General features: G+C 43.7%; 3 protein-coding genes across 10 annotated transcripts; 2 read left to right on the forward strand and 1 right to left on the reverse strand.

Annotated features, from left to right (window-relative positions):
- Positions 1-3,742: 3,742 nt before the first annotated feature.
- On the reverse strand, positions 3,743-85,165 carry SHROOM1 (shroom family member 1). 6 transcript variants are annotated; one of them, XM_075900335.2, is made up of 9 exons: positions 75,496-75,710; positions 57,877-57,934; positions 28,113-30,914; positions 23,445-23,515; positions 18,049-18,726; positions 14,197-14,676; positions 13,547-13,688; positions 11,286-11,558; positions 3,743-8,227 (listed from the first exon to the last, which is right to left on the reverse strand). In XM_075900335.2, exons 3-9 carry the CDS (start codon positions 30,813-30,815, stop codon positions 7,973-7,975), a joined length of 4,602 nt encoding a protein of 1,533 aa, XP_075756450.2. In that variant the 5' UTR covers positions 30,816-30,914; positions 57,877-57,934; positions 75,496-75,710; the 3' UTR covers positions 3,743-7,972. The 6 variants fall into 6 exon arrangements, with proteins under 6 accessions (XP_075756450.2, XP_075756451.2, XP_075756448.2 ...); XM_075900336.2 differs by lacking the exons at positions 57,877-57,934; positions 75,496-75,710 and adding an exon at positions 85,046-85,165; XM_075900333.2 differs by lacking the exon at positions 57,877-57,934.
- A 3,228-nt stretch (positions 85,166-88,393) lies between these two features.
- Positions 88,394-92,478, forward strand: GDF9 (growth differentiation factor 9). Of its 2 annotated transcripts, none has more exons than XM_006128565.5 (2): positions 88,394-88,826; positions 91,173-92,478. In XM_006128565.5, exons 1-2 carry the CDS (start codon positions 88,394-88,396, stop codon positions 92,120-92,122), a joined length of 1,383 nt encoding a protein of 460 aa, XP_006128627.4. In that variant the 3' UTR covers positions 92,123-92,478. The 2 variants fall into 2 exon arrangements, with proteins under 2 accessions (XP_006128627.4, XP_089625635.1); XM_089769509.1 differs by having other exon boundaries at positions 88,557-88,826; positions 91,176-92,478.
- A 10,325-nt stretch (positions 92,479-102,803) lies between these two features.
- Positions 102,804-105,984, forward strand: UQCRQ (ubiquinol-cytochrome c reductase complex III subunit VII). 2 transcript variants are annotated; one of them, XM_075900330.2, is made up of 3 exons: positions 102,804-102,940; positions 104,029-104,196; positions 105,755-105,984. In XM_075900330.2, exons 2-3 carry the CDS (start codon positions 104,043-104,045, stop codon positions 105,847-105,849), a joined length of 249 nt encoding a protein of 82 aa, XP_075756445.1. In that variant the 5' UTR covers positions 102,804-102,940; positions 104,029-104,042; the 3' UTR covers positions 105,850-105,984. The 2 variants fall into 2 exon arrangements, with proteins under 2 accessions (XP_075756445.1, XP_075756446.1); XM_075900331.2 differs by lacking the exon at positions 102,804-102,940 and adding an exon at positions 103,027-103,182.
- Positions 105,985-112,345: the final 6,361 nt, after the last annotated feature.

Raw genomic sequence — 112,345 nt, forward strand, 5'->3', positions numbered from 1 at the left:
ATCCTCCGCATTCAGCAAGTCATGTGACAAGGCACGAATGGAAAAATAACGAGAACACGTCTTTTTAATTATTCATCTCACCTCAGGGCCTGGAAGATTTTGTTCTAGAAGAGCCGAGAGGAATAGATTTTGTTGCTAAAATAAATTCTACAAAATAAAGCATACCTGTGACGGGGTGAAGCAACCCCGTCACCCACAAGCACCCGGGGCCGCGAGCGCCGGCGGAGAGCCGGCGGGGTTAGCCCCAGCTACGTCGCCGTGCGCAAGAGGTGGGGCAATGATGCGTCATTGGGACGCGCCCGGGGGACCCAGTGAGGTCACCGACGCGACGGGGGCCAGCAGGGCAGGGCACCCGGAAGGGGAGCGAGACGCGCTGGCCGGCGCGGGGCGGATAAGAGCGCCCGAGCAGGGAGAAGGGGAGGAGGGCAACCGGGGAGCGGAGGAGGTGATCCGGGGCGAAAGGAAGGAGGAGGGCCAGGCAGGAGGCCCCAGAGGGGAAGGGCTAGCTGCCCGACCCACACTGGAGACTATGGGCGGAAGGTAAGCGCCCAACAGCGGGGTGGTAGCAGCCCAGGGAGTGGTCGTGGTGCCCGCGAGCAAGTGCGTTTAGGGGTAAGACCCCGCTTGCTACCATTGGGAGCGGTGCTCCCGGTGTTAGGGCCCTGGGCCGGGGCCCAGACCCCCACCCCAGCCTTGACAGGGCAATAGCCGTGTGGCTGCCTTCGGGTAGCGTTACAGATAACGTACCTTGTGACAATACCCATTCCATTATTGTGAACAAAGGCAGGTAGGATCACTTTGCTTGCAGGGCTATCCCATGTACAGGCAGTCCCCGGGTTACGTACAAGATAGGGACTGTAGGTTTGTTCTTAAGTTGAATCTGTATGTAAGTTGGAACTGGCGTCCAGATTCAGACACTGCTGAAACTGACCGCCAGTTCTGACTTACATACAGAATCAACTTAAGAACCCCAGGCGTCCCCAAGTCAGCTGCTGCTGAAACTGATCAGCAGCTGATTCCAGGAAGCCCGGGGCAGAGCAACTCTGCCTGGGGCTTCCTGTAGTCAGCGCTGGTCAGTTTCAGCAGAAGCTGACTTGGGGACGCCTGGGGCAGAGCAGCTGGGGTGCTGCCGGGTTGGTCCAGCAGACCACAGGCACCCAGACTGAAGCGGCAGCAGCGGCGGTTCCCCGCGCCTCTGAGGCTTTGCTCTGGCAAAGCCTCAGAAGCGCGGGAACCCGCCCGGTGCCCCTGGTCTGCTGGAGACGGTCTCCAGCAGACCAGGGGCACCGGAGCAGCTTACGAACGGGGCTTTCTCGCCCTGACCTCCGGGGCAAGAAAGCCCCGTTCGTAAGTGCGGATCCGACATAAGTCGGATCCGCGTAAGGCGGGGACTGCCTGTACTGTGTGCTTAGGATGCCCTTTCTGAAGTGGTAACATAGACAAATGGCACCATGCGGCAGCGTGTCCCAGCAGAGAAGTCGACAAAGCTGGAGCACTTCAGGAAACGGGGATGGGTGAGAGGGTCTTTGGGGCAGGCAGCCTGTCGGGAACCACCGCGGGCCATGGGGCAAGGTGGGGGGAGGGAGGCAGCTCTGTGCTCCAGAAGTGAAGAAACTTGGGTGTAAGGGGCGGGGCCGAGGGCAGTCAGCTCTCAGCACTGCTCAGACTGTGGTACACAGACCAGCCCCCCTGCCCTCAGAGCTTCGCTGACTGACACTCCAGCGGCAATTCAAAGGGGCCAGGGGCTCCAGGTCTCTTTGAATCTCCAGGCCCATGGGCAAGTGAGCCTGGGGACAGAATGTAATGGAGGCCCAGAATTCAGGCCTCCCAGGAGTGGGAACTTGGGCAGAAGGGGTACCTTGTTCTCATGTGTTAGCATCTCCATTGGCAGATATGAGTGTCAGCCAGTCCACTTGTGGTTGAGTGAAGTATTTAATGGTGGAAAGGACTATGTAAAAGTGGAGAGGGAACAATACAAAATTTGTTAGGGGAAAAAAACAATAATTAACAGTGAGCTTTATTTGCAACAAAGTTCTACATACACTGGCTGTGCACATCTAAAAGTTCCATGGGCATTAACCATGAACGTTTTCTATGCTGCATCAGAACCAAGGGGCCTTACTTTCTGATGCAGGGGACCAAAAAATGTCTCTCTTTCTCAAAATAATGTCTTTTGGTGACTTCTGCACCTGTGGAAACATAGACTCATAGACTTTAAGGTCAGAAGGGACCATTATGATCATCTAGCCTGACCCCCTGCACAGTGCAGGCCACAGAATCTCACCCACCCCTCCTAGAATAATCCTCTCACCTATATCTCAGATATTGAAGCCTTCAAATGCTTTGAAGACCCCGAGATGCAGAGAATCCTCCAGCTGTGATCTGTGCCCCATGCTACAGAGGAAGGCGAAAAACCTCCAGGGCCTTCCAAGACCTGCCTTCCTCTCTTGTCCAGACCTGGAAGAAGGTCCAACTGGACTAGTGAATTTCTCAATACTCAGGGCCGGCTTTAGGAAGTGCGGGACCCAATTCGAACCACTTTGGTGGGCCCCCCCAGGATTTTTTGTTAAAAAAAAAAAAAAACCACACCCACAAAATTTAGTTGAACATTTAAAAAAAAATGCCATCCTTTATTATGCAAAATTTTACACAAAATTAAATCAGCTGCCTTAAGTGCAGGTCAAATATTTTCAATTGCAAACTATCCAATCTTTTCAATAAAGTTTAAAGTTTGATTTTTAAAAAGTTACCAGAGAGCGTTGCAGTTTTCTGTTACATTGATTTACTTTTTAAATAGCAAAAACTGATTCTTTGTTACGAAAGTCAGTTCTGTGGTCAAATTCCAGTCCTTAGTGATTTCAGCACCAATGATTTCACTAGGTAATATGGTACCTCACCACCATTGTCTCCTTTGCACTGCCCTTCAACACACTGCCTGCATGTTGCGTCCAAGGTCAGTCTAGACAAGATTTTATCAATGATTTTTGCTCAAGCAATCACTGAGACAAGACAAGGACTCTTAATTGATTCTAGTCAGCTCTGCCTTTGGATATAAAGCGTCAGATATAATTGAGGACTCCCAAATAGACTCTACACCCCCAGAAATAAAACCTGTTTCCATCTTCTGTGACTTTCACTTAGATGTGACTCACTATCCTCTGCTTTGTGTTCAAGTTATGGTAGACCCTAAGCCAGGTCATATTAAGTTCAGGTCTTTTAATCATACAATATAGATAACAACATTTCATTCTCCCAGCTCCAAGTCTTAAGTGAATTTCAACCCAAAAGAGCCAAAATTGATCACCTTGACACAGCAAGTGTGTCTACTGATCTCTGTGGCAAAGTAGGTATGCCTATATAAATAAGGTCTGCTTGTGAAGCCTTTTCCTACAGTTGATTAACAGATGGCAGTAGATAGCTCATTCAGACCACTGGCTGATAATAGTTAGTCACCCTGACCAGTCATTAACCATAGTCATGGACTCACCCTACTCTCCATTGTCTCTATGATTTCGGTGGGTTCCGGCGATCTCCGCCGTTTGGTGAGCCCTGAGTATTGCCAACCCAAAAATCACAAGGAACACTTACACAAAGTTATGAGAATGGTCTACAAATCATAAGATATTTTAAAAATAAAACATGTTGGATTTTTATTGGCCTTTTGTTTGAGTATTTAGGGTTCATGTTTTAAAGCTTTCCTCCTTAGCTGTAAGGCCCAGAAGTAGAGAGAACTTTTTTTAAATGAAAGCTGAGATTCCTACATAATGAACTGACTCCAGGCCTTTAGAAAAACACCAAATGTTTTGAGACTCATGGTAAAACAATGGAGGAATTCTTGTGAGCCCATGCTTTGCCCACAGTATAAATTTAAAAAAAACCCAATATCTTCTCCACTAATCATCCTAATGAGATACTGCAAATGGTGAACTGAATTTTACAGCTTCTGATATGAACAGATATCAACCTAGTTTTTCATATTTGAGATGGGTTACCGGGAATCATACATGACAATGTGAAATCTTTCCACTCTCAAGTCAGCATATTCACAAAGCACCTATAATTTTGATCCATTTTATATTATTTCTCTCCCGGGGCAACTGACCCCTCCAGCCCCCTCACTACGCCACTGTCCCCCCTCCTGCAGATCTATCATCTTATGCATGTGAAAGATCTGTGAGAGTCGTCCCATGAATCTGCAGTTAATGTCTGTGGCGCCTGCTTCTGGGTGGTGTCTCAATGTTGCCACATTCACCTCCAAAGAGGGGGCTTCCCAAAGCAGGCCCTTGCTGCTGACCCCCAAGGCATCCACAGGTCCAGTCTCCTTTCAATGGGCCCACTTCCCAGGGCTCATTGATCTTGGATCTGGCCTCCATCCCCTCTCTAACCCCCATCAGAATTACTGTGCTCTCCTGGCTTAGGAAATGAATAATCAGGAGGATGGAAATTAACCCACCCAGTCTCACATTCCCTAGGCAGGGAATGAGCCTACATTAGGCCCCAGCTGGAGTATCATGTCCCGTTCTGGGCGCCACATTTCAGGAAATGTGGAGAAACTGGAGAAAGTCCAGAGAAGATCAACACAAATGATGAAAGTTCTAGAGAACATGAGATATGAGGCAAGGCTGAAGAACTTGGCCTTGTTTACTTTGGGAAAGAGAAGACTGAAAAGGGACATGAGAGCAGCTTTCAAGTATCTAAAAGAGTATCATAAGGAGGAGGAAGAAAAATTGTTCTGCTTGGCCTCTGAGGTTAAGATGAGAAGCAATGGGCTTAAATTGCAGCAAGGGAGGTTTAGGTTGGACATTAGGAAAAACTTCCTGCCCGTCAGGGTGGTTAAACACTGGAATAAATTGCCTAGTGAGATTGCAGAATCTCCATCACTGGAGATATTTAAGACCAGGTTAGACAGACACCTGTCAGGGATGAGCTAGGGCAACTCAACTTTGGAAGCCCCAAGGGCCACACTGATACTTACAGAACATGCTGAGGGCCTCAACTTAAGTGTGGTTGCATATGCAAGCAAATATATACAAATAGTTTCTCTCACACTGACAGGCATGAATACAAAGATTAAGGCAAGACTACACAACATACAGGCCCCATTTAAGTCAGTTCTGCTGATATTAATAAAATGCAATATTTACCTGATTTCTACCCATGTGACAGCACTTTTCATGAGCAATGACAGTCCAAGAATTTAACTACTAAAACACATATCAAGAGAAGATCATTACACTGACTACTTTTTTTGTTTTGGCTCCCACTCGCTGGCCACATGTTGATCCCCACATAAACCCAAACTGCACCATGGGTCGCAAACAAACTGGCTGGGGGCCAGTTAATAACCAAGTTATTAATAAATATTTCATAAAACTACCTTTTCTCTCTGCTGCCAGGTCTCCTCTCCTTGCTCCGTCATCTCCCTTGGTGCCTGCTGCCCCCCAACTCCTCACCCTCCTCTGCTGTCCTGACTCCTGCCCTTCTCACTGCCCTCAGCCCTCCTGCAACCTGCCCCCCTCCATCAGCCGTTCTCTCCCGCTTGTGCCCACTCCTTGTGCCCACTCCTCCTTGTGCCCACTCTGATCAAGTACCCCTCCTCATCCCCTCTCCTAACACCTCCCTCTACACACCTGCCCTGCCTCTCTCCTCTGGTGCTGGTCCCTCCCCTGCAGGTGTCTGCCCTTCTGTTTCACCCCAAAATCCCCTGGAACCTGCACCGTCCCGTAGACCTGCACCCTCCTCGTGCCTCCCCCTTCCCTTACTGCCCCTGCCCCAGCCCCTTTTGCCCTCTTTTTCCTGATGCCCACCCCCTCACCACCCTCTGCCCCATTCCCCTCCTGCCCCTCTGGGCCCTCACACATGCCTTGCTCCATCCCCACCTTCCTCATGCCCATCCCTTCTTTCAAGCCTTCTCCCAGCACCTCTCCCTCTAGGCCCCAATGCCCTTCCCCTCTCCTCTCCTCTCCCAGCATCATCCTGTCCCCCTCCCACTGACACGTCCCCTCCTGCCCTTTCCCTCATTGTCTGCACTTACTCCTCCCCCCGGCATTTGTCTCTCCTGCACCCATCTCTTGGTGCCTTCCCCTCCCCCTGCCCAAGGCCCTTCTCCTTCCACCTCTTCCCCTCCGCTCCTCTGCCTCCGCCCAAGCCCCTTCCCCCCACCTCTGCCCCCGCTCAAGCGCAAGCCCCTCCACCGCCCCTTCCCTTCTCCCCACCCCGCTGCCGCACAACAAGCCCGTTCCCTACCTTCTGACGACTGCCTTCCACTTCCATGACGCGGAGGCCGAACCCGGAGCCAGCCTCAGCGAGGCGCCGCAACGTGCGTCCCAGGACTTTTAAAATCCCGGGCCGTGACGTCATGTCACGCCCGGGCGTCCTGCCCACATGCAACGCCGTGCTGAGCCATGCACAGTCAGTAGGGCCCAGGGCCCGCTCCAGGCAGAGCCGGGGGAGAGACCCAGCTCCATTGGTGGAGCAGGCCAGGGTCCCGGCTCTGTAACTCGCTGGCCGGCACTTCCGGGTTCAGGGGCGCAGGGCCTCCTTAGGCGCGGGGCCCGATTTGACCAAATTGGTCAAATCGGCCTAAGGCCAGCCCTTCCTACAGCTGATACATGTATCCCTCTATTTAGTGTTAAAAGAGCATTAAATGAAACAATTTCAATACAGGAATACTTGAAAGACCTTCAATTCACATTGTTTCAGAACAAGGGTGTGTGGGGGAGGGAATAATCCACAAAACACAAGTGAGAAGGAGAAAGACACTCCCCACACTCCTCTTTCACACCATAGCTGGGGGGGAGGGGCAGGCTAGTAGATTTTGTGTGCTCCAGCCCCACGGGAGGATGGCTGAGGGCAGGGGGGAACTGGAGCTCCAGCGTGGGCTCCCCAAACCTGTGGGGGAGCCCTGAGCCTCAGGGGCTGAATCCAGGAAAACTATAGGTTCCTCATCCCTGTTTTAAAAGAACATTAAGGCATTTCACCCATCTTCTAAAGTCTTTTTTTTTTTTAAACTCATGATTTACACAAACTCTTTGAAATTCAACCACTTTTCTGTATCACAGCACAGGGTCCATAATTGGTCCTGTGTGACTGGCACCAAGTTAAGAAAACAAATCAACCAACCAACCAACCATGTAGCAACCATTTTGAAAAACAGTCACTTAAGGAGAACTGCAGAGTCTTCTGGCAAATAGAGAGCGCAGGTGCAATTTTTGGATTTATCATCTTTGAAATCATCCCCTTATGTCAACTGAACCATTAATTATTTCTTGAGGCCTGCAGGAATGCAGGCCCACTGCTCTTCCTGTAACCTTCATGAAATGTCTGTTGAACATCCCACCCAGATTCAGATGAAATAGCCTTTGCATTCTACAGCTGTAAAGTCACAAAAGGCTGGGGGATTATTGCCAATGAAAAGAGCTCAGTGCTATTCCCATGACAATATGTTCCATTATTAAAAGTCACTTCTAGGTATTAACTGGGGATTGCTATCATTACATTGTCAGAGGAGTTTCACTAAGTGGCCCATGGCATTGTGCTCTGGAGTTGTTTATCCTCTGTTTAATTGACAATTCAAACACCCACACCATTTCTTATTTTGAATACTCAACCCACCCACAAAGAGGAAATATTTTTATGATTATTTTATTGAGATGATGTCAGTCTGGAAACAGACGGGCAGATGACAGGGAGAAGGGAAAAAATGTCAAATTAATAAGGGTGACACGTCTCAGTCATTTTCAAGATGCAATCTGCTACATGTAAGATTTTGTCATTTTGCTTATTCAAAGAAGAAAAATTCTTCCAATATGTCCCTAGACCATCTTAAGTGTTATTCAACACTGTGGCACTAAAAGGAATTCATCAAATGGACCATGTTCATGTTTTAGCAGCAATGCAGTGAATATGTATGGAGCTCCTAAACAATGCACAAATCCTCCATTCCTGAAAGTGGGGGGCCTATTGCTGTGGATCAGAGAAGGATGCTCTTCTCTAGGCTCTCCAGCTGCTCCTCGAGAAATTTAATCTGCTCCTCAAGGTCTTTCTGTTCAATCAATAAAGAAGTCTTCATTTGAACAAAGTGTTTGTAGTCCTGAAGTTGCTTTTCAGTCAGGTATTTGGAAAGGATTCCAGAAACCACTCTTTCCCTGCGATCCAGATTTTCTTTCAGATCTTTTGCATCTTCCCGCTGTCTAGATAGGAGGTTATGCCGTTCGTTTAATGATTGCTAGGAAGGAGAAAGAAAAAGCAGCATACACCATGAAAGCCAGGAATTCCTGACAGACAGTATGTCTTCTTTTGGAAGCCCAAGTGTATTAAACTTAATTATTTCCCCCTGTGGCTTGGCTTGTAGGTCTACACTACACAGCTTTTAGCAACACAGTTGCATTGACACAGCCATGTTGTTAAAAGTCAGGCAGCGTAAACACTGTTTGTCCATTGGAACTTTTGCCAACCAAAAAAAAAAAAAAAAGTCCACCCTCTAGAGTGGTAGTCCTGTGGCACCTTAGACACTAATAAAAATATAATTAGTATCATGAGCTTTCATAGGCAAAACCCACTTTTTCAAATGAGCTTGAGTGAAGAAGTGGGTTTTGCCCACAAAAGGTCATGACACGATATATGTGCTTGCCTTTAGGGGTATGCCTACACTGTGGGATGAAGTCGATTAAGATATGTAACGTCAGCTACATTAATTGTGTAGCTGAAGTCGAAGTAGCTTAACTCAGCTTTTGGTGCTGTCTACACTGTAGGAAGTTGAAGGAAGAACATTCTTCCTTCAACTTCCCTTACTCCTCATGAAAGCAGGGTTACTGGCATCGACCGGAGTGCCCCGCTCACTTCGAATTAGCTGTCTTAACTAGACTGCTAATTCCAACCCTGGAAGATCGACAGCGGCAACTTTGATCTTCCTCTGTAGTGTAGACGTACCCTATGATGCCACAGACTAACACAGCTACCCCTCTGAGACTCCCTAGAGTGGTGTTTGCTTTGTCGGCAAGAGAGCTTTCTTATGGACAAAACACTTTACACCAGTAATTGCCACAGCAAACCCATGGCAAAGATTTAGTCTTTGTGGGTGGGAGAGGGGATTAAGCACCTGTAAGCAACTAAAGCTTTGTTTCTCAATTGCCAGAGTAGACAAAGCCCTAGACTGAATTATTGGCTTGCATGGTAAAGATGGCTGGTTAATCCCATTAAGGTTTCCTTCTTTCATGTTGTCCATGGAAAGCAAGTCACAGGTAGTAATAATAGTGCATTTAAAACCTTAATCATCTCAGTGCGTCCTGTCTACCCTGAATCAGCCTTACATAGGTTGTAAAACCTTAGGGCATAGACTGAACGTGTAGCCTGAACAGAGCCAAGCATAGTGTCAGTGCATAACAAATTATTTCTGATAATAAACTATATAATGTACCTGGAAAAGAGTAACCTGCTAAACAAGAGTCGCAACTAATTGAAAGTGGCTTTTAAGATACTATATTTAGATTTGCTTAAACCTGGCCTGCATTAGGGAATTTTAACATTTCCCACCATTGTTAACACTAGTTCAGCTGCATTGGTTAACTGGCAAAGTTAGGAACGTGAAGTTCTCAGTTTTCATAACTGTACCACTTAAAGCTGCTCAGAACAATTCTAAGCAGCTCCATGCTAAACATGGCTGTTTGAACCTGAGATGCGAAGGCTCCCAATGTTGCTAAAGCTTGTGCAGCTGAATGATTGCAGATTTTTGTTAAAATTCCTTCAAGCTTTCGAGCACTTTATCCAAAGTCCTGAGTAAAGTTCCCTAACTAATGTGAAGAGCTCTGATTGCAGCTGGTTTAGGGGAACTAACAGCTTAAATGTACTTTGACTGAAGGGAAGAGGCCAGCCAATACCACCTTGTTTTAAGCTGTGTTAGACAAAAGGGGGTTTAAGATCTCAGAAGGAACTGTGTGCTCAACTTTTCCTCAATTGGGAATCAGCAATGTGGATGGTACTGTGGAAAAAGGGCACATATTTTATTTAACAAAGACGACAGAAAAAAAGTATCATTCTTAGGACATAATGGCTTTGTCTACACTATTAAAAAAAGCTGCGTTCCTAACTTGAGATAGCTAACTTAAGTTACATTCCTATTGACGACAAGGCAATTCATGGTGTTTGCACGAGTTAGCAGGTTAAATTAAAGACTATGGTGAATTACCTCCAGTTAGTAGCACACTTTTCCCATCCTAGTGGAGACAAGGCCATCGTGTTAAATAGGATTCCCAATCCCAGGACATATCTACAAAGCAGTGTTATTTCAGAATAACTGACATTATTCCGAAATAACAGAGTCCGCGTCTACACAGTAAGCAGTTATTTCGACATAATGTCAAAATGATGTCGAGCTGCAGGACTTACTCCAACTGCTGTAACCCTCATTTCAGAAGAGTAAGGGAAATCGGAGGAAGAGTGCTCTAACTCAGGCTTCCTGCTGTGTAGATAGTGCCAAAAGCTAAACTAAGTTATTTCAACTTAAATCACACAATTGAGGTAGCTGAAGTTGTGTAGCTTATTTTGGCTTTACCCCTGTTGTGTAGACAAGCCCTCAGAAGAAATGATCCTCAGTGGAAAATATCTGAATGCAGGATTTTGTTCTTTACCTAGATCATCAGTCTAATATAATGATGGTTTCAAAAGCCACAACTTTAGCTCAGCATTTATAGAGTGCTTACTATAAAGCCATCCTGGGTCAGACCAACGGTCCATCTAGCCCAGTATCCTGTCTGCCGACAGTAGCCAATACCAGATGCCCCAGAGGGAGGGAACACAACAGGTAATCCTCACATGATCCCTGCCCTGTTACCCATTTCCAGAGAAACAGAGGCAAGGGACACCATTCCTACCCATCCTGGCTAATAGCCATTGATGAACCTAACCTCTATGAATCTGTCTAGCTCTTTTTTTGAACCCCGTTCAAGTCCTAGCCTTCACCACATTCTCTGGTAAGGAGTTCCAGAGGTTGACTATGCCCTGAGTGAAGAAAAACTTCCTTTTGTTTGTTTTAAACCTGCTGCCTGTTAATTTCATTTGGTGACCCCTAGTTCTTATATTGTGAGAATAAGCAAATAACTTTTCCTTATTCACTTTTTCCACACGAGTCATGATTTTATAGACCTCTATCATACCCCGCCTTAGTCTCCTTCCTCTTTTCTAAGATGAAAAGTCCTAGTCTTTTTAATCTCTCTTTTCCTCTCACCACATTGTATTCCCACTCAAAGAAATTAAGCAGCTAAATATCCAAGCCTCTTGTGACTCACCTTCTCCTCAGCATCTGTATTCTCGTTGATTTTCCTCATAGCATTTTGGACTCGTGCAAGGCGACTGGACAAGCAGAGCAGCAGGCTCACTACCTTCTCCAGATCACCTATGAACATCAGGTAGCGCTCATACTCATTGGGCTTGCAGACATCTTGTATCATTGCCTCTAGCTCTTTGCCATGCAGAACATACTCCTTGCTTTCAGACAGGACAAGCTCCCTTCTCTTCCAGAGGGACTGTAGCTTTGCTTGGATGCTAGAAATAAGTTCCTTCTGCAGGGGAAATTAAAAAAAAGTGGAAACTTTGGATTGTAGGAGTTATTAACAAACGGCTTACAGAGTCTGGCTTTTTCTACAGATTGTCTCCTCCAGATTATAAACTGTTTTTTTTTTTTAATACTTTCAAGCCTGTGTAAAAGACAGTTACAAATACATCCCAGTGGCTTTGTAAACTATATTATTATTTTTGAGCAATATTCTCTCCCCCAGAGTGAAAGTCTGGTAGTTTCTTCAGTACAGCCAAAGAGCTGGTAGATCTTGGAGCCTCTGACAGGTGATCCTGACTGGTTTGGCCATTTGTATATCAAGTGCTAGCACTTCAGCTGCTTCTCCCTTCCATTGCTGAGCATCTCTGGCCCTTTGCCTTGGAGCTATTCCCCCAGGAGCCTCCTGCTTGCTGTGCAGGGCAGGGAAGGGAGAGGAGAGGAGGGCACTAATGTCATGGTGCCCCCTTTTTCCACCCTGTATCCTCTCTCCACAAAGCAGAGAGGAGACACAACAGGACTAGGGTTAGAGCAAGTTTGCTGGCTGCTTTTGGGAGTGGTGCAGGGCCAGGACAGGGGTGAACCTGCTTGTCTTAGCCCCACTGCACCATCATCCAGAAGCCACCTGAGGGAAGCAGAGCCAAACTGGAGTCCACATCCTAAACCACTACCCAAATCATGAACCACCTCCTGTACCTCAAGCCCCTGCCCTAGCTCTGGGTCCCCATGCATCCAAACACCCTCCCAGGGCCTCCACCTAGAACCCCCTCCTGAAACTCAAATACCTGCCCCAAACTCAGCTCAGAGCACCTCATGCGCTAAATCCTTAACCCAAGACCAGAACCTACATCCCAACCCTCTGGTGAAAGTGAGTGAAAGTGGGGGAAGGAGGGAGGACAGAGTGGGCAGAGGTGTGGCCTCAGAGAGAAGTGGGGCAAGGAGCACAAAGGAGGTGGAGCAAGGATATTTGGGTTTGAAGTAGATCTTGGCTTGCACTTAAATTGAAAAAGTGATTTCGTGCTTAAAAAGGTTGGAGACCCCTGATTTAGATCGCGTGGTTACTCAATAAGACACAACACAGTGGGATGGCTCCATTACAAAAATTAAAAAGTCAATTCAACTCACTTCCTGTAATCAGTAGATCAGAACTGAATTCTATGGGGGGATTTGAAGGAAGCAATGGAGGTGGGTTGGTTAACAGATTTGGGGAGGGTGTTCCATGCAGAGTGGGCAGCATGAAAGAAGACTCAGGGATGAGAGTAGGAGAAGGATCACGCTACCTTTCACTGAAATGCAGCCAACTATGGCACAGAAGGAAGCAGTCGCTAAACAGTGCGTAGGGAAGAATATCACCACATTCACCGTAGGGAGAATTTTAAGTAGGCAGATTATAATTACCCAAGCTGGAATTTGGCCATGTTTCTACAACTAACAAGCTTAAGTCTTTTGAAGAGCAACATGGATTATTTTTAAAGGACAGTATTTCTGCTTTGGGAATTATAGTCTAAGATTATCTTTGTTCTCCACACATGTAAAAGCCAATAGGCCAACACTGTCAACCGAAACTGCTGACAGTTCATTGAATGAAAAGATCATCTTCCATTGAGACTGCCAGATGTCACCAATTGAGGGTTCAGATCCAGTGTCAAACACGGTACAATTGTGAATCAGCTAGTGCACAGAAGCTGGTTTTGCAAGGAAGTGTTCAGCCAATTCTGCCTGGAGTCTACTCCTGATCACTCCCACAGTGTATGTCTTTGCCAGATGAATAAAACAGCACAGAATTTAGACAACACAAGTTACAATCCATATGCCAAATTCATCATTACTTCAATGGAGTTATAATGAAGATGAATTTGGCCCTCTCGGTGCATTTTGAAGTAATGATATTGTGTTAAAGTATATCGATAAAAGTGCTTTTCCTAACCCAGTACATACCAATTTTATGATGTCTTAGATACAATAAAGAAATCCACATAGCCACGTTCATATACCTACCTTCTTGGAAGTGATGTCGTCCAGGTCATTTGAGCCATCTCTGTTCTTAATCAGGATTTGATTCATGTTTGAATTGGGATCTGCTGTCCTCTGACCTGCATTGCATTCAGTTTCAGAAGATGGTTCTGTTGGACTTTTCCTGCTACGAAAGCAGAAAATGTCGGTAACAAATATTTAGAGCTTCATTAATGAGAGATGTGTTTTCTGTTCACATATGTTTCTAGACTCTTCATAATCATTTCTACATCTTCCCTCTTCCTACCCACCCCCGCCCCAGCAGGGATGTGTCTAACTTTTGAAAATATCTGAAGCATAAGATTTTTGACAGGCAAGAATTATGATGTTGCCCTCAAATAACTCTTTGGGATCTCTCATGAAAACATTTCCAGTCTGGCACTTTCTATGTGATACACAAAAGAATAACATCCAGGCCACAGCAGAGCTCAGGCCAGTTAGCATTTTAGCTCTTACGTACAGCTATGACTCTTTCCTTAGACATTTCTTGGCGTGCCAACTGAAGGTGGGTCACAGATTTTGTTGCTGATTTAGAAAACAGAATCCCTAAACCTCCAGGTATTCTGAGCTGCAGTGAGTCCATGAGACAAATATACATTGAGACGGAAATGACTATGCAATCCCAAACTACTTACTCATTTTCCAAGACAGGCTGCACCTCTTCTCTCATCCTAGCTTCCTTATTCCTGTCTTCTCTGTCAGACATTGGAACGTTAACAGGAAAAAGGCCTTCCAGGAGGTCTATAGCAGTTTTTCTAGTAGGACGAGGGATGAGAACATCAGCCAGAGAATTGTCCTTGGCGATGATCTCCATAGCAAGTTCTTCATATCTCTGGTCTTCAAGGGATTTCAGGCTCCTTTTAGGAAAGTCTGTCTCCTTTTCTGGCAGGACACGATTCTGGCTGTCATATGCTTTTTCATTGATGGATGAACTACTGATTTTATTTCCTTGCTCAGACTGAGCTGATGATGGTAGGTGGCAATTTATTTTTTCCTGGGAAAGTGCAATATCATTTGCCTCTAATTGCTGCACTGGGTTTCCCTTTGAAAAATTGCCAGCCAGAGATTTTACTCTGCATTCTTTTTCCACCTGAGTCTCTTCATTGCTTCCTCTTCTGGGGAGCAGAAGAGGGATTATAGGAGTTACTTCCTTCACATCTGGACAGCATGAATTTACAACTGCACAGCTCTCTTTGGCTACGTCTAGACTACAGAGTTTTATCGGAAAAAGGTACACAAATTGCGCTCCACAATTTGCATACCTTTTTCCAACTGTTTTTTCAGAAGAGGATTTTCCAAAATTTGGCTCATCTACACTGGGCCAAATTTTGGAAAAATCTCCTCTTTTGGAAGAGCCCCTTTTCCTTGTGGAATGAGGAAGACAGGGCTTCCAAAAGAGCACGTCTGCTCTTCCGATAAAAATGTTGGAAGAGCAGATGCATTCTCTGGACCCGGCGGAGTTTAGACATAGCCTTTGTTCTCATTCCTACCACCAAGACTGGCTTGCTCTGTCTTGGGAACCTGGGCTATGTCTACATTGGCCCCTTCTCCAGAAGAGGCATGTTAATTTCCAACTTCAGAATAGGGAAATCCGCGGGGGATTTAAATATCCCCCGCGGGATTTAACTATCCCCCGCGGGATTTAAATAAACATGGCCGCCGCTTTTTTTCCGGCTTGGGGAAAAGCCGGAAAAAAGCGTCTAGACTGGCGCGATCCTCCGGAATAAAGCCCTTTTCCGGAGGATCTCTTATTCCTTCAAAGTAGGAATAAGAGATCCTCCGGAAAAGGGCTTTATTCCGGAGGATCGCGCCAGTCTAGACGCTTTTTTCCGGCTTTTCCCCAAGCCGGAAAAAAAGCGGCGGCCATGTTTATTTAAATCCCGCGGGGGATATTTAAATCCCCCGCGGATTTCCCTATTGTGAAGTTGGAAATTAACATGCCTCTTCCGGAGAAGGGGCCAATGTAGACGTAGCCCTGAAGTTTAAAGGGAAGAAGAAAGAGATTACATTCACTGTGGACAATCACTGCTCCATCAGAAGTACTGGCAGATAATCAGGACATACATATTTTCATAGCTGCTTCTTTCAATGTCTCAGAGCTTCTGGATCTGTGATAAGCACTCATTTTGCTTGAGGGCCGGGGGTAGGACCAATGCTAAATGTGCAACTTCACTGACCCTCCCATTTTTGAGGTCCTGACTTAGGCAGCAATCTGCCATTTCTAGCTCCATCCCTTAGAATTAAACCCACTTTTAAAATGTTCAAAAATCCTCGTGTACACTGACACCTTGAGATGACTGCATAATACCTAAGTATCATGGTGCTGCTTGCTATCCTACTGTCCCAGATGCAACAGGAAATAAACAAAGTAGGAGGAATGTGGTTTAACTAGCACATGGCTTTATTGAGTAACCATCTGCAATAACTTGTGCAGTACAGGTCATCTTTTCTTTGAACCATTTGCTGTCAGCCCCCACAGTTCCTTTAACCTTATCTCAGTGCTGCTCCTGGGATCTCACTAATGTCTCTACGAAACTGAAAGCTTTGTAAAACGTGATATTTAAATACCGTAATGGAGAGCTTCAGTGCAGCTAAATGTCTGCAGAGCTCTGTAGTGGTGTTGCTTTGCTCAGCTCCTACATACTGCAGGATCAGACTGGAAAGTGAGATCTGCTCCTGTACTTGAGGAATGACACTTAAAACAGTGCAGCCTCAAGAGACAAAACTGAATTTATCCAGAGATTTGATTCCCCGGAGTGCAGACGCATTCTCTGGGCACGGTGGAATTTAGACAAAATACTGTGCCCCCTGGGGATTAATACCCCCCTCCCCCCCACTCCCTCTGGTATTTTCTCTAACATATTTTTTGTGACCCAGATGCAGTACTGTGAATGAAAGTAACTTTACCAGGTGCCTTTTGTTTGTTTTCACAGAACAGTATCCTCTAAGGAAGCCCGACCATTATATCTGTTCTTCATAAAACACTCATTTTCTTCTAACTCTTTATTAAAAGAGAGGTATTAACAGCTGGCTGTTTAATATTCTTCTCTTTTTAAATTGGCTGACTACAGATATGGAAGCAGAAGGCAATAGGCAAAGGTAAAACTGCTCCATGTAGCTGAGCACAATGGTCCTTTAAGCCTGAGGAGGGTGAAAAAACCCTATTCCAGAAACAATGAAACAAAGGCCCAGGAAATGAGCAAAGCAGTTATGGGAAAATAGTAGTTGGATGGGAGGAAAAACTCAGGACAGTGAAGGGCCTGGGACCCAGCAGCCCTGTAGTGTAGGTGGGACAGGGTTCTTCTCTCTCTCCCAGCCAACTAAAAGGAGCTCTCTGAAAGTGGGCACTATATATGCTGTCTTCTCCTTCAGAACAGGGGAGATGCAGACAGGAGAAGGAAGCCAGAGCCAGAAAGCTGTGCTCCTTCTGGGACTGGCCAAGAGTGAGGGCCTCATGAAGGGCAGAGTAAGATATAATAGGAAAAAATATCTATGTGGTAGAAGGGTTGGAGTGGAGTATCTACGGTTAGGTTAGGGAGACTGGCTTTATTCTGAACTCTTTCTATTAAATACCAGACTCCAGAACGTGGATGAGGGGGAAGGCATTAGCCACAAAAAAGACTCTGTTGGAGCTGTAAGGGGACTGAAGAAGGAGACCAGAGGTAAGCCGCAGTAGTGCCTCTGCTGGCCACAAGGAGGTGATCAGAAGATAACTATCCTGGTACATTCAGCTATTGAGGTTTTGTGGGATGTTTCCTTCTTGGGAGGGTGGATAACACTTGTTTTAGAGATAAAAGTTAAACATTTATTTAATCCATTCAGTGAATAGTCTCAGGAGTCCAAAGCTCCTTTTGTGCTGGGTTTCCTCCTAAAGTTTTGGGCTTTGAAGCAGCACTTCAAACAGAAACTTTGATGGCAATGGCTACTGACCCTAGGGAATAAATAATTTTAGTCATATTGTATATGATGTATAGTGTAACTACAGCCATTTTAACATGCTTTTAAGTCCACATTTTGTAATAATTTATGTGCACAGCTGAACACACAAAATGTGTTTAGTTTATGTAGTCAATTTGCTTGTGCAATTGGTATGTTTGTTGTGTGTGTGCATGTTATTGCATGTCCAAGTGATCACAATATTTGTCCATGCAATTACCAAATTCATGGTTGCATTAATGCACAAATTAATAAGCACTGACACGGCCACATTATCTGGATCTATGGTCATTCAAATTTCTTAATGAGCTGATTATATACAGTTGCTTCTTCTCAGTGACTATTTTTTCCTTTTAGCTAAAAATCTATGATAACTGAACGGGTCTTATAAAGAGGGAGCACAGAGGAAAGCTGTAGAGATAGCAAAGGATGGGAGCAATAGCTCTGCCTTTCTGCTTGGAATGCTTTTGTACCTGTGACTATTTTGAAGATCACATGTTAAATTATACACACAAAGCAATAATTCAATAATTCAGGAATAGAAAGGTTACCTGTCTTTTTGTTCTGCTTTACTTTGCTTTTCCTCCAAGACAACTTGCAAAGACAATACAGTCAGGCGAGATTCTGGCATGTCTGTCCTTGAAACTAAAGTATCACTTTGTCCACAGACACAGAAAGGCTTTGACATTATTTCTGAGACATTGGTGGTGGGATCATTAATAAAAACATTGTCGTCTTCCACAGAAGACAGAGCCAGGGGAGACTGAAGAGGAGACTCTGAGTCTAATAGTGGAGATTGTAACGTGCCCAAGGAGGAAACACATCGTGGGGGTAGATTTTCTATACTTAAGGAAATGCCGTAAGGCTTTGTTGTACTAGGAAGCCTTTCAAGTATTTGGACTGTTGTATCTAATCCCTTGAGCCCCACAATATCTTCAGTATTTGTTTGTCTGGGCTGATCTCCCGATACAGACTTGGGGCTGTGCAGATCACTTTGATGGTTTGCAGCTGAACTGTTTCTATCAAGTTCAAATATAGGTACTGGCAAGATGTGCAGGCATTTCACATGATGAACCTGATCCATGCTTTGGCTCAACAATGAGAGTTTTTCTGAAATTCCAATTTCTTCCATAGACTTTCCCCTTCCTTTAGCTGTGCCGACTCTCTGCTTTTCATCTCTAATGCGGTCTTTTTCCTCTGCCAAGTCGACTTCATTCTTTGAGGGAAAGCTAAAGTTTCAAATCATATTTCACGTTAGAGAATTACTAACACCGCCATTTGGAGACAGTTTCTTTATTAGATGTAACTGTTTAAGGCATGTAAAATAGAAACCTGACAAGTCCTGAAGCTGGCACTTGTGCTCTAGGCCCACCAATAACACAGGGGCTATGTCTGCGCTGCAGAGCTTTTGCGCAAAAACAGCTGTTTTTGTGCAAAAACTCGTGGAGCATCCACACTACAAGCGCATTTTTTTGCATAAGTACAGTAGATCGTCAGAAGACAGGGCTTTTTGCACAAGAGTTATTCCTCTTTCTATGAGGAATAAGCCTTTTTGCGCAAGAGTGCTTGCGCAAAAAGGCGTGTGTGGACTGACAACAGGGGTTTCTGCGCAAGTAACCCCTATTGGAAAAACCACAGAAGCTTTCTTGTGCAAGAGCGTCCATGCCAGTGTAGATGCTCTCTTGTGCAAAAAGCACATGGCAGTGAGGACGTGCTCTTGCACAAGAACTTTTCGCGGAAGATCTCTTCTAAAAAATGTCTGGCACAAGAAGCCCACAGTGTAGACGTAGCCTCGGATATTAGAAAAATCATTTTCTCAATCCGGGTTTGAGATTGTGCCACAAAATGGTGACTGCCCAATGTTGTGTTGTGAAGTGTGAGTCATAGCACTGTATCTGTGTGAGGCTGTTGGATTATGATTCGGCATGACCATAAATTGAGACAGCAGCACAACTGGATGGCATAATTACTTCCTCCCTCTCTTCCACCATATAAGGCTTTGTTTAAATGGAGACAGAGCACACAGCAAGCTGGGGTGTACATTTATAGCAACGTGGACCCTGAAAGTTCCATCATGAGGATTTGGATGTACTCCATTTTGTGCGCAGAGGACTAGCGCACTGTGTTTTTACAGCCTGGCTTGCCATGCACTAAGTCTCTGTGGAGACAAACCCTAAGAAAAGCATCGACATGTCAGAGACTCCTTGGGCCTGACTGACAAAATGCCAGAGAGTGTGCTATTGCAACCCAAGTCTCTGCCAGCTCTTTAAATAGCTCCCTGCTGGCTTTTGCCGCAGCTCAGCCAGCTCTTGCCAGAGCTGCGCACCAGTGAGCTCCTACTTACTTCCACCTTTGCTGTGCTCTCATATTTTGGGGCAATTAATATATCCAGACATAGTAAATCTGCACCAGTTTGACTGACAGGTTTGGATTTGTTCAGCGGAACACAGCTATGCTGCACAGTGGCAGCACTTGGTGAGTTGGGAGGTAGAGGGAAAGATTATTGTACAGTAGGCAGCTATGGCTTCCTCTATAAATGCAGTACAATAAAACCTGAACACCTGCATTAACAGTCAGCAAAATCTGTCCCTACAGGATTTCCCTTCTCTTCCATATTCACTTCTCCTGTATTAAGAGGTCACCTAAGAAATGTTTCTGACCACACATGGACTCAGCACACTTCCAGTTGCATTTAAATAACCTGCATACACGAAGCTGCTCCACCTGAATCAGGAATCTCAGCCAGACGACTGAAGTCCTGCAGATGCCGGCTACCATGTATCAAGCAGCTCCACTGTTTACAATGGCCAAAACAATGAGAGTGCTAATGGTGGGTATTAACAAGCAGGTTTTGGTGTCATTTTTTTTGGCTGAAGCAAGACTCGATTGTTCCTCTCTGAATTCTTCTAGGCAAAGCAACAAGGGATTAAAATAGTAGGAGCTTTTCTATGTAAATATTTATTTAGATTGCATATAAGCGCCGTACTAGAGATTACATCATGGACACATTCTGAGAGCATCTCTATGTTCTTCTGTGGGTAGGACTGACCTAAGCTCTAGGTGCAGTTTTTGCCAGAGATCAGATGGTGGAGCTATGCACTCAGACCAGAAAAGAACTGACAGACAGCGGTTTGCAGTATGGAGTCTTTTACTGTACCTTTTTTGTCCCACAAAGAGGCAAAAAATGATTATGAAGGCCACCTAAAAGGAAAGAAAATGATTTGGGGGAACTAGGCTCTGAAGTAATAGCTCTTCAGGTTAAAGCCTTAGATGGCAGATGCACCTCTGTGGGGCAATAGACCTATTCTGCCAGACTAAAAGGCATCATGTGGCATTTGAGCACACACAGCATTTCTCAGCATAAGCCCACGAAAGCTCATCACCTAATAAACCATCTTGTTAGTCTTTAAAGTGCTACACAGTCCTGGTTTTGGTTTCAGCTACACCAGACTAACACGGCTACATTTCTAGCACATTTCTTTGCAGACTCCCAGGCAATGTTGCCTTTTCTGTGCTGCTACAGCACTCCCTGGTGACAAAAGCACAGACTTACTGCCTCTAACCAACATTTCTCAAAAAACACCCCTCCCCCTATTTCAGCCATTGCCGCATAGCAGCACAAAGGCTCAAGAGGGTAACTAAAAGAAGCAGAATAAAGACAGATGTTCTAACCTCTACTTTTCTGTGGTCAGCGGCATAATAAAGGGCTAAATCCTGTGGTCCTTACTTAGTTTTCACTCAGTTCTTACTCAGATAAAACTGCCCGGAACAAGAGGAGAACAGATTAAAAATTCAATGAGAACCTCGGGATTAGCCTAACAACAACAGCTTGGCATCGCTTACAGTGCTGTACAGATATAAACTAACTGCTCCCCACAGTGCCCTTGGGAAGCAGGGAGGAATTGTGATCCCTCCAAACATCCACTCAAAAACCTCAGACCGATGGGGAGCATGGAACAGATGGGAAGAGCACAGAGCTGGGGGAATCAACCTCCAGATTTCTCTGCCACTGACTCCTTTCGTGGTGTTGATTAAGTCTAATCACCTCTGTGCATTAGCTTCTCCACTTATAAAACAGAGGGAACACCATTCCTGTACCTCAGAGGTGTTGAGTGGAATAGCTAATATAAGGTAATCTGACTATAAGCAGTGCTCTTAAATTTCTGCAGTCCTTTGGTTTCTGAGGTAAGCATGATTTCCTCTGTGTAATCTTTTTAAAAGATTAAAATTTCTAAATGGTATTTGGTAGGTTTTGGACCTAATCCTAAAATGTGCTGAGGCTTCAAATAGGAGTTGCAGGTATTTCAGCATCTCTAAGGATCAGACTGTACATTTACAAGGTTCTGAGGTAGACTTTCCTTCCTCCCTCAAGACTCTGGCAATTATTAAGATTACAAGATTATTGGGAATATCCATCTTAATTGGCAGCACTTCCTTGCTGAAAATGCAACACTGCATTTTATTTGCATTGGAGGGATTCCTCCAGTGGACGTGTCAGCCCTCGTCGGATTTCATTTGGAAGTTTATGGATTCATGTATCAGACCATTTCACAGGTGCCTGCACTACCACTTAATGAAAAATCTCTCTACTCATGTCATGTCTGCACTAGGAATTAAGCCATGCTGGAAATAGCTGTATCTGAACATGACTAATGGGAGCAGGGATTTATCACCTGTCAAGAGAACTAGAAATGTACAAAAACCCTGGGATCTGACCCTTTTCCCTCCCAGATGTGCTTGGTGCTTTATCAGAGAAAGCTTTAAGCTGTGGATGTGAACTCTCCAAGCCTGCTTGGATTCACTCTGAAATGGCCATTGAATTGATAACTCTGGACTAAATTCTAAAAGAACTCTTTGCAACTACAAAGCTCGCCATCTCTATTTTGAATCTGATCTCAGAACTCTATTCATGACTGCTATGACACTGATCTTTTAACCAGTACTCTCTCTTTTAAAAAAATATTACTTTCGTTATTAAGAATTGGCTATAAGCATGTATTTGGGGTAAGATCTGAAATATTCATTGATCTGGGAAGTAGTGGGTTTGATTCTTTGGGAATGGCAGAACTTTTGTGTATGACATAAATCAGATCTGCAGTGAGCCTTACCTTACTTTGACTTGGGTGTCAAGGTGGAATGCCTCACCATCATTTGTCTAACAGAGTGACCATGTCTACAGTCAGGATTTTCTCCCACTGTTGCTTGAGCACCGGTGCAGCTCCATGGCTGTGAAGAGCAGGAGGAGCATCCAACCTTGCTCTGAGCCCCGGTGGCTGAGCTACACTAGCACTCTCCACAGTGTAAACTTTTAAAACAACAAATGGTCTGGTAGCTCTTTATAGACTAACAAAACATGTAGATGGTATCATGAGCTTTCATGGGCACCGCCCACTTCTTCAGATGGTGGTCAGCACTAATGGGGCTGCACTGGCTCTACTGCACTGGTGAGAGGTGTTCACAAAAAACTCATTGTAGACAAGGGCCACACGACCAGGTTTAAATTCTATCCTGAGAACAGAACTAGAATTTGGTAAAAAAAAAAGCCGTAAGAGAGACTATAGATTACACATGATTTTATAGTAGCCATTTTGGTATGTGTGTAGAGGGAAATGGCTCAAGCATGGTTTAATAACACTTTTCTGATCCTCTTGCGTACTTGTCAGGGAAACAGGTCTAGAACCCTGATAGCAACAACTGTGTTCCAACATTGTTGTTGCTAGCTAGCACGTTTACTTCCAACATTGGCAAGACCTATACTTCCAAAAATAACTAGGAAACAACAGATGTCAGTTAGGAATCAATCACACTGCGGGGCATCGAAATTAATATCACATGGAATTTACTGTATTGCAAAGAAACATAGGGAATGTAGTTGCCCACTAGAATTTGAACAAATTTCCTAAGCAAGGTTCATCTGGGCAGGGTGGAGTAGTTCTTGCAACCTTACCTGGGGGCGACAGGAAAATTTTCACAATCATGAACTGATGATGCCAGGAAACTTGTACATCTATGAAGGTCCTAAAAATGCAGAAGACTTAACTTGAGAAAAATTGTCTTATTGCTTTTCTATACTCAGCAGACCCCTCCCTCGCCTGTTTAAGTGCTTGTTTCCTTTCAGTCGTGTAATTTCCAACAGTGTCTCCCTGATTATCACCTGTTTCTTTTTTTTTTTTTAAGAAAAATATATGTCTGTTAGGAATCCTGCATTTACTGTACTCTCAAAATTGGGATTTTACCTGCACTTCTCCTGGAATGGAGAAGTACCAAGGAAAGTACATTTTACATGCCTAAATAGAGAAATTTTATGCAGTGGATCAACCCGGCCCCACAATCGATTGAAGTACAGAACTTCAATAATTTGTTTCATGGTTGTTGAATCACAGAATCTTTTGGATTGGAAGGGAATTGTAGTGAGCTGTCCCACTCATCACAGTGCATGACAGTGGTCATTACCGGCACTTGGATACTACAGTGAACAATATCCTGCAGACATATACGACATAATCAAAGTGATGCCATCATCCCTAAATTATCCAAAATACAGTAGAAGAGTTTTTCCTGGCCACGAGGCAGTCAGTAAGGCACATACTGAACTGATTTTAGGTTCTTCTCAAGTGTGCGTCAATCCCCTCTGCTTATAAGAGAATCTGTTTAACCCTCCAACCCAGAAATAACCCACCATTCACAACCTTCACACATATTGTTCTGAAATACTCTTCATCAAGCTAAGCTCGTCTAACATGTCATAATTTGAAAAATTCAAAGCTATGCAATGGGAACATGAGGTTGAAAAATCAAATAGATAGTCTGTCAACATGGCAGGTGAATATTAGCAACACATTCTACCTTGTCTACAGCTCTGAAAATAGGCATCTTTGGTGGGAGTTTCTTATCTCAGTGGCAGTTCCTTTTTCAGGCTCTCTCTTCTCTTTCCCCCCTTTGCTTCTGTTTATTTTCCTTATCTTCTTTTACAGCAATATTGACATATATTGGCCTCCAAATTCTGGCACTGAAAAGCGCATATTTCTGCCCTGATACTAGGTCAATGTTCACTGAGCATGTCAGAAATAAAGCAAATGGCCATTTTGACTTATTCCAGCAGGGCTTTTAAAGTGTTAGAATTTGCCAGAAGCTGCATCATCATATTATGTAAACTCAAGATTGCCATGTAAGGAGGAAGAACAAAAGGAACCATCCATAAAGACTCAGCATTGTAGTCTCTTATGGTGTGTGGTGAGCTGACTGTTGGTAGCCAAGCAAAGTTTTTCGATATATGTAAACTAGATTTACTCGGCATTGCTCAGATCCTTAACTCAATTAATTTTTGTTTTTTTGGAAAATAAAATGAAAATGTTAATGCTTCATTTAAATCATTGCGCTGGGGTGGGAGTGGGCATGAGAGGTTCAGTGTGTAGGCTGTCCTGGAGAGAGAGAGGACAACCCCAATCCTCTCTTACAGCAGCAGCTTGGGGTCAGGTGCGAACGCTTCTCCATGGCTGCTGCAGCTCCAGGGGTGCATGTCCCCTGGCTCATGCAAGTCCAGGTTCGTCTGTCCCCTGCACTCCCCAGCCAATGTGAGGAATGCAGCAAACTGCGCACTTTCCCCTCGCTCCCTGACGAAGCAGAACAGGCAGCAATGTCCCTGTAGGAATATGAAGGGGAAGCTTCAACCCATTCCACCCTCCCTAAGGATTGCTGGGGGGAACAGGGTGGGAGGCTTGGGGCTGGAGCAATTCCACATGATGGAGGCACACCCCCAGCCAGCCCTTTTCACCTGCCTCGTGATTCTGTCTCTTTTCTCTATGGCCTTATGAGAAGAAATCCCATTCCAGGCACATCCCATTTTTTCTGCCGCAACCAAACCCTTATCTTGCTTTAAGTTATAAGAAGCAGCAGCTGTATACCGAATGTGGTAGTCCTAGCTCTTACCATATAGCAGGGATTCTTGAACAGACAGACAGACAGACAGACTGGCTCAAATATGTAGTAGATATCTATATCACCTGCTCTTCTGAGGTATCAGGTAGGAAAATACAACAGTGGTTCTCAATTGTAGTACCAAGTAGACCTTCTTGCTGACCCCAGAATGAGTAATTCTGAGATCTATGTAGTGTGTGGGAATCATATTATGAGAAGAGATGGATCCATGAAAGGTTCTCTCCCTTCTACCAAATAGAGAGCCACTGATCTAGCAAACAGAAATCTCAGTCCTATAAAACAGATTGTTAAATAAACAGTGACAAACACATTCGTTCTGTGACTGTCTGAAGTGTCTGTGAATTGCTTCTACCTGAGAGAAGCAGAAAATCTAATTTCATCGGGTAACCATCAAAAAAAATATCGGTCTAGTCTATTCAGTTATTTTACAGTGGCCAAGTGTGAGATCTGAGCAAATTGGGGAAGATTCACAGCTAAAATGGACAACTATCAAAGCGTGGCAGTTTCTGCTGAGTTTTACTTTGAGAAGCTGGGTTCAATTAAAATAATCAAAAGTGAAACTCAGCTATGGGATGGAAAGCTTCCTAAGAGCCAACACAGACAAACATAAATAAGTACATACATACATACATCAAATATTTGAACTAATTCTGTCAACTGAAACCCACTGATTTCAATCTGTTTTTTCTTTTCAGGCAAAAATAAATGAATTCATTAAAAAAGGTGTTCCCTCCTGAGACTAATCCAGGAGCAAAGTTTTTCTTCTGGTTTTCTCATGAAGATTTGGGATGCAACATGTTTGCAAGCTACTACCCCTTTAGCATCCCACCCAAAAGCTTCTCCTAAAGATCAAATCAGATCTAAAACCTAGAAATCTATCCTGGTAGAGTTTTCAGATGAATTTCTTATCTGCCATATCTGTTTTGTCCCCGAAAGTGAATATAATATTTAGCGTATACATGCTTTTATCTAGGGCAATGCAGTTACATTTTCAGTCTTGAAGCTGAACAATTTGTTTTCCATTAAAAACAATTAAAATCTGCAGCTTGTCAGCAAAGCAGTGTGCATGCCAATAATTAACAGCCATTATGGTCATTAATCAAAACTCATTTTAAAACATTTTGGTAGGATTGCTTTTAGAGCTCATAACAATTAATTTTATATTCTCTATTTTAATCTAGTCCTCCAACCAAACTCCAAAGGAGGTATGCAAGTACGGTTTGCAAACAACTGTGATATTTCCTAGAATAACAAACACATCCTCCTCCTTTTGTTCTTCCAAGTTCCAAGAACAAGATCTCACTAAGGGTCAGATAGTTAATTCCTTACTTCCTTTCATGAGCAACAGAATTACAGGCAGTCCCCGGGTTACGTACAAGATAGGGACTGTAGCGTTTGTTCTTAAGTTGAATCTGTATGTAAGTCGGAACTGGCGTCCAGATTCAGCCGCTTCTGAAACTGACCGCCAGTTCTGACTTACATACAGATTCAACTTAAGAACCCCAAGCGTCCCCAAGTCAGCTGCTGCTGAATCTGATCAGCGGCTGATTCCAGGAAGCCTGGGGCAGAGCAACTCTGCCTCGGGCTTCCTGTAGTCAGCGCTGGTCAGTCTCAGCAGCGGCTGACTTGGGGACGCCTGGGGCAGAGCAGCTGGGGTGCTGCTGGGTTGCTCCAGTAGCGCCGCTCCTCGCACCTCGCGCTACTGGACCAACCCAGCAGCACCCCAGCTGCTCTGCCCCAGGCGTCCTGATTCAGCCACTGCTGAAACTGACCAGCAGCGGCTGAATCAGGACCTGAGGCAGAGAAGCTGGGGTGCTGCCGGGTTGGTCCAGTAGTGCCCAGAGCGGCGCTGCAGGAACAATTGGCAGCGCCCCAGCTGCTCTGCCCCAGGGTCCAAAACAAAAGCCTGGTCTGCTGGGGGGGGGGGGGACACTAGCTGCGCCCCCCCCCCCCCCCCCCCAGCAGACCAGGGACACGGGGAGCAGAGCCGCAGTGGCAGCGGGGTGCCGCCCCTCTGAGGCTTTGCTCTGGCAAAGTCTCAGAGGCGCGGGAACCCGCCCGGTGCCCCTGGTCTGCTGGAGACGGTCTCTAGCAGACCAGGGGCACCGGAGCAGCTTACGAACGGGGCTCTCCTCGCCCCGGAGCTCGCAGGTAGCGTAAGTCGGGGACTGCCTGTACTCACATGAGCAACTAATCACAGGACTCACCATCTAGCCTTAAATTGTGAATTACCCCATAATACAGGGATGGGCAAAAGAGCCTCTATGGGTCGGATCCGGCCCACCAAGCGGGTTGATCTGGCCTGAGGAGGCCCTGCTGCTCCCCCGTCCCCAGGCCAATTAGGGCCTGGCGGTGGGGGAAGTGCACAAAGTTTCCTCCACCCTACCAGGAGCATGCGGCACTTTGAAGCCCCACGTGCTCCTGGCACAGCAGTAGGAGACTTCACGCACTCCCCTGCCCCCAAACTCTGACTGGCCTAGGGGCAGGGGGAACATGCAGTCTTTTCCCATGCCAGGGACATGGGTGCTTAGTGAAAAAGGGGGGGCAAAGGGGCTCCCCCACCCCCAGACCAATCACAGTCTGCGGGTGGGAAAACCCGAAGCATTCTGGCCTCGCCCCTTCTGGTACAGCCCCGGCAAAAAATTATTGCCCACCCCTGCCATAATGACTTCCTTACCCATGCAGGAGCAGGTGGTGATTTTGATCGTTCTCGACCTTTGTTGGATGCAGAAGCCTCTGGCTGAAGGAGATTTTCATCCAACGCACATTTGCTGGTGCAGTTTCCATCAGTTTCCCTGACAGTAGATTTGGGTTCTGAACATACTATCTCAGGAGCAGAAGAACTAGCATTGTGTTTACTGGGCCAGATCCCTAGGGAAATTAAAGCAGGGGAGGACTCTGAAATTCTTTCTGGTGAGAGAAACTGGCAGTCCACCTCACTATTCGAGGTTTTTCTGCTGATATCTAGGTTGGAAGTATTGCCCTCAGGAAGTCTCTTAGCATTCAAAGGCTTCTTCTGCAGGGGCGGTTTGTGCAGGACACTAGCAGGCCTCTGTGCAATCTTTCGTTCCATGTATTCAATAAGTGCAGTATGCTGGATTTGCTTTAACTCGGTCTTGGAGAGATTTGAACTGGCAAGTGCATTTCCTCTGTTTTCTAGAATCTTTCTTCTGGCTACCACTGTATCTTGTTCATCAATTTCATCAGACCTGACCCCTGCGCTTTCTTCCCTCCACAGTACACCTGAATCTTGCTGATCATCCAGTTTATTGAGCTTCTCAGGTTCTGAATAGCACAGTTTCTTTTGCTCTTTCGTTATCCTTTTTCTTCCTCCTATTCGAGCACCTTGTGGCCTCTTTGTTTCTGCATCATCACTGGTATTTTCCAGAGACTTAGGAGGAGGAATCGACTTGATATCCTCATTTGCACTGGATAAGGACAAAGATCTGAGATGTTCAATTGAAGGTCGTTTGGAGGGTTTCTGCCTCAGCCTTACGGGCAAGCTCATCTGTAAATCCTTTCTTTTGAAAGATGTTTCTCTCAGGACCTTTCTTTGAGCAACTTTAAGTCTTTCCTTGTAATCGTTCTTGAAACTCTCATCCACTGATGAAGCAGAGCTCCCCAGAATTACATCATCAGAGTCATTAATGGTGTCATCCCCTGGGCCCCGGTGTTGGTGCTTGTTCTTTTGAAGCTTATTGATTTCCCTTTGTATCTCTATAGGTTGTGCAGAGATAGGGCAATAGCTCCTTGGAGAGGTCTTAGGCAAGGTCCCCAATTCCTCAAGTTGCTGAGTGTGATTTTTGTGACTCAGAATGTTTTTCCCACCAGAAAGGTAGTAAAGGAGGGGAGTTGTCTGCCTGTTTATCTTTTCACTGGCTGGAGCATCCTGAGTCTGCTTTTCAAGCTTCTTTTGAAATTCAAGTTGGTGTTTTCTCTGATGGAGGGGATTTAGGATGTCCTCTTGCTTTGGGTTCATGGTAAGGTCAGGATCACTATTGTTAGCCTGTGTTTCTCTCCTGAGTCCATTTAGAAATTGGGATGAGGAATTATCATTTGGTCTGTAATAAGATGTTTGGCCAGCACTGTCAGAAAATGGAGTATTTCTAAAATCCAATTCCCCATGGTGAGTGGGCTTTGATTCTACACCATTCAAACTCTGGGAGAGTGGTGATTTCTGCAAGTTGATGTGTTGATTGAGAAGTAGTTCCCAATAAATGTCTTTCCTGTTTTCTTCTTTGGAGCCAGAGCACTGACTCTTGTCCTCAGAGCTGTTCAGTTTCTCAGAGACATCTTCACTTGGAACAGGACTGTCCATGTATGTGAAGCCCCCACTGCTCTCCAATACATCCTGATCCAACCCTGAATACTCTTCAGTCCAGCCGGGACAGTGAATGCAGAGAAATTGTCCTTGTTGGCTGGATTCTGAGAGTCTGCTTTGTAAATTTGCTTCTCTAAAGGGTGGTTTGTGTACACCACAGGCATAAAGATACTGTTTGTTCTCTTGTGTATCATTAACAGCATTGAGGTTGGTATGCAGTGGATGAGAGGACTTAGAGTTCATCTCCTCAGGAATTTTATAAGCTTGGACTGAATTCTGAGTACAGAAAAGATTTGGAGTCTTAGCCAAAGAATCGGACTTCAAATATTCTTGAAAAATAATAGATGAGGGTCTGATGAAAACATGAGGTTTGGTCTTTTTTGTGATATCTTGGGATGGTTCCCTATCTTCACTTTTCTCGGTCATTAGCCCCTCGTTCTTTGACCTGGGTACCCATTTTATTGCTGAACTGGAGGGGGAAAGGATGTTGCTGAAGTCCTGAGAACAAGTCACTCTATAGTCAAAATGATTTCCAGAATTAGATTTCCCTCTTGTATTTTCAACGTTTCTGGTAGCTTGATAGCTATGAAGTCGTGCTGGTGGAGATGGTGGATGAGAGGGTACAGCCAGAAGTGATGGAGGCTGATATAAAGTCCCATGCATAGGAGTGCTTCTGTATTGTCCATTAAGCCCAATATTGTCAGAGTTATGATGACTACTCAGCTCCAGTGATTTGTGCTGGTGTGTGGGTTTAGCATCAGAGTTTACTGCGCTGGGATTATAAATACCTCTTACATATTCTGAGTCCATATATGGCAATTGCTCTAAGGGCAGATAATAGTTTTCATTACAATATGATGGGGAATGATATTCTGGAACGTTTGAGCCACCAGAGAAAGAGCTGTAAGCTGAGTCTAAGAGGTGGTCTATGCTGCTGAGGGATTTAAGCGGTGAGAGCCGGTTACCATAATCGGGTGAAGCCACCGGCTCCAAAAGTTCTGCAATTCTACTAGCTTGCTTGAGGTTCCATCTTTCTATCTCATTCTCAGAGGAAGCCATATCTGCTAACAGCCAGCTCCTCCAGGAAAAGAAGTCTCCCGGCTTGTGACTCACTATATTTCATTGTAGTTAGCACATTTCATGTGTAGGTAGATGATCCTGGAGAGAAAAACAAACATTTGAAACAAAGCCATCAAGAATGATTACAGCTTTTGAAAGAACCGCAACTAGGCATTTTAGCACCAGCAAGCATATTTGCATCCCCTACAGTTTCCCCCTTTCATTTCTCTGCCCCATTTTTCCACCCCAACAGATTTCTGCTTGAGCGGCTACCCTGCTCACCCCACCCTGGTTATGATCCTGACTTTAGATTTAGAGCAGTTGTCACCAGCCAGTAAATCTGGCTCTATTGGTACACCCTGGAGCCTCTGGCAGGTGATCCTGACTGGTTTGGCCAGGTGGCTATCAAGTACCAGCTGTTGAGTTGTCCCTCCGCCTCTCCCTCTGCCATGGTCCTGCTTCTTCTGTCCTCTGCCTTTGAGCTGACCTCAGGAGCTTCCTGTTCAGGGAGGGGGAGATATAGAAAAAGACCCTGATGTCAGGGTGCCCCCCTTTGCCCACCCCTGCACCCCATCTCCACAAAGAGGGGGGACGTGACAGGACTCAGGATGGAAGAAGCTTGTTGGCAGCTGCTCCTATATCTTAACATGCTCTGCATACTTACAAAAACACTCACAAAAACACACTGTCTTTCACACTCACCTCCCGACCCAACATATACTTGTGTTGTTACTTCTTTTACCTCTTTCAAAGTATGTTATTTTAAGTTTTAGACTGCTCTGTGCAGTTCATACCTGTGCTGGCCGGAGTAATGATCACCATGGTAACTTTTAAAAAATGTGGGTGTTTTGGAGTTTCTTTTTTACAGGTGGTGCACAGCTGCACGTTTCTTTGATACAAGTGAACATAACAAAATTCATTCCCTCTAATTTCTTCCATCCATGTGCAGAACACTGGCTGAGAGTCTCCTGGAATTGGGTTCAATTTCCTGCAGGGTTCTGCAGCAAAACTGGGAGATCAGCCACTAACAGTCTGGCAGTGCAGTGGGGCTAAGGCAGACTCCCCCTGCCCTGGCCCTGTGCTGCTCCTGGAAGCAGCTGGCACACACCTGCAACCTCTGGTGGAGGTGGGCAAAGGACTCCACACGGTGTCCTTGCCTGCAGGCACTGCCCCCATAGCTCCCATTGTCCAGGAATGGGGAACCATCCCCAATGGGAGATGCGGCGCTCAAACTCCTCCCTAGAGGCTGCACCCTGAACACATCCTCCCCACCCCAGGCTCAGCCTGGAGCCCCTCCCACATACTGAACCGCCTCAGCCCAAGACCAGAGCCTGAATCCCCCTGCACCCTAATCCCCTGCCCCAAACTGAGGATAATGGGAGGAAAGGGGGATGGAATAAGCAGGGCTGGGCCTCAGGAGAGGGGCAGGGCAAGAGGTGGGGCAAGGGTATTTTGGGTTTGAGGTAGATCCTGGTTTGCACTTAAATTTAAATAGTGATCTTATACTTAAAAAGACTGGAGACCCCTGCTTTAGAGACTAGATCCTGAACTGGTGTAAACCAGAGTAACCCCTGTGGGCCTAAAGTCAAAGGAGCTGTAGTGATTTACATCAGCTGAGACTCTAATTCTATACACACACATATTTTAATCAATGGGGTATGTGTGTAAAATTTTACTTTCAGCACATTTCAACCTAATCAGTTTCATATGGAGCCCAGATAACATCTGACCTCTAATAAGTGGAAAAATCCTGGGATTTCATTCTTTGTCTCATATCAGCAATATCTGGTACATGTTTCATGAAGTTCTTGGGCAGGGAAAGGCCTTAATTAGTCACTGTGAAAGTGAGAGTCCAGTGATTTAAATAGAGGAGTGGGCACCAAGAACTCTTAAATTCTAATTCTAGTTGCTTAACTTTTAAAAATAAATATCAATGTCTGTAAAGTCAGACTGAAACATGAACTGTATGTATTTAAACGGGTGACACAGAAAGAAAACATATGCTACTCTTGATTCTAAACATAACTTTTGTGCTCCAACGCCTCTTGAATTCCACTGCAGGGGAATGATGTTTTAAAAAATAAAATAATGGTTCCCAAAGAGACAAATATGAAATTTCAATCCATTTTTTATAACTTGATCCATGAATGGCTCGAGTGCATCCGGTAACACTGCGCTGGTGCAGCTAATGCCTGACAACTTTGTGATGTGTAGAAGGAAAAGGGGGTCAGTCCATGCAAGCAAGGCTGATGAAAGACTCCACTGGGCCCTGGAGGGAGCTGGTTCTGGGGCCCCTGGAAGGGGCGGAGCTGGGGCTAGACTCCCCCCAGCCAGCCATTGAGTGTCGCCAGGGCTCTAGCATGCGCCACTGGAGCCTATGGAGGTGATTTAAAGGGCCTGCGGTTACAGATGCTGCATCTGCTGAGGTAGCAGCGGTGGCAGTTGGGAGCCCCCGACCAGGGCCGGTCCCAACCAACTGGCAGCCCTGGGTGACCTCCCTGGGGGGAGGATTCAGGCCGAAATGTGGTCATGGCCCACCCCTAAGACCGGCTCTATCGGTGGCCCCTTGAAAATGGCAGCTGTGGGCGACCGCCTGGCTCGCCCGCCCCCAAGACCGACTCTGCCCCCGACCCTTTTAAATCACCAGGCCCTGGGGGCAGCTGCTTCCTTCCCCCACCTCCAGTCAGAGGCCCTGCACGCAACACTGAATACAGCAGTTGTTGTAAACAGCACAAGTCAACTAGCCAACTCTTTAGGGTGGAAAACGGGGAATATCTTATTCATTTGAAAACAGAAAATTTAGGGTGGCAGAATGTAATCACTTGAGCTGGAATTTTGGCACGACACTAGGATTATCACTCCAGCTATCACAAAAAGTACTCAGAGGTCTTTTGGATAAAGCAGAGATCCAGACCATTTTACAATTTCAGACTGCACCTGCAATTGGACAGTTCCCCAAACACTTGAGAAAAGAACCAGGCTCATTCTCAATGTATCAAAGTACAAGACATTCGAAATCCTTTTCTTTTTGTCCTGCTATGCTGGTTAGTCTAAGGCACTATTTTTTAGAAACTGGTTTTCAGATTAATCAAGGAGAACTGTTTTCTAGGCAGGAATAATGATTAATCATCTTTATCAGTATAACTGTCACTCTTCCTTCTAAGTAAATAAATCCAAGCCTGGCTAGCACATCAGCACCAATCAAAGGAATGTCTGATGTCTTTACCTAAGGATTTAATGTACATCTGGCTCGTGTGTTTCAAACTCTATTCTGCTGTGTTTATATTCAATTACATTAGCCACAGGGAAAGACATGGCTTTATAAACAAAAGGAAACTAACATAGATTTGAAGAGGTTCCTGTCCTATGCCAAGATGGAACCATTGATATTTAACAGTAGCAGAAACTGCTGGCACCAGTAATACTGAAAAGTAAGTCACCAAAGCAATCATCAGACCCTTTGAAAAATGAAGAGTCTAATATTTTTGCACAGATCATGTCCACTATTTCTGTTTCTCAGGGCTCGTCTTCATTAGAAGAGCGACTAGAAGGAGCCTAGTAATGCTGCGGGAATCCAACAAAAGGCTAGAGCTCAAGTTAGCGCCAGTCCTCAAGTGCTAAACCAATTGCTCTGTGGGTATGTCGGCCCTTGGCACTGGAGGGGAGCATACCAGGGAGGAGACAAGCCCACACTAGCTCTGATAGCGCTAGCACCCTAAAAGAGCGTAGCTGCAGTGGTGTAGGCTAGTCACCCCCACTACATACCCAGTACATAGGAGGTTTTTCCTGAAATCTAATCTAAGTCTGCTAAACTGCAGTTTGAACCCATTGCCTCTTGTCCTGTGCTCTGTGGCAAAAAAGAACAACTTTTCTCCATCTTTTTTATGGCAACTGTTCAGGTATCAGAAGGTCGCTATTATATCCTCCATTCGTCTCTTTTCCAATCTAAACATACCTTTGCTCATATGGCTGCATTCCATCCCTTTGTCCCTTGCCTCTACATCCTTTCCAGTTTCTCTACTTCCTTTTTATACATTGGTGACTAAACTGGACACAGTGCTCCCGCCGAGGCCTAACCAGCACCAAGCAGAGAGTGGCACTGTCACCTCCCGGGACCTGTATGCTATGCCTCTGTTAATGCTACTTAAATTGCATTTACTTTTGTTTTTGCAACATCACATTGCTAACACATGTTGAGGTTGTGATCCACCATAACTCCCAGATCCTTTCCAGCAGTCAGCTTTCCCCTGTTCTCTATGTGTGCATTTGGTTTTCTTCCCTAAGCATAGCACCTTACATTTGTCTTGGTGAGTTTCATTTTGTTGTCTATTGCACAGCTCTCCAGTTTATCAAGATCCCCCTTCTATTAAGCATGCTTGTAAGTGGCTTGTGGGTTTGTATTTCTATGTCCCTATCCAAAGTCAACTGAAGTGGGACTCTTTCCACTGGATTCAGGTGTCTAGTGAAAGGGGTCAAATTAAGGTCACTGTTAATAATATGTTATAGGCTTGCCTTTACTGCAAGGCTATTTCAAGGTATAACGAGTATTGTCCTAACCTGACTCCTGTCCACATATAAAAATCTTGAGCTCAAGTTAAATAGGACTTTAAACCTAAGCTAGATGGAACAGGGATTGTAGCTTGAGAGCTGCTAACTCTGGAGTTAGTAGCGCTGTGGGGAGACAAGCTACATCTTGTTAGCACCAACTGTTAATCCAATCACTTTGTGTAATTCCAGACCTTTTGCAGTGTGGCCAGACTCACTCTTGATTTAATGTTAGCTGGGATTAGTTTTCATATTTAGGGAGCTGCCTATCTGCTTGTAAAAGCTGTTTAAGAGAGACAGTTTTTTTAAATGTGCCTCTGTCTCATAGGTCAAGGGAGAAAATAAGCGAGGAGAAGGGAAGGCAAAGAAGAAAAGCAACTAAGCAGAGGAAAACAAGGTGACAGTGGGAGACAAGTAGAGAAGAGTGGGAGATAAAGAGTAAAAACAGGTTTAATGGAGTAGAACCCAGGAACAGAGAAAAGGTAAAGATACAAAGACCGAGAAAAGCACAGAGCAAGAAAGCAAGGATAGGACAGGGAGAGAAGCCAAGAATGAGATAAACAGGAAGAACAAGAATGATTAAAAGGAAAAGAAAGGAGTGGGATAAACAGGAAACAGCTGGAGCATAAAACAGAGTAAGTTGTCCCTACATAGGGTGCATATATACTGCACCCTTAGCTTGAAATAAGATACGCAATTTGTGCTGTGCTAATTATGTATCTTATTTCAATTCTTTTTCGAAATAGGCTATTTTGAAATTTGGCACGTCCACACAATGTCAAATTTTGAAATAAAACACTATTTTGAGACATCTGTTATCGCTCGTGCAACGAGGTTTACAAGAATGCCGAAATAGTGCGTTTGTTATATTTCACAATAGTGGACACGTTCAGAAGACATGGGGTGGCTATTTTGGGATACCTCTGGTATCCCAACATAGCACTGCAGTGTAGACGTACCTGTAGTTTCCACGTTGTCATTCAAAAGAAACACACACAACTGATAGCTTTTCTTGGTGCCTCTTACAACGCCAAACTGTACCACTAGTGACAATACTGTACTTCAGTGTCAAAACTAGTATGATTTTACATTTATAATAAATAAAACTAGAGGGAACTAGATTACTCTTCAGAGATTAACCCTATGATACCAGGGCTGTCTCCCCTAGGCCACTAGTTTGAATCCAGTACAGGTCAGTAATGAGTCAACTTTTGCATACTAGAGTCCCCCAAGAAAAAAATCACCGTCAAAATAGGTGTAATTAACAGTCTTGTTGCGAAGCTCAATAGAGTATTATGGACTGAGCAATGTGTCAGATCTGGTCAGGCTCCTCTGATGGTGTCATTAGATTGCTCTGAGGAGAATCCCCAATCTGATTTTCCCTGGTGTTCCAAACTTCCCTGGGTCTCAGCAGGTTGAAGCATTATTCTTGCCTTTGGCCTCTCTGGCCCATTATTGGTGCACCAACTCTGTTACATCTTTAAGGAGCCCACCAGCATTTGGCCTTCAGAAAGAACACTGATCGCTAGGATACCCCAGTAGCTTGAACACAACTTCTCACAGAATGAAGGTGTGTGTTTTCTGGCCTACACTTTGACGCTCTCAGGAGGCTCACTGTGGTTGTAGCATATAACACACACACATTTTGCCTAGCATCCTATAACTCAGTTGCTCTTTACTGAATCACACAAGAAATACTCAGGTACATACAAAAACTAAATCTTATGCATTACCCCTCTCTAGTTTCCCTTGAAAGAGCAAAGGCAGCATCTGCCTGTTATAAATATCCAGTCTCTCCTGTCAGGTGATTCGCTCAGCAGCAGCAATCACAGAATCCTCCGCCACCAGGTGACTTCATTGTTAGGTGACCTCAACTCTGCTAAACCCATTCTCCTGGTTGGCAGCCAGTCGTGATCTATTGCATTTCAGTGGCATGGCAGGCACATAAGTCAATGGCCCTCTTTTGTTAACCCTTTGACATTCACCTTTGGAATTTCAATCCACCCTGGAAGCAAAAGCACACCAGAGCAAGCAAAGTGCTGCACATTCAGAATTAAGTTTGCAGCTTGGCAAAAGTACAAACAGAGAGTTCATAATTTCACTCAGCATTTATAAGTTGTACAGACAGTTTCCCCAAATCATCACTGTGAGCCACGAAGACTGAACCGTTCTCTCGTGCAGTGGCAATCCCCATAGGATGTGGTAAAATGCACCGGCAGCGGCACCAGTGCCTTATCTATACTGAATCTTAACAGAGGACCCTGGCCAATTTAGCACTTTTCACCTACACTAATTTCACCTTAAACTAAGCAAGCTACCGAGCCCATAGCATTATGGGCTGGCTTTTCTCACAGTCTAGGAATACATGTTGATGATCTCTGAAGTAATTATACAACACAAACAAAAGCCAGTGTACTGTCGAAAGGCCTCCATGAAGTCTCATTGATAAGCAAGTACTAGTCCGCGCCTTATTTGAGGGGTGTAATAAATGTTGCTCATTGCTTCAGTTAAGCTTCCATGCTGCTAATCTTCTAGCTCAATACTATACTGCCTGTGAAATTTCTCTCAACTGATAGCAGAGGGACCACCCAAATGAAATGCTAGAGACTCAATCTGCCGTGACAACAGATTGTGCTGTTAGAAGTGAGATACACATCATAAAGACAGGCAAATACTTTCAGTACTGAGACGCTAAGAACTCCCTTACAAACACTTACATGCAATGGAAAAAGTAGCAGCAGTAGTTAAGAGTTCACTTACATTTATGTACATTATATTTATTCGAACTCTGCCAATTGTTTAAAAAGCAGCCCACACATGTAGGACCAGATATGGAGGGCCTGACATCTACACAACTCTCTATTATTATTTATGATGCACGGGGATCAACTATAATGAGCAACATCTCCACAGGCAGTTTACTTAAGCAGATAAAGCAAACCAACTAAAGATATTTGGAGTTCTTTAACTTGCCATAGCTAACCTACCTCCGCACAGAACCTCTCGGATATAGTCACAGAAGGCACTACAGCTTAGCAGAGTCAGAGAGGCTCTGGTGAAGTACTTCCTTTTTACAACTGCACTTAACCCCAATCATCACAGTGATTTTAGTTAGTTACTAAAATAAAAAGAAACCCGACTCTTTGAAACCTTCAGTGCTGTGATCCTTAATTCTGACACATTTTCCAAAGAGATTCAAATTGCATCCAACCCCAGTCCAAGTTGTAGATGATTTGTTTCAAAAAAGGAAGAACTCACCAGAATTTTAATCTACAATCTCCAATGATACACATTTCCAGCTGGCAGGGGGGAGAAAGATTTCACTGGTGATGCTGCTGTTTGAACAAAAAGCCTCACATTCCTGACTTGTTTCAAAGACAGTCCTGGTATCATTCATTTTGAGCCAAGGGAGGAGGTGGAGAGCAGCCAAGCAGGGGGCAGCTACAAGTTAATTTATAAAAGGAACTTGGACTTGCAAGGCACAGTAAACAAATTAACTGGCTTCTGGGAAAGCTAAAGTAGAGCAGGAACATAGAGTGGAAATTTTCACTTTTTTTTAGGGGATAAAATTGTTTTAGAGCAAAATAATGCAAATGAGAAACGGACTTAAAACTATTTTTAAGTCTGAAAGATCTACTTGACTCTTGGAAGAGCTCTCTCTCTCTCTCTCTCTTTTTTTTTAAAGAGACAAACCAAAGAGACACAGAAGTTAGAGTCTGGCCCTGAATAAAGTGACACCACCATGTGAAAACGCCAAGCATAATTGGTTTACTAATGGCAAAATTCCCATTGACTTCAGGGGGTAGGCCTGGGCCCATATTTAAGAAGGACAGGAAGATAAAACACTGGATATCTGGCAAAGGGCAGATTCATGCAGCTTTTGAAGCTGCAATAGAAAGAAAAATAGAAAAACACAGAAAGTTTGCTTTGGAAGCCATGGAAGGGATAGCACTGACAAAGTAAGGACATCAAATTACAATCTAATACATTTATCTTCACACCAATGTTAGATACACTGGTTGCATTTGTAAATTTAGCACACTAGGAACCTTTCACATGGTGCTGGCAAAGTGCATAAGCTAGGTATGATCTGTAAAATGCACAATTGTGCTCTGCTATCATACTCGAAGGGTTCATCTAAACTACATCCCTTTTTCGATAAAGGGATGTAAATTAGATGTATAGAAATTGTAAATGAAGCTGAGATTTGAATTTCCCGTGTTTCATTTACATGAATGGCTGCTGCAGCTTTTTTTCAAAAAGCTGCTTTTCAAAAAAAACCAACACCTGCGGTCAAGAAGGGGATCGTTTGACAGAAATGACCCGTTTTGAAAGATCCTGTAACCCTCAAAAATGAGGGTTACAGGATCTTTCAAAACGGGTCATTTCTGTCGAACGAGCCCCGTCTTGACCGTGGGGTTTTCTCAAAAAGCAGTTTTTTGAAAAAAAGCCGTGGCCACCGTTATGTAAATGAAGCATGAGAAATTCAAATCTCAGCTTCGTTTACAACTTCGATACGTCTAATTTACATTCCTTTATCAAAAAAGGGATGTAGTTTAGATGTACCCTAAGATACCTAGTTTGTGTCTGAAACTACATTAGCTGTTGGATTGTGGTGGCCTAGGAGAAAAAACTCTTAGGGCAGTGAAGAGGCCAAAGGGTAGGACACAATGCTGGAAGAGGACCCTGCCAACCACAAAATATAGGAAACATCTGTGAGATGGGTGCATGACTATATGAAAATAAGTGTCCTGCAGGTCAAGAGAGATAAACTAATCTTCTGGATCCAGGTGGGTAAGTCGGTATTAGGGAGGAATATGGCTCAGTAACCCTCAGCAAAGATAGCTCAGGTTCCTTCAGGAACTAAAGGTCTTTGTGGGGAAAGGATGATGATACCTTAATAATACTGGCAAGCCTGGAGAGTACTGAGGGGAGGGGGAGAGTGTATGGACGGACTGCCCAGGGTCTGAAGAACAGGGTACTGATGACATTTTAGCCCTGCTCATACAGGAGTCTTTGTGCTTCAGAGACACTGAGTCCAGTGCCAATGTTAATGCCGATCCAGATTGTTCACCAGACGGCTTCTCAGACCCTAGCATGACCTTTTTTAGTTGGAGCTGGGGACTTGGAACCAGAGGAAGTCAAAACTTCAACAGTACCCATGTCCAGACTCAAAGGTCTCAAAGGGGTGGCTTTCCCCTTGTCTTGAATTCTATTCTAGATTATAGGGTCTCTTCTTTTCTGGCAGGCTAACTGACTCTGAAGGCTCCCCACGCCATCACAGATTGCTTGCTTGCTTTCTTTTGCTTACCACAAAAGGAATGGTGACTGGATCTCTCTGAGAAGCCAACCCAAATGCTCAGAAAGGCGACTCGGGCCCCACGATTCTCAGAGAACACCTGATCTACAGTAGCTTTGCTCTCTGTCCACCCTACATTTCTGAGGCCTGCTTTTGAAACCTGAGGTAACCTTATGCTTGTATGTGTGTTGCTCAAAGGCAGATTGAATACCCGAGGGGAAAAAAGACCAATAGCAGGTCTAACAGGGCTTGAAGCTGGTGTCTTGGGCAGAACCTGTTAGAAGAGGCAGATTGAGGCTCAAGATAGAACAAAGACTGAGACTAGGCAAAAATGAAGAAAGGAACAGGGGTGAGCAGGAGCACAAAATAGAAAAAGGAAAGGAAAGGAAAGGAAAGGAAAGGAAAGGAAAGGAAAGGAAAGGAAAGGAAAGGAAAGGAAAGGAGCAACTAGAGCTGTGGCAGGTCCATCTTCCCTTATAGACACTTGTGCGGAAGCACAAGTATGCGTAGGACACAAGCATAGACTCGTGAATAGTTCTGACAAAAATCTCCAATCAGGAGTGCCTGAGCGTGCCACATCTTGAAGTGGAATACTCATAGGGTCAATAAATTGAATAATAACTGAGGAGTCTGGTTTATTCACAAAATTTTGGAAAATACCACGTAATTACACTAGACGATTTTACAAGTAAAACTACCTGGCTTAAACAAAACAGCCAGCACTGAATGGGACCATGCACTTCCTTGTTGTTTGTTTAAAAGCCCACCTTGTCATTTCACATCTTTTTGAAGTGGCAGGAAATTGATAAGAGGACCTAGAATGATGGCACAGTGTCTTCCTCCAAAATGTGAATGTTATGGTACAGGAGACACCCGTTAGTTTCTGGGCTTTTTTCCTAAATCCTGAAATCAGAAACTTGAACCATCTGAATATGTTGTAAACAAATGCGTGGAGCCCAAAACCTTCTGCATAGGGAAGAAGGATACCAAATGATGACAAAAAGGATGCTATTGTTCCTAAGATGCTGAGTGACTAAGGAGCCACATGAAATGCTGTCTCTGGACCCTAGACATGTCCCAGCAACCTTATAGTACACTGCTCTGAAACAATGAACACATTCCAGGCAAGCAGCCTGTATTGTCATCATAATGCTCTATCAAGGAAAAAACATGCATCAAATAAAGAAACACAAGAAAAACAACAGATGGAGTCAAGTGTATTTGTATCATTCAAAAAAAATCTAAGGAAGAAATAAAGTCACTAACTATTCTAGGCCCAAATTTGAAATGGAAGACAAAGGCCAACTGGACTTCCATATAGTTATTATTTACTGTGTGCATTACAAAAGTGCCCAGGAACCCCAACTGAGACTGTGGCCCTTTTGAGGAGGGGGAGACGTCACTACCCTGAGAGTTTACTGTCTGAATAAATGAGACAGAGCAGGAGAAACATAGCCTCATAGGGGAAGTGGCTTGCCCAAATGTCACCCAGCAGATCAGAGGCAGAGCTAGAGTAGAAGTCAGATCCCTTGAGTCTGCTCTACCCACTAGACCATGCCACTTTTGAATTGCTTATATGATGCCTACAACAATTAAGTCTTGATCCTTGATTAGAGTCTTAGAGGAACAGTAATCAAAATAACAGTAGGGCAGTGTAGGGAAGTTTATATAGCTATTGTCCAGTCTGCACCTCTTCTGTGGCCAGTAAATCAGATGGCTAGCATGGCAACAAAACCATATACCCTATCTGCATTCGAATTCTTGCTGCCACTACTAGTGACAACATAACACGAGATTTCCTGAAAATCTAAGTATATATATGTGCAAGTGATTCTTTTGTGAGTAAAGGCTGAAGGCCCTCACATCAGTCCTAAGGCATAGTACAATTAATAGCAGAGAACTCTACTGCTGTTAAAATATTAGCAGCCCAGTTAATAGGGCATCAAGATATCTCTATACAGAAGGAAAATGGTGACCCTAAGTTGTAACCAGTTAACAAGAACAAGTCTTTTTCCTCTCTTTAATTTGTTCTTGTTTGGGGTGACCTTGCTCAGATTATGTTGGTGGCTGTGAATTGATCAATTAACTTTCTTGGCATTTTAAACATTATTCCAGACTAGACCCAAGCCTGTCTGAGAAGCAGAAGTATTTTATTTTGATTGTGCGTCTAAATTCTCCTGGCAATCCAGGAAGAATAGATCCTTTTACACTAACAAAGCATGCAGTGATGCTGATTTAGTTACATTTTAATTCACAGGTACAATCTTTCCATCAGTGCAGCCCAAAGTTAAAGCAATCCTTAATAAATATGAAGCATGGTTTGTAGCCCTGGTGCATACTTCCCCCAGGCTGAATGATTCATGCCTGTGAATAGGTGACGCAATTGTGGGACATCTATGCCCACTGTGAGATAGTGATAGAAATGTAGCCGTGTTAGTCTGGTATAGCTAAAACAAAAAACAGGACTATGTAGCACTTTAAAGACTAACAAGATGATTTAATAGTTGATGAGCTTTCATGGGCCAGACCCACTTCCGCAGATCAAATAGTGGAAGAAAATTGTCACAACCATATATACCAAACGATACAATTAAAAAAAATGAACACATATGAAAAGGACAAATCAAATTTCAGAACAGAAGGGGGATGGAGGGAGGGAAGGGAGGGGAGGTGTGGGCGTGCTCTTGCGCAAGACATTTTTGTGCAAAAACTCTTGTGTAAAAGGCTTCTTGTGCAAGAAGCATGTAGTGTAGATGTAGCTTAGAGGTTTTTAAGTCTTGGCTTGACAAAGCCCTGGATGGGATGATTTAGTTTGAATCCAATCCCCTGCCCAAAGCAGGACCAACCCAATGACCTTCTGAGGTCTCTTCAAACCCTATGATTCTAATCACAGCTTATTTGCAGTGGGGAGAGGGACTTGGGGACCACAGAGATCAGAACTGGAGAGAGACCTCAGGGAGGAGGCAGAGCTGGGGCAAAAAGAAGGGGTGAAAGGGTAGGGCTTTGGGATGGGGGAATAAAGTGGGGGTAGGAAGAGGTGGATTGAGGGTGGGGCCTCGGGGTAGGGTGGGAGCGAAGCACCGAAGTTCTGTGTAAGCTGTGCTCTTATGCAGCTGCTCAGAAGTTCAAATGCCACCCAGAAGATTAGCACAGTGCTCACTGTGTTTCTGTTGGTGGTGCAATTTGCACGGGCCCCGGCACACATAAACATTTATTCTGCACAAGAATGTAAAAGAACAGAGAGAGTGGAACACCCCTCATGGAAAAGAAAAAGTAAGCATCTCTGGCTTGTACATTTTGTATTGTGTGCGCACAGGAAGTGACTTGTGTAAGGCCCTGCTTGAAAATAGTGTGTTCTCAGGTCCCAGTGAAGTCAAGGGATCTTCCAACAATCTAGCCCAATGGCAACAAAGCTTCCAAAATCTCATGTGGATGCTCAGATTTGGAATTCATTAGATAGAAGCAGGTTGCAAACCATGAATGTGATTTTAACAGACTCTGTACCCCCACTTGATGAATATCTTTTAACCACATTTTTCCCTTCTAGCAATTAAATACTTGCTATTTTCAACTTTACTCTAGTATTTCATCTTACTATATATTTTAGAAATGTGCATCTGTCTGTCCATCCATCTATGAGTCCGTTTGTTCAAGAACTCCTCCTAAATGGTCCGAACTAGGATCACCAAATTTGGTATGCAGCTTCCTCTTATCAGAACTTAAAGCAAGGTCAGGGTTTGGTTGTGGGTGGAATTTGATTGTTTCTCATAAAATGGAAATGGAGGGGTCTGGCTGGAGGGAGATATACTGCAAAATGACTGCAGGGGGAGCAAGGGGCCAGAGATGGGGACTGGGACAGCTGTAACCTGAGTTGGGCCAGCAGGGGGCAGGGTTGGAGAAAGGGACAGATATCAGCTGTGGCCAACCTGCGGCGGTTCTGCCCCCCACAGCGTGCAACTCGTGAAGCCTCCCTCCTCCGCCCCCCCCCCCCATGGCTTATAAAGCTGCCCCCGCACCCCTGAAAATGGCCCTCTCCTCCCAGCTCCTTAAGGCAGGGGAGACATCTCACACAGCCATTAAAGATGAAGCCTGATGTGGCCAAAAAGCTCTAAACACGTTTTCTTAAAGGGACAGTCTTTTTTTTTCCCTCAACAACTCTTCGTGCTGGATCCACTGATATCTTGGATCTTTGCCCAGAATGGGTTAGCCACCCCCCTCTCCTATATAGTTCAGAGAATTCATATGTGTGTCTGTTTGTATGTCTGTCCCCCAAAACAAAACTTTTTTTTTTTTTTAAAGAGTGGTCCTGTAACACCTTAGAGACTAACAAAAATATATATTGTATCATGAGCTTTCATGGGCAAAATCCACTTTTTCAGATTAGTGAAGAAGTGGGTTGTGCCCACAAAAGCTCATGATTATATACATGCATATGTTAGTCTAAGGTGCTACAGAACCACTCTTTTTTTTAAAGTTATAGACTAACATGGCTACCCGTCTAAAACTTATTTGAGTTAAGGACCCGAGGAATGCCAGGTAAATCTTCTAGTTAATTAATAAAATACACATTTCCACCTAGTATGTTTTACAAAGTAGGAAGTAGCAGCACTTGGAAAGGAGAGCGTTTGTCACAGTCAATGAGTAACCAATCCAATCCTCAGGCTGCAGCTATATTAAACAAACTCTAATCCCTGATATATTTGGCCTTCCCCATCTGTGCAATCTTATTGACTTTAAAACCCAGCTGTGCCAATCCCAATGTTAAAAAAAAAGAATCAAACTGCAGGTTACAGTCAGACCTACTGGAAAAAACCCATTGCAGACAATGAGCACAATTCTTCTAGGCTTCAGTGGCATTGCATCTAATTCACACTATTATGAGTGAGAAGAGAAGCAAGGCCAATAACCCAATGACTACACCAGGCTCATTGTAACTGAGCAATTAAAACATTTTTAAACCCACTCAGACATTTCATATTCACACCTGAATATTTTATTATATATTGTTCACATCTTTCAACACCAGACAAGAAAAAGTATCTTCTAAACAAGTGTTTACCACATGACTGGAATGGGTGGACCACCTTGACAATAAAGATTCTAACTCTGATTCCCTGCCATTTTTCATATCCAGGTTGAAATTATTGTGACAAACAAACACAGTCCAAGTCTCCGAAGAGAGAGGGAAGGGGATGCCTTACACATTATTCATATTACAACTCATCCTGGGGTATCAATCCCATAGCTCTATGCTCGCCTACTTTCCCTCACTGAGAAACAGAATAATAATTGTGAAGTAAGCACTGCAGTCTTGTTCCCAGAGCTTTGGATATGTGTAGCTGTGCAGAACGAGGTTTGAAAAAGAGAGAAAGGCTGGGCCTAAGGTAGAAAAGAGAATGGTTTGGTGAACTGTAAACAGCTACACTTACACTAAATATATATTGTGTAAAGCACTATTGTATTCAAGAATAATGACACACACCACCACTAATATGCTAAGCTAAAATGGAAAGGAAGTTTCTCACTATTATGAAAAGATGAGGGGATTCACCCTTGAAGCTAAGCCTACAGGAAGGAATTAAAAAAACCCAAAACAAACCTTTCAGCTCCTCCAAACAATCTAGTAATCAACATTACACTAGTGAAGAGTCCCTACTTATCCCCAACAAAATGCAGTGTCCCTGCTGTGACTAAATCCTGCAAACACTTAAGCCGGGACAAAACTATATTCACATGAGTATTTCTACAGAGGTCAGTTTGTTTGCAGGATCAGGACTTAAGACTGGAGTGTGACCCAATAACCAATAGTTTGAGAAAGGACTTTTGGAAGTAGATTCATCTATAAAATAACATGGAAATTGGTTTCTTGTTTATCAATATGATCAGAAAAATACGATCCTGATACAGACAATCTCGTCTACCTCTCTGAAGCTTTTGAATATGATCAGAAGTATCTGTTCATATTTTGGGAAATACAGGAAGATTTCAGACCTTACTTGATATGAATCTGGTGTAGGTTCTGATGTAACAGGTTTACACCAGCTAAGAATCTGACTCTTCATGTTACAATTAAGGAATGTACTGAAAGATAACACATTTATGAACCAGGCAAGCTGCTCAAGGTGGAACAGAGGGTCAGGGGAAGAGAAATCAACTGTTCCAAGCATGGTTAAGTGTAGGGTTGGTAGCTGCTGTATAACTGAAGTGCAAAAACATTTACATAGGCTGCAATAAAGCCAGCCTGAACATTATGGCCAAAAATCTACCTCGATTATTCTCCTCTAGTCATCTTCTTATAAACAAAGAACCTGTGCTTGATTCTTCCCCCAGATTGATGTCATTCTACAGTGAAGCCAGTGGAGCAACACAGGAGTCAAGGGAATATAAAGGAGAAGACAGCCAGGTGCACTGTATCCCAGAGAGAGGGACATCAGAGGGAATAAATAATTGTTTAAGACCAAGATTTATAGGTAAATCTGCAGTCACTGAACAAAAGAACATTGAAAATTTCAGATTATTTGATTGGTGGTTGGTGAATGTTTCCCCAGATGCTCATGCAGGTTTGCTGTGCAGCATGCAGGTACAATATTATTGGCTGAAGTCATGCTGTACCTTTCTCAGTTAGGCGCTCTCAGCCATTTCTTAAACTGCAAGCTCTCTGGGGCAGAGATGGTCTTTTTGTTCTGAGTTTATACAGTACCTCACACAATTTGTGATTGGCAGTTTCACGCTGCAAATAATATAAATATATGAACAAATAAAGGCTGTTGATGGATAAGATTGCCCGTTTAAAACCAGCTCCTAGAAATAAGAAAGAAAATTATCCTATTCATCTGCATAAAGTCACAATGTGCAACAGACCTCAGAAGAATGTGAGCGATAAGTGTGTGAAACACAAAGCAAACACAGTTACTAACCTGCCCACATTGTGTCATGTACATGATTGTGAATGACCCATTCCTTATCAAGGGACAAATACCCAGGACAAATATTAAACCAAATTCTTCAGATTCCTTTCAGTTGCACAGTCTGCAGCATTAGTCTGTGTGTCTTACAGACAGAGGTGCTGTTAAATACAGTCACAGTATAAAAATCATTTTTGCCACTGATACTGAATCTTATTGGATATATCAGCCAAGAGTCCAAGAACTGAATATTCTCAGGAGCCTTCACTATCACAGACTTTCTGTGCAAGTCATGTGTATGCCAATGGAAAAGCTACATGTGCTCAGCTTCTCTGAAAATCAGGACACAATCTTTTTGCCTGTAAGGCCACATGTCTACTTACCAGAAGATTGATGCTGTGGCAATCAGTCTTCTGGGGTTTGATTTAGTGGGTCTAGTAAAGACCCGCTAAATCGAATGCTGAGGGCACCCCATTGATGCCGGTACTCACTGCTGTCATGAGGAGTAAGGAAAGTCAACAGGAGCATTTCTCCCATCAACTTCCCACTGTGGAGATGGCGCCAAGCTCAGCTTAATGTATGTCAACTCCAGCTACATTATGTAGCTGGAGTTGCATACCTTAAGCCAATCTTTCCTCCACAGTGTAGACTTGGCCATAGTTTCCACTTCTGTAAAATGGAGTTAAAATATCTAAATGCTGATAAGTGCTATTGTTATAATCAAGGATCCTGACCTCAAGAACCTTCAGTTTCATTAGCAGCAAACTGATTTAAAAAAATCAGAAGTAACATAAGGAAACATAGCTGGTGATGTCACCTACTTGGAAAGGTACTTCTATTCCTTGTCACTTATCTGTATCTGACACTATGCAATACATCTGGTAGTTAGTGTGAGTTCCAAACCTATATTACAGTTCATTGCCTAATAGCTGCTCTCAAGGATGAAAAATATCAAAAGCTGACATTGCTGATTTGCTATAGCCTAGCAGAGGTGGAAATTCACCAATGTTCATAGAGACAACAGAACGTCAATGCACCTGTTATATCCCCAAAATAGGGTCTATGTGGGACTTGGAGTAGTGCACAACCTTGTCCGGGGCTTCTGTAAAGGGGTGAAATTAATTCCATGGTGTGCATGAACAAAGGTATTGTAACACTGCTGCTTTGAAAATGTCTTGAGCGGTTTGAAAAAGGATGAGACCAGTGACCAATGTCCGGATCGCTTCTACTTTTTAAACCAAATCCTGGCTCTCCTTACGCAAGCAAGATTCTTGCAGACTTCAGAGGAAGTGGTGTCTGATGCTGGGATGCCCTTTGAGCATCTTCTTATCTTGCATAACTTGATGACTACTTGCTGGATAAGCAAGTGCCTATCTAAAGGGTTTGGAGGCTAGAACAAGATACCAATTAGGACTGAAGAGCATGGGTTTGATCTTGGGCCAGGGATTTAACAAGGAGGATCAGTACTCACTGCTCACAACAATGCTCTGAGAGAAAAATGCTTGGAGTCTAATTGAGTTTGATCTTTTAATAAGAATAGTCACCCTCTGTACACTTCTCTGTCATCCCTGAATTCCAGGACGCTCCTTAGTTGGCTTCACAAATTTCTTGCAGCTTCAATTATCTCGAATTCAGTGCAGATGAGATATTTCTTTCAGTTCCTTACCTCCAAAAGCACTTCATCAGTTCATTTGACCCTGTAAATTATTACTGTCATGATTTTGTATATTACTTTTCCAAGCACTTAGAATAGACTCAATATGAAGATATTCAAGAGCCTTTTTAAAGAACAGACTCTTGAAATCTCAGATTGAAAATAATTAATGATCATATATATTTTTAGATTTAATCATGTTCAGTCTGAATTTTTTTCTCTAATAAAGAAAAGCAAGGGAAGGAATTTAGACAAAAATTCAAGCTAAAGAGAGAGAAGAAGAAGAAGAAAAAACAGATTTCCACCTTTAGATGACTTACTCCCACCAATTTTCCCTAACGCTTCCTGTTTCTGATATTCCTAAAGAATTTCTCCTTCTACCTTAAATACCATTCTTATAAAATGGCCACTAATAAGAGAACCATGAAACTTAGGCCTAAATCTCCACTTACTACCCTGGAATAAATCAACCATAACTCAAGTCAATGGTGTAAAACCAGTGTAAGTAAAAGAAGAATCAGATTTTCTGTTTCAAAAATATCCTTTGAAAAATTACGTGCATTTAAAAAAAATCACCTCTTTCCAGACCAGTCCCCCAAATTAAAGCCAACTGTGACCAGCAAGTAACCCTCTGCATCTGTTTAAGAAAACTGGTCTACAAAGATTCTTTTGTTGGCAACTTGCAACAGCCCATTTTGTTTTATTTAATTTACTGGATTGTGTAATGCTCAGATGGGGCTACAGAACTATTATGTTTGCGATGTGATGGGAGCAATAGGGACCTTTGCATCTCCCATTCTATTTTATGAAATTTTTGGATTCTGTTTTCAGTTACTGCCTGTCATTTCTACTAGGGCAGAAGTTAGACTCGTCTGTGAAAATACATTATGTTGGTTTTTTTGTTAACACGGCTTATTTACATGGCCATTCTAAAAGAGGTGAAATTGGGATAAATCCAACACATTCCAGGCCTGGATTTCACCTGACTAAGAGATTTTTCTAGATCACATCAAGATAATATTTCAAAATAACATGGAATTCAGCATCAGGACTCCATAACCTCCTACTGGAAAGAACCCAATGGTATCACATAAGTGACATTTTTGAAGGAACTGTACATCTGGCTCAGTCCTCAAGCAGGCTGCAATGGGTGAACACAGAACACAGGTGCATGCCCACAGAGTATAGGTCACACAGCTTCAGAGCCACAATCCAGTTGGTGATGTGCAGAAAAGAGGGACAGGATAATAAACAGGAAGTGGAGGCCCTGAATTAAAAGGTGAACTTAAGATCAAATGATCTCCACCCACATGTGTGCTTTGGTAATAGATGCCTTGCATAGATCTGCCAGGAGGTTTTGGGAGATAGACATCTGAGTGTAGCCACATACTCCCTGGACTCCCAAATGCAACCTTGCGCTGAGCAATTATGTCTGAGCATTTGAGCCAGTCTAATAACCCCTAAATCAGGGATACTCAACATGTGGCCGGTGGGCTGCATGCAGCCCTTCGCCCATTTGTTTGCAGCCTGCGGTGCGGTTTGGGTTTTTGCGGGGCTTCCCACACGGCCTGGAAGTGGGAGCCAAAACAAAACAGTCAATATAATGGTATTCTGTTGATACACGTTTTAGTAGTTAAATTCTTGGACTGCCATTGCTCATTAAAAGTGCTGTCATATGGGTGGAAATCAGGTAGATACTCACATTGCATTTTATTAATATCAGCAGAACTGATTTAAATGGGGCCTGCGTGTTGTGTTGTCTTGCCTTAATCTTTGTATTCATGCCCATCAGTATGAAAGAATCCATTTACATATATTTGCATATATATTTGCATGTATATGCAACCACACTGACGTAAAAGCGGTGAGGAGTCCTGTGGCACCTTATAGACTAACTGCAGTGTAGGAGCATAAGCTTTCGTGGGCAAAGACCCACTTCGTCAGATGCATGTCTTCTGACGAAGATGACATGCATCTGACGAAGTGGGTCTTTGCCCACGAAAGCTTATGCTCCTACACTGCAATTAGTCTATAAGGTGCCACAGGACTCCTCGCCGCTTTTGCAGATTCAGACTAACACGGCTACCCCTCTGATACTTCACACTTAAGTAGTGGCCCTCAGCATGTGCTGTGAGTATCACTGTGGCCTCCAGGGCTTCCACAGTCGAGTAGTCCTGTCCTAAATGGTCAGCATTCCCATGGAGTTCTAGTGCTACACTGGCATCGTTAGTTCCTAAATACAGGTCCCCATTTTATTGCATCAGCAACTGAGCTAATGAATACATGGACTGATTTCTGCTCACTGTCAATTGTCCTGGCTGGTTGGTTTTGCAAAGCCTCAACAAGTCTTGTTGCAAGTCTACACTCCCCACTGCTCACAAGCGTGACTGAGTATAACAGTAGCTAAAGGGAGAGGAAAGGAATCTTGCAAGCCCTGGTCTCTGAATAGTCTTACCTTAAAAGATCACTAAAATACTTTCTAAAAGACTCTTTGCTCTTTGATCCAGGAGTATAGTTCCCATATACATTAAGGAAACAAAGTTCAGTCTCCAAGCAGAGAGGAAGTGCACCACAAGCAATGGGTTTTGTACGGGGTTTCCAGCCAGCATACGTCTTACGGTAGGACAGTGGGATGCAAATGCGCTAGGCTTAAAAATATGGAGTCTAAGCAGCTGGTTAAATATTCCCTTCCATTGATTTGACTAAATATGCTCTACTCTTCAGCTCCAGGAAAGTTAACAATAAAGATTAGTCAGTACAGTCTATGGATTTAATACCACGTTCAGTGAGAAGCAGAGTATGATATATAAATGACAGCATGCAATCTGCTTGCACTGGATATATCAGTTTGAACAAATAATGGTCCCTACCATCATCCCTGGGCATATCTCCCAAACCAATCACAGTCAATATATAAGATATAATAAACAGGATCCTGGATTAGATCTGGACTGTTACTAGGGTTTAGGGTGAAGAAAGAAGCTCTCTCAGGTCTGTGGGAGAGAGCTGGCAAGCTGAGAACTGGGATGAAGTGACCTGGTTTTATAAAGAATTGTAATTTTCCAGCAGCTGTGTATATTTTCTTTAGTTGGAACAGAAAATTACTCTGACAGACTTAACGACTGGCTCTATCAGTCTAAGAGGCCTAACAAAGAGGAGGTTGCAGATTTCAGCTTCTCTGTATTATCAGTATCCTTTCCGCAGACAGAAACTGCCGTCAAAACATAAACATTCTTCTCTCCTCTGATTTCAGGACAGATTGATAGAAACACACTTACCAGGCTGGAGTATGCCTGGCTTCCAATTGCTTTAACAAGGGTCCTTTTAAATCAAACCCCTGCAGCCCTGCTCTCACCATAGATTCCTGCCACAATGTATGCTACTAAAACCATGGCATTAAGATTTGAGAGAGATACATTAAGGGAATGATCCTATACACACTAAAGCTAACAGGAGCCTTTTCATTACCGCAATGAGCTTTGAAATTGGACATTATGAGCTTCATTAATCTGGATTACAACACATGAGTAGTCACACTGCTCTAACTCCACTCCCAAAGGCATATCCTATCATACAATAGGCTTAATGTAAAACCTGAGGTAGAGTCTATCGTATTCAAAAGCCTTGGTGCCTTCTGGAATCTGGAGAGAATGTCCTCAAGACATTCTTTCCAGTTTATTTTAGATTCTGGATGGGGTAGTAAACACACATGACCTTAGATTCTATAATATCTGGTAGGGATGTTAGAATGTAGCCGAATAACTATTTAATCGATAAGCTGATGCTTATCAGTCAATGTTATTGATTACACTCAGCTGGCTTCTAGGGAGGCAGCTTCGCTGCACGTAGGCAGTGAAGTCACCTTCCCAGGAGCCAGGTGGGCAAGGGCTGGTGGCCCCGCTCCGGGAGAGGCTTCACTGCAGGCTCTGCAGTAAAATCTAAGCTAAACATCAGTGTGTTTGACTTATTCTTTCAAAGCCAAGGTATCAGCTAAGTTTTATACTGTAGAGTCTGCAATATACAAAGTGGTCAGCTAAGCTTTATACCCCTGACCTGCCCCAGCAGGTTCCAGCTGGGGCTGGGATAGAGCTGGGGGAGGGCCACCTTTGCTCCTCCCCTGGCCACGACTTGGAGGCTAGGCTAGGCTGGAGCCAAGATTAGGGCAGTTCTCTCCTCTCCTGGCTGTGTCAGGTTCCCGGCAAGGTTCCCTCTAATTTTCCATCCATGTGCAGAATACATTTTATGTGCACTGAGGCATGTGCGGATGTGAACCGCCAGTAGAAACACATGCTGCCAGCTGTGGGTGCTCTGCTAATTAGCTGGGCAGCTTGAGAATGTCTCCTGGGTGTTCACCCCAGTGCTCAGCTTACAGGAAACACTGGTCTGCTGGTGGGTTCCTTGAGCAACTGCATGGCACTAAATAGGCAGCTGCATGGCCATGCAGCTTACAGGGAACTTAGAGCTTCTCCTAAGGAGTGGGAGACCTAACTGCTGAGTTATGGGATATTTTGAATGATGGAGGGGCTCCCTCCATCTCTCCAGATGAAGCTGTTCCACTTGGATAAATAATTAAATAGTCATTGGAGCTGGGTGTCCCAGATAGCTGTCTTAACCAGCAAGCTATAGAGTCCCTCTCACATAGTCTCTGGACAAATCTTTCTTATCCACAGGGAAACACAGCATTACATCAGCCTATCCCGATGGTTAGAGCACGTCTCTGAGGCTAGGTCTACACTACAGTTTTTGTACAAAAACCACACCTCAAAGCATTTTTGTGCAAGTAAAATGAAAGAACAGAGTTTTTCCTTCAACGAGGAATAACTCTTTGCACAAGAGCTCTTGCACGGACATAACCTCACTGTTTTGACATAAGGAATAGAAATCACCCCTTTCCAGAGTCTCTCTTTCTTCAGTATATTTCATCCAGTTGTTAAACATCATTATAAATGTACTTGAACAAAGAAACTACTGTAATTATGTAGCGTCCTCTGAACAGTCAGAAGAGAAAGAAAACAAAACAACCAAATCCAAACATGCACACACACCACAAAAGAATGATACCTAAGTACAATATTTGTCAGACAAGTGCATTTTCCCACATCCCTCAATTCTGTAAACTTTATAATCCTTTATAGCTAATCTCTTGCTACACTCTGCTATCAGCGGTGTGCACAAGAGCAAATAAAACAAAGTGTTCCACTAGTTAAATCTACTATGAAAATATCAATTAGATATGACAATGCAGGTTTAACAGCAGGCGGTAAATAACTTTACAGCATTGGCTATAACTGAAAACCAGGATTAGACAGCCAGAACAGTAAAGTAAAAAATACATTTAAATAAACTTTTAAAATGTGGGGGTTGAGGGTCAGAAACGTTTGTGAGAGTAATGTAAGTTTGTTGCATCTTGGACAACATAATTTTGAAGCTTCATTGGAGACTTTCAATAATAATGGAGACTATGTGAGTTAGCTAACGCTCAGTCATTTGGTCTGGCCCCTGCTCCTACAACATGAGTTTTTCAGTAGATCAATGGAATTCTTATTCATCCACTCACGTGGGTTACAAATTAATCTCAGAGGCAACCCGAGACATTTCATTCCCGGCAATACATTACACCTCTGAAGCAGCTTCTATCAAGCATCTGAAAGCACTTTACAACCATTCATTTAGCCTTACAATGTGCTGTGAGGTCATGAGCTAGTATTATCCCTATTTTAGAGATGGGGAAACTGAGTCACAGAGAGAGGGCAATCCCTAAGATCACACAGCAAATCAGTAGCAGACATGAGAAGACAACTGAGGTGTCATTGCTGCGTAACTAACCTATGAAATGGAAAATATCGCCATCTGCCTGACATTTCAATATCAAGACTTTGCAAGATAAGAAGCTTTCAGTACTTCTTTTGAAACGTTTTACGTGTGTTTTCAAAATTCTTCTTCCCCAAACGTACCAACTTACTTCTGAGGAACTTGCATTCAGTTGCTCAAACACTGCAATGGGATTGCCAGACAGGCTCAGCTATAACCAAGGTTTCCTGGTGCTGGATTTTCTATGAGCTGAGTTCATCTTGTGCACCATTGTAGGAAATTGGGGGGGGGGAGGGGACAAGCAAACGGCACTTCCTGAAGCTGCCCTACCTAGCTCCGTTCTTATTGCTCCAGGCAGGGGCGGATGAGAGTGCCGCGGGGCCCAGGGCAATGCCGCCAGGCCCCGGGCAGCAAAATTTCGCAGGGCTCCCCCCTTTGATACAGCGCATGCGCTGTGGTGCCAAGGCGCATGCGCAGGGCCTCGGGAAGCGCAGGGCCCGGGGCAGCCGCCCCGCTCGCCCTGCCCTAAATCCGCCGCTGGCTCCAGGTAGCACCTAGGCAATAGCTGAGCCTTGGAATTCTGCAGCCATGTCTCCTCCAGCCCGCAGAACATCTCCAGAGGCAGTGGCTTCTGGATGGGGGGCAATTGCAAAACCAGCTCAGTGCCTACCAGAGAGGCTACTTATGCGGAGATGCTGAGGTGGTTCCCCAGAGTTCTTGCTGCCTGACTGCCAGGACACAGCCAACACAATTCATCAGTGTTCTAGCAGCCTCCAGGCCCCTTTGGTCTCCATCCAAAACAAAGCATTTTTAACACAGAGTGTAATCAGTGCTTGTGAGATCCCTTGGGCATGGCCACTGTGTTTAAACCTGGAGGCTGTTTTACAAAAAGTTTCAAAAAAAAGTATTCATATGATTCCAGCACCAGATTGTGTCTTCGCTATTTATCATGTACCTGGATTCCTTTTGCCGTGCAAATAAATGCATACTATCAGCTTCAGGCCTAGCCCGGCAGGCATGAGATGACCCCTAGTGATAAAAACCTGCAAGCAGCGCTCAGACTAGGCAACAGAAGAGATTACATGCCCCTAAAATCAGCCTTGTCCTTGAGACAAAACATGGCTTTGATTGTTTCCAAAGTGTTTCCTGCTTCTTGATCTGTTTTCCTGTGGGCAGCCCTAGCACAGCAAATGGATTCTGGAAGCAGACACACAAGAGGCAAACAGGGAGGAGGGTTATTCCTCAGCGAGGTATGTGGATAAGCTAAGTCTACAGAAAACAGTTTCCTTTTCCCTTTTTGTTTTTCTCCCTTTTGCGACTCTTCCCACTCTGTCCTTCTGTAGCTGTCTCTGTAATTACCCCATTACTCTGTCCTTCCTAGGATAGTAGCTCAGGGGCCCTCAAACCTCTTCACTTTAGGACCTCACAGAACCATCACAAAATAAGAAGGAATCTCTTAGGCCCTTCATCAGCTGACTCTTCACTCTGCCCAGAATCATAGCAAATAAGACATTGGACGACAGAGAATAACTGCAGCACCATGTTCTGTTCTTCAGTGTCTGCACAAAACATAGGGATATATATTCATAGTGAATGATGTGTTTTAAATAGACAGACAAGTTGGATCCATCCAAAAATACTCATGCACACACTACACTGGTGTCTGATTGACCTGCTTTTGGTGAGTAACTGTCTGGATTAACCCTCTGAGGCTTTGAACCTTTGGTTCCAGGGAATCTAGATTGTTCAAATTTTATAACCTCCAGTCTTCCACTTCAAAATACTGAGGTAACACACACTGGGGTTATATTCTAGCTGAAAGGTCTGAAAGAGTATGGATGAGAAATTCTAAAAACAGGACCCAACATATCTTTCAATGGGATTTAGACAGGTGTCAGGAAAGCGGCTTCCTATGTTGTCATGTGGCTTGGATGTCTCATACAAGCAGGACCGCACTATGTGGCTGAGAGAGATTTAATTCTATCCAGCTTCTGGAGCCACTTTCTTCTGTAATTTGTCTGCTCAAGAAGGGGAAATAGTTCTTTGATTGCTCGGTGTTGGTGCTGCACTGGAAAGGCAAGGAAAGCAAACAGAAACCACAGATATTTCCTTATCTTGCTAGTCAATTATTAATTAGAGTTTCATTTTCAGCCATGCATTTGACCAGCAATCATAACTTCTGCACTATTCATTGCTTTGCTATATGTTCAGAACAGAAAACTTCCATGAACCTGGGGATGCATCAGGAGACGTCAGAAAGGGCAGCTAGAAGGGACACTCAACAGGAGCCAATACACAGTGGTCCTATTTGTTTCCCATGTAAATATAATTTACTCCCATAATGTGGTGTGCGGATCCTTTGTCACGCTAGAGAGAGGAGGGCCCTGAAGATTGCTACCCTTGTCCCACACTATTCCTAGGAGGCTGCCCCAAGACAGCCAACAGCTTTGGGTTTCAGGAATTTGTTCTGAGGTAGAGTTAAAGGCACCTTAAATGCAACCAAAGGTGAAAATAAGCTAGTGCACCTTAGTGTGGCGCCCAGGTCAGAGACTGGCCAGCTTAGGGCTAGGCTTTGGATGCTGCTATCACTTTGGGTTGTGTGGCCACAGCATATACAGGCTCCACTGCCCCAGGGATCTGGCAGCCAAGCAGCACAGTGGCCATATTCCCCACCCTGAGCTCCCTGCCTCCTACTCCCAATCCTGAGCCCCCCCACCTTCATGCCTGATCCTTCTACCCCCATCCCTGAGCCCCCACACCTGCCAACCCCCTATAAGTTACTTTCACCCCTGAATGCAACTGAAAGTATTTCATCTCAGCTCCTTAAAAGAAGAGGGGGCTACTCACTGGGATGAGGGGTGGAGAGGAAAATCAAGGGATTGTATGTATGTCAGGAGAGCATGATCTGGGGAAACAAAAGAAAACAAACCATAGGGGATAAATTTTATAAATTTACTGTTTGTAAAACAGTATGGAAGCAATGCAGTTAGAAGCTTCATTAAATCAGAACCCCTGCAGTGAAAGCCTAAATTTTCCACAGCCAGTGTACATATTCGCTCAAAAAATATACAAAAGAAAAACAATTCCAGCCCAGTACTATATTACACAATATAAGCTCCTTCTCGAACAGCATGAAAGCATCACACTTTTAGGTAGGGGCCATTCATAAAATAACCCAAAATAGAAAGTCCAATAGCTCTATCACTCACTAACATTAATGGAAAACTGGAAAGGCTTTTTAAACACCCTTTAAATGTTCACCCCTTTTGTGCCTACATTTAATTTTTATAAGGGGCTCCCTGGAGCAATCCTGGTCTTGTTTATATTTGACTTCACCACATTTTCTGCACGGGTGATGATGAAGTCACCACAGTAAAGATGGAGAACAGTTTACAGTTTAGTGAACAGAAAAAGCAGGCAGAAAACATGGGTCATTTTGACATGTAAATCGTGCTGACCTCTAAAACTGCCTGTCTGCTGAGTGTAAGGGGCTGACTACAGCCCTGGACTTGTTAATTCCACCTGTGTTTGAGATTTTTCTGGAAGCAGCAATCCAGGCTCTTTTACAAAAATAAAATAAGTTGCCAACAACCATAAATCTGTCTTCACACAGCCACAATTTATTACCCGTTGTTTACAAGAGAGATGACTGACTTGTCAAAGCTTTGCAGAAACGGATCCAGATCCTCAAGCTTGTTTAACTGTCTAGCTCCCACTGAAATCAATGAGAGTTAAGTGCCTGCACATACCTTTGAGGGTCTGGGTCAAAGACCTTTTCTGCTCCTGGTCCTACACGACTAAAAAAGGAACAACACATCTAACAATTAAAGCTGGAAAACAAAAAGAGGGGGAGCTCATCACTTTATAGATGCCCGTACAGAGAGAGAGAGAGAGAGAGAGAGAGAGTATGTGTAAGGTGCGAATGCTCTCCCCCAAGTAAGTGCCCATGTGTGCGTGTGTGTATGAGAGAGAGGGTGTGTGTGTGTGTATATATAAGGTGCGAATGCTCTCCCCCAAGTGAGAGTGAGAGTGTGTGTGTGTGTGTGCATGTGTGAGAGAGAGAGAGAGAGAGAGAGGTATGAATGCTCCCCCACAAGGTCCCCCAAGTAAGTGTGTTCTGTCCAGCTGGGGAAAGGCAGGAGAGGCACACACTGCCCGGGTGCCCTCCCCCATGTTTCGGCCAGCCAAGGGAAGACTGGGGGTGATTCTGCCCCCCTTCAAAAGCAAGGCTTGGGCTGGAGCTAGGCCTTGCTCTGAGGAGAGGAAATTAACCCCTGCCTTCCCCCGGCCGACCAGAGAATGGGGGAGGGAGCTCGGGTAGTGCGCTGTTCCTGCCTTTCCCCAGCCACTGGTTTGTACAGAGCTCTCTCTATAGGACTGTGCTACTTAGGGAGAACGTAGGGTTACTGAGCATGCTCAGGAGCTCTGCAGAAGCCCCTGTCCTTCCTATGTAGACGTTTCTGCTGGCTACATTTTATAGGGTGTTAAAAAGGGAGAAAAAGAGCTAAACAGAGGAGGGGGGTGAAAATTAACTGGGCGGGAGGGGGGAAGCAGCTTCAGGCAGGGTTAGAATTGGTGCTGAAGGCAAAATCAGGGCTGGTGGGGGGAACAGCAGCTGGTAAGCGCCGTTGCTGGAGCGACACGCAGGGCAAAGTCTCAGCACAGGCAGGACAGAAGGTAACTGCTATCAGCAGCATGGTCCTACAGGCAGCAGTTCTATATATATATAAAAAAAAAACCTGTATGTAACTATTACCTGTAGGATTGTGCTGCTTTGGTAGCAATATCTTATAAGAGCATTTCCTTATGATCATACAAATCAGTAACTGCTACTGGTAGCCCAGTCCTACAGGGAGCAGCTCTGTACTAACCACTGGCAGGAGCACACCTACATGGGGGATCATAGGGGAGGGGGTGCGTTCGCACCCTTGTGGTCCACATTTACAAAAAAGAGCACCCCGCATAGAAATTCCTGGCTGTTATAGTGTCAAAAGCTTTCTTCTGGAGGCTTCTCAGGAGTATGCACTGGCGGAGTCTAATACACAATCAGGGAAGGATGGATAGTCTGGCACCATTTTGGATCTTCGAGAGCTAGGTTCAATTCTCTATCCTACTATGAGCTTCTAAGTGCCCTTCAGCATGTCACTTATGGCCGGGAATTGCAGTGCTTTTCTTCCTGCACCAGGGATCACAGAATACATAGAATAGTAGAACTGGAAGGGACTTTGAGAGATCATCAAGTCCTGTCCTCTGCCTTCACATCAGGACCAAGTACCATCTACACGCATCCCTGACAGATCTTTATCTAACCTACTCTTAAATATCTCCAGTGATGGAGATTCCACAACCTCCCTAGGCAATTTATTCCAGTGTTTAACCACCCTGACAGGTGGGAAGCTTTTCCCAATGTCCAACCTAAACCTCCCTTGCTGTAATTTAAGCCCATTGCTTCTTGTTCTATCATCAGAGGCCACGGAGAACAATTTTTCTCCCTCCTCATTGTAACCCTCTTTTAGGTATTTGAAAACTGCTATCATGTCCCTTCTCAGTCTTCTCTTTTCTAAACTAAACAAGCCCAATTCTTTCAGTCTTCCCTCAAAGCTCATGTTTTCTAGACCTTTAATCATTTTTGTTGCTCTTCTCTAGACCTTCTCCAATTTCTCCACCTCTTTCTTGGAATGTGGTGCCCAGAACTGGACACAATACTCCAGCTGAGGCCTAATCAGCACAGAGTAGAGCGGAAGGGTAACTTCTCGTGTCTTGATGAAGAACAACTGCTCTGAATGGAGCAAACAGGGAGCACTGGATGCAGATTCCAATTTGTTCAGTGCATGATCTAAGCTGGAAGGCTCTGAGAGTGGACGAAGTGCTGCCTCCATTAAAAGGAAATGGAGTCTGGCTGCTCTGCCTTTTTGGGGACAGAGCTTTAAACCCCTACCAATATGGCATCTGTCATGAACACATGATCCCCCCCAGGCACTTAAGACAGGAGAGGTGAGGATCTCTCATAGGCACAGACCCTGGTACTGGCACCCAGGTGGGACCTGGTGAAACAAACACCTTAAAATCTAAAACCTTACTTACTAAATATGACTTTTATAAGCTCTAGGCAAAAATGGGAACTAGATAGGAGAGGTAGGCGGAAAAGACTTGCAAACACACAGGCTCCAACAACCATCTCAGGGGGTAAGGAGGAACTCAGGGAGCTCAGGGGCAGCTTCACCCCTTATGCCTCTACATAGGAGCACCAGGGAGCCGAGAGTGCTCCTGCCACCCTGATAGATACTGCTTGGAGGGAAAAACAGCCAACAACTGGGCACAGGATGTGCACACGCCTATAGTGGAATAGAAATGGGCAATCACTCGGGCTAAGTCTACACTACAAAGAAAAGTCGGGAAAAGTATCTTTTTCCACTTTTCTTCCAAAAGAGGCTTTTCTGACATTTGGCCCATCTACACAGGGCCAAATGTCGGGGAAAAAAAGCCTCCTTCAGAATACCCCTTCTTCTTCATAGAATGAGGTTTACAGGGATTCAGAAAAGCAGATGCATTTTTTCAGTAATTTTTTTCAGAAAAGCAGTCGCGTTCTTTCGACGCAGCAGAGTGTTTCCGGGATACCTTCCGTATCCCAGAAAAGCTGTATAGTCTAGACATACCCTCAGAGAGGGTATGAGGCGTTATGAGTGTAAATCCCCTTGTAGAAGCTCTGGGAAGAACAATTGTGCAAACAGTGCTACAGCTGGCCCTCCTGATGCAGAACTGTGTAATCTGCATCTGTGTACCAGGGGGTGAATAAAGCCAACTGGAAGTCTTGCCACTAAAATATAAAGGCAGCATTTGCAAATTACAGAATGATTCTAATATATACACCAAAAAAGAAATGCCTGAAATTAAAAAAAAAAAAAAACCATTGTCTATTAAAAAAAAAAAAAAAAAGAAGAAGTTCTGAGGCACTTCTCTAATATTTTTCATCCAAAGATGGAAAGGTGTTTCAAGAGTGTTAATAAGCAAAACTATCATCTGTGTTAGCTCCAGTTGGTCTGAGTTATATAGTATCACTTCATTCAGTCCAGAAATACAGCCATCTCTGGCCTTATCTACGCCATCACAGGCTGTCGATCTATGCCACTTCACCAAAACGAGAAGAATAAGCGATGTCCACGGGACGGCATCAGCTGTTGACTTACTGCAGTGAAAATACTGTGATAAGCAGACCTACGTTATTCATGTAGTTGAAGTACCAGAGTTGACTGGAGACCACATAGTGGTCAATTTATGGCTTCTTACACCATAAATCAACACCTGCTGGATCAATTGCTGCCTGTAGTGAAGACATGTCCACTAAGACAGAATGCAATGGTGGTAGTAAAGGGCAGGAAATAGCGAAGAATCACTTCCTAAGATGCTGAATTAACCATTGCCCTGCCCTTACACACGTCACAGCTGTCTGTCTTGCAGGTTATCCTAAAAAGACAGTACTTCTAACTGTGCAGCACCTGCTAACACTGTGCAGAAGCATTGGTTTTAGCACAAATCCAGAGGGAAGAATACTCCCTTCTGAATCATTAGCATTGTTTCCTGCTTCAGCTTGTCACTCTTGGGAGATGAACCCACCTCTGTCAATCATGCTCAGAATTGTCAACCCCAAGGATTCAAAAATCATGGGTCAGGCCCTAACAACCAAGAGAAAATATAAGATTTTGTAAGAATAATATTTTAGGTTCTTTTCTCTGAGCCCTTAGGGTATGTCTACACTACAAAGTTAACTTTAATAGGCGCTACACATACAAACCGCTAGTTCGAACTTAATTTGAACTAGCGGAGCGCTTAATTCGAACTAGGTAAACCTCATTCTATGAGGGCTAACACCTAGTTCGAATTAACTAGTTTGAATTAAGGGCTGTGTAGCCACTTAATTCGAACTAGTGGGAGGCTAGCCCTCCCCAGCTTTCCCTGGTGGCCCCCAGGCTGGATGCGGTTCACCAGGGTCTATTACCGGAAGTGCACCTCTTTAGAATGTATTCTGCACTCCTACTGTGTTACTTTAATGACACTAATCTTCAGTGGTGGAATGAACATAGAATGATAGTGATGCAGAAGAGGAGAGCTTGCCCACTGGGATGCAGTACAGGTTGGACCTCTCCGGTCCGGCACCCCCGAGACCTGAATGGTCCCAAATGAGAGAATTTGCTGGACTGGGGTAGGTCCCTTGCTACCAGCCCCCTAGCCTGTCTCCCCTCCCTGATGCCAGCCCTAGCCACCCCCCTTGCCGGGCTGCTGCAGCCCCAGCAGCCCAGACTGCCGCGTCCTGGCTCTGCCATCAGAGCTGCTGCGGATGCTGCATCCCTGGTCCAAACCCCACAACCGAGGCTGCTGCACCCCCAGCCCTGCTACTGGGGATGTTGTGGCCTTGACTGTGCTACTGGGGCTTTGGCTCCGGTCCCAGCCCCAGTGCCACTGGGCTGCAAGCTGCCAGCCCTCGTGCCACTGAGGCTCCAAGCCAGGACTTCCTGGTCCACACACACAGGAAGCGGGAGTGCTGGTTTTTGGAGGTCCAACCTGTATAGTTCTTTATCCTTCAGCTTCATATAGAACAAACTGGGGCTGCTACCCAGCCTGGTGAAGAAGATTTAAATCAAGCATAAAGTGATTGAACACAACTATTCAATGAGCAGATAAAAGAGAATTAACAGGCACATTAACGGGAGAGATTGGATTCTCTTTTTCATTCATTTATTTTTACAATTAGTACTCTATTCAAGATTTTTTCATTCACCCATAACACTCAAAAACTTATACTGTGTAGCCTGCATTAATGTATGCTCAAGAAAGCAGAATAATTAAAAAAAACAGTAAAATGCTGAACAAAAATATCAAACACTACCTGTAAAATCCTTAAATCACCCATCAGAGATATTACCTTACAATGTTATTTTCATTGCTTGGCACCGCCAGGGCTACAGATGGTTGCTACGAGTCTTCACTTCAAAAACTAGGTCAGTGGACGCACAAACACAGAGTAAAAATTAAAAAAAAAAATCCTGTTTCTCTCTCTCTTTCCCAAGATTGTCCAAATATCAGCAGCCTGACAGGCACAGAATCACACTGCTGGAAAACAACTCCTAACGATAGTCATCACAGATATCGTTACACTGACGAGTAAGTCAACCTAGTTACTAAGGCAGAAGATTGAAATACTGATCTCACAGGCATACTTATTCATTTCTCATTTGAATCCTTCCAACTCAAGTTAATCCCTGATCACTGCATTAGAGCCAGAGCATGTTATAACTATTCAGCATTTTCTACCCCTTAGTTAATGTTTTTACAGGACTTCGTGTAGATGTATGGCAATATTAAATGTCTATTTAACAAGCCTTGCAAATGCATCATGGGCTAAATCCCAAGATTCTCACTAGGTTTTTGAATATTCTTCACTCAGGCAAAGCTGCAAGGAGTGTTTGTCTCTATTAAAATATAATAAACACAAAAAGCCTTCTCCCTTGCTTTGTCTGCAATGATGACCAAAACAACAACAACAAAAGAACAGTGTTCTTACAATGGTGACTAAATGCCCCACTTGAGGTAGGAACTCGATTTGCTAGCCACTGCACAACTATATGGGGTGTGTCTATACTCACATTAGCTCTCACAGAGCTAGTGTACTAAAAACAGTAGTAGTAGTAGTTGGGGTAGAACTGGCAGTAGCTATTGGTAGCATAGACTAGCTGCCCTGAAGACACTGTTGGGTACAGGCAGGTTAGTGCTCAGCATGTCACTGCTTGTTGCTGTCCAAGCTACACTACTGTTGGAGTGCCCTAGCTCACCTCTAGCTCACCAAGAGTAATCAGCCACAGAGGCACATCAAGTCCAGGGATGGGCAATAAGCAACCTGCTGTGGTTTGCCTGGGTTAGCCCCCGAAGGGCCGCTGGACGTTTTACTTACCTCTGCATCGCAGGTACAGCCACTTGCAGCTCTCGTTGGTTGCGGTTCACTTCTCCCAGCCAAAGGGAGCTGCGGGAAGTGGTGTCCCAGTCCGCACTGCTTCCTGAAGCTCCCATTGGCCAGAACAGCAATCTGTGGCTAACCCTGGTGAACCGCATCCAGCCTGGGGGCCGCTTACTGCCCACCCCTTCCCTAGGCACTTTAAAATCTAAATGGACAAAACAAAGAGTGAGAAGGTACAGAGAGGGGACGCGACATGGTCACACAACCGCTCAGAAGAGAATCCAAGTCTTTTGACTTCCAGGAGACAGTGCTGCCATCCTTTCCGCCTCCCGGTGAATATTATCCATGCATGTAACGGAGAATGGAGGTAGGTGGATTCACAGATACACAGAAGGTGAAAAGAAGGGTCTTGTCACCTGTAAGGTCACCGAGAACTCTGCAGAGTTGCCAGCTCTGCTCCTTTGCACAATGAAGCTCTTGCCAATATGAGTAAAGTGAAACACAGAGCTTTCGTAGGGTTGAGTCAGACAGTGGAACGAACTGCCCCAGAACGAATGACCCTTACAAACCTCCCCACCTTCCCCACCAAGGTCCAGGTGCATTTGTTCAAGCCGCCTTCTCGACCATAATCAGATAGCAAAATGATGTTTAATAAAACCTTGTAAAACTCTTCCCTGCATACATACTTCTCCCACTGGGGAGAGGATGAAAGCTAAGCCAGAAGAGACAGATGTCAGGATATGTCTATTAGGGCTGGAAGGTGCGTAAGGAGCTATAACTGCACTAGTTCTGATTGAGCTCGCACCCCAAAACCAAACGTGTATAGACAGCAGTATGAGGGGTGGGAGGCTTGAGACCCTAAGTACCATCCTGGCCAAGACCTGTTCTGGGTGGCTAGATCATGACACTGCTCATGGTAGCTACACTTCTGTTTTTAGCTTGATCAGAGCTAATGAGAGTATGTCTCCTTCAATTGGAATTTACACCTGCCAGCTACAGGGCAGATACACCCTCCCATACTAAATGCGCTGCAATCCATTTGTCTCTCTTCCCCATATCATAATAAAGTGAAACATGCAAACCAAGAGAAGGATGCTTTATTTCCCCCAGGAGACAAGGACCCAGCTGCAGAGGTGCAATAACAACTAATGCCTGCTTTTATCATGAAGTATGCACTCCTTTCTTTGAATGCAAAAATAAATAAATAAATAAATAAATAAATAAATAAAGAGGGCTTCTGTTCCCGTGTTGATATAGTTACACAGCCAGGACAGAGCCCAGCTCTCTGTTTTCTCTCACAACACTCAGGCACAATGGTGTGCTTATTACAGGCAGCCTAAATAAATAATACTGCCATCAGATGTAAGAAAGGGAGGGAGCATTACAATATTACGTTCGAAAACCAGAACTTGGTACCTTTTCCTACTGAACAAACAAGGCTTAGCCCAGTATGCTTTGGAAACATACCAACTCAGAAAATGGTCTGATCTAGTAGTCCTTTCACAGGCAAAAATTCCACTGATTCAATAGGGTTACACCATTTATCCCATCTGAGGATCTGGCCCATTTGCTGACTGAGAGCAGATGTTTCTTACTTTACATATGTTTTATTGGTGCTTCCTTGACTACAGGGGGGAGTTTTGATTGTATAAGGACAGCAGTATCTGGCCCAATTTCTCTCTTGAATGCAGATCTGACTCATTAATCTTTTGAGGACTGTGGGCATATCTTCACTTTCTGCTAAGCATTCATTTGGCTGGCAGTCTGGAAAATACCAGTTAATCATTTAAAGTTTGGAATTTCTCTGAACTTCAGAAGACATAGGGTGGGTAGAGCAACATACAAAACCATTACATTCCCCACTTGTCATCTTTGTGACCCTGACCTATAAAATGCGGGGTTATGTGTTTAACATTTATGTTTTACTAAGAAGAATTTCTTTTCACTAACTAAAAATGTCAGTGCCAGCCAAGTACCTGGTACCTGTTCCAATAAGAGTGTTGGGAAGTTTTGTGGAAGAAACACAAGATTAAGTTCCAGGAATGTAAATAATGAGGAACAAATAACATTAACAGAAAAACAAGGGACATAAGGATTTGACTTTTGTGGACATTGTTTTTTACATTTCAGAAATGTAATATATGTTATAATTGGTTCACTATATTTTTAGTTTCACTACTTAATGTGTGAAGGAACACTACAGTTCTATAGAAGATATACAAGGAAATTAAAGTTGAAAGTCTCATTTACTTTCTCATGTAATAACAGACACAATGACTGAATATTTTACATTCAATTGACAAGACTTGCTAAACTTGCAGGTGTTATCAATTAAATAGAAAGAAACAAGAAAGATTTGACAAGAGTTAGTCCAACTACATTTCAGGCAAAATTTCCAATGAGTACTTGAAAAACTTCGTGGGACTAAAAATGCTGTCCAAATATGAAAAAATATAAATTTTTAAATGTAAAATTTGGGAAGGACATCTGTTAATAGGAACAACATAAGGTTTTACATGTGCAAATGGATACATAAATGGCACTTATCTATAGATCTTACTTCACTTACATTACACAGGGATCTAACTTCAGAGTTACAAAATAATTTGTTCAATGTCTGACAACGAGTCAGTGACCAATCTGGGAATAGACTGCATGCTTCCTGGCTCCCAATCCCATGTCCTGTCTACATAGTAATCTGGGCTAGAAGGTAACATGTTGAATACATGTTTTGTGAGAACATTTTCAGAGGTTCATTAAAAATAAGCCCCAAATCTTCCGATTCAGAGACTTAAGACCTCAGCACTCAAATCCACATTTATTAACTTAAACAGAGAGTTTTCAGAGTTGCTGAGCACGGATATTGTGAGCTGTTCTCATGAAACTTTGGCCAAAACTATGGAAATTAGCATTGATATTACATACCTGAACTTCTTTAATCATACAACTGCATTCTGCATGACATTTTGTTTAGAAATCTAGAATGATACAAAATTAACATGGCACATATTGAATGCATTAAAATCAGACTAATTGCTAGGTCAGCAACTCAGCAACACTACAGAAGCATTCTGAAAAGTTATGCCACTTATTAGGTGACTTAATATGGATTTAGGTATCTAATTATATATCCTATGTCTGTGGAAGAGCTTCCATATATCTTCTACATTCTATGCCACGAGGTCTGCCATTTGGAATATGTGAACAGATGGGAAGAGAGGAAGGGTAGAGGAGAAATAGATAAATCATGGAATCATTCTCACCCATGTAATTCTAGGCTTGGTTATGTCTCAGCATCTGTCTGCAGTGTGTGATTCCTCATCCCCTGCTGGAAAACACCACATGACAGCAACAGGAGCCAGACTGACTGAGTAGCAGATGCTACTTGTAGAAAAAATAAACATTCTCTGGTTCAAAGAGCTCATTTCATTCAAGATATTGTGAGCTGTTCTCATGAGACTTTGGCCAAAACTATGGAAATTAGCATTGATATTATATACCTGGACTTCTTTAATCATACAACTGCATACTGCATGACATTTTGTTTAGAAGTCTAGAATGATACAAAATTAACATGGCACATATTGAATGCATTAAAATCAGACTAATTGCTAGGTCCCAAAATATAGTTGTAAATGAGGGCTCATCAGTGTATTTCTAATGGGGTGCCGCAGAAGGGACTCAGTTCCTGGCCCTTTGCTTTTTAGCATTTTTTTTCCAATGACCTGGAAGAAATATAACATATCACTGATGGATGGACAGAAAAATCGGATGAGTGGTAAATAATGAAGAGGGCCGGACATAGTTATGGAACAAGCTTGATGATTTGGTAAACTGAGCATAAGCAAATAATTTGTGTTTTACTACAGGCAAGTATAATAATATACATCTGTGTCCAGTTCTGGCATCTTCTGTTCAAGAAGAATGTGGTAAATAGGAGAGGGTTCAGAAAAGAGCCATGAGAATGATTCAAGGATTAGAAAATCTGCCTTAGAGTGATAGACTCAATGAGAGGAAGTTAAAAGGTGACTTGATTACAGTCTACAAACACATGCTTGGGGAACAAGTATTTAATAATGGTTCTTCAGTCTACCAGAAAAACATATAACAGGATCCATTGACTGGGAAGCTGAAGCTACACAAATTCAGATTGGCTATAATGCTTACATTTTTAATAGTGAAGGTAATTAACTGCTGAAACAACTTATCAAGTTCCTGGTGGATTCTCTAGCATGCGTCATTTTTAAATCAAGATTTTTTTAAATATGTTCTTGTTCAAAGGAAGCTATTTATTTTGGGAACTTCTATACCCTATGCCATAAAGAAAATCAGACTAGATAAGCACAATGGACCCTTCTGGTCTGGAATTCTGCGAAACTGGGTTAAATTCAGAGGAATCTTGTGTGTTGTGAAAAAAGGAAATTTATATTTGTTCTTACCAAAAAATATCTGTCACTCTTCAGATTCCGAGTGACATTCTTAGCACATTTCTCAGATATGAAGAAGAGCTTTGTGTAAACTTGAAAGTGTGTCTCTCTAACCAGCAAAAGTTGGTCCAATAAAACATGTTACCTCACCCACCATATCTCTATAAATCATGCATACACACACATTTACAAGAAGAAAAGCACAAAAACTCAGGCAGTTGCCACAGTCCATGGCAGAAGGCCACCCTCAGTAGCTACATAGCAGACTACCCTGCAAACATGCAGAGATGTGACTATGCAGGGCCTTTATCAAGAATCCTGGAAGAGTTAATGAGGGATGGTATACATTCTCATGCAGAAACACTTACCACCCTATGGCCTCTGCACATAGACTCCCAAGCATTTGACTCCTATCCTCAGAGGAAGAGTGCTTGGGGTGCATTTCCATGGGATGTTCACAGCCAGAATTTGGACTTTTTGGCAGCACATCTGAGCATGTTTGGCACCCATTTGGGCACATTTGTTAGTTTTTATAGTGCCATCGGACTCCTTGTTGTTTTCAGAATGTGGCCCATAATATAATTTTCATTTCACAAACTCCAAAGGAAGTCCAAGCATGAAGGAGGATGGACAACCATCTGGTGCCTAACAGATCTATATGTGGACCAGAGCAAAGCCTTCACATTGCAATCGAATTGTCTTACATAAAGTCATATAAAATAGCCTTGTTCAACAGCAGAGAGGGATTTTAAGGAGGGAAGTATGAGCAGGTGCAAATTGAACATTTGCCATTAGCAGAAAGACCACACTATTTGTGGATTAGACATAAACATGAATAGCATGAGATCAGCTGATCTTTAATGGGAAAGGTCCTTAAACATAAATCCTCCAGTAATGTGGAACATGTGCGTACTGCTGTTGTGGAGAATTAGTAGGGGAGATTTTTTAGCTTCAATGAAACAAATATTCCAGATGCAAGCTGAGCTGTTAGTTTTTCAAATTCTCATTTGGCATATGGTATAGCAGAGAGTTTATGTTCTCTTGAGATATCACACAGCTGATGTTCTGAGCATGCCAAAGTGGGGTGCGTATCACATACCATGATCTGGATGAGTCTCCTTATTAGACCAAATGGGAACTGGTGATATTGTTTCCTTAAAAGATTTACAAATCTGGAGAGCCAATGAGAGCAGTTTGGAAAATTGAGAAATGAGTTGTGTCTCAGAACCCCTGTTTGTTCAGGGGGATGTTGTCAATTATGTACAAAGCACCATAGAATCTTTAACTCCTGTTGCTTTGCAAAATACATTCTTAAATAGGGTCATTCTGGTTAGAAGCATTTCAAACAGCAACATATTTATCCACAGCACTAACACTGAATCAAAATCCTTCAGATGAACACCACAAACTTGGATAGCAGTCATGCTTAAAATGGATGGGCAAAACCAAAATTCTGGATCCCAAACCACTAAATTCTGGAGGCATCAAGAGTTTCTGATCTGAATTTTGTGGCTTGATACTCTCTCTATTACCCAGGCCATTGCACAGATAACCTTAATTCTGCCATTTCTTAACTTCTGAGTGCTTGACTTTGCCACCTTAATAATATTTTAGTGTGGTTTTTGTGTGTGTAATATATACTAGAACACACACCCATTCTCTTTTCAAGTTTTCACAGATTATGCCTAAATTATTTTCAAGTTAGTAAATACAACAAAATTACATGACAGTTAACATTTCTTGGTGTATAACACAATGGCTAAGTTTCCTCATCTTAGTAGTGTCATTCAATGGTAGTCCTTTCAATGATGTGGAGTGGAGGAACTCACATTTTAAATCAATTTAATATTACAAATCTGCAACAGTGAAATGAATGTGGTCAAGTGAACCATATTTGTGTATGAGAGAAAAATGAGGTATCAGTTACATAATACCATATACATGGTCTTACACAGTTCCGCTGGAGGATGGGTCACACATTTCCAATAATAATGGGAATAAAGGGGTGAAAGGGACCTCAAAGGGTCATTTGGTCCAGCCCCAAATTGAGGCAGGACTAAGTACACTTAGACTCTCTGTGATAAGTGCTTGTCTAACCTACTCTTCAAAAGTTCCACTACAGCCTCCACTGTAAAGCTATCCGAGAGTTTAACTATCCTTGTAGTTAGAAAATTTCCCCTACTTTCTAATCTAAATCTTGCTTGCTGCAGATTGAGCCAAGTACTACTGAGTGGACATGGAGAATAATTGATTGCCATTCTCTGTATAACAACTCTTAACATATTTGAGGACTGTTATCAGATCTCTCCTCAGTCTTGTTTTCTCAAGATTAAATATGACTTGTCTTTTAACCTTTCCTCATGGATCTGGTTTTCTAAACCTTTTATCATCTTTGAAATGTGCAAAACACAGTCTAGCTGATATAAAAAAGGAAAAATAGAATTACTCTGTCATTCAGATTAACATGTAGACACTTTCCTGGAGCTTTAGGTAAGCAGGTCAGAGATCCCTAGAAAGCCAGCATTTTGTCACAAGATGAATCTCTTTAATAATTTCTTCCAACAACTGTCTGTCTTATTCCTGAACCACCACATATGCAAACATATTCACCTTTCTCCACAAAACCTCAAACACAGCACCTGCATAGTAGCAAAAATCTGACAGATCTTACCTGGAGTCCAACGCACAGGCAATAACTGTACAGTAGTTTCTAAACATTTTCTTTATGAGCTACAGAAACTGAAGATGTAGATACCCTTTCCCATCAAGAGACCAACTCATCCAGATCAATTATTTTGTTCTAATCCCTTTCTCATCATTTTATCTGGGTTGTTTTCTTATCAATATCTTTTTCAATCAAAATTGTATCTATATATCTTGGAAACTAAACTAAACTAGCTTGCTCCGCTGTCTTTAAAGGTCTAGGCAAAGCCACCTCATATCCAGATTTCATAATAAAATACTTACCTTGTAAATACTGAAACTATGAGATTTTTATAGTATATGCATTATTTCATACCTCCTGACATGATTTTAAAGCAGTACAAGAACAGATGTCTGAACTGAGTGATCTCATTCCCTGCTCTCACCTACGAGAGGTCACTCTGATATTTTCTAGACAGAATTTCCAGATCGTTAAAATTTAGAAAATTTGTCCAAAGCGACAAAGGCGGCATGGATGAATGGGTGACTTTTTTTTTTGGTGACCTACATTTCTTTTTAACCGGACAATTGGTACAAAGAGCTATAACTGAGCCCCGCTCATGTTCAAGTTTTGCACGGCATTTGGATGATGTACTGCGAAGCCAAATGCCACATCTTTTAATTGTGGTGCAAAATATAATGAAATAATAATAAGGCAAGTTAGGAAAAGTTGTCCACCCCACTTTGTAGGCTTAGTGAGAATTTTACAACTCAATTTTGTCTTTTATGTTTCCATATGAATTTTAATAGCACACCTTACCATGATTTTAATGTCATGTCAGAGATACAAACAGAAATGCACTGAAGCAAAAACAGTAATTTTGAGAGGACATTAATCTTAATGGTGGCTACCTTACAGAGCCAAGAAATTTCATTTTTTTTTCCCATTTCCTCCTAGTCTTTTATTATTTTTTCCACATTGGAGGCTAATTTGCATTTAAAAGATTTTAAAGGCCTGCTCCAAAAGCCCACTGAAGTCAATGGAAGCCTTTCAATGGACTTTGCATCACACCCTAACTCAGCCAGGAGGAAATGGAGAAGAAGTATGCAAAGCAATTTATCTTTCACGTACTATTGAAACTAATGTATCTCTATTTTCATGAAAGTTTACATTTCTACAGATTCTATTGTGGAAATAATAATGAAAAATGAAGCAAAGAACACCGATAAACTGAAGAAGGCCATCAGACAGAGATGATGTATGGTCCCCCTTGATTGTATGGTTTCCTTCTATGACAATCAATTCTAGGCATTGAAATCAGTATTTTTGCCTTGTCCTTAAAGGCTCAGATCTTACACAGCTATAAATTGACATGATTTCATTAATTTCAGAAGAGCTTCATTGTTTATAACAGCCAAACTTTACTGGTAACTAAATTCAAACATTATTGAAAAGTTTATAAAAGCACTGCTTATCAATGCGGGGGAGGGGAGGAGAAAGGTTTATATCTATTATTTTAAAGGCCTGAAATGTTTTCATTGTGTTAATAGGTCTTCTCCCCCCCTACCTCTTTAAATTAGAAATCTGGGTCTTGGTCAAGAAAACTCTGTTAAATTAATACTTATTTGCAAAGTCAAACACTCCTAAGTTAGGAAATATCAGCATTAAAGTTGCCTGCATAACCTTAATTGGGCCCCCTGGAGCCTATGAATTTAGTTAAATTACATTGTCACATACTATTATTTCTATAAGGCCCCTTCCCACACCCTGTCTCTTCCCCACGCTGGCTGTGAGAGGTTTGAGCATGCTCAGTGAGGATGGACTCTGCAGGGATTTTAGCTGCTAAAAATTTAAAAAAGTCTCTGAGTAAGAGAAAACTGCAATTATAACTTGGCCAAATTGGGCAGATTTTCATAAGGGACAGCAAAAAAAAAAAAAAAAAACCCCACAAGAGAGCACTAGAGCTGTCCGAATAAAAAGCTGTCAGAATTTTCTAACAGGTGCAAAACAAAATATTTTCCCTAGTCGCCTTCTCTGAAGCTGTTTTGGATTAAGTTTAAAAAAAAAAAAACAATAAAATACATAAGCCATGGGAAATTTCAACCTAAATGGTAAACATCTGGCAAATGAAGACAGGGTCTTCTAATAGGAGGCATCAGACAATCTTAATAATAGGAGGCAATACCAACCCAACGTATAATTATGCCTACTGTGGGCCAGATTCTGATACCCTTACTTAGTGAAGCCACTGGTGGATTTAAAGTGTTACTCAGCATGAGAAAGATATCTGGATCTAGCCTGCTGCATGTTATAATTTGTGCCTAAACTCCAACTAATGCAAAATGACAGCCAAAATGGATCTCTTTTTAAAAAAGAGGTACCAAGATATTTTAAAAGTTCGCATTTCAATACTTTGTTTTGACATTTTGAAATTCTGTGTAGTTTATTTTTAAAACATTTCTAGTGTGAGAAAAAAAATTGCAAAGGACAAACTAACTTGGAGCTCTTAGTATGCATTGTTTTCCACAATGTTATGAAGAAATATTTGTTGTTTCCACTAAGTACTGCTCAATCCCTGTAATATTGTTGCACCATGCTGCTATTGAAAGTTATTTTTGAGAGGAGCATCTTTTTAATGGGTTTCTGCACAATAGGAACAGAAATTTCAAGGCCATTATTATTCCTGTGATTTGATAGAAAATAAGACTTTAAAATGAGTAATAAAAGTTGAAACCAGTTACTGAAAGGAGTATACAAACAAAGCCACCTTGCTGCTCATCTAATATATCATAGTCATATCATTCCAGCACGTTCTGAACTGTTAAAGGATTGTTTTCATTTATAAAATATAATCTCACTATATAATATCATTTTTCTAAAACCTCCTTGGTTGTTAACAGACAGTACCACATTTTCTGATAGTGTAATTATTTGTTTATACTGCTAAACTGACAAACTCCACATATGACCAGGAAACAAACAAAACAGAACACACTATTTTCTCCCTCTTCTTGGAAAAAGACTTAAAAAATTATGAATAGTCGTGCAGCACCTTAGAGACTAACAAAAGCTGTAGTGCATTGTTAACTTTTTGAGTAATTCAAATGCAACAGGTTGGCTTAAAACATCGATTTTCCCAAACATTCCAGATGCTCCAAACATGATGAAGGATCATGGAACTTTACATTGTCTCATCACATCCATGGCCTTTCTCCCGCCTCACTCCAGCATCGTTAAATTCAGCTACCTTTCTAGTTTTCCTTTCACCTTCACATTGGCAAATTACCTCCAGCAGTGCACACACATTTACAGTCATTTGAATCAACCAGTGTAATTCATATAAGTCAGTCATCATCATGAGCATTCTTCAAATCAGTCTCTGGCTGTGTCAACAATAATTGCAAAGACACAACAGCCCCGAGCCCTGGCAGAAAACAAACATTTACCTGCATCTCACTACTTGACGGGTCTCCCTTTGTGCTTGTTTCGAACACCAGCTGGTCTTTCACTAACTTGGGCAGACAATGCTGTTTGCCTTGCCGTGCCAGCACGTAGCAAAGGCTTGCTATTAGTCCTTTACACAGACACAGGCAGATTAGACAGAACTCTTTCCAGTTAGCCTCAGCCACAGATTACACTCCTACAGTTTCTGCAGTTCCCCTAGCTACTTTCAGACAGTAAAGGTAACTGGAAGAGCTCCCTGTCCAATCAGATGAGGGGAGGTGGGGTTAGAATAATGATCCTGAAGCTCTGGCGTCAGAGTAGAAGCATTTCAGCATGACCCAGATCTCCTCATGAAAAAGGAGGGGGGAAAGCACAGGCCAGCTCTGGGCAAAAGAGTAACAGGCAATTTATGCCACTGATTACAGGAGTAAAGTGAAGATTCAGTTGGCAGTTAGAATCTTCAAGGTACAAAAACAGCATTTAGTATAGCCACATGTTCATAACACCTTCACTTCAGAGAGGGAGAAGCAGAGCTAAGGAAGGAACCTCATGGCTGTGTCTAGACTGGCAAGTTTTTCTGCAAAAGCAGTTGCTTTTGTGGAAAAACTTGCCAGCTGTCTACACTGGCCGCTTGAATTTCCGCAAGAACACTGACTTCCTACTGTCTGAAATCAGTGCTTCTTGCGGAAATACTATGCTGCTCCCATTCGGGCAAAAGTCCTTTTGTGCAAAGGGGCCAGTGTAGACAGCTCAGATTTGTTTTGCGCAAAAAAGCCCCAATCGCGAAAATGGCGATCAGGGCTTTTTTGTGGAAAAGTGCGTCTAGATTGGTACGGACGCTTTTCCGCAAAAAGTGTTTTTGCGGAAAAGCATCCGTGCCAATCTAGATGCTCTTTTCCGCAAATGCTTTTAACGGAAAAGTTTTCTGTTAAAAGCATTTGCGGAAAATCATGCCAGTCTAGATGTAGCCCATATGTTTGTCTTTTAGGCAAGAAGCTGAGAGATGGATCCAATCTAAAATTCCCAGAACTGAAGGGACTTGAATTTTGTGGCCTGGACTCAGTTCTGTTAGGGTGCATCAACACTGCACTGTAACTCAAAATAAGATATGCAATTTGACCTCCACAAATTGGGTATCTTATTTCAATGCTATTTTGAAATAGCTTTTTTCGGCATTTGGCACTATCTTCACAGTGCCAAATTTAGAAGTAAAGCTCTATTCCGAAACATCCCAGACCCATGGTAGAATGAGGTTTACAGGGATGTCAGAATAGCAAGCCCAAAATAATAGGCTTGCTGTGAAGATGCGGGATAGCTATTTCAGGATACTCTGTTATCCCAAAATAGTGTTGCAGTGTACACGTAGCCTTAAGGTGTTATGTTTTTACATCATGCATTCTGTGCTTGTACCTTCCTACTACGTAAAAAGTAATTGTAAAACGTAACCGTGTAACTGCTAAAAATCTGCTGAGACCTGATGCGTACCAGGATGGAGCCTTCCAGCTCCTAAACTGCAGAGCCTGCAGCAGGGGCAGCCAGCTTCTTTGAAGCGAGGCTGGTTTCTTGGGAGCCAGTGCACACCGGGACGGAGTCTACTGGCTCCAAGTTAAACTGCAGAGCCTGCAGCAGAGGGTGGGTGGGAGGAGCCGGCTCCCCAGGTGGGCAGAATTTAACTGATAACCATCAGTTTATCGGTTACCAATTCATCGGTTAAACTCTAACATCTCTGCTTCCTACAGAGTTTGTTTTCCTTTTGGATGGTGGACGGCTGAGGCTTAAAAGGAGAAGCAGACTCCATAAACTATTTTGTTGCTGTACTTCTCTAAAAATGGAAAAGCTCATTTAAAAAAAAAAGTTAGATGATACAGATGATGCTATGGCAGCTCTCCTGAATTTATTACTTCACTGACTGTTTGATGTCACTATTAGGAATTTTTATATTTTAATACTTGCTTGGAGCTAGCATTTATCTTACTGGTATGAGATATACCACAAATCCAATGGCAGAACTTCTGTATTCATCCTCAGATTTGTTGTCCTACTAAGTGATAGTAAGTCCCATGCTGAATGAAATCAGAACTGAAGATCTGTGACTCAAAGTCCTGATACTGCTAATAACCAGTTGAGAATTTCCCTTTGCTCACATGTAGAAGGACTCTGTGTTGTGAGAGCAGTTGGATCTGAATGTATGGTAGGGTTTAAGGTAACAGGAAGCAGCCCCTGAATACAAGCACATAAATTAGTTAGGAAATACATTTATTCTTAGCCTATGAAAAACATCTAACATGTGAATTGACAACCAAGAGCTAATTTTTATAACTAGAGTCTACAATAAAATGGTGAAATACTAACGATATCATTAATGACTCCCAATCCTGTTTACTGGGAAAACCTAGATTATTTAGTACAGTAGTTTTCAAGCTTTGATCAGCAACCTCTGGGAGTCTGCAGGCTATGTCTAAGGGATCTGCAAAAGGTGGTTGTTATCAAGAACAATGGTTTTCAACCCGTGGTCTGTGGATCTCTGCAGGTCTACAGACTATGTCTAATATTTCCAAAGGGGTCTGCACCTTCATTTGACATTTTTTAAGGAACCACAAATGACAAAAGGTTGAAAACCACTGATTAAGTGGAACAGAATGGTTGTATTGCATGGGCACCAGTGAAAGCTAGTGATGTCTGAAAGAACAGATCTGAGCAGAACCAGCACAAAGATGTCATTGGAGTCAAGTCACAGCAGTGGATAAAGATCTTTTGTGTCAAAATCAAATCACATACCCTAGGGAGCTTCCATTGATGGCCCGCTTGCACAGCTCCTTTTCTACCAACTGTGCTTAAGCAGGATGAATGAGTGCAATGCTAAAGAATCCAACAGGGCACAACTTCCTCTGCTATGCACATCTAGTTCATCCCAGAATCTTGGGTGAATGCACTAAGATCCTGTATTGTGGAGTGAAGTGGATGGGTATCTGCCTGAAGTTTATTCAGGTCCTCCTCTCCCACTAGGCATTAGGCTTTCCCATAACACTGTGATGGATTCTTTGTGGACCATTCTCCACTTTGGCTGTTCCAAAGTTCTAGGCAGGACTTTCAAACAGAAATACACAACTTTTACAAATCCATCTCGCTCTATTACATTTTCAATGTACACATGTTGAGGGACTAGCACATTTAGCTAATGCCAGTTCAGAAGATGACCTTCAAAATTCTACTTTTATTAAAGTCCCATATTCACAGAGCCTTTCTCCCTAACAGGCTGATTCAAATCAGTTTCACACTAGTAATGACTGAAAGATGTTATGCTTTTATACTTGTTCCATGGCTTGTATTAAATGACCTCAATCTATTTTCTAGTGGACAGGTGCCCATGTCGCCACTATTGTTGGTCTTTGCAGACAAGCCAAAGAATAAATGAGCTTGGAAATGTAACTTCTGAACCTACTCATGCCTTTTCATGGATGGAACCTATGGGAATACATAATCTAGAAATACTTTGAACAGTAATGGTCCCTCCAGGACAGGAAATATTCAGGAAGCTGGAACTGTTGCAGTAACTGTTGTGTGGATAAATAGAGAACTATTCCCTGCAAATGTCTATCTGTAATTTTTCAGAAGCACTAAACTCTCATTATTTTAAAATTAATGTCTGATTCCCAACAGTGAAAAAGATGTTAGATTTCATGTAATTTTTGCTTAACAAGCTAAAAATATAAGTTCAATTAAATGCCTTCATGCTTAGTATCCCATATTCTTCTTTAATTAATTTCAAGAGGAAAATAACGTGCAACTGAAAGGTGAATTAAACCTAGATATTAAGGAGCTCTAAAAACAAACTTCGGAATCACATACGTCCACTGTTGTAATACTGAAGAGATTGGGTAAAGACAACACACTTACACCCATACTGCTATTGATAGTCTAGTAGCAAAGGACAAAATTTGTTCCGGTTTTCAGTGACTGAAACTCCCAAGCATCTACTTGCTAATCACTGTTTTCACAACAGGATGAAGTGAAACTATTCCCATGCTATCAGTTAGTGAGTCACTAAACCCAACAATTGAAACAACAAAACAATCAATTACTCTGCACAAAAGTGTCCACAAGGTGATTTATCATAAAGGTTATTTCAGTCAAGAATTTATAGTAATTCTAGACAAAGTGACAGGAAGGGAATATGGGGTCCAGAAACTCTAAAGTTCAATTCCAGCTTTGCACTAACTTGCTGCACACCTTTTGGCCTCTCTGTGAGCCACAATTTTGTCATATGGAAAGTGAGGAATAATAATCCATGATATTTCACGTATCTTTTAATATTTGTACCAAGATGGAAAGAGCTACAGAAGTAATTTTTTTATACAGGTACATAACACAAGAAATTAGAGGAGAGACTTTGCCATTGGTAAGCAGATCCTTATCCAATACAGACATCAATAGGCTGTCAAACATGAGGAATGAACAGTCTTAATTTTAGTGAATCTAAATATTGGTGATGAAAAAAACCTATTAGATCAGTGGTGGCCAAAACAGCGGCAGAAAAAAAATGTGAAAAGCCACATCAGAATTTTTTTTGAGCAATTTTTGTTGAGAAAAAAAAAAAAAAAAAGAGGAAAAGCTCCCCACCAGCCCCCCCAGAGTTGTTGAGCAAAGGAAAAAAAAAAAGCCTACTGCTCCTTTAAAGAAAGAGGCTGTTTGGCCACATCAGACTCCTGTCAGCCGATGCCGTCTTGGCAACGCCATTATGAATCGCTGCACCAGACGGCTCTCCTGCCCCAGTGAGCGTAGGGAAGCGGGGTCAGGAGCCATTTCTAGGGGTGCAGAGGCAGCTACACGTATCAGTGCAGCAAGGAGGGGTAGAAGAGCCTCAGATGAAGGTCAGCAGCATTCACTGACAGTAACTCTCTTCTTTTAGGAACTTTATGACCTCCCCCACTGCCATAGTATTTGAGTGCCTCACAGTCTGTCATGTATTTTCCCTTAGAATACTTATCTGAGGTAAGGGAAGTGCTATTATTCCCCATTAATGGATAGGGATCTGAGACACAGAGAAACTATTATGGGACTTTGCCATTGAGCTTCACAGTGCCTATCTTTTGGGTGCCTAGGAAAATCATTGGAACACCACTGCAGTCCACAAAGAGTGAAGCATTTGGGCTCCCAGTACAATGTATAGGCAGAGAGAGGAACCTAGAATGTAATCCACTTAATCCAGCATCCTATGTGCACTGCTGCCTAATAGCCAGTGGGATATGCCAGCTGGAATGGGGGTTGCAATGTCCTGCCTCTCAGAGTGGTATCTAGGTCTAGGCTACAGAGAGGTGACCATTTGCTTAGCAATCCACAATCAGGAACACATGGCTGGAGTCAGAAGGCTTAGCTGCTTCTTGCAGGAATTAATTAGGCACCTGCCTCACTCCACATAAGACAAAGGTTTCCACCTTATAACGTTTGCCTTAGGGGCTAGAGCATTCACATGGGCTGTGAGAGACCCAGATTTAATCCCCTCTATATCAGAAGGGAAGTGAAAGGTTGTAAACAGGGGTCACCCACCTCATAGAGGGTGCTCTAGCAGCTGACATCCTGATGTGGGGCTCCCTCCATCTCTCCTGTTAGAGCTATTCCACTGAGGCTAAATAATGAACAAGCGATTGGAGTGAGGGAACTGGACATACGGTTTCCTGTCTAGTTAACCACTGGACCAAAAAAATCAGTCTTGCTTCCTTTCTCTGGCCCAATGACTCGTCAAATATTTATCCACAGAGGAGCAGTTATTGGGCCACAGAGACCCTGTATCCACAGTGGAACAGCCTCAATAGGAGCCATCAGAGTACCCCATAGCTCAGTGATTAGGAGTTTATTTTATTTTTCATTTCTCCTTTTATTTCTAAACACACAGTTATTAGGAAATTGCCACAGCTCACATCTGGACAGCAACAGCATGATTAAGACAATTGTGGGGGTGCCATAAATTAAGTTTCTGTAGACAATATTAATAGACTCTGCAGAAAGCACCTGACATTTCTTGTGTTTCAAAGTCCACTGAATTGGCTCAGTGAGCTAGAATTAAAACCCTTGTTTATCACGGCCTAACATCTATACCTGTGACTAATGCTTTTGCTGTCTTGTGGAAACAAACAAACCTCAGTAACTAACTTCAGGGCAAAGCTGCACATTCCTCAGTTCTCATTTACAGGAATTTAAAAGCTATAAGCAGAAGAACTTACTGACCACTATAGTTAGTGTGGTTCTCGGTGAAAAAACATGGGAAGACATGGCCCCTGCCCAGAGAATCTTAAATTTAATATCAGATATAACAAAGCATTTAAGATACAGAATGCATTGGAAGACCAGATAATAGTCTAATAACGGTGTGGATTTTTAAACAAATATGATCAACTCTAATTTGGCTCAGATTCTGAGTTTTATTTAAAAATAAAACCCCAGTGCCTCAATATGGCAAACTATCACACATATGAGAGACTCTACTCACATGAGTAGTCTCTTTTACTTCAACAGGACTACTCAGTTAAATAAGTGTTAAGCAATGCATGACTGCTTGCAGGGAAAGAGATCTAGCTATGTACAAAACTTCTGTTCAGCATAATTGTTTCTTAGGGCTGTTCAATTCCATTCTTATAGGGAAACACACATGCCTATGTTATGTTTACAATCCAAACTTTTCCAAATTGCACTAGTGCAGGAAAACCAGAAACTGAAATTGACTAGAACAAAAGGACAGCTCATTAGTCCATTATCACTGCACAGGCTGGTGGAAAACCTAAACAATGAGCATAAGTGGCAAAAAATATTTGAATTTTGTTTTCAGTTTTTATAATCTAAGATCTTGTTACTATCATTGTTTAAAATGTTTGCACCTGATCCTGCAAATATATATGGCCATAGTGCCAAATCTAGTCCCACTCACTTCATCTGAATCATTCCTGATAACAACATTATTATTAATAGATGTGTCTGTTAGATCACACTCAGAGAGCTTTCTTGCGCAAGAGAGGTTATGTCTACACTGGCAGCTTGTTGCACAAGAACTCTTTTGCGGAAGAGTTCTTGTGCAAAAACTCTTCCAGAAGAGAGCATCCTCACTGGTATGTGCTACATGCCAGTGTAGACGCTCTCTTGTGCAAGAAAGCTCTGATGGCCATTTTAACCATAGGGCTTTCTTGCACAAGAAATTCATGTTGCCTGTCTACACTAGCCTCTTGCCAACAACAGTTGTGCAAAAGGGCTTATTTCTGAGCAGGAGCGTCAGAGTTCTGGTGCAAGAAGTCCTGATTTCATACATTAGAACGTCAGTTTATTTGTGCAAGAACACGCGGCCAGTGTAGACAGGCAGCAAGTTTTTGTGCAAGAGCGGCCGCTTTTGCGCAAGATCGCGCCAGTGTAGATACAGCCCTACTCTTAATCCTTGCTCCCTTAAACTGATGGAATATTTAGATATGCATGTATCAGACTTTTGAAATACCTCATGTTATTCTACTGGGTTTTAGTTGACATATTTGTAAAGAAAAGATTCAGCTCAAGAGAGAAATTTCACATCATTTGTTGTGATCAGCCTTTCTTCCTCATGCTATTAGTAAAACCTTACAAGTATTAAAACATAAAAAATACGGTTTTTTGTTTTAAAAATACATTTTAAAAACATCCTTTATTCTACAAGTCCAAAATTGTATGAAACATGTTGTTTAATTTTTGCTTTTCTTCATCTTGGGCAATGAAAGTAGTTTGTCGGTATCACTTTTGTTAATAATCAGTTTCACTTCCATGTTCTTTTTGGACACAAAAATGTAACCACATGTAAAGGGCAAACCCATATTCCCAGGCAGAGTGCCATCGACCTCAAAGTGAGGTTCCATGGAACCTGTATGAGTGACTGGAAGCAAAAGCAGCAGGATAATATTTCTTTCTTTAAATGAAGACAACTGATGAACTGGACTTTTTTTTTTTTAAATAATAATGGAAATATTTTGTTGGGTTCAGTTTTTGTAAAAAAAAAATAGTTTTTAGAAGATCTTAATCTCCCACTTACTGACAAAGTTAATTATAGCCTGCTAGCTTTTTTAAAGCACTCAACTCCATGTTTCAATATTCTTTTTAGTGAATGTAGTGCTCTTGAATGTCATGTTTCCAGTAATTAATCAAGCCTTCTTCAGTTAACTACAATGATGACTTTAGTTAGATAAGAACAATACTGAAATGAATCTTTAGCACAGGGAGAGATGTCCTTGTTTTCGAACTACATCTAGCCTCACATATTATTTTCGAATTCAGTTGCTTCCAAGTGACCAGTCCCTTTGAATCCTTTATCCGGAAGGTTGTAATAACCACAGTTACAACAGATATTAAAAACTCCATTACCCTCACAATAAAAATTGCTAACTATCAGAGACTGAAGTCCTCTACATGTGCACAGAATGGCTAGAACATGGTCACCAGCAGTGTATGTTTCCTTTTAAACAGCTTTGCTCATAGCTGACACTTTGTGCTGCAACTCTTACAGAATGTGTAGCTCTGTAGGAGAAAGACCCTTAGTGACTTTAACATCATCTTTGCACTCTTTCCTGGCCTGTTCCAGGGACAAGTACAGCCCACTGGATATGGTAGGCAAGCCAAGGGCTGCCCTAAATTATGGCTGCCTCCTCAGGAAGCTATTAGCAAGGCAACAATGCCTCTGATATTATGGGCCAGGATTTAAAAAAAACCTCAGCTCCCAATTCAGGGGGAGATGGGGCAGGGAATGACAGCCATCTGTCAAATGAGTTCAGTCCAGTAAATGTATCTTTTTAAAGTTCAGGCCAGGGAGTTGCTGTACACGGAGCACTTTTGAAAATCTAATCCCAATTGTGGGTACCAAATACTTGAAAATGTAATCCCCAGATCTTTTGAAAAACTGGCTTCATGTGATCTAGACCTGCTATGAACATGGTTAGACAACACAATGGTTAAAATGCCAGTAGGTAGCTTATATTAGTACCCCTAATGTTACTGTCATCATTGCTACCTTGGGTAGCACATTGGTGGAAATTAGAAAAAAGGTGACCATGCAATTACACCATTCAGTCCATACCTTCTCTTGTCAGGACTAATAACCAGGGGCCAGTTAATATACACGGCTTTTGGTAACTGGGACACTTGACCACTGCAAAGGACAACTCATTTCACACAGGCCACCAAACAATGGCAATTTTTAGAGCACTTCTGACTAAGATGAGATTCGCACCTGTAACCTAGGTATTTAAACCTTTATAGTACATTACTACTTCCTTGAGCCATCCAGTCTACCTGATATACATGTTGAAAGTGGTAGCTCTTTTAAAACCCCTCTCATCTCACAGTGTACTGTATGCATAAGAATATCTGAGATTTTACTAGGATCCACTGTGTAGAATTATAGTAAAATATTTATTATTACTTCACACAGCATCTAGAAGTTAAGAATTGGAGTGGATTGATGCTAGTACATTGCTTGATGAATACTATTTTAAAAGTGTATGGAAGTATAAACCAACCCACCTAACAAAATGTTTAAATGTAACTGACCTTAGAAGTGGCAGTGCTCTCCTCTTATCACAACATAATCAGCTCTGAGAAGGCAAAAAGAACAAGGTAACATTATTCTGGTATGTGGATGGTTAGCTGAATATAATCCTAATCAGTTTTATAATTAACCTTCCAATCTGAGTGAAAGTATTCTAGCCTGACATTTTGTAAGTTAATTAACTTTCTATGAACGAGTGCTCCTTTCTTGGAAACAGCGAGATAGGAAAGTTAAACGATGGGGTGACATTTTACCACACTACTGAAAACATGGCTCTAATTAAAAACAACTGACAAGAATAGAGATTCTCTCAGGTGTTATCCTAATAAAATTTTTAAAAATCCCCATTAGACATGTTCAGCAACAGGCAGCTCCATACATTCCAGATGTAATCAATAGTGCTCTAGTAAGGTCTTTAGGAGCACATTCCACAGATAGCTGGCTGTGATTGAAAAGCACCCTACTTATTTGGATGCCTAGATTTCAGATTGCAGGGAGAAGGGCTTTACTTAGGGATTGAAAGGTAATCTGAGGGCACTATAACCACAATTACTTTTCCATTCCATTTCTCTAAGACTGGTATTAGTGTCTGCAGAGAAATGAAAGGCCAGAAGCATGTTAACAGCAAAGACAACTATAAGTCAGCTACTTTACACTGTAATTAATAGTTCTACTGGTGTGGTCAGGTAGTTAAGTGCAAAAAAAAAGTATTCCTAGAGCATGATTTTTTTTAATTTTGTTTTTATTGTAATTTGAATGAAAAAAAAAAAGCCCTTAAACATTTGCCTTTAGTATTTGCAATTTAGACATCACAGTGCAAAGCCAGGGCAAAAAAAGTACAAAAGAGAAACAAATTGGGACAAACTAAGATTGTTTATTTTTTGTAAAATCACCTAATAGCAACTGTGGGGGAAAAGAAATAAGATTTTTAACATTCATTGATTTGTAATTACCTCAGGTATTACTAGTGAGTTTTCTATGTTGTTTTAAAAGGATTGAGCCAAGATCAGGCATGGGTTAAGTGAGCTGTACTGACACAACCCATATCTGAATTTGGCTCATTTGTTATAAACTAACCAAAAATACAAGTCTTTTACAGTACACAGTCAAGCACATATTATTTGCAACCACACATTAAATGTATTAAATTGCTTATTTTATTCACTGTTGATTTGTACAATAGTTGCCACAAACACAAGAACTACACTCTAAATAACTTATTATACAGTCCTATTCACAAAATGAAATGTAGCTGAAAATGTTTTTCAGAATCTGCCCAGCTCAGTGAAAACCTGATGTAATGAGAGCAGAGCAGATCTCATATGAGCTTCTTGAGGGTTCTGGCCCAGTAGCTATACACAGAACTTTGGCTGGATGCCTGTCTTCCCCAGCAGGTGAATCACTCTGAGGCTTAGGCAGGAGACAATCTCCTGACACCTTTTATAAAGCAGTAGTGCACACGCTCAGGTGGGAAATAGAGCCTAGAATGAAACTGTAGTGCACATGTGTGACGTAGTGGGGGTACCTGGCTGGTTTCTATGCTGCTGTCTCTGGGGGTACCTGGCTGGTTTCTATGCTGCTGGCTCTGGGGTAACCCCCACTGGCTGCCGTGGGTACCACAACCCAGCAAAACAGGATGAATCACTATGCAAACCAGTATGGCCAGCCACCCCCCATGGAGAGGAACAAAGGAAGGTGGAATGCTGCCCTGGCTGGGGGGCAGGGCTGGAAGAGGGTGAGGGAGTTGGTGTCTGGGAGCATGGAGGAGACAGCCTAGGGAAAGGGACTGGAGTTTAGGGGCCCAGTCTCCCCCATCTCAAGGGGGCCTGAGGCATCCTAGCCCAGCTCTGTGACCAGATTACATCTGTGCTGTGCTGTATCATGGAGAGGCAATAAACTTCCTCTATTCCACCGGCTGGTGCAGTCTGTTCATGCCATTTTGGGGTGCAGGAGACGGGGAACCCCCAACGCACCGTCACAACATGCCAAAAGGGAAAACCCTTGACACTGATTGGCTATGTCTACACTTGCGGCTTCTTGCGTGAGTAATATGCAAATGAGGCTAAGCGTGGACTATCGCTGAGCCTCATTTGCATACCTAATGAGCCACCATTTTTTCAGAAGAGGCTCTTGCGCAAGAAGGAGCGTCTACACTGCCCCTTCTTGCGCAAGAAAAACCCTCTTGCGCAACGCCGTTCTTCCTCTCAAGTAATAGGTGTAACGGCATTGCACAAGAGGGTTTTTCTTGCTCAAGAAAAGGCAGTGTAGATGCTCCTTCTTGCGCAAGAGCCTCTTCTGAAAAAAATGGTGGCTCATTAGGTATGCAAATGAGGCTCAGCAATATTCCATGCTTAGCCTCATTTGCATATTACTCGCGCAAGAAGCCGCAAGTGTAGACATAGCCAATGAGTCTGGGTGCCCTCTGGGTTGGGCAGAAGCTAAGTGGGGTTTGTGGATCACAATGGTGCCTAAAAACAGGAAGAAGGTGTCTAAATCCCCTTGTGCAAATATACATCTCACTCTAAATCTCACAGATCACACAAGAAGTTAAAGGGTGAGTGGGGATAGGAATTCAGCTATTTCTATCTCAGAGACCCTTGTTTAGAACACAATATGTTCACTTTTGTTACTAGTACACTACCACGGCTTAGCTCACCAGAGTGACCTATCATACCATGTCCAGCATTTACCAGAGCAGCTAAACATCAGATTTCAAATTAAAGAATTATTCATGAAGGATTCTTGTTTTCTGTTTCACCCAGGAACTCTGAACTTTATCCCCTACTTCCTTCTTCTCTTATTCTCCATTATCTCAGCTATGGTATTGTAAGAAACCCCATTTCAATTTTTTCCTATAGAAACCTTTTACTTACCAGCTCATTGAAAGATTATCATTGAGGTTTTTTAACCAGTTACTTTTTGGGGGGTTGGGATTGGGGGGCAGAATTATTATTGTGGTAAAAACATGTTTGAATGCCACAAGCTGCTTTAGGGTTGTAGTTATAGCCAACTAAAATAAGTATTATTGATCCATCATTTCCCCTTGTCCCTTCTGGAGAGAATAAACATGCTAATTAATTAGTACCTTTCATAATCACTAATGGTTTCCATGTGAAAATGGGTAAGTGGTGAGAGTGGTGTGCTAGTTTTCAAAGTGCCTACATGTGCAAAGATTCTAGCCTGAACTCAAATGGCCATTTGGATTCACTCTCCAGCTGTAGATCTCTCCGTTTGGTGTAAACAGAGAGATACTTCCTTCCCACTCACACCTGAAATATATTTAAGAGGCCAGGCTTAGTTATTTTTCTGTTTTAAGATACAACCTGTCATGGGATGAGGGTTTTTCTACTATGGCCTCCAGCAGCATGGCAATTCCCTGGAAAATCTTTATCTGTTTGTATTATTGTGTTCGCCTGCTTTCTTCTGTTGCTCTGTGTTCCCCCAGCTCTAGGGATGAGACAGTGTCTGAGAAGACGCCTGAGCTGTTGTTTGTTCCTGAGGATGAGCCTCCATTGTTGCTATTGCCGCCAGGTGTGAGAAAAGGTTATACCCTCCTGCCACCTCTTCTCAAGGTGCTGTCTGACCAGAGACCTCACAGTTGGGAAAGTGAGGTCCCAAGACTCCAGCCAAATTCCAGAGCCCTTAGGTATATGAAGAGGCTATATAAGATGTCTGCTACAAAAGAAGGAATCCCCAAAGCCAACAAAAGTCATCTCTATAACACTGTAAGACTCCTCGCTCCATGTGCTGAGTGTGAGCACCACCACAGGGACCAAATAAAAGGTAGGTGAGGAAAGATGTGTGTTTGGGGGAGATATAATTAAAATTCTCTTTCCTTTCCCCCCTTGTTCCTTCAATGGGGTGAAATAAAGAAACGTGTAATCTCTGCAGATCTGTATCTATTATACCTACTGGATGACTTTTCTCTTGCACTGGATAGGTCTTTTCATAATATGCCTTGCCTTAAAAGGAGTTTAGGTCTGGCTTTGCCATAACTTAGGTCTTTGAACCTACATAATTCTCACATCCAAACTGATGCTTACCCCTAAATACATTTTAGAACAATCCAGCATGGCCATTTTAAGATAAACTGATTTTTTTGTTTTGTACCTTTTGAGTCAAGCAAGGAAAAAGAAGTGACTGACATCTGCTAGCTAGATGCCTTATGTTCTTTTATTGCCATGTGTAAAATGCAGAATTTAAAGTCAGCAAACTCTGCCTCTGTAATCAGATCTTATTAATGATGTGTTAGGATCCAAATACAAGAGGACTTTTTCAAATCAGTCCACTGTTCTTCATCTACTTTCTACCAGAGAAGAACCAAACACTCTTTCCCCCCACCCTATGAATATCCATATTTGTAATGCATGACTTCAAATAACTTAATGCTGCAGTCGAGAAGCTTCAAGCAGAGAATAATGGGGTGGGGTGAAAGATGTGGTCTGATCACAAGACTGGCAACCAGCAATCCCTGACTTCTAATCCTGCATGTATGGCTGTGGACATGTTACTTCAACTCTGACTCAGGATTTCTCCCTTTTTATTTATTTATTTATTTATTTTTTAAAGTCTGGCTACAGATGTGAACCTTCATCACATATTTTAAGGTGAAGTGCTCCAAAGTTAAGATTTTATAAAAGCAATAGGATTTATTGATTATGACCTGATGTATAAACTGCAGTCAAACTACTGTTTTAGGTGCATTGCTACAAAATCCCCTAAGTAGCATGATAATAAAATGCTTAAAAGCAAAAACTTATTAATGGGTGCATCTCCTAAGTTATCTTCTATATTATTGTAACTATTCAGATGGCTAAATTTGGAACTCACTCACCATCTCTCTGTGCAGCTCATTTCAAAAAAGCAAACAACTTAAGGGTTAGTGCATCTACACTAAATTCATAAAGCCCTCATTTAGAATATTCTCTGTAGTTAGTGGCCTTTTTCTCAAAAATAAGGATGAAGAATTAAGGAAGTTCAGAAGGCTAACAATTATTAGTAACATGGGGGAAATGCTCCAAATGAAAGAACTGGAATTCTTTACCTTAGAAAGCAGATAAGTAAAAGGGGAATGTGATAAATTAGTCAAAATAGCAAATGGTATGAAAAGATAATTCAGGAGTATCTGTTTTCCCTGTTTGTTGATATGGGGAGGCAATCAATGAAATGGGAAGATGGCAAATTCAAAGCTGAACACAAGAAATACTTTTATACATAATCTTATTTCTATAGGATCCTCTTCACCCACTATTTTTAATACCTATAGAAAGCCTGCAAAGATCTTTCTTTCTCTACAGCTACGACTAGACTACAGGCTTCTTTCAGAAGAGATCTTTCAAAACAACTTCTTCCAAAAGAGAGCGTCCACTCTGCAACAGTGCATCGAAAAAGCGATCTGCTTTTTCAAGAGAGCGTCCTGACTAAATGTATGCTCTCTTGCATGTAAGCAGTGGATGGAATGGCCACCAGGGCACCTGTGCTTTTTCCTCTTTTTCTGAAAGAACTCCCTCTTCCCCGTCCACACACGCCTTTTTGTGAAAGAGCTCTTTTGTAAAAAGGCTTCTTCCTCATAGAATGAGGATTACCAATGCCAGAAAACCCCCTCTGTCTTTTCAATTTTCTTGTGGAAGAACTCAATTGCAGTGTGGACGTTCCTCAAGTTTTGTCAGAAAAATGGCTGTTTTTCCAACAAAACTCTGTAGTATAGACATACCCTACCATTGCTGCCATATTCAGTTTTGCATTTTTTCCTTCCTTAACATAACAAAAAAAGTTGCCCTTTTTTTATGAAGTATCACTAGTTAACTAGTGTTGTCCCATCTATGGGACCAGGGTGTGGAGCCAACAGGTGAATCCACCATTGTTTGCTCCTCCAAAATGTCAAAGGTATGTGTGTATAAAATTGTGTATATATACGACAGACTGGTGCATTTTCTTAGAGTAAGATTTTGGAACCTTTTCGACATTCTCTGCCAGACTACCAAATTTAAGTTGCATTGAATGTTGGTCTAAATTTCTTCCCTTTTTAATGACTTATTTCTGTTTGATTATGCACACTTGTCAAGTGCCACTGAAAATGGTTTAATCTCTACAGATACTTTGTTACAGATACTTTGTTTCCTTTCTCAGAAGACCTTCGCTCAGTGGATCTGCTTTTCAATCTGGATCGTGTTACTACGCTGGAGCATTTACTCAAGTCCGTCTTGCTCTACTCCTTTGACAGATCAGTTTTTAGTTTTTCTGCCAATACATGCACATGCCACTTAGCTGTTAAGGAAAATGATCCCTCTACTCAAGTGTGTCCCAATGTACCGCAGTCAATTACTTTTAATCTGCACTTTGAACTCAGACGCAAGTGGGTTGAGATTGATGTAACCCCTTTTCTTCAGCCTCTAATTGCCTCTAACAGGAGGAGTATCCATATGGCTGTGAATTTCACTTGTCTGAAAGATGATCAACACCAAAATTCTAAACAGGGAAATTCCTTTAGCATGGCACTGGTGCCTCCTTCACTTCTATTGTACCTAAATGACACCAGTGAGCAAGCTTATCGTAGGTGGAATTCCCTTAGACATATAAGGAAGACTCCAGTGTGGTCCAGATGGAGAAATAATCCACTTGCAGATTCCATGGAAGAAAAGGGATCAGAAAATATGCAGAATAAAAGGGCATCTCGCCACCGACGAGATGAAGATGTGAAAGAGAATCCATCTCCTCCAACCTATAACTTGAGTGAGTACTTCAAAAAGTTCCTGTTTCCCCAAAATGAATGTGAGCTTCACAACTTCCGACTAAGTTTTAGCCAACTCAAGTGGGATAAATGGATAATAGCACCACACAGATACAGCCCTCAATATTGCAAAGGTGACTGCCCAAGGGTGGTTGGGCATCGTTATGGCTCTCCTGTCCATACAATGGTACAGAACATCATATATGAGAAACTGGACTCCTCTGTTCCAAGGCCCTCTTGTGTTCCTGCTGAATATAACCCCTTGAGTGTCTTGACAATAGAGCCTGATGGGTCTATAGTCTACAAAGAATATGAAGATATGATAGCTACTAAATGTACTTGTAGGTAACATGTAAACACCACTTTATTGCTACATACTTCAGAATATTTTCCAATACTCTTAGTCAAGACTACAAATGGCTTACTTACAATTGTGACATTAACTTCTATTAAATAGATATGCTAACAATTTAGCATGGAGTCAGTGGCAAGTATCTGTATAATGGCATCACTTATTTTTGTAACCCCTCCTAACTAATTGGAAATGTGAAATTAGGAATTAAGGAAATACTAAAGTAAAAATTCCTTTCAATTATGGATTTTCTCCATATAAAATCTCTTACACTTCTATAAAGAGAAATCTATTGTATGCTTTATTGCTCTGGGTTAAAAATAAGGGGAATAAACAGCTGTCATGTAATGGCATTTGTGTGGTGGTTCTTTGGTATTGCTTGCATCCAAAAGGCACTTTATATTGATATTTTTGGTAAGTGGCTGGAGGCTTTAGAAAGAGACTTAGTATTTCTGACTTCTCAATCAATCAGTTTGCATACATGCTTTAATTATTCAAACCAGTTCCAATTCCATTATGACAAAATTGAAAGTTATCCAAAGTGGTCTTTTTAAAAAAAAAAAAAGTGTTCTGCCAAACTGTTAGGGTTTTCTTAGTGGTTGGTGGTATGGTAAGTGAATATACTATTTATCTGGAGATCATCCTGATTTTGTATCAGGAATCCTAACTATATTTCTGGTCAATAACAAGTAAAAATGTGTTCAGACACTTTGGTGAATTGTCTTGACAGTTCCTAGGAAAAGTTACGCTCCTTATTGATGGGTTGTTTAAAACTGGCATTTAGTAATTTTTTTAATGCTTTTATTCTGGCCAGTTATGAACAAGAAATAACTCTCGGACAAAGGATAAATGGACACAAATCAGACACTAGCAATGATAACACACACAAACTTAAAGAGGAGCATTTTAATCTACCTGATCACTCAAAGATGGATTTAAAAATAACAATGCTTCTACAGAGGACTTTTACTACCCAAATACAAAGAGAGACTGCATAAGTGGAGGTCATCTAAAAATCTGACACTGCTATTCTGGGCTTGAATAAAGACATTAACCAATTAATGTGCTACAAAACCAATTTCCCCTACCTTTGACATCCACATTTCAGCATCAAAACCTACGAATGGGACATATCCAGCCCTCTTAATTAGCTTCAGTAAAACAGGTCCTCCAATGGCAGGATTTCTATGCTGTGTGTATCTCTCTAGGATTCTGTTATTTCCACTCCAACTTATCTGATGAAATGGATCTTATGCAGAAAAACTCATGATCCTATATATTTTTGTTAGCCTCTAGGTTGCCACAGGACTACTTGTTTTTAAAGTTAGACTATAGGGCTACCTTTCTGAGGCTAAGAAATAACTGTTCAGTCTGAACTTTAGAAGTGAAATCATACTTGGCTATGTCTAGACTGGCATGATTTTGCGGAAATACTTTTAACAGAAAAGTTTTTCCGTTAAAAGTATTTGTGCAAAAATGCATCTAGACTGGCACGGAGTTATTGTTATAATGATAAAAGGGGTAGAAAATGAGGGTGATATCATGCTAGGAGTCTACTACAGGCCACCTAGCCAGGTGGAAGAGGTGGATGAGGCCTTTTTTTAAACAATTAACAAAACTATCCAAAGCCCAAGATTTGGTGGTGATGGGGGACTTCAAATATCCAGACATATGTTGGGAAACTAACACAGAGGGGCACAGGCTATCCAATGAGTTTCTGGACTGCATTGGAGACAACTTTCTGTTTCAGAAGGTTGAAAAAGCTACCAGAGGAGAAGCTGTTCTGGATTTGGTTTTAACGAATAGGGAGGAACTAGTTGAGAACTTGAAAGTGGAAGACAGTATAGGGGACAGTGATCATGAAATAATAGAGTTCATGATCTTAAGGAAAGGTAGAAGGGAGACCAGCACAATTGAGGTAATGGATTTCAGGAAGGCAGCTTTGATAAGCTCAGAGAACTTGTAGGTAAGGTCCCATGGGAAGCAAGACTGAAGGGAAAAACTTCCAACTCTCCTCAGTTGTATTTCAAAGGGATGTTGTTAAGGGCCCAAAAGCAAACAATTCCGCTGTGTAGGAAAGATAGAAAATATGGCAAAAGACCAGCTTGGCTTAACAAGGAGATCTTGCATGATCTCAAAATAAAAAAGGAGTCATAAAAAATGGAAACTAGGACAAATAACAAAGGATGAATATAGGCAAGCAACACGGGAATGCAGGGGCAAGATTAGAAAGGCAAAGGCACAAAATGAGATCAAACTAGCTACAGGCATAAAGGGAAACAAGAAGACCTTTTATAAATACATTAGAAGCAAGAGGAAGACCAAGGACAGGGTAGGCTCACTGCTTAGTGAGGCGGGAGAAGCAGTAACAGGAAACTTGGAAATGGCAGAGATACTCAATGACTTCTTTGTTTCAATCTTCACCGAGAAGTCTGGAGGTGTGCCTAACGTAGTGAATACAAGCAGAGAGAGGGTAAGTTTAGAAGATAGGATACACAAAGAACAAGTTAAAAATCACTTAGGAAAGTTAGATGTCAGCAAGTCACCAGGTCCTGATGAAATGCATCCCAGGATACTCAAGGAGCTGATAGAGGAGGTATCTGAGCCTTTAGCTACGATTTTTGAAAAATCATGGCAGACGGGGGAGATTCCAGAAGACTGGAAAAGGGCAAATATTGTGCCCATCTATAAAAAGGGGAATAAGAACAACCCAGGAAACTACAGACCGGTCAGTTTAATGTCTGTCCCAGGGAAGATAATGGAGCAGGTAATTAAGGAAATCATATGCAAACACTTGGAAGGTAATAAAGTGATAGGAAATAGCCAGCATGGGTTTGTGAAGAACAAGTCATGCCAAACCAATCTGATAGCTTTCTTTGATAGGATAACAAGCCTTGTGGATAAGGGAGAAGCGGTGGATGTCATATACCTAGACTTTAGTAAGGCATTTGATACGGTCTCACATGATATTCTTATTGATAAACTAGGCAAATATAACTTAGATAGGGCCACGATAAGGTGGGTGCATAATTGGCTGGATAACCGTAGTCAGAGAGTTGTTGTTAACGGTGCTAAATCCTGCTGGAAAGGGATAACAAGAGGAGTTCCGCAAGGGTCTATTTTGGGACCCGTACTGTTCAATATCTTCATCAATGATGTAGATATTGGGATAGAGAGTACGCTTATTAAGTTTGCAGATGATACCAAACTGGGTGGGGTTGCAACTTCTTTGGAGGATAGGGACATAATTCAAAATGACCTTAGCAAGTTAGAGAAATGGACAGAGGTAAACAGGATGAGGTTTAATAAAGAGAAATGCAAAGTGCTCCACTTAGGAAGGAACAATCAGTTCCATACATACAAGATGGGAAGCGACTGTCTAGGAAGGAGCATGGCGGAAAGGGATCTAGGGGTCATAGTGGACCACAAGTTGAATATGAGTCAACAGTGTGATGCTGTTGCAAAAAAAGCAAATATGATTCTAGGTTGTATCAACAGGTGTGTTGTAAGCAAAACTCGTGAAGTCATTCTGCCGCTCTACTCTGCGCTCGTTAGGCCTCAGCTGGAGTACTGTGTCCAGTTCTGGGTGCCACATTTCAAGAAAGATGTGGAGAAATTGGAAAGGGTACAGAGAAGAGCGACAAGAATGATTAAAGGTTTAGAGAACATGACCTATGAAGCCAGGCTTCATGAACTGGGCTTGTTTAGTTTGGAAAAAAGAAGATTAAGGGGGGACATGATAGCGGTTTTCAAATATCTAAAAGGGTGTCACAAGGAGGAAGGAGAAAATTTGTTCCTCTTGGTTTCTGAGGACAGGACAAGGAGTAATGGGCTTAAAGTGCAGCAGGGGAGGTTTAGATTGGACATTAGGAAAAGATTCCTAACTGTCAGGGTGGTCAAATATTGGAATAAATTGCCAAGGGAGGTGGTGGAATCTCCCTCTCTGGAGATATTTAAGAACAGGTTAGATAGACATCTGTCAGGGATGGTGTAGACGGAGCTTGATCCTGCCTTGAGGTCGGGGGGCTGGACTCGATGACCTCTCGAGGTACCTTCCAGTCCTATTATTCTATGATTCTATGATGCACTTTTGCGTAAAAGCAGAAGCCCGGAACCATTTTGCAGAGGGCAAAAGGGCACCAGCTCTTTCCAAGGGTGGGGGCTGGAGCTCCTTTTTGACATGTGCTTAAAGGGATCTCCCTGGGCAGCCGTTTCTCTCCTGCTCCATGCTTTAGGACCTCTTGCAGGGACTGACTGCCCTAGCAGTTTTGGTGGTTGCCCTCTGCCTTTTGGACACCACTGCCTTTTGCCACCTAGTGCTTTTGCCTTTTTTTTTTTTCTTTTGCCTTGTTTTGTCTGCCATGGAGCCGGGGTGGCCATGTGCCTGCTTTGGCCACTGCCGGCCATTTGAGTACCTGCAGCTGGTGCTCCAGGCTGGTGCCCTCCTGTTCCAGGACCAGGAGGCGCAGACTGTTTTGGACTCCCTCACCAGGGAGGCCATGGCGTCCCTGTGGCATCCCCACCCCAGGGTGGAGAGGCCACTGTGGAGACTGGACACCAGTACCGACTGGTGGGACTGGCTGGTCCTGGGGAAGTGGGGCGACTAGCAATGGCTCTGGAACTTCCACATGCGAAAGCGGATGTTACTGGAACTGTGTGCCTGGCTCGCCCCTGCGCTCCAGAGAGCCACCACCCGGCTGCGGGCACCCATCCCCGTCGAAGAGGGTCGCCATTGCACTTTGGAAGCTGGCCACCCCGGACAGCTACCGATCGGTGGCACACCAGTTCGGGGTGGGCAGATCCACCGTCGGTGTCATTGTTATGGAGGTAAGTCCTGTGGGGGGAGGGTGCTGCACTCCATGCCCAGGGGCAGCCAAGACTCCATGCTGGGTCACCCAGGGTTTTGGGCCATCCCTTCCTTGTACAGGCCCGCTGGTGGGGGGGCCCTGGTGTGTGTGTGTGTGTGTGTGTGTGTGTGTGTGTGTGTGTGTGTGAGGACAGAGGGAATCACGGGGGGGCGGGGGCCAAGGGAGAGCACACTGTCCCCTGCCTTATGTGATGTGTTCCCCTGTGTTTCTCTGCACCCTTCTGCAGGTCGTCCACGCCATCAATGATGTCCTGCTCCCGAGAGTGATCCGCCTGTGGGACGTGGATGCTACGCTGGCCGGCTTCGCTGCCCTCGGGTTCCCCAATTGCAGGGGAGCCCTGGATGCAACCCACATCCCCTTCCGGGCCCCAGAGCATTGAGCAGCCCATTTCACAAACAGGAAGGGGTACTACTCAATTGTTCTCTAGGCCCTCGTGGACCACCGGGGCCGCTTCCTGGACGCCTATGTGGGCTGGTCCGGCCGGGCACACGATGCCCGCATCCTTTGCAACTCCGGACTGTTTTGCAGGCTGGAGGTGGGCACCTACTTCCTCCGGCGGGAGTTGACTGTCGGATGTGTCTATGCCCATCTGCATCATCGGGGATGCGGCCTACCCCCTGCTGCCCTGGCTAATGTGGCCCTACATGGGGCAGCCGGACCAGAACCGGGCCCGGTTCAACAACCACCTCAACCGGGCCCAGAATCAAGTGGAGTGCGCCTTCAGCCTCTTAAAAGCCCGCTTCCGTTTGCTCAATCATCTCGAGATGGGTGAGCGGAATGCAACCGAGGTAGTGGCTGCGTGCTGTGTGCTCCACAATGTTGTGGAGCGGAGTGGGGAGGCCTTCCTCCCCACATGGATGGCAGCCGAGGCACAGACTTATGAACAGCCCCATACAGCTGCCATCCACCAGGCACACCAGGATGCAGTGCGCATCCAAGAGGCCCTGATGGGCATGTTCGCACAGGCCCCATAGTAGGGTTGCCTCAGTCTCCCCATACAACTCCTTCCTATTCCCTCCCCTCCCCTTACCTCCCAATTGTAAATTTACTGCATTGAACAAACCAACCTTGGTTATACTTGTTGGCTACGTCTACACTGGCCCCTTTTCCGGAAGGGGCATGTAAATTTCACTAGTCGTCGTAGGGAAATCCGCGGGGGATTTAAATATCCCCCGCGGCATTTAAATAAAAATGTCTGCCGCTTTTTTCCGGCTTTTAAAAAAGCCGGAAAAGAGCGTCTAGACTGGCCCCGATCCTCCGGAAAAAGTAGGAATAAGACCCTTTGAAGTAGGATTCCTTTGAAGATTCCTTTGAAGTAGGAATAAGACCCTCCGGAAAAGGGCACTTTTTCCGGAGGATCGGGGCCAGTCTAGACGCTCTTTTCCGGCTTTTTTAAAAGCCGGAAAAAAGCGGCGGACATTTTTATTTAAATGCCGCGGGGGATATTTAAATCCCCCGCGGATTTCCCTACGACGACTAGTGAAATTTACATGCCCCTTCCGGAAAAGGGGCCAGTGTAGACGTAGCCGTTGGGTATGAAGACTCCTACTAGTCTTATCTGTAAGGTCAGGTCAAGCAGAAGGCTTGCACCTACCAATTTAAATTGGGTCCAGAGTTAGGTTTAGTTAAATTAGCTATCGTCGTCATGACTGTTCGTCAGGCAGCGTCGGTTCGAAGCATATCGGCCGTCATTGTGCATGTTCGTCGGGTGCGTCAGACGTAGCTAGGGTTTTTCTTTTAGTTTAGGCTAGGTTTTAGGCCACCATCACCTGTTTGAACTGTCCCGAAGAACAGCAAGAGGATTCGTGGTTCGTGCGGAAGGCTCGAGTCAGTGCACCCGATTCCAGTCGTCTTCGAGGGATCTCCTGGCAGTCTGAGATCCGGAAGGACCAAAGGATTGAGGTCGCCAGCAACACTACAATCGTCCCTGCATCTAGACTATGTACACATTCTTTGTGTTCGTGTTTTAATCTTTCTTGCTTGTTTGTTATCTATGTTAATATAGTCTTGTGGTTTAAATTTTACTTAGTGTCAGTATTTATTTGTGCCACAAACCAATGACCAATTAAAGGAACGACCGGTGATAGATACGGTATTTAGTGTCCGCATTTTGTAATCTTCTTAAATTTAGTTGGCTAATTGGCATCTCAAATCAATTAAGTTACCTCGAGTAACACAAACAACACAGTTTTGTTTTCAAGAGAAAAACTTGTCTGTTTTTATTTACAAGGGGGAGGAGACCTTCAACAGGGAGGGGGAGGGGCTCATCCTGGGAGGTGCGGGCTCTGGCCTGAGTCCCTGGCGCCCTGGCTGGTTCCAGCTGGCATCCACCCTTCCCCCTGGTCCTGCCGGATGTGTGTGAGCAGCACCAGGCTGCACGAGGTTGCATGTGCTGCTTCCTGCCTAATGCTACACAGTGTGCAGCTCACGTGGCCTGAGTGATATGCTCTCCCCCTCCCCCACTCCGGGTGCCTGGCTCCCCCCCTCGCCCTTGTGAGTGCAAAGTGGATCCTTCTCCAGCCTCCGAGAACGCATGGGAGATGTCGGGGCTGTTGGAGGGGGCCTGCTGGGTGGCAGTGCTGGCCTCATCCTCTGACTCTCTGCTGTCTCCTTCCCCTGCCTCAGTGGTCCTGGTGACGGGGGTGCATGCTGCTGTTGATGGGGACCTCCGGGGCTGGCTGGCCCAGGATGGCGTGGAACCAGTCGTAGTGGGGGCAGGTGTCTGCTCCTGCCCTCGCTGGCCCACACGTAGCCCAGGCACAGCTCCTTGACTTTAGTCCAGGCTGGATGGCCCTGCTGGGCGAGCGCCTGGGCCACACGGGTGAAGATGTCTGCATTCTGGTGCCAGGAGCAGGTGTTATGGAGGGCCTCCTCCTCCTGCCAGAGGTCCAGGCTGAAATACTATGCTGCTCCCGTTCGGGCAAAAGTCCCTTTTGCGCAAAACTTTTTGCACAAAAGGGCCAGTGTAGACAGCTGAGATTTGTTTTGTGTAAAAAAGCCTCGATCACGAAAATGGCGATCGGGGCTTTTTTGTGCGAAAGCACGTCAAGATTGGCCACGGATGCTTTTCAGCAGAAAGTGTTTTTGCGGAAAAGCATCCGCGCTAATCTAGATGCTCTTTTCCGAAAATGCTTATAACGGAAAAGTTTTCCGTTAAAAGCATTTCCGGAAAATCATGCCAGTCTAGACATAGCTGTCTTGTTTAATTTAAGATAGGTAAAACCACAAGTTTACTTCTGCATAGTAAAGTTCCAAAGCTGAATTAAGTCAATGTTTACAACTGAATTTTGAAAGAACAAGCATAACATTTCAGAGAACCCCCCAGCATTAGTGTAGCCATGTGGCTGGGGATTCCATCCCTAACTGCAGCCGGGTTTCCTGCAGCCAGGTGGCTCTGACCAGGAACCCTGAGAAACCCTTGGTGGCAGCAAGGCTGGTGGCTGGAATCCCCAATGGCAGCAGGGCAGCCCTGGCAATAGAGCAGGGTGTCTGGGCAGCCCAGGCTAGGGAATTCCTGCTAGCAGCAGGGCTAGCCACACAGGGTGGCCCCAGCTGGGAACCCCGGAGACTACCTTGCAGCAGCAGGACCAGCAGCTGCCAAGTGGTCTCTGCTGGGAACCCAATGACACCCAGGAGCAGTGGGCAGGCACCGAGGTGGGAAGCTGTGGTGAGCTGGCTTAATAGGGCCAGTGGCAGGACAGTGAGTCCTAGAAGAAGAACCTGGGAGTGGGGCAGCCAGCAGAGGAGCACTGACCTTTCCCTGGTCTGGCAAACTCTCTGGTCCAGGACAGCCGAGGTCTTGAGATTGCTGGACCAGGAAGGACCAAGCTGTAGTATATTTTGGGCTGGGAATTATGTAGCTTCAACCAGTGGTGAAAGTAACTTAAAATTTGTTGCAGGTACTGTCCTATTGCAACCTGGGTCTCTGAAAGCTCTTTAAATAGCTCCCTGCTGGCTTTTGCTGGAGCTCAGCCAGCTTTTGCCAGAGCTGCGCACTAGGGCTCACCCTCTTTCCTTCACCTCTGGTTCCAACTAGAAAGCAGAAGAGGTGAACATGTGATTTTTTTTTAAATGAACTAGTGTTGCTCAGGTCCTTAACGCCAATACGTTTAGTTTTTCTTCATTTAAATCATTGTGCTGAAGTGAGGCTGGGCATGATGGGTTCAGCATGCAACCTGTCTCAGGGAGAAAGAGGACAAACCCAGTCCCCTCTCATCACAGCAGCTTGGGGCAAGATGAGAAACATCTGAAGAATTTGACTCCATTGTAATGAGTTAAAGATCCTTACTTTACCTCTTCACTACAACTAACACTCCATATAAGTCAGTCTTGTAATAGCCCAGTGATAAACTACAGTGTTTTTACATAAAGCTTGACACAGCTGATCAGGCAATAGCTAACCCGCCTGCCATGGTGGACAATCTGATGTTTCGTGGGGAGACTTAAATCTTCATAATACAACTAGCAAAGATCTTGATACTATAAGCCAGGGTTTCTGAATCTATGGGTCGGGACCCAAATATGGGTCACCATTACATTTCAAAAGGGTCGCCAAGTGTCTCCCCAGGTGGCTCTACCCTTCCTTCTCCCCTTGTTTTTGAATTGCCTTGGTTACCAAGTCTTCCTGAATTGTCAAAATGGGTCCCCATCTGGAAAAGGTTAGGAACTGCTGCTATATACACTTATTTGTGTGAAGGCATTGGGCTGAGTTGAGGAAATAAAAGATGATAGTAGAAGGTCCTAATTGTGCCACAGGTTAGCTGCAAGCCTGAAGAATTCCAGCCTGATCCTTGCAACTGTGCAGGTTACAGTGAGAGGCAGAAAAGCTGAACGACCTGAGATTTTTCTAGCTGGAATTTACTTTATATGTAGAAAAAAAATAACTATAAAATGTAACCCTAACCTAGACTTTAACTGTTAAAGAATCTGTATGCCAATATACCAATGAATTCTACTTACTGCCACCTGCTAGGGCTACACAGGGGTTTGTCAATGTGCTTTGCACACGGTTTCAACCTAGTATGAATTTTTTACTGTAAACTTTCACCTCTAGCCAGCATGACCCTTTAGCAGCAGTACAATATGCAGTCATACAAGAGAACAAGGATAAGTAGCACACGTGTTTATTTTCACTCCCCTGCTCAACAGACTCGTTCTTGCATCATTGGTGCCGGTGCCAGCAACCATCTTTCTGGATGAATCATGTGGTGTTGACAGGCTTCTTAGTGAAGCTGATGCAGGACTTTGAGGGAGCAAGGAGGTGCTTGGAAGAGGCTGTGTAGATGAAAGAAGCTGCACACTTTTCTACTTCAGGGAGAAATTCAGGAAACTCCCACAAAACAAGCAAAACGGGGCTGAAGGACCAAGACCTGTCTCAAATGCAAGGCCAGGTGCTGGAGCTACCAGGTTCATTAGCCTATTGGCTATAGCAGCAGCTGCTGCTCCTGCACTCCCTATGGCTGAATTAGTATGTATGACCTGTCTGGAGCAGAAGAGGGACCTAGTACCTTGACCTCAGAGTGATGCTAAAGTCCCCAGCGTGGCCACACCACACATCCCCAGCTGCTCTCTGCAAGGAAGGCACATAACTAGCCCGCTGAGATGTGTGTGTGGGGGGGATAGTGGAGGGGGAACTGATGGACCCTGGAGGGGCAGAGGGACTCTGGAGACCCTGCAGCGTAGGCTGGAGCAGAAGGGCCTGGAGACCCAGGGGACAGGGGGAGGCAGAGACCACAGAGACCCTGTGCAGCCAATGGGGGGCTCTCGCGTAGGGCTCCCGCCCTCTCCCTGAGCCTGCAGGGGGCGCTGCCGCCTTCCCTGGCTCCCCGCCCTCGCTCGGGAGGCGGGGCGTGGCCGGCGAGGTGAACCCGGCCGGCGCCCCGGAAGCGGAAGGGAAGCGCTGACAGGGCCGCCAGCCCGCGGAGACCTGACCTCTGGGCGTCCGAGGGTGAGAGGCGCCGGGCGCGGGATTCGCTGCCGGGCCTCGGGGGCGGGAATCTCCCTCGCGGGGGGAGCGGCCGAGGGACCCCGCGTGGCTCGCTCCCAGCCCGTGTCAGTCGGGCCGCGGCCCCGCAGGCGCTCGCGCTCTCTGGGGCGGGGGGGGGCGACCCCGCGTGCTGCCTCCGCGTCCCTCCTCTGGCCGCGGGGCTCGGGTGCGAGCGGCGGTTCCGCTTCCAGTCCCGCCACTGGGTGTGCGAGCGGCATTAACCCAGGGCCACGGGCAGCTCGGCGGGGACGTGGTTACCCTCGGAGGTGCCTCCTGGAAGGGGGGGCTGGGTCGCACTGCCCGGGGCGATTGCCCATTTCCTGTACTCAGTAACCCCACTCCTAAGCCCTCCACGGGCTCAAGCCTTTAATACGGGGCTGCTCAACCTTGGAAGGCCCCGGGGGCCACAATGATACTCACAGCACATCCATGGGCCACAACTTCAGTGTGTGGCGTGCACATGCAAATATAGACCAATAGGTTCTTTCGCATTAATGGAAAGTTCTTCCCACAATGCGCTGGTGCTTCCAGCACCTCCTCCCTGGGAGCTAGAAACACCAACCCCCTGTACCCGTCTGTTCTAGCCAGCCTGTCTGCTTGCATCTTTCAGTGTTCCCCTCCGCCTGGGAGACGCCTCGCTGTTGTGGAGCGTGTTCCCTATGGAGGCCATGTTCAAAGGATCCCACCCGCAGGCTGCGTGTTGAGCCCCATGTAAACCCAAACTGCACCACAGGCCACAAACCAATGGGCTGCGGGCCACATGTGGCCTATAGGCCACGTGTTGAGTAGCCTGGCTTTACTACATGATCTGTTGTGCTGTATTTATAAAACCTGGTTGCTAGGAATCTTCCCACTATTCTGTACCCAGAAACTCATCCTGTAAACTCAACAGTTTTTGATAGAGGCTGATAAGTGCAGCATATTTTTATGTAAATGCTTTAACAGATTATAATAAGCTTAGGCTCTAATATTTTGTATTCAATTCAGGTGTTATTTAAACAGGCTTATTTTTTTAAAGAGAAAAACAACTTACGTACATTCTTTTGCAGTTCAAGCTATTAAAATGGGTATCCACTTTGGAAACTTGGAGAGAGTGAGGCATGTGATCACTTACAGCTTGTCTCCATTCGAGCAGAGGGCATTCCCTAACTACTTCTCTAAAGGAATTCCCAATATGTGGCGGCGAGTTCACTCACGGATCTACAGGGTAGCACCTCGTAAGTTCTAATTCCTTTGAATTATTTAAACTGGTACCTCCTGAACTGGCTTGTATACCACAAGTACTGAATCCATTAGCACCTGAGGTAAATTAAAGATGTTGATTGGTGTTCAAGGATGTTTACAAAAAACCTTATTTTAACATGTAACTGCTGTATCTTTCAGCAGTTACATATTTACACCTGGGAAGCAGCCTCCTCCACATTCTGTGCAAGGCAGCACAGGGGTGGAGGCTGCATTTAACAATGCAGGCTAACTATGTACATGGTAACATGTTTACATCCCTAGTGTTTCTGTATCTGTTTTAAAAGCTTATAAAATAACCATTCCCTGCCCAAAAGTATGGAATTTCATATTAAAACTTTAGAAGCAGCTTTTAAATTTAGGGAGTAAAACCATCATCAAAACTACAAAATGTATGAGAATTCATGGGGCAGGTGTGCTACATAGAGAGATGAAAATGTTCTAGATATGGGACTAGCAGCTGTCATGGGTGGATATAAGTGCAGAGGAACGGACTGAGGAAGAGATCTTTACACACCATAGGCAGTGGTCACCAACCAGTAGATCAGAATCTATTGGTACATCTTGGAGCTTCTGATGGGTGACCCTGACTGGTTTGGCCAAGAGGCTATCAAGTGCTGGCAGTTTGGCTGTCCCCTCCTGCCACTGCTGTGTATCTCCTGTCCTTTGCCTTGGAGCTGCCCCTACTCCCTGGGAACCTCCTACTTTCTGTGCAGGAAGGGAGGGGAGGGGGTGCTGATGTCAGGGTGCCCCCTCTTCCACTCTGTGTCCTAGCTCCACACGGGGGGGGGGGGAGGCACAACAGGACTTGAAAGTTTGCTGGCTGCTTTTGAGAGTGGTTCAGGGCCAGGACAGGTAGCCCCATTGTACCACCATATAGGAGCCACCTGAGGTAAGCAGTGTCCAGCTTGAGCCAGCTCCAAATCCCCTCCTGAACCCCAGTTCCCTGGACCCAAACACCTTTATGGAGACTGTACCCTGAACCTCCTCCTGCACCCCATCTCCCTGCCTCAAGCTCAGCTCAGAGCCCCTCTCACACTCCAAATCCCTTAGCCCAAGACCAGAGCCTGTGCCCCAATCCTCTGCCCCCCAGCGTGGTGAAAAGGAGGGAGGATGGAGTGAGCAGGGGCAGAGCTTCAGAAGGGGCACAAAGGAGGCAGGACAAGAGTATTTGGGTTTGAGGTAAATCCTGGATTGCGCTTACATTCAAAAAGTGATCTTGCATTAAAAAAGGTTGGAGACCTCTGCCTCCTGGCCATTCATAATACACATAATTGCCTGCAAATCAAGGTTCCCATAATAAAATAATGGCAGAATGCAAATACTCATCAGGATGATTTTTAGCCCCTTAACTCTTACTGTGTTGGCAAGGACTCAGACCTAAAGAGAATCAGCTTAAAACATATCTACACTGTATCACTACCAGAATCTAGCCCAGTACTGTAATCAATACAGCATAATGCAAGAGATTTTCATGTTGTAACTACTGTAATGTAACCTGTAAATATTCACTGCTTTTGTTTTTTTGTTAAGCTTTTGTGTTGGCCTATGTTGTTTACACCTGGGGCAATGAAGAATTTGAGCGACTGAAAAGGAAGAACCCTGCTGACTTTGCAAATGACGAGTAATACTGCTTATATGGAGAGCTCAGTGTATTAATGTCAGTTTCCTTCTTTGTTTCTAAACTTGCTCACAAACACACACACAAGGATATTTATAGCAGGCTGTGAAAGCTTGTTAAATAAACTTCAGTTTCCACCTTGCTCTGTCATGTGGAATTTTTTTTTACTGCTTTAGATCAGCCTATTGGCCTCATCTCACTCAATGGATAGAGCTGAGGCTTCCGGAGAGATTTAAATTCTGCAGAGTTTAAATTTTAATTTTAAGAGCCTCTAGTCTTTATAAAGATGTTCCAGACACACTGAATGTAACTGATGTGGTGTTGTCTTCAGGTGGACAACACGAAACAGTAAACTCAAAGATGAGCTCCAAACACCCTATATTTTTTGTGTGACACAGTTGACTTTAATGGGATTGAAGTCTTATATGTATCATTTTCTAAAGGAGAGGCATGAAAAGAAACAGCCAAAATTGGTGGTGGTAAAACAGTATTTCCCACTAAGTAGAACTTAATGAAACTTTGAATAGACTGTATGATTGAATTATTACAAAGAACCACCTTCTACCTCTGCTCTATTTGCAAACCTATTGCCAGTAGCAGAGAGAGCTGGTGTAGCTCATGGACAGTTCGCAGTCCTAAATCTGTAGCCCTGTCAGTGGGCCATATTCAAGATGGAATTTAACCCTATTGGAGAGGTCCTCAAAGTGTGGAGTGTACCCCACCAGGAGTGGATGGAGGATTGTCCAAAGGGGTGTGGTGGTCAGCCTCTCCCTATCCCTAGTTCTGCTCCAGTCTTACCTACAGCCATAGTTTAGCTCCTAGCCCCAGCAGCACTCTGTTCCCAGTTGTGTGATAGCCAGTGGCCATACCTCCGTTCCCAACCTAGGGCTAACAGCAGGGGCAAAGTCAGGAATGAAACAGCACCTGACTCCACACTCAGCTGCCAGCCCTGTATGCAGTCCAGCCACAGAACCTGCCTTGGCCTCTTTACCAGTTTCCATGTTTCCCTCTTCCCCTAAGCTGTGACTCTGCTCCTAAAGGGCATGGATGGGTAAGGAGACTGATGCCCTATTCCAGGGGTGGTCAATCGGCGGCTCGCGAGCTGCATGCGGCTCTCAAAGTACACCCTGATATTCATGAAGCCACCCCTGTGCCCCTACAAAGGGCCCCAGCCCCTGGGTTCACTGGGTACAGGGGAGCTGTCTGGCATGGCAAAGCAAAATGGTGGGAGCCTGATGTGGCCAAAAAAGACAAACCAGAGTTTTCACTTAAAGGGGCAATGTCTTTTCTTACTCGACCACTGTTTTGGCTCTTTGCCTGTAACAGGTTGACCACCCCTACCCTATTCTGAAAATTGCACCATGAAGGCTGGCTCTTGTATGACATGTCCAACTCATTGGCCAATGGAGATTGGGTAGTAATGTTTCCAAAACAAAACACAACTTACCAATTCGGGGATGGTCCCTCTACAAATGTAAGAGTAAAATTAATTTCCTAAGCAATACTTAGGCTACATCTACACTGCAGGCTTCTTGCGCAAGAACCATTTTGTGCAAGAGTTATTGTGCAAAAGGTCTTGTGCAAGAGTGTGTCCACATGGCCATGTGCTTTTGTGCAAGAGCATCCATGGCAGTGTGAATGCTCTCTTGTGCAAGAAAGCTTTGATGGCCATTTTAGCCATAGGGGTTTCTTGCGCAAGAAACCTGTTGCCCATCCACACTGCTGCCTTGCGCAAGAAGGCTTATTCCTCACGGGGAGAGGAATAACTTGCACAAGCAGCCCTCTGTTCTGACACCTTACTGTAAATTTACTTGCGCAAGAACGCATGTACAGTGTAGATGCTCTGCAAGGTTTTGCACAAGAACAGCTGTTCTTGCAGAAGAAGCCTGCAGTGCAGATGTAACCTTAAGGTATCATCACAATATATCCTGTATGTAATGGCTGTTGTAAAGCTATGTTTATAGCCAAGGTCTTTACCAGATTGTCTCTAAACTAAAAAGTAATCAGAATCTAGTTTATTTTAGGGGCATTCTCAACACAGGCTGTGCCAGACATGGTAAAAGGGCCTCACCAAACAACTAGTTCCAACTGTTTTTCTGCTTTGGCTTGAATTACCCTTTACCTAGAGGATGAAAAGCAACCTTCTGCCATACTGTGCCTTAGGCAGCTGAGAGAATGTGCATGGAGTGTCCCTAGTGGAGAGATGCAGTGAAATTCTTTTCTTGGAATGCATATTGTCTTTGTGACAACTATCACTGTGCTCACAGGGTTGGCTTTTTAAGGAGAGAGACAGTGGACAGGGAAAGAGCAGATTTTGCCCCTCATATACCCCACTGGCTGGCACTTAAAGGAATCAAAAGATAGATAAATTGGCATGTGGTTTACCGTTTCGTTAACAGAACTATAAGAACACTGACTGCACCTAATACCTTAATAGCTTGGTATTTATCATAGTGAAGAAGCTGGTGCTGCTTTGTCTGGAATGAATCAGCTTTATATTAAATGTTGGCCAAACACATAGAAAATCCTGAAAATGATGCAAACAACCTCTCAGTTTTACATCACCATGTTGGCTACTATTATAGCCTGTGCTGCTGAAAAATTAGTTCTCTTGCTCTTTGATTTTGGGTTTGAGTTAAATTTTATTCCTTGTGGAATTCTGCAGAACTGCACCCCCACAGAACCTCACCCTCTCACAATCAGGGAAGCTGCAAAAGGAGGCCATGGGCTCAGTTTTAGGGACATGGGACACAGAGGGTTATGTGCCACTGCTGCTCTCCCTTCTAATTTCTGTAACTGTACAGCTGCCCAGCTGAATGAGGCCGTGTCTGGGTTCTGCTGGCTACAGCCTCCAGACCCTAGTGCCAGTGCTGGGAGCCTTTGGGTAAGAGAAATGGGGGCTGTGGGGAGAAGAGGCAGTGGGGGAAAAGGAGGATGGAATAAGGCAGGGAAAGGGGAATAGGAGATTGGCATGGGGCAGGGGGAAAAAAGGGAATGGAGGAAGGGGGAGTGACACACAGCAGCTAGGGCTTCTGTTAAGCAGACCTTTTACCTGACGAGCCTTAATCCCCAACATTGGACACACCAATAAACCACAGACCCCTACCCATCAAGCCCCACTTCCCCCACAATCAGCCCCACTTAAGCCTCCCCTGCTGAGCCCCAATCACCTTCATCTGGACCCCCAGCAAAATCTCATTGTCTCTGCAATCAGAAACCAGCTCCAGTGCATCTAGATCAGGCATGTCCAAAGTCTGGCCCGCGGGCCAATTGCGGCCCGTGTTCCGGTTTAATACGGCCCCCCAGGTAATTTGGCAATATCTATCTTTTATGGCCCCCAACGAATCCATATGTATTGAGATGAATACATTGTAAAATCTCAGTTAATGTCAGTTGGTCTAAATCAGTTATACATATATTTGGACACAACATGTATACTTGGTGTTATGTTCCTGTTCATATTTTTTTAACTTAAAAGTTGACAGACAACCTTTATTACCAATAATATGTAATGTACTTTACAATGTTCCTGACATATATTTCAGCTTCCTGGATTTTTTTTTCATCTGGCCTTCAGATATGAAAGGCAGAGTGATTTAACACCTGTTTAGATTTGTCATCCATGTGACAAAATGAAAAGTATGCCGTTTGCAATAAACTTTGCATAAAATAGTTAATTTGCATTTAATTTTAATGGTTCAAAGAATGTCAGGCAAAATGGTCGACCCTCACGCATGTTCACTTCATCAAATCTGGCCCTCTTTGAAAAAAGTTTGGACACCCCTGATCTAGATCTTCAAAGAAACCTCACACCACAGCCGGATCCCCTTTGGCTCATGCTGAGCTGAGTCTAACCATTCACAGCTGATGGGGAGGGGGAGGGAACAGACCCAGCGTGTTTCTGGAGCAGGCACACCACTTGCATGATGTCAGGGTTAGGTGCAGCCTCACTGCCAAGTCCCAGTACTGGGGAAAGTGGATGATCTCTCACCTAAGTGCAGCTAGTGGCCTGTGCACCTCATGCCAATATTAGAGCCACCTTTATTTACAAAATTGCACAATTTTAATATATTGTGCAATTATTTTTAACAGAATTCCCTCGGGGCACTGAAAATAGCTACAATGTCTAAGCCCCCATGACAAAATAGTGGTAAGCAATAGCTTTTGTATTAGTAAGCTTAGTGGCAAAACTCAAAGGAAGACTTCCTAATACTAGACTGCAGTATAAAGGTCTATCATTACTGAAAAGACAGGCTTCCTTTTCAAGCTTTCAGCAAGTTCAGGAGCCCTTATTTTTCACCCTCCCTCCTTCAACAAACTCATCAGTTTCAAAGCCTACACAACAGGCTCCTCTTTCTACAAGTAAAACTGGTGAAAAGTGTAAAACAGCCTCTTTTTCATACAATGCTCTAGAGTGTGATTTTAGTGAACAAGCAGTCTAGTCTTTGTATCAGTTCCCATAATGGATGTCAGGGAAAGACTGTTTCTACAAGCTGGGACACACCAGTATTCTTTCTGCTGCAGGCCAAAGCACTGCTACTGCATTTGCTTTGCCAAGCCTAGGACTATTTCAAGCTCTGAGGGGCTGTTGAGCTAAACTATGGGAAAATAGCCACATTCTGATGCAATGCATCTCCATCCTGCTCATAAGAGTCCCACTAATCCTTCATCCCACACTTAGGATATGGATACTTTGTTAATCCTCTGGTAAACAATTCCAGCTGAGTGACCACCCACAACTGTCCTTTCATCACAGGGCAGAGGAAGCTGCCATTTCCAGAACAGGTAAAATTAAGGTAATAAAGACAGCTGGTTGACTTCCACCGCTATAATGCCCACCAGAAGAAATAGAAGCTGGGATTTGCATGAACAAGCTAATAAAGAGACTGCTGCTTGCTAAACTGGTTTCCCAAGAAGGGGCAGTTAGGTTTATACAACACAGGCTTTTAAAGTCCACTACAGACAAATTAACTACAGGTTGTATCTCCCTAAACCAGGTCTTTCTCATCCGGCATGTTGCTGAATGAGAGCACCCTGGGACAGGAGGGCCAAAGCAAAGCTGTTGGTAGCAGGGCCAGGCAGCAACAGCCTGGCAGCGGTAGTGGTGGGGCCAGCATACTAGGGCCAGGGCAGCCCGTGCATGCTGACCTGGCATTAGGGTTGTCAGGTGTCCAGTTCTCACCTGGACAGTCCATTATTTCTGGCCCTGTCAGATTTAAAAAACCCAGAAAATACTGTTTTTCTTGGATGGAAGGCCAGTAGGGACATTCTTCCCCTGCTGTGTCTGGTAGGGGAGGGGAAGGGGAGAGCAAGGAGCATGGGGATTCTTAAAGGTGCAGCAACCTTTTTTTGTGTTTGGGGTTTGTTTGGGTTTTTTGGGGGTCAACCAGGCTTTTTCCTGCCATATTTGGGATTTTTGGTGAAAGCATCTGGCAAGCCTACCTGGCAGTGGAGTTTTGCTGCAGCAACCCAATTGGGGGCTGCATACTGGCCCGGCCCTGGGGACAGAGCTGGAGCAGCCTGGTCCCAGGGGAAGCCCCTTTGGGGCTGTGGCAGCAGAACCAGAACCACCAAGCTAGGGCCTGGGCAGCCCATGCATGCTGGTCTGGCAGTAGGGTTGTGCTGTGGGAGCCCAATCGGGGCTGCGGGTAGGCCTGGCAGCGTGGACAGAGCTGTGGCAGCCTGGCTGGCAGTAAGGCCAAGCAGCCCTGCAAGGGAAGTATATTTTGGGCCACTGACTGCAGTGCCATGGCAGCAAACCCAGGGCTGCTGCAGGTCGGCAGCCCAATCGGGGCCATGCTGTGCTGGCTGGAGAAGCAGTTATGGTAGTCGGTCAGGTCAGCTGCATCACCCAGCCAGCAGTGGGACTGAAGGAGCCAGAGGTAGGTTGAGGGGGCCAGTGGCAGGAGAACTTCCCTGGTCCTGGCAAATTCCGGTTCCCTTTTTCCCCCCTAACCCCCACTGGACCAGGGAGGGCCAACCTGTAGCACACCACACCACCTACTCTGAGTACTAGCCCCATTTAAAAAAATGGGGAAACTGGGGCACAGAGGTGGTCGCGGGTCTTGTACAGAATAATGACAGCTGTGACTAACAGCCTTCCCAGCTCTCTGCTTAAAGCACAACTGCTTTTAGCACTCACCTCTGCTTATGTGAACAGCTGCTAAGTAGGCAACCTGGAGACTGGCTGGAGAACATATTAGGGTTCCTCAGAATTATGCTGAAGATGCAAAGGAAAAGAGGGCTCATGTTCAGCACAAGCCACCACTTCAAACTCAGCCCTTTTGACCTGCTGTACTTTACCAACTGATTGCCATCTTACAGCGCAGGCCCGGTGAGGGAGTACAAAGGTTTAATTGTTGCTTGCAGTGAGCTAGCACAGAAGTAGCTAGAAGCATAAAGGAGGGAAGGCTTGGGGGAAAGGGTGGATAGAAAAATCTTGTACTACCTACAATTTCCATTTTGAACAGCTGTCAAAATTAGGATACAAGATAAATGCAAGG

Source organism: Pelodiscus sinensis, chromosome 16, assembly GCF_052426305.1.
Source record: "Pelodiscus sinensis isolate ZL-2025 chromosome 16, ASM5242630v1, whole genome shotgun sequence".
NCBI lineage: Eukaryota > Metazoa > Chordata > Testudines > Trionychidae > Pelodiscus > Pelodiscus sinensis.

Excerpts from the sequence above, each read along its gene's own strand:
- SHROOM1 (XM_075900336.2), bottom strand. The coding sequence starts at position 30,815 with ATGGCTTCCTCTGAGAATGAGATAGAAAGATGGAACCTCAAGCAAGCT. Across the intron at positions 14,677-18,048 it reads AAAGCAGAACAAAAAGACAG|AAGAGGAAGCAATGAAGAGA; the intron begins GTAACCTTTCTA and ends TCTGCTCCCCAG. Across the intron at positions 8,228-11,285 it reads ATACAGATGCTGAGGAGAAG|CAATCATTAAACGAACGGCA; the intron begins GTGAGTCACAAG and ends TCTCCTTCCTAG.
- UQCRQ (XM_075900330.2), top strand. The coding sequence starts at position 104,043 with ATGGGTATCCACTTTGGAAACTTGGAGAGAGTGAGGCATGTGATCACT. Across the intron at positions 104,197-105,754 it reads GATCTACAGGGTAGCACCTC|CTTTTGTGTTGGCCTATGTT; the intron begins GTAAGTTCTAAT and ends TTTTTTGTTAAG.
- GDF9 (XM_006128565.5), top strand. The coding sequence starts at position 88,394 with ATGGCCTCCAGCAGCATGGCAATTCCCTGGAAAATCTTTATCTGTTTG. Across the intron at positions 88,827-91,172 it reads CCACAGGGACCAAATAAAAG|AAGACCTTCGCTCAGTGGAT; the intron begins GTAGGTGAGGAA and ends TTCCTTTCTCAG.